Source organism: Pantherophis guttatus, chromosome 1 (genome assembly GCF_059756535.1).
Source record: "Pantherophis guttatus breed Tessera chromosome 1, ASM5975653v1, whole genome shotgun sequence".
Lineage (NCBI taxonomy): Eukaryota > Metazoa > Chordata > Lepidosauria > Squamata > Colubridae > Pantherophis > Pantherophis guttatus.
Window position 1 is genome coordinate 7200284 of NC_142063.1, and position 144179 is coordinate 7344462.

General features: G+C 41.7%; 4 protein-coding genes and 1 long non-coding RNA gene across 7 annotated transcripts; all 5 read left to right on the forward strand.

Moving 5' to 3' along the window:
• The first annotated feature begins 8557 nt into the window (after window positions 1-8557).
• LOC132712088 (vomeronasal type-2 receptor 26-like) lies at window positions 8558-85172 on the forward strand. Of its 3 annotated transcripts, XM_087893388.1 has the most exons (4): window positions 8558-9456; window positions 26145-26363; window positions 26916-27045; window positions 28868-29857. In XM_087893388.1, exons 1-4 carry the CDS (start codon window positions 8599-8601, stop codon window positions 29770-29772), a joined length of 2112 nt encoding a protein of 703 aa, XP_087749514.1. In that variant the 5' UTR covers window positions 8558-8598; the 3' UTR covers window positions 29773-29857. The 3 variants fall into 3 exon arrangements, 1 of the variants encoding a protein (XP_087749514.1); XR_015734161.1 differs by lacking the exons at window positions 26145-26363; window positions 26916-27045; window positions 28868-29857 and adding an exon at window positions 84757-85172 and having other exon boundaries at window positions 9388-9456; XR_015734160.1 differs by lacking the exons at window positions 8558-9456; window positions 26145-26363; window positions 26916-27045; window positions 28868-29857 and adding exons at window positions 67132-67760; window positions 84757-85172.
• Window positions 85173-99093: 13921 nt separating this feature from the next.
• LOC148116298 (vomeronasal type-2 receptor 26-like) lies at window positions 99094-100436 on the forward strand. The gene has a single exon (XM_087891887.1). It carries the CDS (start codon window positions 99094-99096, stop codon window positions 100048-100050), a length of 957 nt encoding a protein of 318 aa, XP_087748013.1. The 3' UTR covers window positions 100051-100436.
• A 1185-nt stretch (window positions 100437-101621) lies between these two features.
• On the forward strand, window positions 101622-115202 carry LOC148116299 (vomeronasal type-2 receptor 26-like). The gene is made up of 5 exons (XM_087892304.1): window positions 101622-101717; window positions 106843-106853; window positions 106995-107243; window positions 107984-108213; window positions 114207-115202. Exons 1-5 carry the CDS (start codon window positions 101622-101624, stop codon window positions 115109-115111), a joined length of 1491 nt encoding a protein of 496 aa, XP_087748430.1. The 3' UTR covers window positions 115112-115202.
• Window positions 115203-126129: 10927 nt separating this feature from the next.
• On the forward strand, window positions 126130-130030 carry LOC148116300 (uncharacterized). Its single transcript, XR_015734162.1, has 2 exons — window positions 126130-126259; window positions 129806-130030. It is a non-coding gene; the product is annotated as an uncharacterized LOC148116300 (long non-coding RNA).
• On the forward strand, window positions 128434-129549 carry LOC148116301 (vomeronasal type-2 receptor 26-like). The gene has a single exon (XM_087893402.1). It carries the CDS (start codon window positions 128517-128519, stop codon window positions 129471-129473), a length of 957 nt encoding a protein of 318 aa, XP_087749528.1. The 5' UTR covers window positions 128434-128516; the 3' UTR covers window positions 129474-129549.
• Window positions 130031-144179: the final 14149 nt, after the last annotated feature.

Sequence of the window (144179 nt, forward strand, 5' to 3'; positions counted from 1 at the left end):
CCACAAGAAGCTTTTTTAAGAAAATAAATGGTGGCGAAGGCAGACCGCTGGGTGTATGGTAAAATATTATCTTCTGGTGAAGATACATTAAAGTTGAGGGAACTTGAATTAGAAGGTTATGTTTCCCATTGGTTTACATATCAAGAACTGAAAGAATAATTTAAATTTTAAAAAAAGAGTTGTGGGTTTGATTTTGCTAAGAATGAATTGGAAATCGTATTGTGTGGTAGTGATGAGTATATTATTGCTAAGATTTAGAAAATGTTATTGAAATTGAATTTGGAAAGTGAACATGTAGAACATTGTATGATTCAATGGGCAAGGAATTTTGGATATAATATGATGCCTGAACAATAGGAAAATATGTGGATGAAAGGTTTAAAATAAAGTATAATTTAAAAGAATTTTTTATAAGATGATGTATCACGGGCATTTAACACCAGATAAATTATCCAGAATGTTTAAGGCATTTCAAAGGAATGTTGGAAGTGTAAAAGCTAAGAAGGAACTTTTTTCCCATTTATGGTGGACATGTGATAAAGTAAAGAAATTTTGGAGTAAGATTCATATTATAATACAGAATATTCTTAAAATGAAAATAAAAATGAAACCAGAAACTTTTCTTTTGGGTTTATGGAAGAGGACTTGGAGAAAAAACTTGGAACTTGGATCTTATATATGTTGGCTGCAGCAAGGTTATTATACACACAAAAATGGAAGAACTCTTAGATTCCCACTATGGATGAATGGCTACAGAAGCTGATGGAGTTGGCAGAAATGGCTAAATTGACCATTTTGGTTAAAGGAAAGATTATAAATATCCTTTGTTTCCACATGGAGACCACTTCTGAACTTTGTGCTTGAGGTAGATAAAAAATGAAACTTTGATTTTGGGTTTTACCGATTAGATTGATATGTTTTTATAGAAATGGCTAGTTTATATTACGATGGGAAAATAAAAAGTTGTGGTTTGATGGTAATGCTTTTTTTTTTTACTGCAACAGAGGGAGTCAGAAGTCAATGTTTGTCCTTTTCTTTTCCCCAATTTCTTCTCACTTTTCTCTCCCTGTTTCCCCCTCAACACATCTTGTCTTCTTATTTACTTTTGTATTTTATCTTATAACTTAAAAAAATATTAAACTGGAAAAAAGATGAGTTTATTATTTCAAGGAGGAAATTTTCTTATTTTGTTCCTTATTTTATTTAGTTTATTTTTAAGGTAATGTTTAAAGGATTGGGTTCAATATCAGTGTTTCTAAACATATATGGCTGTTTCCTTAGATGTTTGAGGCTTTATAGAACTTCCCTACCACTACTCAATTGTTTGTGAAATAGCAGAGTTTAAATCTTCCTCACATCCAGAACTGCAGTACTGCCTCATCAATGTTGGACAGAATTTCCCTGAAAGGAATGAGCAAAGAATGGCATCATTGTATGGAGTAGATTAATCATCTCTTGTGACATTTCATCTCGTGGACTTCCCTGGTAAACTGCTGTTCTGTGAGATCTGTGTGCACAGAAGGTCTCCACAGGAATCATTCTATCCATGCCCAACATCACAATCAAATCTCTTTAATGAGGACAAGTTCCCAGTAATGTCATCAAGGATGAGAGGGGGGAAATAGGGAAGGGGGGAATTTTATTTATTTTATTTATTTTATTTTTATTTTATTTTGAATTTGTATACCGCCCTTCTCCCTGAAGACTCAGGGCGGTGAACAGCCAAGTAAAAACATCAAGTACAAATATTAAAATACAGTTAAAAATATACATATATAAATTTGGCCCCGTGAATTAAAAACAATAAACAAAACACTTAAAAACACTTAAAAAATTAGGCCAGCCCGGCTTGCTGGAAAAGGAAGGTTTTAAGGGCACAGCGGAAGGCACTGAGGTCTTGGATTCTCCTTATCTCTGGAGGCAGTTGATTCCAGAGGGTGGGAGCCCCCACAGAGAAGGCCCTCCCCCTGGGGGCCACCAGCCTACACTGTTTGGCTGATGGCACCCCGAGGAGGCCCTCTCTGTGGGAGCGCACGGGTCGATGGGAGGTCGTCGGTGGCAGCAGGCGGTCTCGAAGATAGCTAGGCCCTATGCCATGGAGCGCTTTATTTATTTATATTTATATTTAAATTTATATACCGTCCTTCTCCTGAAGGACTCAGGGTGGTGAACAGCCAAAGGTAAAAAACATAGAATACAAAAATTTAAAAGCAATTTAAAATATATTAAACAATTTGGCCCAACAATTAAAGTACCCCATTTAAAATTCAAATTAAAATTAAACAATTGGAGAAGTTAGGCCAGGAAACGTAACAGGCAACCAGAGACAATAACTGAATGATCCAAGGACAGAGGCATGGGAACAGAATGCAAAGGGCCACCAAACAGGCCTCAAACTTTAGAAACCAAGACAACTAATTTTAACATCATTGGACACTAACAAGATGACATATAGGAGTAGGTTAAATCACATGGTTTATACAGGAATCTTCAGATCTGGCTTTGCTTACGCTGCAGCCATTTGACTTTTAGTAAAAGTATACCCAACTCTACAAGGATTTTTCTTTCCTAAATGTCTAAGCTGGGACAGGCCTGACATTCTGCCTACCAGCAAGGCCAGCAAAGGCATTATGCAACCGGTGGTCCCAACTGGAGAGCCATAGATGATGCTTCCTAAATTAGAGGCTCTGTCACTCCAGGAGAGATTGAATTTTTTCCCCTCCCAGATGGTTGTACAGAGAGCACAGTTCTGTCCTGCATTGACAGCAGGCTACAGCTTGTGGGCCCCTCTTTGCAAACTGCACACCTCAGGCCATGGAATTGGTCAGCAAACCGAAGCACTGAATTGGCTGCTGCATGGTGGGAACAGAAGCTGTCTGGCCCATGTGCTCACCCTTTGCATTGAACCAAAGTGGGGCAGCTCCAAGGGAGTCAAAAGGCCATCATGATCACTCCTGCCACAGCCTGGGGTATCCAGTTTGCAAAGAGGGGAGCGTCAACCATAGCAGCTTGGGAGGGGTGAATGCCATGCGTCAGCTGGTGTGAGGGGGCTGGGATGAAGTGGATGTAGCCAATTGTCCTAGACTACACATTGACCATGTTCACAGGTCTGTAAAGCATAAAAAAATGATGTTCTTCATCAATGTTGGGACAGATTCGCTAAGCAAGCACTTCCAGCATGATTTTGGTAGCAGCCACCAGTGGCCTCATTCAATTTGTGGTCCCTTGGAATATGGTGGCTGCTTCTGCCATTGCACCATGTGGCCTTGTGACAAAGTGATTCGTTCTACTTCCCTCTGGCTGTTTGTGCAGCATTGCAGAAAACTCTGGAGCTCCAGCGAAGGTGAAGTTTCAGACGGGGGTCAACAACAGTGATTTCATTTATTTTATTTTATTTTCTGAGTGCAGAACATCTTACAATAAAAATAGAAAATGTGCTATTTAAAATTGGCCTATTGATCTAAATAAACCAAAAACCAAAAACTATACAATCAATATAAAAATTAAACGCAGAAGGAACTTAAAAACCGTATGTGACATTATACAGGCCATCCTCCTTCAAAGTTACAAAGGCACTGAAAAAAGTGACTTATGACTGTTTTTCACACTTACGACCATTGCAGCATTCCCATGGGCATGTGGTCAAAATTTGGGCCCTTGGCAACTGGCTCATATTTATGACGGTTGCAGTGTCCAGGGTCCTCTTTTGTGACCTTCCAACAAGCCAGGTCAATGGAGTAGCCAGATTCATTTAACAACCATGTCACTAACAGGGGGGCATGGATCTAGTTCACAGGTGGTCACAACTACATCCCATGGACTCTGTCGACATCCTTGGGATCAGCCAGATCAAACTGTTCCTAAATTACTGCAAAAGTCCTTTCCCCAGCCTTCTCCATAGGATCCACACCATGCTTGGCCTCCAACTGGGAAGAGATCCAAGCAATTTTATCAACCAGAATTCCTCTGTGAGTGTGAGAAAAAAAAATTCCCTCACAGTTGCTGTGCCTATTAATGGCCTTTGGCTTAGATAATTGAATAGGCCAATCAGAGTGCAGCTCCTGGTTTTGAATCTCCCGGGCTTTTTCTATGCCTTCCCTAACTGTCATTAACTGTCACTAACTGTCAGCATATAAGGAGCTGCTTGCCAGCAGGCTAAACCAGTTCGGGATCAGAGGCAGAGCTGAAGTCACCAAAGCCTCTCCCTTCTGAGGAAGAAAGGCCCAAACTCCAATCGTACAGGGCGACTGGAGAAAGAGCTGACAAGATACTCAAGGAAGAGACTGACAACGGATATTCTGTTGAATAGGCTTTGTTTATTTTCGTAAATAAAACAGTTTAGTTTAAAACTGTGAGGCTCATTTATTTCATAGATTGTAAACATATAAAGTTACGGTCCACCATTTTTATAACATCCTGTGAGGCCTGAAGGAAAACCTACACATGACCCTTACCCAGAAGGTTCCAGATCATCTTTAAAAAGGCCACGGGTGTCACTCAGTGTTATAAGAAGTGAAAAAAGAATGGAGAAATATTGACATTTTGAGGCTTGTAGTGCCATGAGGTAGGCCTTAATAGAAGCTCTAGCTCAGGTATGTCAAACACAAGGCCCCTCTCACCCCAGTCCACACACAGGAGGGGACGAGTGCACAGGGTCCAACAGCGTCTGGCAGTAGTCACAGCCCATGCTGGGCAGGTGGGTCCAAGCACTGGGACTGCTAGGCCGGCCCTCCAAGCAAAAGGGGGAGGCAGAGCCGTGGGGGGCGGCACGTGATCAGGCCTGCTGAATGCACCAGGTGGCTGCCCACTCACTCACCCACTCTGTCCCACAATTTGTTTTTGCTTGCCCACGGCCATCCCCGCTGGGACAGGGCAGGCCGCTGCGTGGCCCCCTTGCAGACCAAACCTCATGCCTTCCCCCAGGCATCTGCTTCCACCTGCTGCTGTTGCTTCCACCATGAGGCTCAGCCTGTGCTGTCCAAACCTCTTCCTCCAGCTCCACCAGAAATGTGGGATGAGCCTCCCACCCACTTCCCCACCCACAATGGCCCCAGTATATGGGAAGGGCAGGAAGACAATCCCCAAGAGGTAGCCGGGACTCCCCTCCCTACTCTGCCTTGCCTGAGCCCAGCCCCAGACCTGACCTACATGCCCTACACCAGCGTTCTTTGGAACCCCTCAGCCAGGCCACCCCCGTCTCACCCCCTGCCTTGCCTTCAAGCAGTGGCACCAGCAGTAGCAGAGCCCTCCAACAGGAGCCCCACTGTCCCTCAGCCCCTCTTCCCAATCCAGGAAGCCCAGACCGGGCAAGGAGAGTGAGCACAGCAGCATCAGGAGGCAAGTGAGCCCAGGCAGCCCCTCAGGGAAGTGGGGCACGGCTGTGGAGTCCTGGTGCCCTGGGAGCTCAAAGGTCAGATGACTCATGCTGCCATCTGTGCACCCCCCGTGTGGCCCAAGAGGGTCAGTGAGTCTCCTCTGGTGGATCAGCCTGGTCCCACCCCCCAACATGAGGGACATCTAGCTTGCCATGCCCACCCTGTCCACACCCACCCATCCACCCACAACCACACAGCCATGCCGCACCCGGCTCCCCTAAGGGCAACAACAATCCTGATCTGGCCCTCAATGAAATGAAGTTTGACACCCCTGCTCCAGCTCACGTTCAGTCAGATTCATCCCTCATGTTCCTTCAGCAGAGCTCTGGGTGTCCCTTGATCCTTTTCAGCTCCCTCAATTGAATCATGGGGCATGTTGGGGACAATGGACCAAGAGAGGTTGCATGTGCCTTGGTGGTGCAGCAGACTAAACTGCTGTTAAAGTAGCACTTAGCTGCAGCTACCTGCAATTACTGCGAGTTCAATTCTCACCAGGCTCAAGGTTGACTCAGCCTTCCATCCTCCCGAGGTAGGTAAAATGAGGACCCAGTTTGTGGGGGCGATAAGCTGACTTTGTATAAAATAGAACACCACTTAGGGGGGGCCAAAAAGACCTACTAAGCAGGTATATACAAAAGTATGAAGGCTATTGTTTAAAGCATTGTAAGCCACCCTGGGTCTCCGGAGAAGGGTGGCGTATAAATCAAATTAAAAAAAAAAAATCTAGGGAACCCCACAGTCAACCATGAAATGCTCTCCAGAGGCTCAGACATGGAAGTTGCTGTGCAGCAAGAAGGCTGGTACAGTAGTATTGATTCCAACTGCACCTGTGAATGAATCTTCTAGAAAAGAATTTCAGACCTGGTAATTTGGGGAGCAGCACCCCAAAAGACCAAAAGAGACAACCAGATGACAATTCCTACCCTTAGAATACAGCAATAGAAATTTTCAAATCTTGCCAAAAAATTGCAGTTAATATCCTGAGATTCTTCCTCAAATTACATCTCTGCCTTGTGCCACTATTCCCAAGTAGCCCTCCTATTATCTGACCAAACTAGGGGACCAGCCAAAATCCATCCTGTGTGCAGGGGTCACTTTCATGTAGGTCAACTAGACAACTTCCCCATGACTCCATCTGCTCTGGGAATTACAAGAGACACAAAGATGTTTTCCATTCTGCTGCATGAAGAGAAGCTGTTGCTAAGGGGAGAGGACAATGGCTTTCCCTGCAATTATCAGAAAAAACAGTCATTCTTCATTTATCCCCTGTTGATTTCTACACACAAAGATCTTCCAGGATAAAACCTGCTTTAAAAAATATCTCTGAGTTCATCAGATGTGTGGAAGAACGTATCACCTTAACCTGCCTTGCAAAGAACTCATTCCTGGGTTTGAAGAGACTCGCATGTCTTTATTTCTTCTATGGTCGTAGCCCAAACACAGGTAAGAAAAAATATTGTTGCTATAAAGTGGTCCTGGGGCCATCCAGGTGGCACAGGTGGTGTCTGATCTGCTAAACTTCCAGTGAGATTTCAGGACCAACCTTCAGATCAGTTTCTGCATAAACCTTGATTTCTGTTCTAGGAGGGAAAGTGATAAGAATGACCAGGCAGGAGTCATTGCTGATGCTTCTGCTGCTCTTTTGGCTCCTGGCTCCAACTACAGCAAAGAGGCTGCAAACCATTTGTGTGCTCAGGGATTATATCCAGTTAGAGGAAAGCTACTACAGGCCTGGTGATCTCATTATTGGTGGGAATTTGCCCATGGGAGCCATTTACGGGTCTGTTGTCCAAGACTTTAATAAAGTGAATCATCATTTCCATATTGGGTAAGTTTCAGCTGGAGGGAAAACATGCAGATAATTATTCTCTTTGCTTTAAATTCAGGGACTTTTTTCCAAAAATACTTCTACTATTTGTACTGTCCTGGTGTAGTTCACATTTTATTCTTCCCTCCATAAAGTAACAAGCTCTTCAAAGAGGCTGGAATTCTCAATCTCTTCATCAGGAAGATGATAAAGAACAAAAATGAAGAGGGAAGCTGTGCTGGCCTAGTAAAGAAGTTGAATTATAATATTAATCTGAACAGAAACTTCTGGTAGAAAGTTGAAATAAAAGCTCATCACTCTTCAAGTGTTCAGGAGTTACAAAAATCGCTCTCAGTGTTGGAATCAGCACTGCTGATGAATAATGGCCTTCAGTAAATCTTGTAGGTGACCCTCACTGTTTTTCTGTGCTCAGCAATCCTTACCGCACCTGAAGAAGCTGCTCCAAGAGAGATTTTAAATAATTACATTGAAAGTGAAGCAGTTAGAAAGGATTACAGCCACCGCAGCAAAGTGAATATGGCAGGGACGATAAAGAGTATAAAACAGTCCAGGATATCTATGGAAAGACTTGTCTCCTTTCTCACAAAGTCATCCAAGTTTAGCCAAGGAAAATCCTCTGAAAAAAAACCCAAACCCAATGAAATTTGGGAGTTTCTGCCCTCAAAAGTCCCCCCAAACAGTAAAGCAAGTTCTACAGCCATGCACAAGCTTTCCTGTAATGTTTGCCAATGTTTTGCTCACTACAGATTCATCAGCAGTAACTACCAGCAGTTCCTTGCATTGATGTTTGCTGTCTCCGAGGTCAATAAGGATTTTCTTCTGCTCCCCAACATCTCCCTTGGCTTCCACATCTATGGTCATTTCCAGAGGGAGATATTTATTTCCTTAAACAGCCTCTCCATACTCTCCTCACGAGGCCAAGTGGTTCCAGGGTACAAATGTGACCTGCAGGACAATCTGCTGTCCATCATTGGTGATCTCAACTCCAAACTCTCAAGGCTGATGGCCTCCATCTTCAGCATCTTCAAGGTCCCACAGGTAAGAGAGCTCCCTTGGATACAATATGGATAAGAGAAAGATGAAAACACACACATAAGCCAAGAGGAAATTAAAAGTAGTTTGGGGGAGGCACATCATGAGCCTGTGACTCTTCATTTATTCTTCATAAAAGAGTAGCCATCATTTTAGTGACATTTATTTCCTGCATCAGGTTGTTGGGTTCTTCTCTTGTCTTCTGACATATCACAATCAGTCATTTGTGTAAGTGGTGACTCTCCCTAAGAAGAGAAGGAGATGAAGCTTCCCACTGAGGGTCAGTCAGCCTGACTGGTGGAGCAAAATCCATACAATGGTGACTCCTAAAGTTGCCCTAAGACTTTACTTTGTCTTTGAAAGATGAATCTCATTGTTTTTCAGCTCGGTGTTGGCTTTGAGTTCTCTCAGGGAGAGAGAAGAGTTTATCCTTCCTTCTTCTGGATTAATCCCAAGGAATCTCCTCAGTATGAGGGTCTAGTCAAACTACTTCTGTATTTCCAGTGGAACTGGGTTGGACTTCTGGCCCCTGAAGATGACAGGGGAGAACATTTCATCTCAACTCTGATGCCAATGCTCCAGGAGAAGGAGATCTGCCTGGCCTTCACTGAAAGGTTGAAATTAGATGATCTTCAGATTGGAATAGAAAAAATGCTTCTCAAGTTACAAACTTGGTCAAAAACTGAAGTGATTATTCTATTTGGAGACTATGGTTGTAGTTACACTGTACAGTCACATTTATATTTACATGAAAAATTGAACAACACAACATTGCAGAATGTTTGGATCTTAACCTCCCATTGGAAACTTAGTCTGGATGAATCTGAAGACACATTGCTCTTTCTAAAGCCTTTCCATGGAGTCCTGCATTTTAGGGACCACATCGGGGATGTCTCTGAATTCAGCCATTTCCTCCTGTCTTTAGACCCCTGGAACCCACAAGAAGCCATCTTTCTCCCAGAATTGTGGGAATCTGCCTTTCATTGCAAATTCCACAAACCAGGCAAGATCCCTCCAATGGGGACAAAACAATGTACAGGGAAGGAGAATCTGCAGAAACTGCCAAATTACGTTTTTGAAACAAGCATGACAAGTGAAAGTTACAAGATCTACAATGCCATTTATGTTGTGGCACAAGCTTTACATGCAATGTTTGGATCCAGAGCCCAACCGACCATGATGAGGCTTGGAAAGAGGATCTCAAATATCCAGTCATGGCAGGTAATTTGTTTGGCTTTCTTTGAGAGGAAGCTTCCCATATGCATTCCTTCAATTACTGATTAAATATCTGCATGTTATTATATCAATGCATATTAACAATTATTAGAAAAATGTGAATTAAGAATAATGTTTTATTGGAAGAGTTTAGGGGGGGGAAGAGATGCAAACAAAGGAGCTGTCCATAAGACCCATTGTTGTTGTTATTTTAAAATAATTTTTATTAAACAATTTTGTCTTTAAAAACAACCTAAAAAACAACTTCAAATACTCAAAAACAAAACTAAACACAGTAAACAATATATGCCATCTAAGGTCATTTTACAGCTTTCTGTACCTCATATTTATTTTGCTTTTGTGGTTCTCTATTCTATCGTATCTATTTACTTCTCGATAGTAGTATAACTATATCAACCTATAAACCTGTGGTTCCCAAAGTGGGCAGTACTGCCCCCTGGGGGGTAGTGGGATGACTTAGGGGAGAGCTAAGAGGCAAGGTGGGTGGCAGGGGAGCACTAAGAGGCAAGGGGCAGAGAAGTGCTGGAGGAGGGCTCGTGCAGCATCAGCCATTCCTCTTCCGGGTTCGCAACCTGAAGCTCAGATCATCAGACTAGCTGGCCAGTGCGCATGCGTGCACCAGAAACTGAAAGTTTGTTTCCTGCTGGCACATGCCCACTGGGCAGCTCCTCTTACCACACATGGGAGGCTGAACTGTTGGATGCTTTCTTATTGCTCTCCTTGCTTGCTATCGGTCACTGCTTGCCCAAACCACCCGGCCCAGGCCCAGCTGCTTTGCTCCTCGCCCACTTGACTGCCGTCGCCTTCCTAATTTTTGGTAAATTGCAGGTGGGCTGCCACGGGGGGTGAGGGCCTGTTGGGGTGGCATGCCTGGCTGGCTGCTGGTGCTGTGCCATTCAGGAAGGAGGAGGGCTGCAGTGGGGGGAGGCCTGGGGAGGGTGGCAGGACTGGCTGGCCGCCGCTGGTGCCATGCTGCTCAGGATCAAGGTAGGCTGCCATGTAGGGGGGCAGGCCTGGCTGGCTGGCTGGACACATACTTGCCATCCCGGGAAGGCCTCTGGTGACATCAGGGTTGGTGGCAAAGCTCCTGATTTCACCGAATGCCTCTTCCTTACCGTGGTAAGGGGACGGGCTGCGGTGCAAAAATTCAGCAGCTGTTGCGCTGCTGTCTGCACTACTTGCTTGGAGCTGGTTTGGAAAGGGAAAAAATGCAGCCAACCCACACAGATGCCTCCAAACGGGTCTTCCTACGGTAGCCTCCCCATTGAAAAGTGCTTCCCGCTTCTCCTCTACCTGCATGCTGTTACAGGCTCTGCACCCAGGTAGCAGCCGGTGGCCCTGGGTAGTGGCATCTTGTTGGTCTTGGAGGGTGCAACAGCATGCAGGTAGAGAAGCGGGAAGTGCTTTTCTCACCCCCAGCTCATTCAATGCAAGAAAGAGCAAGCGCTCGGAAGAGCAGGCTCCGTTTGGGTGGGCGATCACTTTTGAGTCGCATAGTTCAGTGGGGAGACTACTGAAGGGAGACCCGTATGGAGGCATTTGGGTGGGGCATGTCTCTACTAATTCGGCTGCGGTTTTTCCCTTTCCAAACCAGCTTCAAGAAAGTAGTGCAGGTGGCAGCGGAACAGCTTTTGCAGTTTGCGCACTGCAGCTGGTCCCCTTACAACAGTAAGAAAGAGGCATTTGGAGAAATCGGGAGCTTTGCCGCAGACCCTAATGTCCCTTCCTGGGATGGCTAGTATGCGGCCAGCCAGGCCTGCTGCCCCCTGCCAAGAATCCAGGTGTGCTGCCGTGTGTGTGTGGGGGGAGCTGTTGCCGCCGTTGTTGCTGCTGCCACCGTCATTGCCGCCACTGCAGTTCTGCCAGAAAAGTCAGGGCCAGTATCAGTAAGAGTTGGCAGGGACCTTGGAGGTCATTTAGCACCCCCCTTCCCACACAGGAGGACTATACTAGGGATTCGAGTGACCTTTTAATTCTAGACACCTGCAGCCCATTCCTGCCTCCTCTGGTGTTGGAGCGTGTGGGGGGGATGCTTTTCGAGGAGTCACAAAGGGGGCTGAGAACAGAGTCATTCTGACAGTGTCTTTTAAAATTGATTGGAAGAGCAATTTTCCCCCTAACAATAATGGCTTATGTACTGTGGAATAAAACATATGCTTGAAAAAAGTACTTGCAAAACTTGGACAGAAGGAAAAGAAAGGCAGGACTGGACTCATTTTCAGTAGCTAGTAGTTCTTTGTTATCAGTGTCTCCCATTGATTCTAAACTCATTTTAAGACTGGGATTGGTGACTACTGAAATTTAAGTATTCAACACTGGTCTCAGAAATCTTTGAGAACCTGCAGAGGTGAAGACATTAGGTGCCATCAGTCATTACCTCAGTGATGAACTCAAAGAGATCAGGCATGACATTGCTTATTTATCAGAACTGTTTGCAAAGTTCAATGAAGTGAATTTGCAGTTGCAAGGAAATAAGGTCACTGTTATTAAGGCCAAATTTGTCATCTCTACGTTTATTTCAAAGTTAACTCTATTCAAGCGCAATATAGGCCGTCGCGACCTATACCAATTTCCGAGTTTGTCCGAGCTGGAAGAGAAAGGTAGACTATAAGATGATGATCTGCAAGGTTTTTGTGACTATTTGGACACGCTGCATAAAGATATGTTTGAGCGATATCAGGATCTTCTTTTGATGGAAATTCCAGATTAGGTGATAAATCCATTTTCAGATACTGAGGAAGATGGGGTAGTGGAGGAACAACTAATAGAGCTGCAAAATGACATTGAGCTGAAGCCAAAGTTTAAGAAATCGTACCAAGAGTTTTGGTTACAGAAGGAAATTTCTGATTGCTATCCTGCACTATGGACAGTGGTTAAGAAGCTCCTTGTTGCATTTGCAACATCATATTTGGTGGAACATGGTTTCAGTGTGGTCATCCAACTTCTCTCCAAGCAAAGAAATCGACTCCAGATTACTGAATGTGGTGATTTAAGACTCCTGCTAAGTGACTTAAAACCAGACATTGGGAAACTGGTATCATTTTATCAAGCCCACCCATCACATTAAGAATTTACTGAACAGTGAAGTAGTTACTAAATTTTATTGAGTTTACTAAGTTAGTAGTTACTAAGGTTCTTGATAAATGACTATCAGACTTTGAAAACCTGGTATCACTGGATCGTGTTGAACAATTTTGTTGAATTAACAAAAGATTTTTAAATTGGATTTTGAATAAATGTGCAATTCATTGTTACAGTTTTGAATTTTACTGTTACTATCTTCCTTAGTGGGTCGTGCAAACCACTATTCCGAACAATGCTATTTATAGGGGTGGGAGTGGGGGGCATTGAGGATGAGTTTGTAGCACCAAGGGGGCAGTGGACTGAAAAAGTTTGGGAACCACTGGTATAAACACATATAGTAGTATTCATTATTCTTGTCTACCGATTTATATTCATTTATATTTACATCTCTTTGTTTAATGTTTTTCAATTACTCCAGTTTAAGTTTCATGAGTACTAAATTAAACATTTCCTGTTTTGGTTTCTATTTTCGAGCCAACTGTACATTTTATTCCATACTTCATAATAGTCCAAATTGTCCCTATCTTTTAGCTCCATAGTCATTTTATCCATTTCTGTGCATTCAAGAATTTTTCTAATTACTATTTTGTCTGAGGGTATATTATTTTGTTTCCAGTTTTGTGCAAATATGATTCTTGCTGCAGTGAGTATGTGTAGTGTGACGTATTGAAGTTTTTATTCATTTTCGGATCCAGTATTCCTAATAAAAATAGTCCTGGCTTCAAATCTGTTTTTTGCTCTGTAATTTCTTCCAGCTATTTTTGAATTTTGCACCAATATTTCCTTGTGATGGGGCACGTCCACCACATGTGATGGAATGTTCCAAATTTGTAGTTACATCTCCAGCATTTGGGGGATAAATTTGGGTACATTTTGGCCAAACTCGCTGAGGGCAAATGCCATCTATAAAACATTTTATAGAAGTTTTCTTTGTAGGGGACTGCTGTTGTAAGTTTATAGTTCCTTGTCCATAGTTTGTCCCATTGTTCTAATTCTTCCTGTCCTCTACCATCCCCTGGAGTCCATTTAAGCTCACGCCTACTGCTTCAGTGACTCCATTCAGCCACCTCATTCTCTGTTGTCCCCTTCTTCTTTTGCCCTCAATCTTTCCCAGCATTAGCCTCTTCTCCAGTGAGTCCTTCCTTCTCATTAGGTGGCCAAAGTATTTGAGTTTCATCTTCAGGACCTGGCCTTCTAAAGAGCAGTCAGGGTTGATCTCCTCTAGGACTGACCAGTTTGATTGCCTTGCAGTCCAAGGGACTTGCAGGAGTCTTCTCCAGCACCAGAGTTAAAAGGCCTCAATTCTCTGGTGCTCAGCCTTTCTTATGGTCCAACTTTCACAGCCACACATTGCAACTGGAAAAACCATAGCCTTGACTATGTGCACTTTTGGTGGCAGGGTGATGTCTCTGCTTTTTAGTAACCTATCTAGATTTGCCATAGCTTTCCACCCCAGGAGCAAGTGTCTTTTAATTTCTTAGCTGCAGTCCCCATCTGCAGTGATCTTGGAGCACAGAAAAATAAAATCTGTCACTACCTCCATTTCTTCCCCATCTATTTGACAGGAATTGAGCGGACCAAATGCCATGATCTTAGTTTTCTTAACGTTCAGTTTCAAGCCAACTTTTGCACTTTCTTCCTTCACCCTCATCAAGAGGCTCTGTAGTTCCTCCTCACTTTCTGCCATTAGAGTGGTATCTTCTGCATATCTGAGGTTGTTGATATTTCTCCCTGTAATCTTAACTCCATCTTGTGATTCATCTAGACCTGCCTTTCTCATGATGTGCTCTGCATATAAGTTAAATAGGCAGGGTGACAGCCTTGCCTAACTCCTTTCTCAATTTTGAACCAATCAGTGGTTCCATGTCCAGTTCTCACTGTTGCTTCTTGACCTGCATATAGGTTTCTCAAGAGACAAATAAGATGGTCTGTTACTCCCATCTCTTTAAGAACTTGCCACAATTTGTTGTGATCCACATAATCAAAGGCTTTAGCATAGTCTATGAAGCAGAAGTAGATGTTTTTCTGGAACTCCCTAGCTGAATCTCCTCAATCCAGCGTATGTTGGCAATGTGATCTCTAGTTCCGCTGCCTCTTCGAAATCCTGCCTGTACTTCTGGTAGTTCTCGATCCACATACTGCTGGAGTTTAGCTTGTAGGATTTTGAGCATAACTTTACTAGCATGTGAAATGAGTGCAATGATATGCTAGTTTGAACATTCTTTGTCATTGCCCTTCTTTGGAATTGGAATGTAAACTGACTTTTTCCAATCCTGCGGCCACTGTTGAGTTTTTCAAATTTGCTGACAAAGTGAGTGTAGCACTTTTACTGCATCGTCTTTAAGATTTTGAATAGCTCAGTTGGAATACTGTCATCTCCACTGGCTTTGTTGCTGCTCAGATTTCCTAAGGACCATTTGACTTCACATTCCAGGGTGTCTGGCTCGAGGTCAGTGACCACCCCATTGTGGTTATCAAGGATGCTAAGCTCGTTCTTGTATAGTTCCTCTGTATAATTTTGCCACCTCTTCTTAATCTCTTCTGCCTCTGTTAGGTCCCTGCCATTTTGGTCCTTTATCATGCCCATCTTTGCATGAAATGTTCCCTTCATATCTCCAATTTTCTTGAAGAGATCTCTGGTCCTCCCGATTCTATTGTTTTCTTCTACTTCTTTGCACTGTTCATTAAAGAAGGCATTCTTGTCTCTTCTAGCTATTCTCTGGACTTCTGCATTCAATTGGGTGTATCTTTCTCTTTCTCCCTTGCCTGTCAGGGTTCCAAGTAACATCTCCAATGAATGAAAACTCCAAGGCTTGAGTTTCCTCAAAGTTGCATTTTATTAGAGATGTCATATTGGGACATCTGGGAAAATCTGAATCTGAAAGTTTCCAAGTTTTCTCCACCCACAGAAAAGTTCAAGTCCCTGCCCAACACCCACATGTCCATCACATGGTCCAATCAAACATTGTTCCAACCGGAGAGCCTCTCAGTTCCAGCCTTCCAGGTGCAGGGCAAGTTGTCCTTGACTTCTTGAGAAAGGAATGTTAGTATTACTATACATCACCCGTGCTCCATACAATCCCCCCTCCCAATTTCCCACAGTAGTAAATGTAGCAGGTCTGAAGGCCTAATACAAAAGATGGCTTCCAGGCCTGACATTGCCTTTCGCTTCCCTTCTTTCTTCAGCCACTTATAAAGCTTCCTCAGAGAACCATTTTGCTTTCTTGAATTTCTTTTTCTTAGGGATGGTTTTAGTTGCTACCCCTTCTGCAATGTTGCGAACCTCCGTCCATAGATCCTCAGGCACTCTGTCTACCAGATCTAATTCCTTAAATTTATTTGTCACCTCTACTGTATATTCATCAGGGATATTATTTAGTTCATGCCTGAGTGGCCTAGTGCTTTTCCATACTTTCTTCCATTTAAGTTTAAATTTTGCAATGAGAAGCTCGTGATCTGATCCACAATCAGCTCCTGGTCTTGTTTTTACTCACTGTAAAGAGCTTCTCCATCTTTGGCTGCAGAGCACATAGTCAATCTGATTTCTGTGTTGACTGTCTGGTGATGTCCATGTGTAGAGTCATCTCTTGAGTTGCTGGAAAGGAGCGTTTGCTATGACCATCCTATTCTCTTGACAAAATTCTATCAGCCTGTGCCCTGCTTCATTTTGTACTCCAAGGCCAAACTTGCCTGTTATTCCAGTTATCTTTTGGCTTCCTACTTTAGCATTCCAATCCCCCATGATGATAAAGAAATCGTTTTTTGGTGCTATTTCTATAAGGTGTTATAGGGTTTCATAGAACCGGTTAAGTTCATCCTCTTCAGCACCAGTGGTTGGGGCATAGAGTTGGACTGCTGTGATGTTGAATGGTTTGCCTTCGATTTGAACTGAGATCATTCTGTCACTTTGGAGCTTGTTTATTCATTTCGGCACATTCAAATCTTTTTTGAATAATCAATCCCTCTGGTGGTAAGTTATGTTCTTTCCAATATTGCACAAATGCAATTCTTGCTGCTGTTAGTGTATGCAGGATCAGATATCTTTTTTTTTTTTTTTTATCAAATTTGGTTTTTAATATTCCCAGGAGAAATGTTTCCAGAATTAACTCAATTGGCAGTTCTTGTAGCCACTCTCATGTTTTGGTCCAATACTTTTTCGCTTCGGGGCATAATCACCAAGCGTGAAAGAAGATATCTTGGTGTTCGTTGCATTTCCAGCACTTGGGGCTTAAATTTGGGTACATTTTGGCCAGCCTTGCTGGAGCTAGGTGCCAACGATATAGCATTTTATACTGATTTTCCTTATAAGCCACCAATTTTGTTAATATATAGTTTTTATTCCAAATAGCTTCCCAATCATCTAGGTTTATCTTATGCCCTACATTTTTTGCCCATGCGATCATCAGTTCTTTTACCACCTCCTCTGCTCTATCAAATTCTAATAAATAATTATATAATTTAGATATTAATTTTCTTTCAGGGCCAATCAGCAATTTATCTAATTGTCTTGGTTCCAAATCTATTCCGTATTCCTCCTTATTGTTTGTGTATCTGGATTGTAGTTGTAAGTATGGCCACCAGTCAATGGATATTCCTTGTTCTTTTAATACCTGGTTACTTTTCAGCTTTCCCTGTTTATCTAAGATTTCTGCGTATGTAGGCATTTTACTAATGTCTAATGTGTTGGGGTGGATCATAGCTTCCATGGGAGATAGCCAACCGGGAATTTTCATATAATGTTTCTTCTTTATATCTTCCCAAATTCATATCAGTACATCTCTTATTTTATGTCTGTAAAAGTATGAATGTATCCTATTCCCTTTGTCCCACATAAAAGCATGCCACCCCTTTTGTAAATTGTGTCCTTCCAGAATTAAGATTCTTCTATTCCTTAAATTGACCCAATCCCTTACCCAAACTAACGTCACTGCTTTGTGGTATAGTTCCCATGCCAGAAGACCAAAACCACCCCTACTTCTACTGTCTTGGAGAAAGCGTAATTTTATCCTTGCCTTTTTTCCAGACCAGACAAATTTAGTAATAATTTTATTAAGTTCCATAAAAAAATGTCTATCTAATGGGATGGGGATTGTTTGAAATAAATGTAATAGTTTAGTTGGATATTCATCTTAATAGTCACTATCCTACCTATAAGCGATATTTGTAACATTTCCCACTTTTCCAAATCTTTCTTAATTTGTTAGACCAGCACCATATAGTTATCCTCCTTTAGCGAGGAACACCTCGCTGTTAAGCATAACCCTAGATATTTAATTTTCTTAACAATTTGTAAGTCCATTTCTTTTTCTAATTCTTTTTTCTGAGTTGTTGTTAGGTTTTTAACTATTATTTTGGGTTTCCCTTTATTAATTTTAAGTCCTGATACTTCCCCATATGTTTCTATTTCCCGTATTAGGGAGGGGCCAGATTCCAGAAGTTCCTCAATAATAAATACCATATCGTCAGCAAAGGCCTGTGCCTTGTATTCTTCTCTTTTAATTTTCATTCCCTCTATCTCTCGGTTTGCTCTAATTCTATTTAATAATATTACTAAAGTTAAAATGAAAAGAGATTGTATCCCAGTATTGCTTTTCCTACTCTTTTATTGACTATGAAGGCTCCTCCATTTCTTCTGAGGGATTCTTGCCCACAGTAGTATATCTGATGGTCATCTGAATTAAATTCACCCATTCTTGTCCATTTTAGTTCGCTGATTCCTAAGATGTCGATGTTCAGTCTTGTCATCTCTTGTTTGACCACGTCCAGCTTGCCTTGATTCATGGATCTTACATTCCAGGTTCCTATGGAGTACAGATGTTTACAGCATCGGACTTTCCTTTCACCACCAGATACATCCACAGCAGAGTTTCCTTTTGGCTTCGGCCCAGTCGCTTCATTCTTTCTGGCACTACTACTACTAGCCCTCTGCTCTTCCCCAATAGCATATTGGACACCTTCCAACCTGAGGGGCTCATCTTCCAGCGTCATATCTTTTTACCTTTTGGTACGACTTCCATGGGGTTTTCATGGCAAAGATACTGGAGAGGGTTGCCATTTTCTTCTCCAGTAGATCACGTTTTGTCAGAGCTCTCTACTATGACCTGTCTATCTTGGGTGGCCCTGCATGGCATAGCTCATAGCTTCTGAAGTGGTTCGGGAATAACGAGAGGCACAAGCAGGCTAGTGACAACAGCTCTTTAATATACAGTGAGACTTCAGCAAAAACTCAGAGGCTGCAGCCCTCCTTATATACAATCCTGGAGGGACTGTCAGCCAATCAGAAACTTAAGCAGGTTTGAAACTCCCGCTGAAAAGTATCAATACATAACACCCTTCCCTTCCCAGAAGGCACTAACATTCAAATATTTACATAAGTACACACAAAATCTCGCAGGTGCCCAGGCCGAGTTCTCATTCTAGTTGACCTGCGCAGCTCAGTGTTTGGTGGGGCGTCGAGCTGGTCGGAGGGACTTTCTGTCTCTCCCGGCTCCGCCAATGGAACCTCCTGGATTTTGTCCGGGGCGTGGTTATCCCCGGCTGGGAGTGGCGATTCGCTGGGGCAGTGCTGGAACCAGGGCTTGTCAGCTAAGTATTCTCGCGAACCCGGGCTTGAGTTAGCTGTTTTGGGAAAGTTGTTGTAGTTAGGCTTGGAGATATCTAAATTGATGTTTGCTTCGCCGACTATTCTTTTTCTGAGTTGGTCTATGTGGCGCTTCCAGAGTCTGTCTACTCCTACGTCTACCGTATAGGATTTTGGGCCTGTTATGCCCACTATTGTCCCTGCAACCCATAGCGGTCCGCTAGCGTAATTGCGAGCGAACACCGGGGACCCGACCTGGAACTGTCTAAGTCCGGTGGTCTCTCCCTTGAAATTTTTGTGCAAATAATTTGGGTGAAGCCTGTCTAACACGCACCGAAGCTTCCTGCCCATGAGGAGCTCGGCTGGGCTTCTCCCCGTGGCCGTGCATGGTGTGGCATGCTGGACAGCTAAGAATTGGTCTATCCTGGCCTGCCAGTCCCCGTTATCTAGCCTGGACAATGCTTCTTTGGCCGTTCTTACGAAACGTTCGGCCAATCCGTTAGAAGCCGGATGGAAAGGGGCCGACAGGGCATGGCGGATGCCTATTCCGGCCAAGTAGCCCTCAAACAGGGTTGCCGTGAATTGAGGGCCGTTGTCAGATACCAGAGTATCCAGTAGGCCGTGGGTGGCAAATAGTTTTCTCAGGACCTTGATGACTGCTTCGGCTGTGGTTGAAGGCATTAAGATTATTTCAAGCCATTTTGAGTAGGCATCGACTATGATTAAAAATGTTTGCCCATGGAAGGGGCCGGCAAAATCAATGTGGATCCTCCCCCATGGCCCTTTTGGTTTCTCCCACTCTCGGATGGGCGCTACTGGGGGATCGGGGCGAGACTCCTGGCAGGGTCTGCACTTCCCCACCCACTCGGAAATGACTTGGTCCATGTTGGGCCACCAAACATAACTGCGGGCTAAGCTTTTCATTCTGACAATGCCCGGGTGCCCTTCGTGCAGTAATTCTAAGACCCTTGTTCTTAGTTTTGTTGGTACTACCACCCTGTCACCCCACAACAAGCAACCCCCTTGCATAAACAGTTCGTTACGTTTGTTAACATAACCTTGGTACTCCCCCCTGTCCACTTTAACCGGCCACCCCTTAAGGACCCAACCCATTACAGTACGAATAACAGGGTCTCTAGCCGAGGCCTTTGCCACCTCGCAAGAGGAGATAGGTCCCAAAGTCAAAGTGTCCAGCAGAAGAACGGGGGCTTCCGGCGTGGGGTTGGCAAGTAGGTCAGGTAGGGGGCAGCAGCTGAGGGCATCCGCGTGGCCCAAAGTCCGTCCGGGTCGATGGACAAGCTGGTACGAGTAGGCCGACAGAAAAATGGCCCACCTGGTCAAACGTGGGGATAGAGCAACAGGGGTGGGCCTATCACCTGCCAAAAGTCCCAGCAAGGGCCGATGGTCAGTCACAAGTTCAAATTGCCGGCCATAGAGGTATTCGTGGAACTTTTTAACCCCCGCAATTGCAGCCAGAGCCTCTCTGTCCAACTGACTATAGTTCCGCTCTGTGCTTGACAGGGTGCGAGAGTAAAACGCAATGGGCGCCTCTAGGCCGTTCGGCAGTCTATGGCCTAGGACGGCACCAACTCCTACGGGGGAGGCGTCACAAACCAACACAAGTGGTAGCGCTGCGTTGTATTGGATTAGGAAGCTGTTTGCAGATAGAAGTCTCTTTACTGCCTCAAAAGCGGCTGCTTGTGGTTTCCCCCAGACCCAAGGTACATTCTTCCCCAATAGTTTGTGTAGGGGATCTGCGACGGTGGCCTTGTCTTTCAGGAACATTGAATAAAAATTGAGCAGTCCAAGGAAGGCTTGGAGCTCCGCTTTGGTCTTGGGGGCAGGTGCGCTCTTTATTTTATTTTAAAATAGTTTTTATTGAATATAAATATTAAAAAAGACATACGTAACATATACACAACTAACATTTATACAACATATACACAAAAAGAATATAATTTCTTCTTAAGCATTTTTTCAGAGTGACGTTCTACACTTCTACTTATAATATATTCCTTCACCTTTCTGTAATCTAATAATATTTTTATTACATATATATGTATCAATCAGTAATATATCCCCTATATTTTTTGTATATTTCTAATTTTTAACCAATTATACCAATTATTCCATATTTTATAATAGTCTGATTCTTCTTTTTCTTGTAATTCTTTGGTTAACCTATCCATTTCAGCGCATTCTAAAATTTTCCCTATTACTTCTGTTTCACTTGGTATTTTTTCTTGTTTCCAATTTCTTGCGTAGGTTATTCTTGCAGCAGTTAATATATGAATTGTAAGATATTTGATATCCTTAGGGTATAATTTGTTAAATATTCCTAATAAAAATGTTTCTGGTTCTTTTTCAATCTGTGTTTTTGTTATTTGTTCCAACCATTTTTTGATGTTAGACCAAAATTTCTTTGCTGCCGGGCACGTCCACCATAAATCACAGAAAGTCCCTTGTGCCTTTTGGCACTTCCAACAAATTGGGCTATTTTTAGGTTGTATTTTTGCCAATCTGGTTGGAGACATATGCCACCGATAAAACATTTTCAGTTGATTTTCCTTGTACGCCATTGCTTTCGTTAACTTTAGGTTTACCTGCCAGAACTTTTCCCATTTTTCCAAAGGTATTGTGTGTTTGATATTTTGAGCCCACTTAATCATCGTTTCTTTGACTGTCTCTTCTTCCAATTTATAGCGTAGGAGAAATTTATAAATTCTACTAATTAATTTATTTTCTGAATGTAATATAATTTTATCTATTTCTTGTTTTTGATTATAAATTTCATATGTTTTTATATGCTCTCTATATTTGGATTGTATTTGAGTGTAAGTCCACCAGTCTATTCCTCTGTGTAAATCTATCTCCAATTGTTGTTTTGTCCTTAGTTTGCCTTGATAGTCAATTATATCTTTATATCTAATTATTTTTGTCTTATCTGTTAAATTTGGGTGTCTAATTGATTCAGCCGGTGCTAGCCAATTTGGTATTTTCATACAATGTTGTTTTTTAATTTTAAGCCAAATTTGTAATAGTGAGTTCCTTATTGTATGTGTTTTAAAATATGAATGTGTTTTGTATTTCTCATCCCACATAAAGGAGTGCCAGCCAGTTTGAAGTTCGTGTCCCTCAATTGTTAAAATTCTAGAGTCCTTTAATTCTATCCAATCTTTGACCCACGATAGTACTGCTGCTTGGTAGTATATCTCCCAGTCAGGGAGTGCAGCTCCTCCTCTATCTTTTGTATCCTGAAGCAGTTTAAATTTTATTCATGGCCTTTTCCCTTGCCAAATAAATTTAGATGTTATTTTATTCAGCTTTTCAAAAAACGGTTTATCTATTTTAATTGGGGTGACCTGAAACAAATATAAAAATTTAGGTAATATAATCATTTTGATGGCCGAAATTCTTCCTAGGAATGAAATGTGTAAATTTTCCCATTTTTCTAAGTCTTTCTTTGTTTGTTCTAGTAATTTATCATAATTGTTTTCTTTAATTGCTGATGTTCTTGTAGATAAGCAGATTCCTAGATATTTTATTTTTTTTGTTGTTTGGATTTGTATATTATCTATTAAATCTTTTGTTTGGATTTCCGTAAGGTTTTTAACAATTAGCTTCGATTTACTTTTATTAATTTTTAGTCCAGCCACTTCTCCAAATTCTTCTATTTTTTGGAACAAATTAGGTATAGATTCCATAGGATTTTCTGTCAAAAACACTAAGTCATCAGCAAAGGCTTGAACTTTGTATTCTTCTCTATTAATCCTTAAACCTTCAATTCCTTGATCTTCTCTAATTTTTTTCAACAGGGTTTCCAATGATAGAATATATAGTAAGGGGGAAAGTGGACAGCCTTGTCTGACTCCTTTTGTTATATTAAATTTGTCTGTTATGTCATCATTCATAATTATCCTTGCTGATTGCTTGGTATAGATTTCTGCTATAATTTTCCCAAATTTTTCCCCAATTTGCATATTTTGTAGTTGTTCAATCATAAATTTCCAATTTTGGTTATCGAAGGCCTTTTGGGCGTCAAGAAAAACCAACAGTGCCTGCTTCTCCGGGTGTGATTCATAGTATTCTAAAGCATTAAATATTATTCTCATGTTGTTCTTTATTTGGCGTCCCGGCAGAAATCCATTTTGGTCTGGGTGTATATATGTATTTAATACTAATTTAATTCTTTCTGCCAAGATTGCTGCAAATATTTTGTAATCGGCATTCAATAATGAAATAGGTCTATAGTTTTGTATTAACTGGAGATCTGTGTCTTCTTTTGGAATGAGTGTTATTATGGCTTCTGTCCATGAATTTGGTATCTTGGCTTTCTCCATAGCTTCATTATATAATCGCAACATATTCTCTCCCAATACTTCTTGCATTGTTTTATATATTTCTACCGGTAGCCCGTCGGGACCCGGTGTTTTATTGTTTTTTTGCTTTTTCAGTACTTCATCTAGTTCTAATTTGGTTATTGGCCTATTGAGAGTAATTCTTTGTTCTTCTGTGATTTTTGGCATTCCTGATTTCTCTATGTACTGTTTTATTTTATCTTCCTCTGGGGGCAGGTGCGCTCTTAATAGCTCTCACCTTGCTTTCGGTAGGGTGGATGCCTGTGCCGTCCACCCTGTACCCCAGAAACTCCACAGAAGGGACAGTGATCATGCACTTATTTTTCTTAAGTTTAAGTCCCACTTCTCTAAATCGGGAAAGGACATTCCTTACTCGGTCCCCTAGCTGACGTTCGTCCTGAGCGCTGACTAGAACGTCGTCGAAATAAGGCACCACCCCCGGGAGCCCTTGCAAAAGGCGCTCCATGGTGCTTTGAAAAAGGCTGGGTGCGACGCTCACCCCAAACTGGAGCCTGGTGCATTTGAATGCACCCCTATGAGTTACAATTGTTTGCGCCTCTGCCGTGGCGTCGTCAACTGGTAATTGTTGATAGGCCTGAGCTAGGTCTAATTTAGCAAAAATTTTCCCGGGCCCCAGGGAGTGTAGTAGATGATGCACGATCGGCACCAGATAGGCGCTCGGCTGCAAAGCCTTGTTGATCGTGCACTTGTAGTCGGCGCAAATCCTGATCGAGCCGTCAGACTTTACTGGGGTCACTATGGGGGTCTCCCATTTCGCATGGTCGACGGGAACTAACACCCCCTGTTTAATTAATTTATCCAGTTCCGCATCGATCTTTGGTTTCAATGCGAAAGGCACCCGTCTGGCTTTAAATCTTATTTGGGCTACGTTGGGGTCTAAGTTTAGTGAGATAGGGGTCCCCACATACTTGCCCAACGTGTCCCCGAAAACGTCCTGGAACTCGGTCAGGAGACTGTCCTTTAGTGATGGCTTGGACATCTGGTGGACGCCGGTGAAACCCATACCGAGGGCTCGGAACCACCCCATGTCTAGAAGGCTAGGCAGCTGCTTCGTGACAATGGTCAGCAGCAGGTCTTTTTCGTAGTCTCCGTAGGTGACTCGGAACGTGCCCACACCTTCGAGGGGTACCCGGTTCCCCTGGTAGTCTAGGATGCGCAGTCGTTGCTTGGATAGCTGGTCCTTCCGGAACGACGGCAGGAGGGTCTTTAGGGTCGCCCATGACATTATGGAGAGAGCTGATCCGGTGTCGATCTCCATCGAGCATGGCTTGCCGTTGATTTCGACCACCGTGCTGACTTTGTCCTCGATCGCCGTGCTGGCCTGGTCTATGTGTATGCTGTGGCTATCTCGCGGTTCAAATTCGCACCGTTTTTTTGCACCGCCGTCTCTCATTGGATGCTTCTGGCGCGTCGATTCTGGTTGGCTGCGGCGCTCACGTGGTTGGTGTTTTCTGGGCAGAATGGCTCTACAGACTCGCGCCAAGTGCCCTTTCTTCTCACAACGCCTGCAAATAGCCTCTCTGTATTTGCAGGACAGTCTGTCATGGTGTCCGCCACAACTGGGACAGTTTTGCTGGGGGCTGCCTGTGTCTTTTCTCTGGTGCTCCGTTCGGAAAACGTCCTCATCTGACTCGGACTCCGAGCTGGATCCGGCATCTTCCCTGTGCACCGGGGCAGACTTGGGACTATTTTTGCTGGTCAGCGGACGTTGCAGCATTTCAGCGGCTTTTGTGGAAGCTTCATGAGCCCTGGCCTCGTCTAGGGCTCCAGCAAGCGTTAAATCAGGCTTGGCGAGCAGGCGCCGTTGTAGCCTGATGTCCCGAACACCACAAATTAGTTGCTCAAGCAACGCATCGTCCAAGTCCCTATAGTTGCAATGAGTTGTGGCTTTTCTCAGGCTGGCCATGTACGCGCTGACCGGTTCTCCCTCTCGTTGAATGCACTGTCTGAGTTGGTATCGTTGCACAAACTTGGAGGGCACGGGAGCGTAGTGAGCCCGGAGAGTGGCCATCAGGGTGTCCCAGGAGACGGTCTGGACCGGCGTTGGCTCACACAGTGATTCTGCCATCTCAAACACGTCCGGTTCGCAGTGGCTTAGGAAGAGGGCTCTCTTCAGATTAGTGGAGAGCCCTTGCATGTCGCTGGCTTCGAGCGAGCATTCAAACCTCGTTAGGTACGAGACCCATTTTTCACGGGTCGGATCAAAAGGCTTGGGTGGAACGTAGGCAGACATGTTCGGTATGCCTCCTGTGGTTCGCCTCGTCGCCTAGCTGAAGCTCGTGGTCTCACTGGTTCACCTCTTGTGGCCTCAATCCCACCTTCGTCGCCAATGAAGTGGTTCGGGAATAATGAGAGGCACAAGCAGGCTAGTGACAACAGCTCTTTAATATACAGTGAGACTTCAGCAAAAACTCAGAGGCTGCAGCCCTCTTTATATACAATCCTGGAGGGACTGTCAGCCAATCAGAAACTTAAGCAGGTTTGAAACTCCCGCTGAAAAGTATCAATACATAACAGCTTCATTGAGCTACGCAAACCCCTTTGCCAAGACAAGGCAGTAATCCATAAAGAGGGCCATAACCGTAGCTCTAACTAAATACTCCTATTTCTAAAGGTCTCTTTTATTTCAGATCCTTGCCTATTTGAGGAATGTGCAGTTCAACAACAGTGCTGGAGATGAAGTCTCCTTCTCAGAAGATGGATTAGGATCTGCTCATTATGATCTTTTGAATTGGGTTCTCCTCCCGAATCGATCCTTTGTTCCCATAAAAGTTGGGCAAGTAAATCCTAAGGCTCCCCCAGGCCAAGATTTCACCATTAACTCTGATGGAATCGTCTGGGCCAGAAAGGTGAGCTGTAAGGAAATGTTGTAAGTTTAGGGAAAGATTCATTCTCTTCCTGAGATGCAGAACATCTTTCTAATTTGAAAAATAATCAATTGAATCAGAAATTATGGCATTTGGTGAAAAATCTGCTTTGTACATAACACGTTTGAGGTCTGATTTATGTCATTCCATAAAGAATTAGACTTGGAATTGACTTCTGCTTGAAACACAGGATGCAATTAAAAGGAAGCAAAAGTGATTTCCGCAAATCACTTCCTCTCAGTTGTATCCTGACAGTTCTTTCTTTTAGAAATTCTCTTGTCCCATCACAAGACTTCCTCTGCAGGCTGAGACTCCAGTTTCAATCTCCCACATCCATGGGTGTGTCAAGAATGCCACTGGCCTGAATCCCTCAGGACTATTCTTGATTTCTGATAGACAGTTGCAATATGTTTCTTTATAAGAGAATCTGAACACAGAAGAAGGAATAAGGAAGGGAAATAGGAATGGGGAAAAGAATGAATGCAGCAGGTTCATTGCTTAGGCCATCTCAAGTATTTATCTTTTGTTTTTCAGAAGTTGCCCGTTGCCAGATGTGGCATCAAGAGGTGCCATGTAGGAGAGAGGAGAAGAGTTCCAGAGGGAGAGCAGGTTTGCTGCTACCATTGTGAGGGTTGTCCCGAAGGGACCATTTCTAATCAGACAGGTACCCAGACTTCAAATGTCAATCTTCCAGAATCAAAGAAGACATTCATTAAGTCATTTTTGTCATTTTAAGAAGATTGACATGAAACAATATTTTTTTCAGGAAAACCTTTCAGTTTACAGATCTAAACTGCCCTGGCCACAGAGACACCTTTCCCGATCCTCAGCAGTTCCATGCAGGATAGTTTTAGGGCAGAATTTATGAATCTCCAACTTGGATGTCCACTGCTACTCTAACATCCAATTGGAAAAACTGCCTTCCAATCTTTCCTGAGGAAGTGGGCTGTGAGGTCCAAGCTTTAATTTTTATTATTCAGGATAAACTCCTTCCGTCCCCACTATCAGCCTCTGAGGAAATAGAAAATATAGTATGAAACAAGAATTTCTAACTAATGCAAAGATTGGCCTCATTTATATTTGTCTTTCAGGCACATTTAGACTCTGATTTTTTAAAAAAAAGTTGACAAGAAGGAGGAACTTGTCCATTAAAAAATTCCTTCTCATGTGCTGCAACTGGTTACATGTCCGGTCCCATAGATCTCTATTGGGATGCTGCCATACTGGTGGGAGGGGGAGGCTTGTGGGGGGGTTGTGCAGGGTTTCATTTGCATTGCTTTGCTGTACCTTGTGGGAAAAAGGGAGTGGGGAAGGAATGTGCCTTAGGTCATTCTAGGGAGGGGGGAAGGAATGTGCTTTGAGCTATCTTCCAGGATCAAAGAAGACATTCTGTGAGAGAAAAATTCCCTCCCAGTTGCTGTGCCTATTAATGACCTTTGGCTTAAATAATTGAATAAGCCAATCAGAGCGCAGCTCCTAGTTTTGAATCTCCCGGGCTTTTCTAACTGCCACTGAGACAGTATATAAGGAGCTGCTTGCCAGCAGGCAAACCAGTTCGGGATCAGAGGCAGAGCTGAAGTCACTAAAGCCTCCTCCTTCTGAGGAAGAAAGACCCGGACTCCAATCGCACAGAGCGATTGCAGAAAGAGCTGACCGGACATTGCAAAAGGAAACTTGACTACTGATGTTCTTTTAATAGACTTTGTTTTATTTGTGTATTTAAAAACAGTTTAGTTTAAGCTCTTCTGAGACTTGTCTGTTTGGTGAATTATAAAGAGATAAGGTTGCGGTCTACAAACCTCCATAGCACATTCATTGAATCTATTTTGTTTATTGTGATCATTTTTGATATGATTGACATGCACTCGTACTTTTCAGCAGAACCTTTCAGTTGATGGATCTAAATTGTCCTGGCCACAGAAGTCACCTTTCCCAATCCTCAGCAGTTCCATGCAGGATAGTTTTAGGGCAGAATTTATGAATCTCCAACTTGCATTTCAACTACTCCTCTAATATCTGATTATGAAACCCAAATTCTAATCTTTTCCTGAGGAAGTGGGGTTTTCAGTCCAAGCTTTAATTCATCCATCAATGCTATCAAACTCTGAGGAAATAGACCTGCCAGAGAAAGAGGAGATTCATCTATCTGTGCCTCTTTGATAGAGTAGGAGCAATCAAATAAGTGTGAATGAACAGATTTGAAGCACAAAGCAGAGAGGTTAAGGCAGGGATCATGTACAGATAAACAAATAGCAACATTCCTGGATAACAGGTCTATCAATCTTCTGTGTGTTCCATTATAAAGTAGGGGAGAAAACAGGCAGCAATCTCAAACTGAAAACTATATTACTTGTGGAAGTCCACAGTGAATGGATAGCTGGAATTGAACTAATCCTCGTCACTGGCTAATCTATCCTAGAATCATTATAAGTGCAGCATGATTTCCTTGAATGAATGAATTCTTAAACAAAAATTCTTGATTTCAGATGCAGCTCAATGTGAACCCTGCCCAGAAGACCAATATCCCAACAAGGACAAGGACCACTGCATTGCCAAGAAGATCCACTTCCTTGCCTATCAAGACACCATTGGAAACACTTTAGTTTCTCTCACTCTTTTTCTCTCTGTGAGCACATCTGCAGTCCTGGTGATTTTCTATAAACATCATGACACACCGATTGTTAAGGCCAACAACAGAGAACTCACCTACATCCTCCTGGTCTCCCTCCTGCTCTGCTTCCTCTGCTCCTTCCTCTTCATTGGTCAGCCAGGGAAGATCACCTGTCTCTTCCAACAATCTGCCTTTGCCATTCTCTTTTCCCTGGCAGTTTCCTCTGTGTTGGCAAAAACTGTCATGGTAGTTCTGGCCTTCATGGCCACCAAACCTGGGAACAAGACAAGGAAATTCTTAGGAAAACCCCTGACCAACTCCATTGTCTTAGCCTGTCCTCTGGTCCAAGCAGTACTTTGTGCCACCTGGCTGACAACTTCTCCCCCATTTCCTAACTTGGATTTCCACTCCTTGTTTGGAGAGATCGTCTTGGAATGCAAGGAAGGTTCAGCTTTAATGTTTTACATTGTCCTCATCTATCTAGCTTTTTTGGCTTTTGTTAGTTTCACTGTGGCATTTCTAGCTAGGAAATTGCCTGATAGTTTTAACGAAGCCAAGTTCATTACTTTTAGCATGCTGGTCTTTTGCAGTGTTTGGATCAGCTTCCTCCCCACCTACCTGAGCACCAAAGGGAAGTCCATGGTGGCTGTGGAGATCTTCTCCATTTTGGCCTCTGGGGCTGGTCTCTTGGCTTGTATTTTTTTCCCCAAATGCTACATTATTCTGCTGAGGCCCGATCTCAATTGTAGAGAAAATATAGTAAGAAACAAGAATATCTAACCAAGGCAAGGAGTTGCCTCATTTATATTTGTCTTTCTGGCATGTTTAGAAAGTGATAAGATTTCTAATAAATGATGACATGAAGGAGGAATTTATCCATAAAAGAATTCCTTATCAAGTTTTGCAACTGCTTACAATATTCCTCTGGTCAGTCTTTTGTTTTTCATGTTTTCAAAGTGTCCTTAGTGAGGTCCAGTGCCCTGTATGGAAGGAAAACTTCTTGTTAAAGATGTGTTTATTATTTTGGATATTTCTAAGTTTATATGGCAAAGGAAAAAACCAAGAATCTGATACAAACTACTGCAAGACGCTAAGGAAAAAGGGGTCTTGGGTTTTCCAGACTTGAAATTGTATTTTGAGGCATGTTGTCTGGCCTTGTTAAAGGAGTGGGTGAACCTCCAGAATAAGAGGCTACTTGGATTAGGGGGCCACGAATTAAGGTTTGGTTATTTATGGTATGATAAAGTTAAAGTTAATGTTGATTTTAATAATTACTTTGCTAGATGTGCCATACTTAGAGTTTGGAATAAATATAAAACAAGGTTCTATACGAAGTTGCCTCTTTGTATGTCCCCCCAAGAAGCTTTTTTAAGAAAATAAATGGTGGTGAAGCCAGACCGCTGGATGTGTGGTAAAATATTATCTTCAAACTCTGGTGAACCTACATTAAAGTTGAGGGAAGAATTTGAATTAGAAGGTTATGTTTGCCATTGGTTTACATACCAACAACTGGAAGAATGGCTTAAATCAAATAAAAAGAGTTGTGGGTTTGATTTTGCTAAGAATGAATTGGAAATATTACTGTGTGGTAATGATGAGCATATTATTGCTAAGATTTATAAAATGTTATTGAAATTGAATTTGGAAAGTGAACATGTAAAGCACTGTATGATTCACTGGCTAAGGAATTTCGGATATAATGTGATGCTTGAACAATGGGAAAATATGTGGATGAAATGTTTAAAATTTACACTAAAGTATAATTTCAAAGAAAAATTTGATAAGATGATGTATCGCTGGCATTTAACACCAGATAAGTTATCCAGAATGTATAACGGTATTTCAAATAAAGAAAAAGAAAAAAGGAAGTTTTACCATTTATGGTGGACATGTGATAAAGCAAAGAAATTTTGGAGTAAGGTTCATATTATAATACAGAATATTCTTCAAAGGAAAATAAAAATGAAACCAGAAACTTTTCCTTTGGATTTAATAGAAAAAGACTTAGAGAAAAAAATTGATCTTTTATATATTGAAAGCAGCAAGAGTATTATACGCACAAAAGTGGAAGGAGACTTAGATTCCCACTATGGAGGAAGCTGATGGAGTTGGCAGAAGTGGAAAAAAATGATCATTTTGGTTAAAGGAAAGAATATAAGTATGTTTATTTCCACATAGAGAAATTCTGAACTTTATGCTTGAGGTGGAAAAAAATGAAACTTTGATTTGGATTTTACCGATTAGATTGATATGTTTTTCTAGAAATGGCTAGTTTATATTACTATGGAAAAACAAAAAGTTGTGGTTTGAAGTTAATGCTTTTTTTTTTCTTCTTCAACAGAGGGAGTCAGAAGTCAATGTTTCTTCTTTTCTTTTCCCCAATTTCTCCTGGTGTAGGGTTTCTTGCCTGTGCAGGGGGTTGGATTAGAAGACCTCCAAGGTCCCTTCCAACTCTGTTATTCTATTCTATTCCTCGCTTTTCTCTCCCTGTTTCCCCCTCACACACAGTGTGTCTTCCTATTTATTTTTGTATTTTGTATTTTATCTAATAACCTAATAAAAAACGTTAAACTGCAAAAAGATGTGTTTATTGTTTCAAAGAGGATGCCATGTAGGACTTTCAATGTGATAACCTTGAGTTGGGCATGGATGCAAAGCAGAAACCAATGCAGCTTGTAAAACAGGGCTATGACATGAGCCATTCTAGGGATAGATAACATTGTCCACCCTGCTTCATTCAGCACCAGCTGTAGCTTCCAAATGCTCTTCAAAGGAAGCCCTATGTAGAGCCCATTGTGTGAATTCAAATGCAAGAGGACCAGGGCATGAGTGACTGAGCCCAGGGAATCACGATCCAGGAAAAGGTCCAACTGGCACACTTTAAGAAGTTACGGAACTAGAAAGAGTTCTGAGTCCAGGAGGGCAGGAAGGCCTCATCCCCAAGAAGCAGTTGGGACTCCCCTCCCCACTCTGCACCACCCGAACCCAGCTCCAGAGCTGACCCACACACCCTGCACTCATGGATTTTGGGGCCCCACAGCCAGGCCACCCCTGCTTTGCTTCCTGCCACACCTTGCAGCAGTGGCAGCAGCAGCAGCCAGGATCAGGAGGCAAGCAGGCCCGGGCATCCCCTCAGGGAAGTGGGGCTGGGCAGTAGAGTCCCTGTGCCCTGGGAACTCTAGTGTTGGGTGCCTGCTGCCCAGGGCCCCAGGTAGCCCATGCTGCCCTCCAGGGCCTGCCCACATGGCCTGAGAGGATCAGTGAGAGTTCGCCAGTGGATCAGGGCCTAGCGCCCACCCTGGTCCCACCCCCAACACAAGGGACATTGAACTGGCCACACCCATACTGGCCATGCCCACCCAATCAGCTGCAACCACCCAGTCACCACCACCCCGGCCCCTCAAGGGCAACAACAATCCTGATGTGACCCTCAATGAAATGGAGTTTGACACCCCTGATCTAGCTCTTGTTCAGTCAGTTTCATCCCTCATGTTCCTTCAGCAGAGCTCTGGATGTCTCTTGATCCTTTTCAGCTCTCTCAATTGAGTCATGGGCCATGTTGGGAACAATGGACCAAGAGAGGTTGTATGTGAGTGATCCTATCCAAGATCTCAGTAGCTTTCCTATTCCAGGTAGTGGCCAAGGCCTCAGAAGGACCATGAGTCTGGGGTATAATCCTCAGTTCCATTTGAAACCCCATCAGTCGCAAAGAGTAGACTGGTCAAATAGATCCACCCCCTGCAGAGAGGGGGAGCATAAAAGAATCTCAAACTCATCAGGCCATGATCTGGCCAGGACAAAGGGGACCCGGTCAACTCCTCCTCAGATCATGTTGGAAGTGATCTGCTTTGAGTTGAGCCAAGAAGGATGGTGGTCATGGTGAAATGCCTCGAAGGCCAGCCCCAGAGATGGCAAATGGATATCCCTCAAGACCATAAGCCTCGGGAACCCCACAGTCAACTGTCACATGCCCTCCAGAGGCTCAGACATGGAGGTTGCTATGCAGCGAGAAGGCTGGTACAGTAGTAACAATCCCAACTGGCCCTGTGAATGAATCTTCAAGAAAAGACCTGACAATTTGGGGAGCAGTATCCCGAAAGACCAAAAGAGAGACCCAGAGGACAATTGCTACCCTTGGTCTAGAGCAACAGAAATTTGCAAGTCTTGAGAAACCTGAAGCTTCATGGGGACACCGGCTGGAAAAATAGCGGTCTCTGATGAGCTCCATGAAAATCCAGCCGAACTAACCACTCTTGGGTCTTTGGACTGGAACCGTCCTGTAGGAATGGCAAAGAAGGAGAGGCATCTTGGATGACCAAGAGGAACAGGCAAGCTCCTCGATAGGTCAGAGACAGCTCTTCAGACTGGCAGTGGGAGTGGGGTGGGGGGGAGTGGGGTGGCCATTGTAAAATGACTGCTCTGAAGCTGGGGCAACCGGACTAAGTTTTTGTGCAGGAGTGGTGTTTGAACAGAGTGCTGGTACCGGGTGAATGATTGGCCAACTCATAGGTAAAAGAAAATTTTGAACAGGGATATTAAAAGATGCCCTGGAGCTGAAATGACTGGCTAATTGGCATTTGGGAAATTCCACGGAGGGAGAAGGACAAAGCGGAGACTAAAACATCAAAGCCCAAGAAGGTTTTTGCATCTATAATTGGATTTGGAGAAACTAAAAATAATGAAAGAAAAGAACCCGAGGAAAAGTATTTTTTATGTGGATTTAAAGTATTTTTGACAGTTTTAACAATTAGTTGGTTTGAGAGCAATGAGAATTTGAGAGAGACATCTGCTGGTGGAAAGAGAGTACTGCAATACTTGGTGGAAGTTAGAAGAGAAAGTACAGCTGTGACTTTGACTTCCGAAAAAGGTAAGTTGGAAACTGTGAGAACTTTTAAGGAGTGTTTGTCTTTCTACATTGCTTGGTTTCGATTCTCAATGGCTGTGGAAGATAACAAATCTTCAACTTGGAGTAGGCTGGACAAATATTTGAACTGGACATTAGAATTTGAGAATACAAAAAGACTATATGGATTTTAAATTCTAATTAAATGTGACATAATTCAAAAGTCTTAACAATTTGTTAAATTGGCAATATGGAGTCTTGGATGTGTGAGGAATTAATTGAGATGTTTAAAAATATGCATGAATCTCTAATAGGTAATAGAAAGTCAGAAATTTTGCTGGAATACACAGAGCAGGAAATAGGAGAGAAGATGATAAAAAGGAGCATAAATGAGGAGCAAGAAAATAATATTGAAGGAAAAGGAATTGAAAGCAAAAAGCAGTTAGATGATTTCACTGGGATTTACAGTGGCAAAAAATGAGTGGACGGGGGGAACATCCCCTCAAAAAGGGTAAAGAGGGGAACAGCGGGAAGAGAATAGGAAAATTTTGGGGAGAACTACTTGAATAATATATTTAAAAGTGAGAAAAAGATACAATACATATAAAAAAAAGTTAAGAGAATGGAATAAAAGGAGAAAATCATCAAGAAGTGGATTTTTGGAGAGACTAAGAGAAAATGGTTAAAGAAGGGAAGATTAGTGGAAAGGAGGAAGGAAAACAAGATACATATTAGTAGATTTAAGGGAATTGTATTAATATTATTAATTGTGGATAGTCAACTAAGTTAAAGGGTTTTTATGTAAGATTTGAATATGATGATGTCTATTGTTTATAATAAAACAGAATAGCAGATGAAATGGTAAACGACAATTTGGTTTAATTTTGAAGACAATTTAAATTAAGAGAAGAAGTTGAAATGTTAAAAAGTGGGGTGGGGAATTTGAGAAATATATTTAGCAATTGAGAAATAAGATGTTATTGGAAGAGATTAGGAATTAAAGGATAGGTAATGATATTGTTTATGTATTGAGAAGAACATAAGATAAGATAAAGAAGTGTGGAAAGAGAATATTATGGCTGAAATTGGAAACAGAGATATGATGTAAAATGGATTTGAAAAAAAATGAACATGGCAGAAGCTGAAATAATAAGATATGGTGAAAAACGATTAATTGGTGATAAAGGATTATATAAAAGAGATGAATATGGAAAAAATGGGAAGATTAGAATAGATTATAAAGATTATAATGTATAAGATGTGAGCCGGTCAACAATCTGTTCATAAAATACGTATGATGAAAGAAAAATTCAAATGAAACTTGTTTACAAAAAAAAAAGAAAGAAAGAAAGAAAGAAAGAAAGAAAGAAAGAAAGAAAGAAAGAAAGAAAGAAAGAAAGAAAGAAAGAAATTTGCAAGTCTTGCAAAAAAATAATTGCACTTAATATCCTGAGATGGTTCCTCAAATTCCATTTCTGCCTTCTGCCACTATTCCCAAGTAGTCTTCAAATGATCTGACCCAACTAGGGCATAAGCCAAAATCCATCTTGTGTGCAGGGATCACTTTCATGGAGGACAACTACACACCTTCCCCATGACTCCATCTTTTTTTTTTTTAATTTGATTTATATGCCGCCCTTCTCCAAAGACTCAGGGCGGCTTACAATGTGCTCAGCATCTGCTCAGTGAATTACAAGAAGAGACACAAACATGTTTTCCATTCTGCTGTATGAAGAGAAGCTGTTGTTAAGGGGATGGGATAATGGCTTTTCCCTGCAATTATCACAAGAACAGTCATTCTTCATTTATCCCCTGTGGATTTCTAGACACAAAGATCTTCCAGGATAAAACCTGCTTTAAAAAACATCTCTGAGTTCACCAGATGGGGGGCAGGACGTGTCACCTTAGCCTGTCTTGCAAAGAGCTCACTCCTGGGTTTGAAGAGACTCACATGTCTTTGTTCTCTCTATGGTCACAGCCCAAAGACAGGTAAGAGGAAGGATTATTGATATAAATTTGTCCTGGTGCCATCCAGGAGGCACAGGTGGTGTCTGATCTGCTAAAGCTACAGTGAGATTTCAGGAGAAACCTTCAAATCAGTTTCTGCCTAAACCTTGATTTCTGTTCTAGGAGGGAAGGTGATAATTATGACCGGGCAGGAGTCATGCTACTTCTGATGATGCTGATGCTCTTCTGGCTCCTGGCTCCGACTACAGCAAAGAGGCTGCAAACCATTTGTGTGCTCAGGTGTTATATCCAGTTAAATGAAAGCTACTATAGGCCTGGTGATCTCATTCTTGGTGGGCATTTGCCCTTGGGAACAACGTTAAAGTCTCCTGTCCCAGACTTTAATACAGTGAAGCTTATTTTTGATAATGTGTAAGTTTCAGCTGAAGAAGAAACATGCAGATAATTGTTTTCTTTGCTTTAAACTCGGGGACCTTTTTCAGAAATGCTTCTTCTAGTGTGTTCTACGGTCCTGGTGTAGTGCACATTTTGTGCTTTTCTCAATAAATTAGCAAGCTCTTCAAATAGGCTGGAATTCTCAATCTCCTCATCAGGAAGATGACAAACAACAACATTGAAGAGGGAAGCTGTGCTGGCCTAGTGAAAAAGTCAAATTATGATATTAATCTGACCGGTAACTTCTGGTAGAAAATTCAAATAAAAGCTCAACACTCTTCAAGTATTCAGAAGTTACAAAAATCCCTCTTAGCGTTGGAATCAGCATTGCTCATGTGTAATGGCCTTCAGTAAATCTATGAGGTGACTCCTACTGTAGTCCTGTGCTCAGCAATCCTTACCACACCTGAAGAAGCTGCTCCAAGAGGGACCTTAAATAATTACGGTGAAAGGGGAGCAGTAGGAAAGGATTTCAGCCACTGGAGCAAAGTGAATATGGAAGGAATGATAGAGAGTGTAAAAGAGTCCATGATATCAATGGAAAGGCTTCTGTCCTTTCTCACAGTCATCCAAGTTCAGCCAAAGGAAATCCTTTGAAAAAAACTAACATTTTTCTCACTACAGATTCGCCATCAGTAACTACCAGCAGTTCCTTGCACTGATGTTTGCTGTCTCCGAGGTCAATAAGGATTTTCTTCTGCTCCCCAACATCACCCTTGGCTTCCACATCTATGCACATTTCCAGAGCGAGAAGATTATTTCCTTAAACAGCCTCTCCATGCTCTCCTCACGCGGCCAAGTGGTCCCAGGTTACAAATATCACCTGCAGGACACTCTGCTCTCCGTTATTGGTGGTCTCAGTACCAAGTCCTCAAGGCTGATGGCCTCCATCTTCAGCATTTTTAAGATCCCACAGGTAAGAGAACTTCCTTGGATGCATTATGGAATAGATAAAAATCAAAATCACACACTGAAGCCAAACATGTAACTAAAAGTAGTTTTTTTGTGGGGTGGGGCATATAATGAGCTTTTGACTCTTAGATTATTCTTTATTAAAGGGTAACCAGCATTTTAGTGCCATTTATTCTCTGTATTAGTTTCTTCTATATGATTTCTTCTCTTGTCTTCTGACAACCAATAAAAATGGCTAAGAAGGGAAGAAGATGAAGTTTGCCAGTCAAAATGAGATAGCCTGACTGGAGGGCCATCAACCACACAATGTTCACCACTAAAGTCAACATAAAGCATTTACTTTGTCTTTGAAAACAGAATCTCTTTTTCTCCAGCTCGGTGTTGGCTTTGAGTTCTCTCAGGGAGAGAGAAGAGTTTATCCTTCCTTCTTCCGGATGAATCCCAAGGAATCTCCTCAGTATGTGGGTTTAGTCCAGCTGCTCCTGTATTTCCAGTGGAACTGGGTTGGACTACTGGCCCCTCAAGATGAGAGGGGAGAACGTTTCATCTCAACTCTGATGCCAATGCTCCAGGAGAAGGAGATCTGCCTGGCCTTCACTCTCATGCTGGAATTGGATAGTATTCTAATCACTCAGGACAAGTTTATTCTCAATTTCCATACCTGGTCTAAAGCAGAAGTGTTTATTCTATTTGCTGACTTAGCTGTTACTAGCAGTTTAATAGGGGCAGTAAATTTTTTTGAAAAATTCATAAAAGTATCATTTAGAAAAGTTTGTATCTTCACTTCCCATTGGAAACTTGGTGTGGAGGAATCTAAATACATATTGCGATATTTAAAGGTTTTCCATGGAGTCTTGCATTTTAGGGACCACTCCGGGGATGTGTCTCAATTCAGCCACTTCCTCCTATCATTAGATCCCTTGAACCCCAAAGGAGATGTCTTTCTCCCTCCGTGGTGGGAAGCGGTCTTTCGCTGCAAGATCCATAAATCAGGAAAGATCCCTCCAAAGGGGAAAAAACAATGTACAGGAAAGGAGAATCTGCAGAATGTGCCCAATTACACTTTTGAAAAAAGAATGACAGGTGAAAGTTACAATATCTACAATGCTGTTTATGCTTTGGCACATGCTTTACATGCAATGGATGGATCCAGAGTTCGACCGACCATGATGAGGCTTGGAAAGAGGATCTCAGATGTCCAGTCATGGCAGGTAATTTCTTTGGTTTTTGACTCAGTCCACAGACACTTAAATTGGAAGCTTCCCATATGAATTTCTTCAGTTACTGATTAAATGTCTGCATTCTCCCATACCAATTCATCGGAGACCCTGCCCGTCTTTTTAGTTTACCATTTGTTGTGCTACACAACTTTTTGTGTGAAAACAGCTTCTGATTAAGTATGGATGGAAACTAACCAAGGAGAGAAGCAACCTAGAACTAAGGAGAAATTTCTTAAGGGTGGGTTTACCTTTAGAATTTGTGGGAGCCCCATTGCTGGAGTCATTTAAGAAGAGACAGGATAGCCACTTGTATAAAACTGTAGAGGGTCTGTTGCTTGAGCAGGGGGTTGGACTAGAAGATCTCCAATGTCCCTTCCAATACTGAGGTTCTGTTTCTATGACAACCACAGCACAGAGCAAGATTCAAAATGGTCCTAATGGGTTCCTGGTCTGAAATTCACCAGAATTTCCTGCATCAAAGCCTGAAATGTTGGACCTCTCTGACTAGTGAAGTGATCAACCAGGTCGGATGCTTCCTTCCACGTGGCCCAATTGATCAAACCTGGTTCCTGCCTTCTGCTGCCTTTGACAATGAGCTAGAGAAAACCAGTGGAATTTTCCATGATTCTCTTAGAAATGGTTTATTCATTCCAAAAATTCCTTTATCAATTAAAAAGACCATGGGAAAAAGTAACTATTTGAAAGTGCATGTAGCCAAGTATCACAAGAGGAAAAGCCTACAATTAAATTTAGATTGTGGAACTAAAATTCTTGTGTTTTGCTCAAATTGGAGTTGGAAACCATGCCCAGTGATGAAGAGAAAACTTTTAGTTTCAGAGTTAAATACACCTGATTCCTCAGATTTCCAGCAAGAGACAGAACTAGCTTCTCAAATATAAACCCATCTTCTCAAGATGCCCTTTATGTGATGATAGAAGCCATGATGTCTCATTTGTAGCTTTAGCCCAAATACTCGAATTTCTGAATGTCTCTTTTATTTCAGATTCTTTCCTATTTGAGGAATGTGCAGTTCAACAACAGTGCTGGAGAGGAAGTCTCCTTCTCAGAAGATGGACTGGGATCTGATTGTTATGATCTTCTCAACTGGGTTCTCTTCCCCAATCGATCTTTTGTCCACAGGAAGGTTGGTCAAGTAAATCCTGAGGCTCCTCCAGGCCAGGATTTCACCGTTTACTCTGATGGAATCATCTGGGCCACAAAGGTGAGTTGCAAGGAAATGTTCTAAATTCACAGAAAGATTCATTCTCTTCCTGAGGTGCAGAACATCTTTCTAAGTTGAAAAATAATCAATTGAGTCAGAAATTATGGCAGTTATTTGGTGAGAAATCTGCTTTCTATGTAACACATTTGTGGTCTGATTTGTGTCATTCCACAAAGAGTTAGGCTTGGGAGTGACTTCTGCTTGAAACGCAGGATGCAATTACAGCTAATAACAGTGATTTCCATTGACCACTGTCACTCAGTTGTATCCTCATGGTTCTTTATTTTAGAAATGCTGTGGTTCAGTCACAATCCTTCCTCTGCAGGATGAAACCCCAGTTAAAATCTCCACCATCTGTTGATGTCTCAGGAATTCCAGTGGCCTGAACCCCCCAGGAGCTGTTCCACATTTCTGATAGATGGTGGCAATGTATCTCTTTAGAAGAAAATTTGAACATAGAAGTAGGAATGGGGAAAAGCATGGATGCAGCTGGTTCATTGCTTAGGTCATCTCAAGTATTTCTCTTTTCTCTTTCAGAAGGTGCCCTTTGCCAGGTGTGGCATGAAGAGGTGCCATGCAGGAGAGAGGAGAAGAGTTCCAGAGGGCAAGCAGGTTTGCTGCTACCAGTGTGAGGCTTGTCCAGAAGGGACCTTTTCTAATCAGACAGGTAGGCAAGACTTCAAATGTAAATCATCCAGGATCAAAGAAGACATTCATTAAGTCATTTTTTTGTTATTGTTATTTTTATGAGATTGTCATGAAATCATATCTTCCAGGAAAACCTTTGCTGAAATCAGTTTCCAGATATAAACTGCAGTGGTCACAGAAGCCACCTTTCCCAATCCTCAGCAGTTCCATGCAGGATATCTTTAGCGCTGAATTTATGAATCCCAACTGAGATTTCCATTGCTACTTTAACATCCAATTGCAAAAACTGCCTTCCAAACTTACCTGAGGAAATGGGGTGTGAGGTCCAAGGTTTAATTTTTATTATTCAGAATAAACTCCTTCTGTCAGCACTATCAACCTCTGAGGAAATAGACCTGCCAGGGAAAGAGGACATTCATTTATTTATGTCTCTTTGATAGAGCAGAAGGGAGCAAAAAACATCTAAATGGACAGATTTGAGATACGAAGTAGAGAGGTTAAGGCAGGGCAGGGGTGAAATCCAGCAGGTTCTGACAGGTTCTGGAGAACTGGTAGCGGAAATTTTGATTAGTTCAGAGAACTGGCAAATACCAGCTCTAGCTGGTCCCAGAGTGGGGTGGGAATGGGGAGTTTGCAGTATCCTTCCCTTGGTACACCCACCAAGCAACACCACACCTACCAAGCAACACCCAAAGAACCAGTAGTAAAAAATTTTGAATTTCACCACTGAAACAGGGATAATATACACACAAACAAAACAGCAGCATTTCTGGATAACAAATTTGTCTGTCTTCTATGGGTTCCATTATAAAATGGGAGAAAAAAAAGGCAGCAATCTTAAACTGAAAGCCACGTTACTCATGGAAGTGCAGAGTGAATGGATAACTGGAATTGGATAAATCCTCATCTCTGGCTAATCTATCCCCAGGATCATCGTAAATGAAGAATGATTTGCTCTTTTTGATGTCCCATAAATTACACATGGGTTCTCACAACACGCCAACAGCAGAAAGGCAACACTCATATGTTCTTTAAAATAGGGATAATGGGCATGGTAGATGCCCCGGAAATTCTTAAATAGACTCTTGATTTCAGATGCAGCTCACTGTCAACCCTGCCCAGAAGACCAATATCCCAACAAGGACAAGGACCAATGCATTGCCAAGAAGATCCACTTCCTTGCCTATCAGGACACCCTGGGATACACTTTAGTTTTTCTTGATCTTTTCCTCTCTGTGATCACTTCTGCTGTCCTGGTAATTTTTTATAAACATCATGACACACCAATTGTCAAGGCCAACAACCGAGACCTCACCTACATCCTCTTGACCTCCCTCCTGCTCTGCTTCCTCTGCTCCTTCCTCTTCATTGGTCAACCAGGGAAGATCACCTGTCTCTTCCAACAATCTGCCTTTGCCATTCTCTTTTCCCTGGCAGTTTCCTCTGTTTTGGCAAAAACTGTCATGGTGGTTCTGGCCTTCATGGCCACCAAGTCTGGAAACAGGACAAGGAAACTCTTAGGAAAACCACTGACCAACTTCATTGTCATAGCCTGTCCCCTGATCCAAGCAGTACTTTGTGCTACCTGGCTGGGAACCTCTCCTCCATTTCTCAACTTGGACTTCCACTCCTTGTTTGGAGAGATCGTCTTGGAATGCAAGGAAGGTTCAGCTTTAATGTTTTACATTGTCCTCATCTATCTAGCTTTTTTGGCTTTTGTTAGTTTCACTGTGGCATTTCTAGCTAGGAAATTGCCTGATAGTTTTAACGAAGCCAAGTTCATTACTTTTAGCATGCTGGTCTTTTGCAGTGTTTGGATCTCCTTCCTCCCTACCTACCTGAGCACCAAAGGGAAGTCCATGGTGGCTGTGGAGATCTTCTCCATTTTGGCCTCTGGAGCTGCTCTCTTAGCTTGTATTTTTTTCCCCAAATGCTACATTATTCTGCTGAGGCCAGATCTGAATTGTAGAGAAAATATAGTAAGGAACAAGAATTTCTAACCAATGCAAGGAGTTGCCTCATTTATAATTGTCTTTGTGGTATGTTTAGAATGTGATAAGATTTCTAATAAATGATGATGTGAAGGAGGAATTTGTCCATAAAGAATTCCTTATCAAGTTTTGCAACTGCTTACAATATTCCTCTGGTCAGTCTTTTGTTTTTCATGTTTTCAAATTGTCCTTAGTGAAGTCAAGTGCCCTGTATGGAAGGAAAACTTGTTGTTAAAGATTTGTTTATTATTTTGGATATTTTGTAAGTTTATATGGCAAAGGAAAAAACCAAGAATTTGATACAAACTACTGAAAGATGCTAAGGAAAAAGGAGGGGTTGGGTTTACCAGACCTGAAATTGTATTTTGAGGCATGTTGTCTGGCCTGGTGAAAAGAGTGGGTGAACCTCCAGAATAAGAGGCTACTTGAATTAGGGGGCCACAAATTAAGGTTTGTTCTTGAACATTCTGGATATTCTTGCTGGGGGTAGATGCCACCTGTAAAATTTAATTTAATTTAATTTAATTTAATTTAATTTCCAATTTATATACCGCCCTTCTCCCTGAGGACTCATGGCGGTGTACAGCCAAGATAAAAAAACATACATCTTATACAAATTTTCCTTATATGCTGTTGACATTGTCATTTTATAATTTTGCAGCCACAGTTTTTGCCATTTCTCTAAGTCAATTCCATAATCAAAATTCCCCCCCCCCCACATGCAATCATTGTGGTAAAATATTATCTTTCAACTCTGGTGAACCTACATTAAAATTGAGGGAAGAACTTGAATTAGATGGTTATGTTTGCCATTGGTTTACATATCAAGAACTGAAAGAATGGTTTAATTCAAATAAAAAGAGTTGTAGGTTTGATTTTGCTAAGAATAAATTGGAAATCGTACTATGTGGTAGTGATGAGCATATTGTTGCTAAGATTTAGAAAATGTTATTGAAATTAAATTTGGAAAGTGAACATGTAAAACATTGTATGATTCAATGGGCAAGGAATTTTGGATACAATGTGATGCCTGAACAATGGGAAAATATATGGATGAAAGGTTTAAAATGAACTATAATTTAAAAGAATTTTTTATAAGATGATGTATTGCTGGCATTTAACACCGGATAAATTATAATGTATAAAGGTATTTCAAATGAATGCTGGAAGTGGAAAAGCAAAGAAGGAACTTTTTACCATTTAGGGTGGACATGTGATAAAGCGAAGAAATTTTGGAGTAAGATTCGTAATATAATATAGAATATTCTTAAAATGAAAATATAAATAAAACCAGAAACTTTTCTTTTGGGTTTATGGAAGAGGACTTGGAGAAAAAACTTGGAACTTAGATCTTATATATGTTGACAGCACCAAGATTATTATACACACAAAAATGGAAGGGCTCTTATATTCCAACTATGGATGAATGGCTACAGGAAGTCATTTTTTCTTCTTTTCTTTTCCCCAATTTCTCCTCACTTTTCTCTCCTTGTTTTCCCTTCACACACACTGTGTCTTCCTATTTACTTTTGTATTTTACCTTATAACCTAATAAAAAATATTAAACTGGAAAAAAATGTGTTTATTATTTCAAGGAGGAAATTTTCTTATTTTGTTCCTTAGTTTATGTAGTGTATTTTTAAGGTTGTGTATCAGTGTTTCTAAACATATATGGCTGTTTCTTTAGATGTTTGAGGCTTTATAGAACTTCCCTATCACTACTCAATTATTTTTGAAATAGCAGAGTTTAAATCTTCCTCACATCCAGATCTGCAGTACTGCCTCATCAATGTTGGGCAGAATCTCCCTGAGAGGAATGAGCAAAGAATGTCATAATTGTATGGAGTATGTTAGTCATCTCTATTGACGTTTCATCTCATGGACTTCTGTGGTAAACTACGCTGTGTGCACAGAAGGTCTCCACAGGAATCATTCTATCCATGCCCAACATCACCATCAAATTTCTTTAATGAGGACAAGTTCCCAGTAATGTCATTCAAGGTGTGACAAGGTGTGACAGTCATCAAAGTCAGGAGGCACCTAGAAATCACAGAGTCCTGTGACATGTAGTCATTTAATCCTGGGTTCATATCTAACATATCAACAATTGATATGTTGATGATAACATCTCCATTTCCATCAGATGGCCTCTCCTGTGGGAAATAGAAACAATGGAGGAATGTGTGCAAATTGGCCCATAAAATAGCAAACTCAAATTCTCTGATTTTCCCATAAGCTTTATCAAAATTTCTATGGCAATGTAATTGACATACTTTTTTATTAAGAGAATATTTCTCTGTTGAAGATAATAACAATAGAAGAGTGGCAACATAATTGATAGTTTGTTAATTATGAATAGGTATAATTACACCATCTATTTCTTATGCACAAATCATCTTCTCCTTCGTTCTCAAATATATAATATGAGTGCAATCTTTGGTCTTCCAGAGTTCCTTCCACTATTCTCTGGGGAGAATTTATCCTGGGCACACTCTTAACAAACAATTCTGCTGTGAGACTTGATTTGGTCCTGCATTTGAAGCCTGAAGGCTTAAGCAGTTGTAATAGCTGCATAAACCTGAGAGATAGTCCTTATTTAGCGACAATGATGAAATAGCAACTTTGCAACACATCATATTGATGGAAATGGGACAATTGGCTGCAGTCGTCTTGCCCCGGCCACCTCACCCCAGCCTCCCCATTTCAGCTAACCCACCATGGCCACCCCTCCCCATCAGTCCCTCCACAGTACCCCCCCCCCCAGGTGGTTCGCCACATGCACTCCTTTCCAGCCATCCTCCCCCATTGCTTCACCCTGGGTAATTCACTGCAGTACAAATTGCCTGCAGCAGGTTTGCAATGCGGGACAATTAGCCCTGCATGTCTCAACTGTTCCCAAACCAAACCCATTCCCAGAAGGTCCTTCCCACTCCACCAACCTCCTCCTCCTCTGTTGACTCCTGGAATTGGTGCCTGTTAAGGATATTGGTGTTGTGTTACCAACCAGCAGAGTAAATGCACAAGGAAATGTTGCTGAGAGCAATGAATAAGAGTTATACAAACTGGTTTATCAAAAGCTTACTTTATAGTAGAAAAACAGTCTCATAGTCTTTAAACAAATTCCAAGTCTTTGCCAGTTAAATCAGTCCAGAAGTTACAGGTATCTTCTTACCAAACAGACATTAGTTGGTTAGAATAACAAACTCACTCTGGTTCACAAACCACGACGGTAGCAGATCCATCAAACGATGATTAGCAGATAGCAACTCCTCTCAATGGTAGAATATCATACTCTGGTAGCATATCACATCAGCTTCATCATCAAACTGAACATGTTACAAAACCTTGCTTAAATACTCTCACAACCAGTCATTACCTAATTACAGCATAACTCAGCATTACAATGAATCAGCAAGAAAACCTTTAAAGTCACATAATACATTTACAGATTAAAGTTACAGTACACTCATATTACCTGGACAACCTAGTTAGGCTCAAACCATATCCTAACAGGGTCCATTCCCCATTTTTTTTCATCTCCTCCCACATGAGAATCGCTCTCAGCAAAGAGCCTTGATAGTACAGTGGTTTAGTGCACCCTGTTATTAACACAGCTGCCTACAATTTCTGCTGGTTCGAATCTCTCCAAGGCTCAAGGTTGACTCAGCCTTCCATCCTTTCTAAGGTAGGTGAAATGAGGACCCAGTTTGTGGGGGCAATAAGCTGACTTTGTATAAAATATACAAAAGAATGAAGGCTATTGCTTAACGCATTGTAAGCTGCCCTGAGTCTCCGGAGAAGGGCGGCATATAAATCAAATTAAAAAAGAAAAGAAAAAGAGGAATTGGGGCCAGGTGGATTGCAGACAGTCAGAGGCTCTATGTCTTATCTGCCATAAAGGATGAGAGGGGGGAAATAGGGAAGGGGGGAATGACAGAAAACATAACAGGCAACCAGAGACAATGACTGAGCGATCCAAGAAAGAGGCATGGGAACAGAATGCAAATAAGCATCAAATTTTAGAACTATTACCAAAACAACTATTTTTTTTTTATTGAAAAAGTTTTACAAATACATTTTCTCCCCAGTTTTCCCCCCCAACCCTCCCTAACCCCCCTAACCCTCCCTAACCCCCCCAACCCTCCCCTCCCCCCGTGACTTCCACAAAATATAATCCAAATCAAAATCACATTTTATAAGACTTGAACCCCTCCACCCCCTATATACTGTTTATACCTTCATAAAACTCAATTATTCTATCCCTATATAATACATTCAGTTAAAAGCTATTGATATTTCTTAGTTTGGTATTTATTCTGCACATAATCTATCCACTTTTTCCACTCCCATACATAAGTCTCTTGAGTTCGGTCTTTTAAATATGCTGAAATCTTCGCCATCTCTGCAAAATTGGCCATCTTCAAAGTCCATTCTTCAATAGTGGGCATAGCTTCATTTTTCCAATATTGACCTATCAGTAATCTCGCTGCTGTCACCATATACAATATCAGCTTTGTTTCACCCAATGTAAAACCCTTAACTATACCCAATAAAAACAATTGTGGAGAGAACTGAAGTTTTTTCTTCAAAACAATTTGCATGACCCACCAAATTTTTATCCAAAAGGCCTTCACTTTCTTACAAGTCTACCACATATGGTAATATGTGGCATCTAAGCAATCACATCTCCAGCATCTTGGTTGAACATTAGGATACATACAAGACAATTTCTTAGGATCTAAATGCCACCTATAAAACATTTTATAAAAGTTTTCCCTCAAGTTCTGCGACTGTGTAAATTTAACATTCTGGACCCATATTTTTTCCCATGTTTCCAACATCACTGGTTCTGCAAAATTTTGTGCCCACTTTATCATACAATCTTTAACCAATTCATTTTCTGAGTCCCTCTCTAGCAAAACATTATAAACCCTTTTAATATGCATTGGACCTTTCTCTTTTATGTGTCTAACCAATTCTTCGTGCATCATTATACCAGTTTTTTGGTCCTCTTTCCATCTCAATTGGAGTTGATTATACTGTAACCAAGTTAAATTAATCCCTTCTTCCAACAGCGTTTCTAATGTCTTTAGTTGCCATCTGCCTGCATCTATAAAAAGAACTTCTTTATATAAACACCCCCCCCCCCGAGTGACATTATATTTGTATTCCACATGATATGACCAAGATCCAGCCATAACGGTATTTTATAATCCCATTTGAATCGGTGCTTCTTCCAAACTCTCATCAAAGAGTTTCTAAGTATGTGGCTTTTGAATATTTTATCCACTTTGTTCTCATAAAATAAGTATGCATGCCAACCAAATTCAAGATCATAACTTTCTATATTCAATATTCCAGTTTTTTTCCTTCCAAACCAATCACTTGCTTGCGTCAAAGCTGCTGCTTCATAGTATAATTGTAGGTTTGGAAGTTTAAGGCCTCCCCTTTCTGGAACATCTTGCATAATTTTCAGCTTAACTCTCGGCTTTTTCTCATTCCATACAAACTTATTCACTCTACTTTGCCATTCTCTCAGTTGTTTATCATTTTAAAGCACCGGAATCATTTGAAACAAAAAAAGAAATCTTGGCAAAACGTTCATCTTAACTGCTGCTATTCTTCCAAGTAAAGACAGCTGCAGTTTTTTCCAGGTCTCCATATCTTTCTGTACCTCTTGCCCAAAACAACTAATTTTAACTTCATTGGACACTAACAAGATGACATATGGGACATATGGGAGTAGGGGAAATTACATGATTTATGCAGGAATCTTTAGATCTGGCTTTGCTTACGCAGTAACCACTTGACTTTAGAAAAAGTATACCCAACTCTACAAATAGAGTCAAGGAATTTTCCTTTCTAAATGTCTAAGCTGGGACAGGCCTGACATTCTGTCCACCAGCAAGGCCAGCAAAGGCATTATGCAACCGGTGGTCCCAACTGGAGAGCCATAGATGATGCTTCCTAAATTAAAGGCTCTGTCACTCCAGGAGAGATTGAATTTTTTTCCCTCCCAGATAGTTTTACGGAGAGCCCAGTCCTGCCCTGCATTGACAGCAGGCTACAGCTTGTGGGCCCCTCTTTGCAAACTGCACACCTCAGGCCACGGAATTGATCAGCAAACTGAAACTCTGGATTGGCTGCTGAATGGTGAGAACAGAAGCTGTCTGGCCCATGTGCTCACCCTATGCACTTCAACCGAAGTGGGGATGCTCACAGAGAGTTGAAAGGCAAGCATGATCACTCCTGCCATGGGCTGCGTGTGCAGTTTGCAAAGAGGGGTGTGTGAACTGTAGCCCTCTGTGGGTGCAGAGCAGGACTGTGCTCTCCATACAACTATGTATGGGGGGAGCAAATTGCAAATTCCCAATGACTTCTGGAGGGAAGAGACTGAAGCAGGGCAGCTCACAGGGAGTCAAAGGGTGCCCAATCTCTGGAAGGAGCCTCTAATCTAGGAAGCACCCTTTAAGTGTGTCCACTGGGACCATCCATCACTTCCTGCACTGGTTTTGGTCTGGGAACAGTCGAGATGTGCATGGTTAATTGCCCTGCATGGCAAATCTGCCGGGGCAATTGTGGGATGGGGGAAGGGGCACCAGGATTGGCAGCCTGGGCTTGGGCAGCCAGGGAAAGGAGGATGCCATAGGTTGATTGGTGTGGGTGGCAGGGTGAGGTAGCCAGGGTGAGATAGCTACAGGAAATTGTGGTAGACCCTATATTGACAATATTCACAGGTCTATGAAGCATATGAAAACTGATGTTTTAATATGCTTCATAGGAATCCAGCAGCCACCCGTTCACCACTCACTCTGTCCCCACCATTTCTTTTTGTTTGCCCGCGGCCATCCCGGCTGGGACATGGCAGGCGGCTGTGTGGCCGCCTTGTATGCCAAATCTCATGCCTCCGTCCATGCATCTGCTTCCACCTGCTGCTGGGGCTCCACCCGCCATGGGGCTCCACCCACACCACCCACACCTCCTCCTCAGGCTCCACCAGACACGTGGGATGAGCCTCCCACCCACTGCCCCACCCACAATGGCCCCAGTGAATGGGAAGGGTGGGGAGCCCCCTATCCCCAAGAGGCAACGGGAACTCCCATCTCACTCTGTCCCACACGAGCCCAGCCCCAGAGCTGACCCAGATGCCCTGCAACTGCATAAATCAGGGTCTCACAGTCAGACCACCCCCATCTCACCCCCTGCCTTGCCTTCAGCAGTGGCACCATGAGCAGCAGCACCCTCCAGCAAGAGTCCCACTGCCCCTCAGCCCCCCAACCCAGGAAGCCCAGTGCAGGCAAGGAGAGTGAACACAGCAGCATCAGCCTAGAGCAGGAGGCAAGTGGCCCCGGTCATCCCCTCAGGGAAGTAGGGCTGGGCCACAGAGTCCTGTCTCCCTTGGAGCTCAAGGGTCGGCTGCCTGCTGTCCATGACACCAGATGGCCTATGCTGCCATCCAGGGGGCTACCCACATGGCCAGAGAGGTCGGTGAGGCTCCTCCAGTAGATCAGGGCCTATCGCCCATCCTGGTCCCACTCTCTGACCTGAGCGACATTGATCTGGACATGCCCATATAACTGCAACCACAGAGCCATGCTTCCCCCAAGCTTCCCGATGGGCAACAACAATCCTGATTTGTCCCTCAATGAAATGGAGTTATACGCCCATACTCTAGCTCATATTCAGTCAGATTCATCCCTCATGTTCCCTCAGCAGATCTCCGGATGTCTCTTAATCCTTTTCAGCTCCCTCAATTGAATCATGAGGTATGTTGGGAACCATGGACCAAGAGAGGTTGCATGCGAGTGATCCTATCCAAGGCCTCAGTAGCTGTCTTATTCCAGGCAGTGGCCAAGGCCTCAGAAGGACATGCAGCAGAGCCCGGGGTATAATTCTCAGTCCTATTTGGAACCCCATCAGTCACTAAGAGTGGACTGGTCAAATAGATCTGCAGAGAGGGGCAGCATAAAAGAATCTCAAGTCATCAGTCTATGATCTGGCCAGGACAAAGGAGACCAGGATAGCTCCTCCTTAGATCAAGTTGGAAGTAATCTGTTTTGAGTTGAGCCAAGAATGATGGTGGCCATGGTGAGATGCCTCTAAGGCCAGCCTCAGGGATGGCAAATTGACATCTCTCAAGACCATCAGTCTGGGGAACCCCACAGTCAACTGTGAAATGCCCTCCAGAGACTCAGACAGGGAGGTCGCTGTGCAGCAGGAAGGTTGGTACAGTAGTAATGATCCCAACTGGTCCTGTGAATGAATCTTCAAGAAAAGAATTTCAGACCTGGAAATATGGGGAGCAGCACCCCAAACGACCAAAAGAGACACCCGGATGACAATTGCTACTCTTAGGCTACAGCAACAGAAATTTTTGCCAAGTCTTGCTAAAAAACATGCAGTTACTATCCTGAGATTCTTCCTCAAATTCCATTGCTGCCTTGTCCCACTATTCCCAAGTAGCCCTCCTATTACCTTACCAAACTAGGGCAAAATCCATCTTGTGTGCAGGGGTCACTTTCATGTAGGTCAACTAGACAACTTCCCGATGACTCCATCTGATCTGTGAATTACGAGACACAAACATGTTTTCCATTCTGCTGCATGAAGAGAAGCTGTTGCTAAGGGGAGAGGACAATGGCTTTTCCCCGTAATTAGCAGAAGAACAGTCATTCTTCATTTATCCCCTGTGGATTTCCAGACACAAAGATCTTCCAGAATAAAACTTGCTGTAAAAAACTCTGAGTTCACCAGATGGGGGGCAGAACGTGTCACGTGAGCCTGTCTTGTAAAGAGCTCACTCCTGGGTTTGAAGAGACTCACATGCCTTTGTTTCCTCTATGGTCACAGCCTAAACACAGGTAAGAGGAAGCATTGTTGACATAAATTTGTCCTGGTGCCATCCAGGTGGCACAGGTGGTGTCTGATCTGCTAAAGCTCCAGTGAGATTTCAGGAGCAACCTTCAGATCAGTTTCTGCATAAACCTTGTGTTCTGTTCTAGGAGAGAAGGTGAGAAGAATGACCGGCCAGGAGTCATGCTGCTTCTGATGCTGATGCTCTTCTGGCTCCTGGTTCCAACTACAGCTGCAAACTACAGGATGCAAAAGATATGTGTGTTCAAGGATTATATCAAGTTAGAGGAAAGCTACTACAGGCCTGGTGATCTCATTATGGGAGGGATTTTGCCTTTGGGAACCACTTTAAATTCTCCTGGCCTAGACTTTAAAATATTGTATCTTGTTTTAACTAATGTGTAAGTTTCAGCTGAAGGAGAAACACACAGATAAATCATTTCTTTGCTTTAAATTCTGGGACCCTTTTCAGAAATACTTCTTTTTCTATTTTGCATTGTCCTAGTGTAGTTCATATTCTGTGCTTCTCTCAATAAAGTATTAAGCTCTTAAAATAGGGTGTGATTCTCAATCTTTTCCTCAGGGTGATGATAAAAAGCAGACATGAAGAGTATATTAGAAGCTGTGCTGGCATAGTGAAGTAGTTGAATTATAATATTAATCTGGACAGTAACTTGGGGTGGAAAGTTGAAATAAAAGCTCAATCCTTTTCAAGTGTTCAGGAGTTACAAAACTGCCTCTCAGTGTTGGAATCAGCATGGATCAGGCATGGATCATGCCTTCAGTAAATCTGGGAGGTGATCCCCATTGTACTCCAGGACTCAGCAATGTTTATCACACCTGAAGAATCTTCTCCCAGATAGACCCAAAATTATTAGCGTGAAAGAGGAGCAGGTGAGAAGGATTGCAACAATTGGAGAGAAGTGAAAATGGGAGGGATGATCGAGGGCTAGAAAACAGTCCATGATATGGATGGAAAGGCTTGTCTCCTTTCTCACAAAGTCCTCCAAGTTTAGATAAGAAAGATCCTTTTTAAAAAACACCCAATGAAATTGGGGAGTTGCTGCCTCCAAAATCCCTCCCCTGCAAAAAAACAGTGAAGCAAACTCTACCAGCACATACAAGTTTTTCTGTAATGTTCCCGGGTGCTTTTCTCACTACAGATTCATCACCAGTAAGTACCAGAAGTTCCTTGCATTGATGTTTGCTGTCTCTGAGGTCAATAAGGATTTTCTTCTTCTCCCCAACATCACCCTTGGCTTCCACATCTATGGACATTTCCAGAGGGAGATGGATGTTTCCTTAAAATGCCTCTCCATGCTCTCTTCACAAGGTCAAAGGGTTCCGGGTTACAAATGCAACCAGCAGGACATTCTGCTGTCCATCATTGGTGGTCTCAATGCCAAATTCTCAAGGCAGATGGCCTCCATCTTCAGCATCTTTAAGGTCCCACAGGTAAAACAGCTCTGTTGGATACACTATGGAATAGACAGGGACCAGAAGGTTACTCAGGAACCAAAGATGAAACCAAAGATAGTTTTTTTGGGTTGTGGGGGGGTGACATGAGCTTGTGACTATTTATATGTGATAAAAGGTTAGCCATTATTTTAGTGCCATTTATTCTCTGTATCAGGTTGATGGTTTCTACTCTGAAGTACCACCACCAATCAAAATGGGTAATTTGTAGCTTTGTCTCTGAAAAAATAATCTTTCTCCAGCTCGGTGTTGGCTTTGAGTTCTTGCAAAGAGAGAGAAGAGCCTATCCTTCCTTCTTCCGGATTAATCCCAAGGAATCTCCTCAGTATGTGGGTTTAGTCCAGCTGCTCCTGTATTTCCAGTGGAACTGGGTTGGGCTTCTGGCCCCTGAAAATGACAGTGGAGAGCATTTCATCTCAGTTGTGATTCCAATGCTCAAGGAGAAAGAGATCTGCCTGGTCTTCACTGGAATGTTGAAATTGGATAGTCTCCGTATTACCGTGAAAAAAATACTTCACATTTTCCAAACATGGTCTAAAACAGAAGTGTTTATCGTATTTGGGGATTCCACTGTGACTACCAGTGTCCAAGGGGCTGTGGCTATTTATGAAAAAAACAAAAGGATATCATTTAGTAAAGTTTGGATATTTACTTCCCATTGGAAACTCAGTAAAATGCAATCTAAAAATGTATTGCTATTTATAAAGCCTTTCCATGGAGCCCTGCATTTTAGGGACCACGCTGGGGATGTCTCAGGATTCAGCCATTTCCTCCTGTCTTTAGACCCCTTGAGCCCTCAAGGAGACGTCTTTCTCCCTCCATGGTGGGAACATGTCTTTGACTGCAAAATCCACAAACCAGGCAAGATCCCTCCAAAGGGGGAAAAACAATGCACAGGAAAGGAGAATCTGCAGAATCTGCCAAATTACAGTTTTGAAACAAGGATGACAGGTGAAAGTTACAATATCTTCAATGCCATTTATGCTCTGGCGCACGCTTTACATACAATGTATGGATCCAGAGCCCAACCAACCGTGATGAGACTTGGAAAGAGGATCCCAATTGTCCAATCATGGCAGGTAATTATTGTGGCTTTTTACTCAGTGCATAGATACTTAGAGAGGAAACTCCCCATAACAATTTCTTCAGTTACTGATTAAATGTCTGCATACTCCCATATCAATCCATCAGTTTTGCTCGGAATGTGCCCCGAATCCAACTTGTAAAAATACACTCAATTTGTTTTAAACTTGTTTTATGTTTCAGTGGATTAGTATCCCGTGCTACCCCATCCTGTTTGTTTAGTTTACCATTTATGTATTTGGATCCTGATTTGATTGTCAAGCTAAATGTGGGAACTCTCTGGACAGTGAACTGAGCAATCAAGGCAGATGCTTCCTTCTACATGGCCCCACTTGGTCAGACCTGATTCCTGCATTCTGCTGCCTCTGACTAAGAGGTAGAGAAAGTCAGTGGAATGTATTTGAAAATTAGTAGCTGAGGTTGGTAGTTAGGCTGTTGTCCTGAGCTCCGAGCTTGGCAATTTGGTTGCAAATTGGCCTTTAAAGTCAGTGGAATTTTCCATGGTTGTGATATAAATTATTCATTTCTAAAATTCATTTGTCAATTAACAAGGCTTGGGCCAAAGTAACTATTTGAAGCTGGGTGTAGCCTATAATTAAGTTTGGAATATGGAATTAAATTTGTGTGTGTGTTGTATTTTGATGAAACGGGAGTTGGAAACCATGCCCTGTGATAAAGGGGAAACTTTTGCAGTTTCAAATATTTGGTGTTCCTCCTGATTCTTCAGATCTCCACCAAGAAAACTCCTCTAGCTTCTCAGACAAATAACCCATCTTCTCAAGATGGCTGTCATGTTATGATAGAAGCCACAATGTCTCATTTATAGCTGTAGCCCAAAAACTCTGATTTCTGAACGTCTCCTTTCTTTCAGATTCTTCCCTATTTGAGGAATGTGCAGTTTAACAACAGTGCTGGAGATGAAGTCTCCTTCTCAGAAGATGGACTGGGATCTGCTCATTATGATCTTCTCAACTGGGTTCTCTTCCCCAATCTATCTTTTGTCCCCATGAAGGTTGGGCAAGTAAATCCTGAGGCTCCCCCAGGTCAAGATTTCACCATTAACTCTGATGGAATCACCTGGGCCACAAAGGTGAGCTGAGAGGAAATGTAAGTTCAGGGAAAGATTCATTCTCTTCCTGAGTTGCAGAAGATTGTCCTAAATTGAAAAATAATCAACTGAGTCAGAAACCATGGCAGTCCTTTGGTGAAAAATCTGCTTTGCATGTAACACATTTGAGATCTGATTTGTGTCATTCCACAAAGTTGTATTCTCATGGTTATTTATTTTAGAAACTCTCTTGCCCCATCACAACCCTTCCTCTGCAGGCTGAGATTCCAGTTCCAATCTCCCACATCCATGGGTGTGTCAGGAATGCCCTGGCCTGATTACCTCAGCACTTTTCTTGTGCTGAAAGACATTGGCAATCTATTTCTTTAGAAGAGAATCTGAACATAGAAGTAGGAATAACGAAGGGAAATAGGAATGGGGAAAGAATGAATGCAGTTTATTGCTTAGCTCATCCCAAGTATTTCTCTTTTCTCTTTCAGAAGGTGCCCTTTGCCAGGTGTGGCATGAAGAGGTGCCATGCAGGAGAGAGGAGAAGAGTTCCAGAGGGCAAGCAGGTTTGCTGCTACCAGTGTGATGCTTGTCCAGAAGGGACCTTTTCTAATCAGACAGGTAGACAAGACTTTAAATGTTAATCTTCCAGGATCAAAGAAGACATTCATTAAGTCATCTTTTGTTATTGTTGTCATTTTTTGTCCTCAGAAGTTCCATTCAGGATAGCTTTAGGGCAGAATTTATGAATGTCCAACTAGGATTTCCACTCCTACTCTAACTTCAAATTGCAAGAACCGCCTTCCAATCTTTCCTGAGGAAGTGGGGTGTGTGGTCCAAGCTTTAATTTTTATTATTCAAAATATGCTCCTTCTGTCAGCACTATCAACCTCTGAGAAAACAGACCTGCCAGGGAAAGAGGACATTCATCTATCTATGTCTCTTTGATAGAGCAGGAGGGAGCAAAAAAGTTTGAATGAACAGATTTAAGATACAAAGCAGAGAGGTTAAGGCAGGGATAATGTACTCACGAACAAAACAGAAACATTTCTGAATAACAGATCTATTGGTCTTCTGTGGGTTCCATTACAAAGTAAGGAGAAGGAACAGGCAGGAATCTCAAACTTAAAACCACATTACCCATGGAAGTGCACAGTGAATGAATAGCTGGAACTGAACAAATCCTCATCACTGGCTAATCAGGATTAGAATGATTTGCTCTTTTTGATGCCCCATAAATTTTGATTCCCTTTGTGCATAGATCAATAGCAGAAAGGCAACACACATATCTTTTATGTGGGAGGGATAATATGCATGGTAGTTGCTCAAGAAATCCTTAGACAAAGACTTTTGATTTCAGATTCAGCTCACTGTGAACCCTGCCCAGAAGACCAATTTCCCAACAAGGACAAGGACCAATGCATTGCCAAGAAGCTCCACTTCCTTGCCTATCAAGACACCCTGGGATATACATTAGTTTTTCTCGCTCTTTTCCTCTCTGTGATCACTTCTGCAGTCTTGGTAATTTTCTATAAATATCATGACACACCGATTGTCAAGGCCAACAACCGAGACCTCACTTACATTCTCCTGGTCTCCCTCCTGGTCTCCTTCCTCTGCTCCTTCCTCTTCATTGGTCAACCAGGGAAGATCACTTGTCTTATACAACAATCTGCCTTTGCCATTCTCTTTTCCTTGGCAGTTTCCTCTGTCTTGGCAAAAACTGTCATAGTGATTCTGGCTTTCATGGCCACCAAGCCTGGAAACAGGTCAAGGAAACTCTTAGGAAAACCACTGGCCAACTCCATTGTCATAGCCTGTCCCCTGATCCAAGCCCTTCTTTGTGCCACCTGGCTGGGAACCTCTCCTCCATTTCCCAGCTGTGACTTTCACTCCTTGTTTGGAGAGATCATCTTGGAATGCAAGGAAGGCTCAGTTTTAATGTTTTACACTGTCCTTGCCTATCTGGGTTTTCTGGCCTTCATCAGTTTCACAGTGGCATTTCTAGCTAGGAAATTGCCTGATAGTTTCAACGAAGCCAAGTTCATTACTTTTAGCATGCTGGTCTTTTGCACTGTTTGGATCTCCTTCCTCCCCACTTACCTGAGCACCAAAGGAAAGTCCATGGTGGCTGTGGAGATTTTCTCCATTTTGGCCTCTGGAGCTGCTCTCTTGGCCTGTATTTTTTTCCCCAAATGCTACATTATTCTACTGAGGCCGGATCTGAATTGTAGAGAAAATATAGTAAGGAACAAGAATTTCTAAGTAATGCATGGATTGGCCTTATTTATATTTCTCTTTGAGGCATGTTTAGAAAGTGATAATTTTTTCAAAACAATGTTGACAAGAAGGCAGAACATATTTATTAAAGAACTCCTTACCAAGTCCTGCAACTGGTTACAATTTAGCTTTGGTCAGCAACTATCATCCAGTCTTTGCTGATCATGTTTTAAAAGTGTCCTCAGTGATGTCCAGTGCACTGGTTCTGGGTTCAGTATTAGTGTCTTTAAGCAAATATGGTTGTTTCCTTAGATATCTGAGGCTTTATAGAATTGCCCACCATTATTCAATTATTTTTGAAATGGTAGAGTTTAAATCCACCTCACATCCAGATCTGCTATACTTCCTTGTCAATGTCAGGCAGAATTTTCCTGAGCTGGATGAACAAAATATGTCATAATTGTGTGCAGTATGTTATCATCTCTTCTGACAGTTCACCTCTTGGGCTTTCTTGGTAAACCATGGTGCTCTATGAGATCTGCATGCATAGAGAGTCTGCACAGGAATAATTCAACCCATGACCAGGATCTCAATCTAATTTTCTTAATGAGTAGATGTTCCTAGCAAGGTCATCCGGGGCATGAGATTCAGCCCAGCTTCCTAAGTAAAGTCAGGAAACATGTGCAAATCACCTATTCCTGTGACATGCAGTTATTTAAGGGTTAAAACCAGCACCTTGGGGGGAACCTGGGAGCCACTGCAGCTCATGCAATATAAATCTAATATGGGTGAACTTAGAAGGGCCCAATATTGTGAACATCATGAACAAGTCTTCATCTTGGACCAGATGCATGAAACAGTAGAAAATATTCATAGCTCAGATTTAGATTGTGACAGTGGTTTGTTCTCCAAATTTACCATTTAGCTCCTGGACATTTCATTACCCAGCTATGTAACATCTTCAGTGGGATTCTGTGTGAAGTGTCTTGTTAGGTTTCTCTTATGTTTATATAGGCCTTATGTCAGGGGAGAAATGTTCCCGGTTCCGACCGGATCACCCGATCCAGTAGCGATGGCAGCAGGTGGTTCGGAGAACCGGTAGTAAAAATCCCTCCCCCACCCCATGCCCAGCTGAGCCACATGATCGACTGAGCCTTTTTTTTACTTTTAAAAGCATTTTTTTTACAACCTATTTGGCTAAATTGTACAGCATTTTATCACCTTTTCTGTAGGCTTCCTCTTTGGAATGACGTAGCTGCTTAAGTTTAGCTGTCAACCAAGGTTTGTTGTTACAAGTTCCTGGTGGGTACACATAAGTCTTCACAGAAGCTGACATATGATGTTACAGTCTCTGTGAGTTCATTTAAGTCTTTAAATGAACTCACAGAAGTGAGTTCATTAAGAAGTACTTTCAAAAACATTCCAACCAGTGCAGTCAAGGCAGGCCTGCAGCTTTAACTTTGCCTCCTCCATCCAAGTCTTCACTGATTTAATAGTTGGTTTTGTGGTTTGAAGTCTTTGCCTGTAAGCAGGTACAAGGTGAATCATGCAATGATCAGAGTATTCTTGCCTCTAGTGGGACAATTGACATGCTGAAAATATTTTGGTAGCTCTTTCCTTAAGTTTGCCTTGTTTAGATCTCCCAAAATATTGGCCAGTGAATCGGGGTATTTGGCTTCAGCCTCCGTAATTTGGTCAGCTAGAGTTCATAATGCCTTGTTTACACAGGCTTGTGGTGGAACATAAACATCAATTAGAAGAAATGAGGAAAATTCATGGGGTGAATAGTATGGTTTGCAGTTGATAATTAATGTCTCTAAGTTTTCATCACAGAATTTATATATTATAGTTATATCCTGAGACCAGCTGTTGTTGATATATAAGCATAAACCTCCTCCCTTCTTTTTACCAGATATTGCTGCAATTCTGTCTGATTGTTGAATCTGAAACCCTGGGATATGCAGGCTGGTATCTTCAATTGATTCATTTAACCAGGTTTCAGAGAAGCATAGGGCTGCTGAATTGTAAAAGTCAGAATTGTATTTGTTTAAAAGGAGTATTTCATCCATCTTATTAGCAAGTGAACATACGTTGGTTAGGAAAATTGAAGGCAGAGGAAAAATAAATTTCCTATTCCTTAATCTGTTTAAAATCCCCACCCTTTTACCTCTCTTTCTTCACTTTGGTTTTTTTGGAAATCTGTGGCTCCAGGGAAATTGCTTCTTCCTGTGTTAGAACAAGGAAGGTGAGATCACAGAAAGCTGCTCCTTAAAGAAACGTTGCTTAATTTTTAGCAGATGGTCTTGTGAGTAAGAAATCCATAGTGAGTCACAGAGAATAATTAAAAATAAATAAACCATTAGTAAGCATTTCACCAAGGCAGCCTTCGGCAGCGCCATCTTGGAATATAATTATTTATTATGTTGGCACTGTCTTCATTCTGTGTTTTGTCTTTCATATTTGTTAGTTCTTATTTGAGTAAATGTGGGTTTGTGAGCTAATATTGTTCCCAGGGGTTGCAGTAGCCTGGCTGCTACTTCTGAGAGCAAGCTCAGAGAACAAACCTCTGCCAAAAAGAAAAAAAAACACATTGCAGGAGTCCAAATGGGAAGTGACCAAGGCATGACTGACTTTGAGCAGAACCTCCCGTCCTGGGTAGTGCACAATTGGTATGTTGATGATATTATCCCCATTTCCACTAGATGGCCTTTCATGTGAGAAATAGAAAGATAGAAGGAATGTGTGTGAATTGGCCTATAGAATAGCAAACTCAAATTCTCTGGTTTTCAATCAGCTTTAACAAAATGTCTATGGCAATGTAACTGATACATACTTTTATTAAGAGAAAACTACTTTGTTGAAGATAATAACATTAGAAAGGTGGGGAAATAACTAGATATTTGATTATTATGAATAGGTATGCTTACTTCATCTATTACTGATGCATATATGATTTTCTCCTCTTTTCTGAAATGTGGATAAATATGAGTGCATCCTTTGGTCTTCAAGAGTTCCTCCCGCTAATTTCCAGACAGGATTTATCCAGGTTGCACCCTTAACAATAAAAACTGTCATGAGATTTGATTATTGGTTTTCAGTCCTTCATTTCATTCCATAATGGTTTTGGGAGGGAGGGAGCCTGAAGGATTAAGCAGCTGTGATAGCCACACAAACATTGCAGTTGGTCCTTGTTGAGCAATGATGATGAAAAAGTAACTTTGCAACCTATACACACTGACAACTTTCACAGGTTTGCAGAGCATACAAAAACTGAAGTCATTCCATCATTGTTGTGATAGTTTTACTTAGCAAACACTTCCATCATTCTTTTGGTATGAATGGCCAAGGATTGGTCACAACAGAATGGCTGATGATGACAATGGTGATGTTAGGAGATCAGATTCTTCTAGACAGCCTCAGCACACAATAAGCCTATTTTCATTTGTATTGCATGGACTCCTGACTTCCCACACTTGATGGTTGACATTAAAGACCACCAAAAGGTCAGGTTGAGCTGCCCTCATCCTGCTCCTTCCAAAATTCATCTAAAAGTGCAACCAATGCCATTTCCATCCCATCCCAGGCCTGAACCTTCCCAGAAATGAGGATTTATCCAAAGTCCACCGAAATTGTCCATTGTAGTCTGACCTAACAATTGTTTCTTGAGTATGAGCCAAACCAAGTAATCCTTCATAACTGGGTGAACAACCCCATCTCTCAAGGATGAATTCAGGCTGGGTGCCTGTCAACTATAGGTTTTTTCCCAATAACAGAAGACTTTCTGCCTCCACTCTTCCACCACTCATGCCTCTATCCTCTTTGTTGCTCACATGGGTGCTGAGATTCTCCACAGTTCAATTTCATTCTGTTTAACAGACAACCTATTAGAGGAGTGTCAGAACCTGGGCATGGAGTCAAAAGAGGAATCAGCCTAGAGTGTCTATGTAGCCACAAATAAACTAAGTTCAATCCTTCAGGAATCCCATTGACCCTTATCTAACACCAAGATAGTGCTAACCATTCGTTGAGTAGGTTCCCGTTTGCATGACTAGGAATTAATCAGTCTAATTTGAACGTCATGTGTGGTTTCAATGCTTTGCATGCAACATTTACAAAGACTTTTCCTGATATAGCTACCATACTGTTCTTTGAGCAGAAACTAATAGTCCAGGAAGACCCTAGACTGAATAAGAGTCCTAAGCATTACAATGCAATGTCATGCAGAACCAAGATGAAAAATAATACTTCTTGGAAAACCAATCATGGACAGCTGCTTCTGTTTGCTGGGTTTTCTTTTTTTTCAAATTTAGACTCTTCCTTTCCATCTAACATTGATGCACTAATGCAAAACTTTGATAGCATTGTTGCTATCAGTGTCAATCAGTGGTTGAAGAACTGAATATTGATGAGCCTTGGTGGCGCAGCAGACTTAAGTGCTGTTAAGTAGCACCAGCTGCCTGCAATTACTGCAAGTTCAAATCTCACCAGACTCAAGGTTGACTCAGCCTTCCATCCTTTCGAGGTAGGTAAAATGGGGACCCAGATTGTGGGGGCAATAAGCTGACTTCGTATAAAAAAGAACACCACTTTGGGGGGGGGGGCGGCAAAAGCCCTACTAAGCAGGTATATACAAAAGTATGAAGGCTATTGTTTAACACATTGTAAGCCGCCCTGAGTCTCCGGAGAAGGGCAGCATATAAATCGAACCACTGTTCCTCAGACGGCCAGCTGTGAGTCCCTCCTTGTGAAGTGGGGTCATGGGGTTCAGATGGGTCTGCTGATCACGTATCTGGCTCCCTGCCATGTGGCAGCAGCCCTGCCTGAGCTACTCAACGTTATCGCCGCGGTGGTGGTTCATACCCCCAGACTTATGGTCATGGGGGATTTCAACCTGCCATCCATGGGTGAGACGTCGGAGGTGGCTCGGGAGTTCATGGCTTCCATGACAGCTATGGACCTGACCCAGATAATTCATGGCCCTACCCACACAGGGGGAAACACACTGGACCTGGTTTTTGTCTCTGGACAGTGGTTGAGTGATCTTGAGATAGGGGATATAGTCACCGAGCCCTTGTCATGGTCGGATCACTTTCTCCTTTGCCTTGACCTTCGAACCGCTGCACCCCACCGCAGGGAGGAAGAGGCGGTAAGATGGTTCCGTCCCAGGCACCTGATGGAACCTGATAGGTTCCAGATGGAGCTTGGGCCATTCCCTGAGGCTCTGGCACACGCCTCGACTAGTGACCTAGTGGCCACCTGGGATAGGGTGGCTGCTGGAGCTCTGGATCGGGTCATGCCTTCGTGGCCTCTGACCCGGCACTGATCTCACCTGGCTCCTTGGTTTACCGAGGAGCTGAGGGAGATGAAGCGCCAGAAAAGATGTCTAGAGAGTAGTTGGAGGGCCAGTGTTTCTGAATCTGACTGGACACTGGTAAGATCTCATATTAAGAATTACCTAGTGGCAATAAAAGCAGCAAAATGTACATATTTTGCCGCTCTTATTGTGTCATCAGATAATCGCCCGGCCGCCCTGTTTAGGGTAACCCACTCCCTGCTCCACCAGGAAGCACGGGAGGACCCCTTGGAGGGTAGAGCCAAGGATTTTGTTGAGTATCTGTATGACAAAATCACTCAGATTCGGGAAGGCCTGGACTCGGACTGGGTAGTGTCAGGGGGGATGACTGAGGCAGTTCTTGAGAATGTTATCTGGGATGAGTTTGATCCTGTGACCCCTGACGACGTGGACAGGATTCTCAGTGGACTGAACGCGACCACATGTTTATTGGACCCGTGCCCTTCCTGGTTAGTGCTGGCTTCCCAGGAGGTGATGCGAGGCTGGCTCCAGGGGATTATAAATGCTTCATTGGGTGAGAGTGACTTCCCTGCTGCCTTGAAAGAGGCGGTGGTGAGGCCTCTCCTCAAGAAGCCTTCCCTGGACCCGGCACTGTTGGCTAATTATTGTCCGGTCTCCAACCTTCGCTTTGTGGCGAAGGTTGTCGAGAGTGTGGTTGCGCGACAATTCCCCCAGCACCTGGATGAAACGATGTATCTGGATCCATTCCAGTCGGGCTTCAGGCCTGGGTACAGCACGGAAACGGCATTGGTCGCATTGGTTGATGATCTCTGGAGGGCTCAGGACAGGGGTTGCTCCTCTGTCCTGGCCCTATTAGATCTCTCAGCGGCTTTTGATACCATCGACCATGGTATCATGCTGCACCGGTTGGAAGAGTTAGGGGTGGGGGGCACCTTCCTACGGTGGTTCTCCTCCTTTCTCTCCTACCAGTGGCAGTCTGTGTTGGCAGGGGGGCAGAGGTCGACCCCAAGGCCCCTCATATGTGGGGTGCCACAAGGGTCAGTCCTCTCGCCCCTCCTGTTCAACATTTATGTAAAGCCACTGGGCGAGATCATCCGTGGTTTTGGGGTGAAGTACCACCAGTACGCTGATGACACCCAGCTGTACATCTCCACCCCGGACCACCCCAATGATGCCCTTGAAGTGATGTCCTGGTATCTGGAGGCCGTGCAGATCTGGATGGGGAGAAACAGGCTCAGGCTCAACCCATCCAAGACCGAGTGGCTGTGGTTTCCAATGTCCCAATATAGTCAGTTGACGCCATCACTGACTATTGGGGGCGAATCGCTGGCCCCCATGGAGAGGGCTCGCAACTTGGGCATCCTCCTGGATTCACGGCTGTCTTTAGAAGAGCATTTGACGGCCGTGACCAGGAGGGTTTTTCATCAGGTTCGCCTGATTCACCGGTTGCGTCCCTTTCTGGATCGGGACTACTTACACATAGTCACTCATGCCCTCATCATTTCCCGCCTGGACTATTGCAACGCTCGCTACATGGGGCTCCCCTTGAGGAGCACCCGGAGGCTCCACCTGGCGCAGAGTGCGGCCACACTGGTGGTTATGGGAGTGACATGGCGCTCCCATGTAACACCTCTCCTGCGCGAGCTGCACTGGCTCCCGGTGGTCTTCCGGGTGCGCTTCAAGGTTTTGGTTACCACCTTTAGAGCGCTCCATGGCTTAGGACCTGACTACTTGTGGAACCGCCTACTACCACAAATAGCCTCCCACCGCCCGGTACGCTCTCATAGAGAGGGGCTCCTCCGGGTGCTGTCGGCCAAACAGTGTTGACTGGCAGCCCCCAGGGGGAGGACCTTCTCTGTGGGGGCACCCACTATCTGGAACGAGCTCCCCCTGGAGATACAGAGGATCCTGGATCTGCGCACTTTCTGCTGTGCTCTTAAGACCTTCCTATTCCAGCAAGCTGGCCTGGCCTAACCTTTCCCCCCCTTTTTCTTATAAATTGAAAATTTTAAATCTGTTTTTAAATTATTGGGATGTTTTAAATTTGTCTCGGGCTAAATTGTTTAATCTGGTTTTATTTTTGCTTTTAAATTTTTGTATTTTTGTATTTCATTTTTGTGCCTGTTCACCGCCCTGAGTCCTTCGGGAGTAGGGCAGTATATAAATCTAATGAAAGAAAGAAAGAAAGAAAGAAAGAAAGAAAGAAAGAAAGAAAGAAAGAAAGAAAGAAAGAAAGAAAGAAAGAAAGAAAGAAAGAAAGAAAGAAAGAAAGAAAATAAATAATTAATATCATCAGCATACGAATGATACCAGATCTCAAATTGAGAAGGCTGCCCAGATGCACCCTGAAAGACAATGGATTTGGCTCAGTCTCTCTCCTGCAACCAACGCTGAATTGAATCACCTTCAGGTGAAGGAGAGACTCGCATAACAGTATGCACCCATGCCTGTTACCCCAGTTTCTAATTTCATCACCCTGTCAAGTCTTTGTTAAAACTGGTTATTCCATCCAAGCATTGCCATGACTGCTCACAGCTACAAGGCCACAACTAATTCTCATGTGCCACCAAACCACATTAGCACTCATACTAGCTGACTGACTATGGCACCGGCCAAACTCCACCTTGTATGCATGGGGTCAGTTTCATGGAGGTCAAATTCACAACATGACTTCATCTGCTCTGTGCATTACAAGAAACACAAACATGTTTTTTTTTTCCATTCTGGTGTATGAGAAGCTATTGTTCAAGGGTTGCTTTCCTTGCAATTATCAGAAGTACAGTCATTCTTAGTGTATCCCCTGTGGATTTATGGGGGCAGAACATGTCATTTTATCTGGTCTTGCAAAGAGCTCACTCCTGGGTTTGAAGAGACTCACATGCCTTTGTTTCCTCTATGGTTAAAGCCCAAACAGAGGTAAGAGGAAGTATTGCTCATATCAATTTGTTCTGGGGCCATCCAGGTGGCACAGGTGGTATCTAATCTGCTAAAGTTCCAGTGAGTTTCAGGAGCAACCTTCAAATCAGTTTCTACATAAACCTTGATTTCTGTCCTAGGAGAGAAGGTGATAAGAATGACTGGGCAGGAGTCATGCTACTTCTGATGCTGATGCTCTTCTGGCTCCTGGCTCCAACTACAGCAAAGAGGCTGCAAACCATATGGGTCTTAAGGGATAATATCAATTTAAATGAAAGCTACTATAGGCCTGGTGATCTCATTATTGGTGGGAATTTGCCCTTTGGAATCATAGGAAGGTCTCCTGTCGTTGATTTTAAAACACTGAATCATCTTTCACTTAGTGCGTAAGTTTCAGCTGGAGGGAAACATGGAGATAATTATTCTCTTTGCTTTAAATTTGGGGACTTTTTTCAGAAATACGTCTTCTAGTATTTGTACTGTCCTGGTGTAGTGCACATTTTGTGCTTTTCTCAGTAAATTAGGAAGCTCTTAAAATAGGCTGGAATTCTCAATCTCTTCATCAGGAAGATGATAAACAACAAAAATGAAGAGGGAAGCTGTGCTGGCCTAGTGAAGACGTCAAATTATAATATTAATCTGAACAGTAACTTCTGGTAGAAAATTCAAATAAAAGTTCAACACTCTTCAAGCGTTCAGGAGTTACAAAAATTCCTCTCAGCATTGGAGTCAGCATTGATGATGAATAATGGCCTTCAGTAAATCCCTGAAATGGCCCCCTCTGTAGTCCTGTACTCAGCAGCACTTACCACACCTGAAGAAGCTGCTCCAAGAGAGACCTTAAATAATTACATTGAAAGGGGAGCAGTTGGGAAGGATTACAGCCACTGGAGCAAAGTGAATATGGCAAGGATGATAGATGGTATAAAACAGTCCATGATATCTATGGAAAGGTTTGTCTCCTTTCTCACAAAGTCATCCAAGTTTAGCCAAGGGAAATCTTTGGGGGGGAAAACCCAACTCAATGAAATTTTGGAGTTTCTGCCCCCAAAAGTCCCCACAAACAGTGAGGAAAATTATACAGCCATGTACAAGATTTCCTGTAATGTTCAACAATGTTTTGCTCACTACAGAATCATCACCAGTTACTACCAGCAGTTCCTTGCATTGATGTTTACTGTCTCCAAGGTCAATAAAGATTTTCTTCTGCTCCCCAACATCTCCCTTGGCTTCCACATCTATGGCCATTTCCAGAATGAGTTATTTATTTCCTTAAACAGCCTTTCCATGCTCTCCTCACAAGGCCAAGTGGTTCCAGGTTATAAATGTGACCAGCAGGATACTCTGCTCTCCATCATTGGTGGTCTCAGTGCCAAGTCCTCAAGGCAGATGGCCTCCATCTTCAGCATCTTTAAGGTCCCACAGGTAAGAGAGCTCCACTGAATACAATATGGAGTAGACAAAGATCAAAACACACACATAAGCCAAGAGGAAACTAAAGGTAATTTGGAGGAGGCACATCATGAGCGGGTGACTCTTAATGTACTCTTCATAAAAGGGTAGCCATCATTTTAGTGGCATTTATTCCCTGCATCAGGTTGTTGGTTTCTTCTCTTGTCTTCTGATGTACCACAACCAGTCAAGATGTGTAGCTTCCCTAAGAAGGGAAGGACATTAAGCTGGCCACAGAGAGTGCCTGACTGGTAATGCTCACTCCTAAAGTTGCCATAAGACTTTACTTTGTCTTTGAAAGATGAATCTCATTTTTTCCAGCTCGGTGTTGGCTTTGAGTTCTCTCAGGAAGAGAGAAGAGTTTATTCTTCCTTCTTCTGGATTAATCCCAAGGAATCTCCTCAGTATGTGGGTTTAGTCCAGCTGCTCCTGTATTTCCAGTGGAACTGGGTTGGTCTTATGGCTCCTGAAGATGACAGAGGAGAACATTTCATTTCAACTCTGATGCCAATGCTCCAGGAGAAGGAGATCTGCCTGGCCTTCACTGAAAGATTGAAAATAGATGATCTTCGGATGATAATGAAAAAATTACTTCTCAATTTACAGACTTGGTCAAAAACTGAAGTGATTATTCTGTTTGGAGACTTTGATTGTAGTACCGGTGTACAGGCAATTGTGTTTGCCCATGAAAAATCGAGAAAGAAAATAATTCAGAATGTTTGGATCTTAACCTCTCATTGGAAACTTAGTCTGGAGGAATCTGAATACGCATTGCAATATCTAAAGCCTTTCCATGGAGCCTTGCATTTCAGGGACCACACCGGGGATGTCTCTGAATTCAGCCACTTCCTCCTGTCTTTAGACCCCTTGAACCCCCAAGGAGATGTCTTTCTCCCTCTATGGTGGGAAATAGTCTTTGCCTGCAAGTTCCAGAAATCAGGAAAGATCCTTCCAAAGGGAAAAAAACAATGTTCAGGAAAGGAGAATCTGCAGAATCTGCCCAATTACACTATTGAAAGGAGCATGACAGGTGAAAGTTACAAGATCTACAATGCTATTTATGCTCTGGCACATGCTTTACATGCAATGTATGGATCCAGAGTGCGACCGACCGTGATGAGGCTTGGAAAGAGGATCTCCAATGTCCAGTCATGGCAGGTAATTTCTGTGGCTTCCTTAGAAAGGAAAACATATTAAAAGCAATTATTAGAAAGATATGAATAATGTTTTGTTGGAATAGTTTGGAGAGGGGGAAGAAGAGAAATAAACCAAATGAGCTGTCCATAAAATTCATAGAAGAAAGACCTTCGTAGAGTCTGGAAAGGCTTCAATGGTTGCCAGAGTTTCAGGAGGTAACCATGACAGGGAACAGATGTCAGCTGAGAGCAAAAGAACAATCTGGCTGTGTTTGAGAAAGAAGCTTCCAGAAGTCAGCAGAAGTCCTAACTGGCATATTTGCAGAACACCCTCTGTTACCCTCAGCATGGAACCCAAATCCAACTTGTAGGAAGACACTCAATTCGTTTTAACCTTGGTTTATGTTTCTATAGTTTAACATCCTATGTGACCCCACCCAATTTGTCCAGTTTTACATTTATTGCACTGCTCAGCTTGTTGTGTGAATGCAGCAAGTCTTTATCCACCTGAGCACATAACGCAGGACTCAAAATAGTCTTAATGGGTTGAACTTCTCTGAACAGTGAAGAAACAAGCCAGGGCAAGCTCTACCTTTTCCTTGATTTCATTTCATGAAACATGAAATCAAAAATCGTGTCTTGTTCATACAATGTTCTACCTGTCAATGACTACTTCAGCTTCAACCGCAATAATACACAAGCACCCAATAGATACAAATTCAAGGTAAACAGCTCCAAACTCAATTGCAGAAAATATGGCTTCAGCAACAGAGTGGTCAATGCCTAGAATGCACTACCTGACTCTGTGGTCTCATTCCAAAACCCCCAAAACTTTAACCTTAGACTGTCTACTCTTCACCTCACCCCATTCCTAAGAGGTCTGTAAGGGGCGTGCATAAGCGCACCAGCGCGCCTACTGTCCCTGTCCTAATGTCTCCATTTATTTGTATCTTTATCCTGTATTCATAATCATGTTTATACCTATATATGTAATCTTATACATGTTTGACAAATAAATAAATAAAATAAAATAAAAATAAGAGCCTTGGTACTACAGTGGTTTAAAGCACCCTGTTATTAACACAGCTGCCTGCAATTTACTGCTGGTTCGAATCTCTCCAAGGCTCAAGGTTGACTCAGCCTTCCATCCTTTCTAAGGTAGGTTAAATGAGGACCCAGTTTGTGGGGGCAATAAGCTGACTTTGTATAAATATACAAAAGTATGAAGGCTATTGCTTAACGCACTGTAAGCCGCCCTGAGTCTCCGGAGAAGGGCGGCATATAAATCAAATTAAATTAAAAAAAAAAAAATGGTTCCTGGATTGTGCTCTGTTTGATTCTCAGACATAGAAAATCAGAGGACTTGTACTCTGTTGCCATAAACATTATTTCATTGTTGCTGAAGTGAATTTATCAGTTTCAAGACCTGAGGACAAAGTAAATATTTAAAACTACATGTAATCAAGTGTCACAGGAGGAAAAGCATATGATTAATTTTGGAATGTGGCACTAAAATCTTTAAATATTTTGATTCAGATAAATTCTGATAAAGCTTGATTTGAAGAAACCATGATACAAAGGATCAGTGATAAAGAAAAAACCCTTCTGGTTTCAGTGTTAAATATTTGGTCTTACTACAGATTCCTCAGTTCTCCACCAAGAGACTCTAGTTTTTCAGACATAAACTCATCTTCTCAATACGATCACCATGTTCTAATAGAAGCCATAAAATGTAGCTCTAACCAAATACTCCTATTTCTGAAGGTCTCTTTTATTTCAGATTCTTCCCTATTTGAGGAATGTGCAGTTCAACAACAATGCTGGAGAGGAAGTCTCCTTCTCAGGAGATGGACTGGGATCTGCTCGTTATGATCTTTTCAATTGGGTTCTCTTCTCCAATCGATCTTTTGTCCCCATGAAGGTTGGGCAAATAAATCTTGAGGCTCCCCCAGGTCAAGATTTCACCATTAACTCTAATGGAATCATCTGGGCCACAAAGGTGAGCTGCAAGGAAATGTTGTAAGTTCAGAGAAAGATTCATTATCTTCCTGAGAGGCAGAACATCTTCCTAAATAGAAAAATAATCATTTGAGTCATAAATCATGGCAGTCAATTGGTGAAAAATCAGCTTTGCATATAACACATTTGAGGTCTGATTTGTGTCATTCCACAAAGGGTTAGGATTGGGAACAACATCTGCTTGAAACAAAGGATGCAATTACAGCAAGCAACAGGGATTTCAATTGGACCATTGCTGCTCATTTGTATCCTTCCTGGTTCTGTCTTTTAGAAATGCTGTAGTTCAGTCACAATCCTTCCTCTGCAGGCTGAGATCCCAGTTCCAATCTCCAGCATCTGTTTGTAGGTTGCGAGTGCCACTGGCCTGAATCCCCCAGCAGCTGTTCCGGGTTTTTGATAGACAAGGGTGAACAATTTTGTTAGAAGAGATTCTGAACATAGAAATGGGAATGTGGAATAGAAAGTATTCCTCTTTTCTCTTTCAGAAGGTGCCCTTTGCCAGGTGTGGCATGAAGAGGTGCCATGCAGGAGAGAGGAGAAGAGTTCCAGAGGGCAAGCAGGTTTGCTGCTACCTGTGTGAACTTTGTCCAGAAGGGACGTTTTCTAATCAGACAGGTAGATCAGACTTTTAAATCTTAATCCTCCAGAATCAAGGAGGACATTCATTAAATTAATATATTTTTGTAATTGTTGTCATTTCTGATGAGATAGACATCCACTCAAACGTTTCAGCAGAACCTTTCAGTAAATTACCCTACCTTTCCTAATCCTCAGTAATTGCTTGTAGGATAGATTTAGGACAGAATTTATGAATGCTCTAACCTCCAATTGGGAAAACCTACTTCTAATCTTTTCCTGAGGAAGTGGGGTGTGTGGTCCAAGCTTTAATTTTTATTATTCAGAATATGCTCCTTCCGTCAGCACTATTAAAGTCTGAGGAAATTGACCTGCCAGAGAAAGAGGGAATTCATTTATCTATGTCTCTTTGTAGAGCAGGAGGGAGGAAAAATGTCTGAATGAACAGATTTGGAGTACAAAGCAGAGAGGTTAAGGCACGGATAATATGCACACAAACAAGCATTCCTGGGTAACAGATCTGTCAGTCTTGTGTGAGTTCCATTATAAAGTGAGGAAGAAAACAGGCAGGAATCTCAAACTAAAAGCCACATTACTCATGGAGGTGCATAATGGATGGATAGCTGGAACTGAATGAATCCTTGTCTCTGGCTAATCAGGATCATGATAAATGAATGATGATTTGCTCTTTATGATGGCCCATAAATTGCACAGTGGGTTCTTTCACTACTCCCTTTGTAGGTAGGTCAACAGCAGAAAGTCATATGATTTATGTGGGAGGGATAATATGAATGGCAGTTGCTCAAGAAATCCTTAGACAAAAATGTTTGATTTCAGATGCAGCTCACTGTGAATCCTGCCCAGAAGACCAATTTCCCAACAAGGACAAGGACCAATGCATTGCCAAGAAGATCCACTTCCTTGCCTATCAAGACACCCTGGGATACACCTTAGTTTTTCTCGCTCTTTTTCTCTCTGTGAGCACATCTGCAGTCCTGGTGATTTTCTATAAACATCATGACACACCGATTGTCAAGGCCAACAACCGAGATCTCACTTACATTCTCCTGGTCTCCCTCCTGCTCTGCTTCCTCTGCTCCTTCCTTTTCATTGGTCAACCAGGGAAGCTCACCTGTCTCTTCCAACAATCTGCCTTTGCCATTCTCTTTTCTCTTGCAGTTTCCTCTGTGTTGGCAAAAACTGTCATGGTGGTTCTGGCCTTCATGGCCACCAAACCAGGGAACAAGACAAGGAAACTCTTAGGAAAACCACTGACCAACTCCATTGTCATAGCCTGTCCCCTGATCCAATCAGTCCTTTGTGTCACCTGGCTGGGAAACTCTCCTCCATTTCTTAACTTGGACTTCCACTCCTTGTTTGGAGAGATCATCTTGGAATGTAAGCAAGGCTCAGCTGTAATGTTTTACGGTGTCCTTTCTTACCTAGGACTTTTGGCCCTAGTCAGTTTCACAGTGGCATTTCTAGCTAGGAAATTGCCTGATAGTTTTAATGAAGCCAAGTTCATTACTTTTAGCATGCTGGTCTTTTGCAGTGTATGGATCTCCTTCCTCCCCACCTATCTGAGCACCAAAGGGAAGTCCATGGTGGCTGTGGAGATTTTCTCCATTTTGGCCTCTGGGGCTGCTCTCTTGGCTTGTATCTTTTTTCCCAAATGCTACATTATTCTGCTGAGGCCCGATCTGAATTGTAGAGAAAATATAGTAAGAAACAAAAATGTCTAATTAATGCAAGGAGTTGCCTCATTTATATTTGTCTTTGTGGCATGTTTAGAATGTCATAAGATTTCTAATAAATGATGACAGAAAGGAGGAATTTGTCCATAAAAGAATTCCTTATGAAGTTCTGCAACTGCTTACAATATTCCGGTGGTCAGTTTTTTCTTTTTTGTGTTTTCAAAGTGTCCTTAGTGAGTTCCAAAGCCCTTGTTATTAAAGATGTGTTTATTATTTCAGATATTTCTAAGTTTATATGGAACAGGAAAAAACCAAGAATTAGATAGAAACTACTGCAAGATGCTGAGGAAAAAGTGGGGGTTGGGTTTACCAGATCTGAAATTGTATTTTGAGGGATGTTGTCTGGCCTGGTTAAAAGACTTGATGAACCTCCAGAATAAGAGACTACTTGAATTAGAGGGCCATGAATTAAGGTTTGGATGGCACTGTTATTTATGGTATGATAAAGTTAAAGTTAATGTTTATTTATTTATTTATTTATTTATTTTGTCGCATTTCTATTCCGCCCCACTCCCAAGGGACTCTGGGCAGCATAGAATGTTGATTTTAGTAATCACTTTGCTAGACGTGCCATACTAAGAGTTTGGAATAAATATAAAACAAGGTTCTATATGAAGTTGCCTCTTTGGGTGTCCCCACAAGAAGCTTTTTTAAGAAAATAAATGGTGGCGAAGGCAGACAGCTGGACGTATGGTAAAATATTATCTTTCAACTCTGGTGAAGATACATTAAAGTTGAGGGAAGAACTTGAATTGGAAGGTTATGTTTGCCATTGGTTTACATATCAACAACTGAAAGAATAATTTAAATAAAAATAAAAGAGTTGTGGGTTTGATTTTGCTAAGAATGAATTGGAAATCTTATTGTGTGGTAGTGATGAGCATATTATTGCTAAGATTTATAAAATGTTATTGAACTTGAATTTGGAAAGTGACCATGTAAAACATTGTATGATTCTCTGGATAAGGAATTTTGGATATAAGGTGATGCTTGAACAATAGGAAAATATGTGGATGAAAGGTTTAAAATTTATACTAAACTGTAATTAAAAACAAAAATTTTATAAGATCATGTATCGCTGGCATTTAACACTGGATAAGTTATGCAGAATGCATAAAGGCATTTCAAATGAATTTGTAAAGGAAAGAAGGAACTTCTTACCTTTTATAGTGGACATGTGTTAAGAAATTTTAGAGTAAGATTCATACTATAATACAGAATATTATTAAAACAAAAATAAAAATAAAACCAGAAACTTTTCCTTTGGGTTTAATGGAAAATGACTTGGAGAAAAATTTTGATCTTATATATGTTGACAGCAGCAAAACTATTATACGCACAAAAGTGGAAGGACCCTTAGATTCCCACTATGAACGGATGGCTATAGAAGCTGATGGAGTTGGCAGAAGTGGCAAAATTGATCGTTTTGGTTAAAGGAAAGAATATAAATATCCTTTGTTTCCACATGGAGACCACTTCTGAACTTTGTGCTTGAGGTGGATAAAAATGAAACTTTGATTTTGGGTTTTACCGATTAGATTGACATGTTTTTATAGAAATGGATAGTTTATATTACTATGGGAAGACAAAAAGTTGTGGTTTGATGTTAATGCTTTGTTCTTTTTACTGCAACAGAGGGAGTTGGAAGTCAATGTTTCTTCTTTTCTTTTCTCCAATTTCTCCTCACTTTTCTCTCCCTGTTTCCCCCTCAACACAGTGTCTTCCTATTTACTTTTGTATTTTCTTTTTTATCTTATAACCTAATAAGAAATGTTAAACTGAAAAAAAGATGTGTGTATTATTTCAAGGAGGAAATTTTCTTATTTTGTTCCTTATTTTATTTAGTTTATTTTTAAGGAAGTGTTTTAAAGGATTGGGTTCAATATCAGTGTTTCTAAACATATATGGTTGTTTCCTTAGATGTTTGAGGCTTTATAGAACTTCCCTACCACTACTCAATTGTTTTTGAAATAGCAGAGTTTAAATCTTCCTCACATCCAGATCTGCAGTACTGCCTCATCAATGTTGGGCAGAATTTCCCTTAGAGGAATGAGCAAAGAATGTCATAATTGTATGGAGTAGGTTAGTCATCTCTTGTGACATTTCATCTCATGGACTTCCGTGGTAAACTACGCTTTTCTATGAGATCTGTGTGCACAGAAAGTCTCCACAGGAAGAATGAATGAATCTCCATTCTAGAAGAATGACAACATAATTGATAGTTTGTTAATTATGAATATATATGATTACACCATCTATTTCTTATACATAAATCATCTTCTTCTTCTTTCTGAAATGTATAATATGAGTGCAATCTTTCGTCTTCAAGAGTTCCTCCCACTATTCTCTGGAGAAAATTTACCCTGGGCACATTCTTAACAAGCAATACTGCTGTGAGAATTGATTATTGATTTTGGTCCTGCATTTGAAGCCTGAAGGTTTAAGCAGTTGTAATAGCTGCATAAACATTACAGATAGTACTTGTTTAGCAACAATATTGAAATAGCAACTTTGCAACACATCATATTGATGGAAATAGGACAATTGGCTGCAGTCGCCTTGCCCCGGCCACCTCATCCCAGCCTCCCCATTTCAGCTAAGCCACCATGGCCACCCCTCCCCATCAGTCCCTCCCTGGTATCCCCTCCTATCAGCCCCCCAACTGATTCTCCCCAGCCACCCTCCCCCACTGCCTCACCCTGGCTGATTCACTGTAGTACAAATTGCCCCAGCAGATTTGCAACGTGGAACAATTAGCCCTGCGTGTCTCAACTGTTCCCAGAACAAAACCATTCCCAGAAGATCCTTCCCACTGCACCAACCTCCTCCTCCTCTACTGACTCCTGGAATTGGGCCCATTCCCCATTTTTTTCATCGCCTCCCACATGAGAATCACTCTCAGCGAAGAGGGATCGGGACCATGTGAGTTGCAGACAGTAAGAGGCTCTAGGACAGATCTGCCATAAAGGATGAGAGGAGGGAGATAGGAAGGGGGGAATGACAGGTAACAGAAGAGGCAACCAGAGACAACGACTGAACGATCCATGGACAGAGGCATGGGAACAGAATGCAAAGGGCCACCAAACAGGCCTCAAACTTTAGAAACCAAGGTGACTAATTTTAACCTCATTGGACACTAACAAGGTGACATATGGGGGAGGGCCTGGGAGTAAGTTAAATCACATGGTTTATTCAGGAAACTTCAGATCTGGTTTTGCTTATGCTGCAACCACTTGACTTTTAGTAAAAGTATACTCAACCATACAAATAGAGTCAAGGATTTTTCTTTCCTAAATGTCTAAGCTGGGACAGGCCTGACATTCTGTCCACCAGCAAGACCAGCAAAGGCATTATGCAACCGGTGGTCCCAACTGGAGAGCCATAAATGCTGCTTCCTAAATTAGAGGCTCTGTCACTCCAGGATAGATTGAATTATTTTTCCTTCCAGATAGTTGTATGGAGAGCCCAGTCCTGCCCTGCATTGACAGCAGGCTACAGCTTGTGGGCCCCTCTTTGCAAACTGGACACCCCAGGAATTGATCACCAAACTGAAGTGCTGGGTTGGCTGCTGCATGGTGGGAACAGAAGCTGTCTGGCCCATGTGCTCACCCTTTGCATTGAACCAAAGTGGGGCAGCTCAAAGGGAGTCAAAAGGCAACCATGATCACTCCTGCCACACCCTGGGTTTCCAGTTTGCAAAGAGGGGAGCATCAACCATAGCAGCTAGGGAGGGGTGAATGCCATGGGTCAGCTGGGGTGAGGGGGCTGGGATGAAGTGGATGTAGCCAATTGCCCTAGACTGCACATTGACAATGTTCACAGGTTTAATATGCATAAACAAATGATGTTGTTCCATAAGTGATGGGACAGATTCGCTAAGCAAGCACTTCCAGCATGATTTTGGTAGCAGCCACCAGTGGACTCATTCAATTTGTGGTCCCTTGGAATAAGGTGGCCGCTTCTGTCATTGCACCATGTGGCCTTGTGACAAAGTGATTCGTTCTGCTTCCCTCTTGCTGTTTGTGCAGCATTGCAGAAAACTCTGGAGCTCCAGCGAAGGTGAAGTTTCAGGTGGGGGTCAACAACGGTGATTTTATTTATTTATTTCATTTTCCGAGTGCAGAACATCTTATATTAAAAGGAGAAATATGCTATTTAATGTTGGTATATTGATCTAAATTTTAAAAAAATCAAAAACTATATAACAAATATATAAATTAAACATAGAAGGAGTTTAAAACCCTTATGTGACATTATACAGGCCGTCCTCGACTTACAAGAGTTCATTCAGTGACTGTTCAAAGTTACAAAGGCACTGAAAAAAGTGAATTATGACTGTTTTTCACACTTACGACCGTTGCAGCATTCCCATGGGCATGGGATCAAAATTTGGGCACTTGGCAACTGACTCATATTTATGACGGTTGCAATGTCCCGGGGTCACGTGATCCCCTTTTGTGGCCTTCCGACAAGCCAGGTCAATGGGGAAGCCAGATTCACTTAACAACCGTGTCATTAATTCACTTAACAACTACAGCAAGAAAGGTTGGAAAATGGGGCCAAACTCACTTAATAAATGTCTCAACATAAATTTTGGGCTCAACTGTGGTTGTATGTCGAGGACTACCTGTATAGCATTTGAGGTGCAGAAAGTAGAGGTCTAGGCATCGACAGCTGGGATCATGCAAGACCAAAGCTCCTTGCCTGTAGGGGAATGTGGACAGCAAGAGAGGAGGACAAGAGGACAAGGTGGCAATTGGGGGCATCTCTGAGGAGGACTACTTGGAAAAAGGCAACGGGCTATAGGTGTTCTTAGCTGACTTGAGACTGGAGGAGGCACCTGAATGTGATTCTGCCATATGGAGTCATGCCACCTCCTGCCCAGGGAAAGGGAGACAGGCCACATGAGTCAAGATGAGAGGGGACCAGTGGTGGGTTTCTACTAGTTCGCCCTCGTTCGGTGAACCGGTAGTGGTGGCAGCAGAAGGCTCCACTCACCCGCCCGGACATCATCATGGATGCTCTGTGCATGCACAGAAGTGCCGTGTGTGAGTGAAGCGTGCGTGTGCATGCGTGTGCACTCTCCTGATACCAAACCAGTAGGGAAGGTAAATGGAACCCACTACTGGAGGGGACAAATCTCATATCAGGTGGCAGGATATTCCATGATAGAAAAGATTCTCCTTCTAGACCTTGCCAGCTGAACCTCTGACCACGAGGGCCTGCAGTATGGCCCTTCTGCTGAATTGAGAGGAATGAGCCAAAAGCATTGGGTGAGATGGTTCCTCAGATGCAATCATAGGGCTGGAATGGACCTTGGAGGTGTCGTAATCCAACCCCTTTCCCAAGGCAGGAGTCCTTATGCATTCTGAACCAATAGCTGTCCAATCTCTTCTTAGAAACCTCCAGTGATGGAGCACCCAGACCTTCTAGAGGCAAGCTGTTCCACTGATTAATTACTCTCTCTATCAGGAAGTTTCTCCCCCATTCTAGGTTGGGTATCTCATTGATAAGTTTCCAACCATTACTTCTGGTTCTTCCCTCCCGTGCTTTGGAAGATAAGTTGACCCCTTCTTCTCTGGGACAGCCCCTCAAATATTGGAAGATTGCTATCTATGTACCTTTGTCGTGTGACCATGCTGGCCACATTACCATCGAAATTGTTTTCAGACAACACTGGTTCTCTTGGCCAAGAACCAGAGAGGAATGTCATGCCCTAGAGCCAGACACAACTGAAAGGAAACCTTTACCTTTTTGCTATAATTTCAACCCTCATCCTTTAGTATATTTCCCTTAAATATACATCATATGAATTCATGTCCAGGCCAAAATAATAGTAAATGGAGAATTAACTGAGAAAGTCAATATAAATAAAGGGGTCAGACAAGAATGTCCACTATCCCCTCTTCTATTTATCTTATCTCTAGAAGTGCTGCCTTCACAGCTTAGACAGAAACAGGAAATAAAAGGATTAAGAATTAAAAAAGAAGAATATAAAACACATTCTGCATTTGCAGATGATCTGGTCCTTTTTATAGAAGAACCATTAGAAGCAGGAACTTCTAACTGGAGGAAATAGAGGATTTTGCCAAAGTAGCAGGACTAAAAATAAACAAGGAGAAAACAAAGATAATAACCAAAAATCTTATACACAATCAGAATGAGAAACTGGAGGGGAAATTGGGAATCCAAATAGTAAAGAAAGTGAAATATCTCGGAATTTGGCTGACAGCATAATGTTCTTCTATAAAAGAAGATAATTATACCAAATTATTACAAGAAATACAAAAGGATTTGGAAACTTGGGCAAAACTACAATTATCGTTAATCGGAAGAATTGTGACAATAAAAATGAATATTTTACCTAAAATCTTATTTCTATTTCAAACAGTACCGATAAAATTTGGGAAAAAATATTTTGTAGAACTAAATAAAACAACCTTAAAATTTATTTGGTTAAGGAAGAAAGCCCGAATAAAACTTAAACTCTTACAGGATAGTAGAAGTAAAGGAGGATTTGGACTCCCAGATTGGGAACTTTACCATCAAGCAGCAGCCGTAACATAGTTTAAGCATTGGATAACTCTTAAAAATAAAAGGGTACGAACAATAGAAGGCCATGATCTACAACTTGTCTGGCACACGTTCATCTGGGAGGGAAAAGATAAATTTCATGCATATTTTCAGAGACATCAGTTAAGAGGTGCCTTGTTAGACGTGTGGGGGAAAATCAAGAGAAATTATTACACAAAATCCTGAGGTGGCTAGCAACCATGGAAGCAATGATTTACCCCAATGTATTAGACTGGAATAAGGTAGTGACATACAAAGAGTTATTGGCTGGGCAAGGAAAACTTAAATCTAACCAAGACTTAAAATCTTAAGGAATAGAAATAGATTGGTGGCCATATTTACAAATTCAGACAAGATATAAAAAAGATTTAGAAAATTTAGGCTTCCAAAGAAAACAACAAGAATTAGACCAAATATTATTAGGGACAGAAGAAAAAAATGATAATCAAAACTAACAACTGTTTTTTAAAATTCAAAATGGAGGAGGAAACAGTGAAAGGGACAATGATAATCTGGGCCAAAAATTTTGGATATAATATCAAATTGGAATATTGGGAAAAATTATGGGAAAAAATTATAAATTAACAATGTTGGCAGTTTATAAGGAAAACATGTACAAAATGTTTTATCATTGGCATCTACCTCCGGCAAGGCTGGCGAAAATATTCCCCCATAAACCAACAAATTGTTGGAGAAGTAACCATGAACAAGGGACATTCTATCACATGTGGTGGACATGCCCGAAAGCTAAGAGGTATTGGATGAAAATTAGAAAATGGTTAGAAGAAATTACAAAACAAAAAATTGAGATGAAACCAGAACTATTCTTATTGGGTATCATAAAAGGAAATATAAGTAAAAAGACTCAATACATCATGCTCCACATTACATTTGCCCAGAACTGGAAACAGGAAAACATGCCATCAAACGCAATGATAATAAAAAAAAAGTGCTTGATTGTGCAGAAATGCATGAATTAACCATGGAGTTAAAAGAGAGAGAGGAAACAGAGTATTCTAAGACCTGGAGCATATGGTATAAATGTCTAGAAACTAGATGTAAAATTAATGCATAGAATATATATAGAAATCATGTTAAAGTGAAAACCGTATATATTTTTGAATACGATAACAGATGTTAAAGTTTAAAGGGATTATGTGAGTATATACAAGTTTATTTAATATATAAAGAATTTATAAAACGTAGACTAAAGGTGAACAATTGTATAACATAGCAAAAGGTTTTATGTACTTAGATGTATAGAAACAAAAATTACAGAAATGTATAATACAATAGGCGTAAATGGAAAATATGTAATTAGAATTGAAACCGATAACTGAATGCTGTAAAAGTGGAAATGTGATTTTAAAACTAAAAAAGGTTGAATAAAGATTATTTTTTAAAAAAAAAAAATTGAAAAGTCTTGGGGGAAAAAAATTGCACTTAATATCCTGTCTGAGATACTTTCTCAAATTACATTTCTGCCCTGTGCCACTGTATCCAATTAGCACTCATATTAGCTGACCAAACTATGGCATAAGCCAAAATCCATTTTGTGTGCAGAGGCTCAGTTTCATGTAGGTCAAATTCACAACTTCCCCATGAGTCCATCTGCTCTGTGCATTACAATAAGGGACACAAACATGTTTTCCATTGTGCTGTTTGAAGAGAAGCTGTTGCTAAGTGGGTAGGACAATGGATATTCCTTGCAATTTTCAGAACAGGAATTCTTAAGGGATTCCCTGTGGATTTCTAGCACAAAAATATATCAAGATGAAACTTGTTTTAAAAATATCTCTCGAGTCCTCCAGAGGGGAGCAGTATATGCCACCATAGCTGGTCTTGCAAAGAGCTCACTCCTGGGTTTGAAGAGACTCGCATGGATTCCTTGCCTCTTTGGTCACAGACCAAACACAGGTAAGAGGAAATTTTGTTGGTATAAATTCTGGTCCTGAAGCCATCCAGGTGACACATGTGGTGTCTGCTCTGCTAAAACCCTGCTGAGATTTCAAGAACTACCTGAAATTCAGTTTCTGCACAAAACTTGATTTCTGTTCTAGGAAGGCAGGGGAGAAGACTGACTGGGCAGGAGTCATGCTACTTCTGATGCTGATGCTCTTCTGGCTCCTGGCTCCAACATCTGTGAAGAGACTCCAAACTGTATGTGTGCTGAAGAATTATTTCAAATTTCAGGAAAATTACTATAGGCCCGGTGATCTCATTATTGGTGGAAATTTGCCCTTGGGAATTATTGATATGTCTGCTGTCCCAGACTTTCAAAAAGACCCATTGGAGTTTCTTGTGGAAAATGGGTAAGTTTCAGCTGGAGGGGAAACATGCAGATAATTGTTCTCTTTGCTTTAAATTCAGGGACCCCTTTCGGAAATATTTCTTCTAGTATTTTGCACTGTCCTAGCGTAGTGCACATTTTCTGCTTTTCTCAACAAACTACCAAGATGTCAAAATAGTCTGGAATTCTCAATCTCTTCATCAAGAAGATGATTCAAAAATGAAGATGGAAACTGTGCTGCCCTAGTGAAGAAGTTGAATTATAATATTAATTTGTACAGTAGTAATGGAAAACCCAAATAAAACCTTTTCCCAGTGTTTTCAGGAGTTACAAAAATCCCTCTCAGCTTTGGAATCAGTATTGCTCATGAATCATGGCCTTCAGTAAATCTATGAGTTAACACCCCACCCCACCCCCCCACCCCCTGTAGTCCTGGGCTCAGCAATGTTTACCTGAAGAAGCTGCTCCAAGAGAGACCTTAAAGAATTACAGTGAAAGGGGAGCAACTGTAAAGGATTACAGCCCCTGCAGCAAAGTGAATATGGGAGGGTTGATAGGGACTATAAAAGAGCCCATGATATTTATGGAAAGGCTTGTCTCCTTTCTCACAAGATTAGCCGAGGAAGATGCTTTAAAAAAATGTTTGTTGCTGGACCGCAACTGATTGGGGAGGGAAACCCAGTTGAGAAGATCATAACAAGACGATCCCAGTCCATCTTCTGAGAAGGAGACTTCATCTCCAGCACTGTTGCTGAACTGCACATTCCTCAAATAGGCAAGAATGTGAAAGAAAGGAGACCTTCAGAAATGGGAGGATTTAGGTTAGAGTTGTGCTTCAGAGTTGCTGCTGCAAAAATCCCCCCACCCCAAAAGCAAAGCAAACTCTACCAGCACACACGAGTTTTCCAATAATGCTCCCCACTAATGTTTTTCTCACTATAGGCTCCTCACAGTTAACTACCAGCAGTTCCTTGCACTGACGTTTGCTGTCTCTGAGGTCAATAGGGATTTGTTTCTCCTCCCTAACATCACACTTGGCTTCCATATGTATTCCCATTTCCAGAGCGAGATGGATATTTCCTTAAACAGCCTCTCCATGCTCTCCTCACAAGACCAAGTGGTTCCAGGGTACAAATGTGACCAGCAAGACATTCTGCTGTCCGTCATTGGTAGTCTCAATGCCAAGTCCTCAAGGCTGATGGCCTCCATCTTCAGCATTTTCAAGGTCCCACAGGTAAGAAGCCCCCTTGGATACAATATTCAGTAGAAAAAGGTAAAAAGCACACACAGAACTGAAAGATGAAACCAAAGGTAGTTTTTGGGGAGGGGGCATATAATGAGCTTGCGACGCTTAGTTTATATTTGATAAAAGGGTAGTCATTGTTTTAGTGTCATTCATTCTCTGTATCAGGTTGATGGTTTCTTCTCTTGTCTTCTGATGTACCACAACCAATAAAATTGGGAAACTGTTGCCACTCAAAGTGAGTCAGCCTGACAGATAGGGCCATTACCACACAATGGTGATATCCTAAAGTCAACATCAAGATTTACTTTGTCTTTGAAAGATGAATCTCTTTTTCTCCAGCTCGGTGTTGGCTTTGATTTCTCCCAGGGAGAGAGAAGAGTTTATCCTTCCTTTTTCTGGATTAATGCCAAGGAATTTCCTCAGTATGTGGGTTTAGTCCAGCTGCTCCTTTATTTCCAGTGGAACTGGGTTGGACTTATGGCCCCTGAAGATGACAATGGAGAACATTTCACTTCAACTCTGACACCAATGCTCAAGGAGAAGGAGATCTGCCTGGCCTTCACTGAAAGGTTGAAATTGGAAGATACTCAAATTACACTGAAAAAGGTCCTTCAAAATGTCCTTGCTTGGTCTAAAACAGAAGTGTTTATTCTGTTTGGAGACTTCACTGTTACTAACAGTATAATAGGGGCGGTAATTTTTTATGAAAAATTCATAAAGGTATCATTTAGGAAAGTTTGTATCTTCACTTCCCATTGGAAACTTAGTATGGACGAATCTCAAGACACATTGCAATTTATAAAGCCTTTCCATGGAGCCTTGCATTTGAGGGACCACTCTGGGAATGTCCTAGAATTCAGCCGTTTCCTCCTGTCTTTAGACCCCTTGAACCCCCAAGGAGATGTCTTTCTCCCTCCATGGTGGGAACAGGTCTTTGACTGCAAGATCCACAAACCAGGCAAGAGTCTTCTAAAGGGGGAAAAACAATGTACAGGAAAGGAGAACGTGCTGGATCTGCCAAATTACACTTTTGAAACAAGAATGACAGGTGAAAGTTACAATGTCTACAATGCCATTTATGCTGTGGCACATGCATTACATGCAATGTATGGATTCAGAGTTGGACCGATCAGGTTGAGGCTTGGAAAGAGGATCTCAAATGTCCAGTCATGGCAGGTAATTACTGTTGCTTGTTATTCAGTCCACATATGTTTAGAGAGGAAGTTCCCCACATGAATTTCTTCAGTTACAGATTCATTGTCTGCATACTCCCCTATCAATCCATCTCAAAGAATATTAAAACAGCAATGAATGAAAACAGTTAAGAATAATGTTGTATTGAAAAAGGATAGCGGGGGGGAAGAGAAGTAAATCAAATCAGTGGTCCATAAGTTCCATAAAGGAAAGGCCTTTATCATGAATAGCCTTCAACAGTTGCCCAAGTTTCAGAGACTAACCATTCCAAAAAGGAAGTGTCAGCCCAAAGCAAGAAAGCAATTCGGGGGTATTTGTGCAACACATTTCAGCAAGTCAGTTGAAATCTTAGTGGGCATAAATGCAGAACAATCTCAGTTTTGCTCAGAATGTGCCCTGAATCCAACTTGTAACAAATACACACAATTTATTTTAACGTTGGTTTGTGTTTCTGTGGCTTAGTATTGTGTGTGATCCTGCCCTTTTTGTTTAGTTTTTCTTTTGTTGCACTACTCAGCTTTTTGTGTTAAAACAGCTTCTGTTTAATAGTGCATGGAAACTAAGCAAGGAGAGAAGCAACCTAGAACTAAGAAGAAATTTCTTAACATGGAAAATAATCAGGGCAACGGCTTACTTTAAAAGTTGTGGGTGCCCCCATTGCTGTAAATGTTTAAGAGACAGGACAGCCATTTGTCTGAAAGAGTAGAGGGTCTCTTGCTTAAACGGGGTTGGACTGGAAGACCTCAAGCTTCCTTCAAACACTGTGATTCTGTTTCTATGTCAACCACAGCACACACCAAGATTCAAAGTTGTCTAATTGGCTCATAGTCGAGAATTCATCAAAATTTTCCGCATCAAAGGCCAAAAGATGGACCTTTCCTAATAGTGAAGTGGCCAATCAGAGCAGTTGCTTCCTTCTACATGCTACTACTTGGTCAGATCTGGTTCCTGTGTTCTGCTGCCTTTGACTATGAGCTAGAAAAAGTCAGTGGGATTATTTATTCATTTCTAAAATCCATTTGTCCATTAACAAGACCTTGGACCAAAGTAATTATTTGAAATTGAATGTAGCCAAGAATCACAATAGGAAAACCATATAATTAAGCTTTGGATCCAGAACGAAAATTTTTGTATGTCTTGTATTTTGATGAAATGGAGTTGGAAACCATGCTCTGTAATAAAGGGAATTTTTTCTGGTTTCAGAGTTAACTATTTGGTGTTATTACCAATTCTTCAGATTTCCACCAAGAGATCTCAACATAAACCTATCTGCTCAAGATGGCCATCAAGATAGAATAGAAGCCATGATGTCTCTCTGTAGCTTTAGTCCAAAATCTCTGATTTCTGAACATCTCTTTTCTTTCAGATTCTTCCCTATTTGGGCAATGTGCAGTTCAACAACAGTGCTGGAGATGAGATCTCCTTCTCAGAAGATGGACTGGGATCTGCTCGTTATGATCTTCTCAACTGGGTTCTCTTCCCCAATCAATCTTTTGTCCCCATGAAAGTTGGGCAAGTAAATCCTGAGGCTTCCCCAGGCCAAGATTTCACCATTAACTCTGATGGAATCTTCTGGGTCACAAAGGTGAGGTGCAAGGAAATCTTGTAATTTGAGGGAAAGTTTCATTCTCTTCCTGAGATGCAGAACCTCTTTCTACCTTGAAAAATAATCATTTGAATCAAAAATCATGGCAGTCCTTTGGTGAAAAATCTACTTTGCATGTAACACAATTGATTTGTGTCATTCCACAAAGGGTTAGGCTTGGGAACATCATCTGCTTGAAATGCAGAATGCAATTAGAGCAAGCAACAGTGATTTCCATAGAACATTGATGCTCAGTTTCTGGTTCTTTCTTTTAGAAATGCTGTAGTTCAGTCACAAGCCTTCCTCTGCAGGCCAAGATTCCAATTCCAATTTCCCATGTCCATGGGTGTGTCAGGAATGCCACTGGCCTGAATCCCTCAGGAGCTGTTATTGATTTCTGATAGATGGTGGCCATCTATTTCCTTAGAAAAGGATCTAAACAGAAGTAGGAATATAGAAGGGAAATAGGAATGGGGAGAAGATGAATGCATCAGGTTTATTGCTTAGGCCATCTCAAGTATTTCCTTTTTTCTCTTTCAGAAAGTGCCCTTTGCCAGGTGTGGCATCAAGAGGTGCCATGCAGGAGAGAGGAGAAGAATTCCAGAGGGAAAGCAGGTTTGCTGCTACCAGTGTGATGCTTGTCCTGAAGGGACCTTCTCTAATCAAACAGGTAGACAAGACATGAAATTGAAACCTTCCAGAATAAAGGAAGATATTCAATAAATTAATATGTTTTTGTTATTGTATCATTTTTGATAAGATTGATATGCACTCACACTTTTCAGGAGATCTAAACTGCCCTAGCCATAGAGGCCACCTTTCCCGACCCGTCATCAAGGATAGTTTGAGGGCACAATTTATCAATCCCCACCTTCCATTTCTGCTTCTTCTTTCACATCCAGAAACTAATTTTCAGTCTTTTCCTAGAAAAGGTGTAGCTTTTATTTGGTCATTTAGAGTGAGCTTCTTCTGGCATCTCTATCAACCTCTGAGTAATTAGACTTGCCAGAGAAAGAGGAGATCCGTACATTTATGTTTCTTTGATAGAGCAGGAGGGAGGGAAAGAAATCTGAATGAACAGATGTGACATACAAAGCAGAGAGGTTAAGGCAGGGATAATGTACACACAAACAAAACACCATTATTATTATTATTATTATTATTATTATTATTATTATTATTATTATTATTATTATTATTATTTATTGAATTTATATACTGCCCTTCTCCCCGAAGGGACTCAGGACGGTGAACAGCCGAAAATTAAAATAACATATAATATAAAAGTTAAGATAACTAAAAATAAATTAAATTAATCGGCCTCCCAATTTAAAATCCCTGGATAACAGATCTGTTGGTCTTCTGTGGGTTTCAATATAAAGTGAGGAAAAAAACAGGCAGTAACCTGAAACTGTAAGCCACATTACTCATGGAAGTGCAAAGTGAATGGATAGTTGGAACTGAATGAATCCTCATCACTGGCTATTCAGAATCATCATAAATGAAGAATGATTTGCTCTTTTTGATGTCCCATAAGTTGCTCAGTGGGTTATTTCATTACTCCCTTTGATGGAAGGTGAACAGCAGAAAGACAACAAGCATTTCACCTTTGCAGGAGGGATAATGTGCATAGAAGTTGCTTAAGAAATCCTTAGACAAAGACTCTTGATTTCAGATGCAGCTCACTGTGAACCCTGCCCAGAAGACCAATTTCCCAACAAGGACAAGGACCAATGCATTGCCAAGAAGATCCACTTCCTTTCCTATCAAGACACCCTGGGATACATCTTAGTTTTTCTTGCTCTTTTCCTCTCAGTGATCACTTCTATAGTCCTGCTGATTTTCTATAAACATCACGACACACCAATTGTCAAGGCCAACAATCGAGACCTCACCTACATCCTCTTGGCCTCCCTCTTGCTCTGCTTCCTCTGCTCCTTCCTCTTCATTGGTCAACCAGGGAAGATCACCTGTCTCTTCCAACAATCTGCCTTTGCCATTCTCTTTTCTCTTGCAGTTTCCTCTGTCTTGGCAAAAACTGTCATGGTGGTTCTGGCCTTCATGGCCACCAAGCCAGGGAGCAAGACAAGGAAACTCTTAGGAAAACCACTGACCAACTCCATTGTCATAGCCTGTCCCCTGATCCAAGCAGTCCTTTGTGTCACTTGGCTGGGAACCTCTCCTCCATTTCTAAACTTGGACTTCCACTCCTTGTTTGGAGAGACCATCTTGGAATGTAAGCAAGGCTCAGCTGTAATGTTTTATGGTGTCCTCTCTTACCTAGGACTTTTGGCCCTAGTCAGTTTCACAGTGGCATTTCTAGCTAGGAAATTGCCTGATAGTTTTAACGAAGCCAAATTCATTACTTTTAGCATGCTGGTCTTTTGCAGTGTTTGGATCTCCTTCCTCCCCACTTATCTGAGCACCAAAGGGAAGTCCATGGTGGCCGTGGAGATCTTCTCCATTTTGGCCTCTGGAGCTGCTCTCTTGGCTTGTATCTTTTTCCCCAAATGCTACGTTATTCTGCTGAGGCCACATTTGAATTGCAGAGAAAATATAGTAAGAAACAAGAGTATCTAACTAATGCAAGGATTAGCCTCATTTATATTTGTCTTTGTGGCATATATAGAATGTGATAAGATTTCTAATAAATAATAACATGAAGGAGGAATTTGTCCATAAAGGAATTCCTTATCAAGTGCTGCAATTCATTATAGTATTCCTGTGGTCAATCTTTTGTTTTTCATGTTTTTAAAGTGTCCTAAGTGAAGTCCAGTGCTCTGTATGGCAGGAAAACCTGTTGTTAATGATGCATTTTTTATTTTGGATATTTCTAAGTTTATATGGCAAAGGAAAAAACCCAAAATTAGATACAAACTACTGCAAGATGCTAAGGGAAAAAAAGGGGGAGATTGGGTTTTCAAGACCTGAAATTGTATTTTGAGGCATGTTGTCTGGCCTGGTTAAAAGAGTGGGTGAACCTCCAGAATAAGAGGCTACTTGGATTAGAGGGCCACGAATTAAGTTTTGGTTATTTATGGTATGATAAAGTTAAAGTTAATGTTGATTTTAGTAATCACTTTGCTAGATGTGCCATACTAAGAGTTTGGAATAAATATAAAACAAGGTTCTCTACAAAGTTTCCTCTTTGTATGTCCCCCCAAGAAGCTTTTTAAAGAAAAGAAATGGTGGTGAATCCAGACTGGACGTATGGTAAAATATTATCTTTCAACTCTGGTGAACCTAAATTAAAGTTGAGGGAAGAATTGGAATTAGAAGGTTATGTTTGCCATTGGTTTACATATCAAGTACTGAAAGAAAAGGTTAAATCAAATAAAAAGAGTTGTGGGTTTGATTTTGCTAAGAATGAATTGGAAATCTTACTGTGTGGTAGTGATTAACATATTATTGCTAAGATTTATAAAATGTTATTGAAATTGAATTTGGAAAGTGAACATGTAAAACATTGTATGATTCAATGGGTAAAGAATTTTGGATATAATGTAATGCTTGAACAATAGAAAATACGTGGATAAAAGGTTTAAAATTTACACTAGACTATAATGAAGATGATATATCGCTGTCATTTAACACCGGATAAGTTAGCCAGAATGTATAAAGGTATTTCAAATGAATATTGGAAGTGTAAAAGAAAGAAGGAACTTTTTCCTATTTATGGTGGACATGTGATAAAGCAAAGAAATTTTGGATTATAATTATAATACAGAATATTCTTCAAATGAAAATAAAAATGAAACCAGAAACTTTTCCTTTGGGTTTAATGGAAAAAGACTTGGAGAAAAATTTTGATCTTATATATATATTGACAGCAGCAAGACTATTATACGCACAGAAATAGAAGGACCCTTAGATTCCCACTGTGGATGAATGGCTACAGAAGCCGTTGGAGTTGGCAGAAGTGGCAAAATTGATCATTTTGGTTAAAGTACCTTTATTTCCACATGGAAACGGCTTCCGAATTTTGTGCTTGAAGTGGAAAAAAATGAAACTTTGATTTTGGCTTTTACCAATTAGATAGATACGTTTTTCTCGAAATGGTTCGCCTATATTATTATGGAAAAAGAAAAAGTTGTGGTTTGATATTAATGCTTTTTTTTACTGCAACAGAGGGAGTCGGAAGTCCATGTTTCTTCTTTTCTTTTCCCCAATTTCTCCTCACTTTCTCCCCGTTTCCCCCTCACACACACTGTGTCTTCCTATTTACTTTTGCACTTTGTATTTTATTTTATAACCTAATAAAAAACGTTAAACTGCAAAAAGATGTGTTTTATATTTCAAAGAGGATGCCATGGAGGACTTTCAATGTGATAACCTTGAGTTGGGCATGGATGCAAAGCAGAAGCCAATGCAGCTTGTAAAACACGGCTATTCCATGTGACATTCTAGAGGTAGATAAAATTGTCCACCCTGCTTCCTTCAGCACCAGCTGTAGCTTCCAAATGCTCTTCAAAGGAAGCCCTACGTAGAGCACATTGTGTGAATTCAAATGCAAGATGACCAGGTCACTGAGCCCAGGGAATCACGATCCAGGAAAAGGTCCAACTGGCATACTATAAGAAGTTATGCAACTAGAAAGAGTTGTGAGTCCAGGAGGGTGGGAAGCCTCGATCCCCAAGAGGCAGCTGGGACTCCCCTCCCCGCTCTGCCCCACCCGAACCCAGCTCCAGAGCTGACCCACATGTCCTGCACTCATGTATTTTGGGGGGCCTGGAGGCAGGCCACCCCTGCTTTTCTTCCTGACTCACCTTGCAGCAGTGGCACCACCAGCAGCAGCAGCCAGGATCAGGAGGCAAGCAGGCCCAGGCATCCCCTCAGGGAAGTGGGGCTGGGCAGTAGAGTCCCTGGGAACTCAAGTGTTGGGTGCCCACATGGCCTGAGAGGGTTGGTGAGGCTCCTCTAGTGGATCAGGGCCTGGCGCCCATCCTGGTCCCACCCCCAACACGAGGGACGTTGATCTGGCCATGCCCACCCAGGCAGCTGCAACCACCCAGTCACCACCACCCCAGCCCTCCTAGGGCAACAACAATCCTGATCTGACCCTCAATGAAATGGAGTTTGAAATCCTGCCGTAGCTCATATTCAGTCAGCTTCATCCCTCGTGTTCCTTCAGCAGAGCTCTGGATGTCCCTTGATCCTTTTCAGCTCCCTCAATTGAGTCATGGGGAATGCTGGGAACAATGGACCAAGAGAGGCTGCGTGCGAGTGATCCTATCCAAGGCCTCAGTAGCTTTCCTACACAACACCATCTATCAATAAACAATTATCACACTCACTATTTTTTTACGCCTAAAAAAAAATAGCAACTTACCCAAAATTAGGTGAAGGAACAAGGCAGGCAGGCAGATCCAGTTGCTCTCAGCAGGCCGATGAGATGGATGCAGCTGTGTGGGATGCAGGCAAAGCAACGCAGGCGAGCAGTCGTTCGGGATTCGGGAGTCGCTCGTGAAGGTAAGCTGGAGGCTGGTGACGGTGGGTTAGTTAGCTAGGCTCTCCTGGGATGGAGCTGAGGTGGCTTAACCAGGCAGGCAAACCCACCTCTCAAGGGTGAATTCATGCTGGGTGCATCTCAACTATAGGCTTCTTCCCCAAAACAGAAGACTTTTTGCCTCCAGCCTTCTTGCCTCTATCCTCTCTGTAGCTCATGTGGGTGTTGAGATTCTCCACAGCTAAATTTCATTCTGTTTAACAAACTTAATCTATGGGAGGAATGACAGAACCTGGACATAGAGTCAAAAGAGCAATTAGCCTAGAGGATCTATGTAGCCACAAAAGTCCAATCCCTCAGGAATTCCATTGACCCTTATCTAACACCAAGATAGCGCTAACCATTCATTGAGTGGGTTCCTGTTTGCATGACTAGTAATTAATCAGTCTTATTCTAATGTCATATGTGGTTTCAATGCTTTGCATGTGACACAACATTTACAAAGACCTTCCTTGACATAGCTACCATACTGTTCTTTGAGCAGAAACTAATAGTCCAGGAAGACCCTAGACTGAAGAAGAATCCTAAGCATTACAGTGCAATGTCATGCAGAACCAAAGATGAAAAATACCACTTCCGGGAGAACCAATCATGCACAGCTGCTTCTGTTTCCTAGTGTTTGTTTCAAACTTCCTTCCCATGTAAACTTTCATGCACTAATGCAAAACCTTGATAGCACTGCTTGGTCAGTCATTGGTTGAACTGAATATCATCAGCACAGGAATGATGGCAGACCTCAAACTGAGAAGGCTGTCCAGATGCACCCTAAAAGTCAATGGATTTGGCTCGATCTCTCTCCTGCGACCAACACCCAATGGAACCACCTTCAGGTGAAGGAGAGACTCACATAACAGTATGCACCCATGCCATTTACCCCAGTTTCTGATTTCACCCCCCTGTCAAGTGATTGCTTAAAAACTGGTTATTCCATCCAAGCATTGGCATGACTGCTCACAGCTACAAGGCCACAACTAATTCCCATGTGCCACCAAACCACATTAGCACTCATACTAGCTGACCAACTATGGCACAGGCCAAACTTTCTCTGATCTGTAGGGCATCAGTTTCATGGAGTCAAATTCACAACTTCACCAACTTCCATCTGCTCTGGGCATTACAAGAAACACAAACATGTTTTTCCATTCTGGTGAATAAAAAATTATGGCTACTCGGGTAGAATAATTGCTTTTCCTTGCAATTATCTGAAGTACAGTAATTCTTAGTGTGTCCCCTGTGGTTTACAAGATACAAAAACTTCCAAGATAAAACCTGCTTTAAAAAATATCTCTGAGTTCTCCAAATGGGGGCAGAACATATCACCTTAGCCTGCCTTGCAAAGAGCTCACTCCTGGGTTTGAAGAGACTCAAATGCCTTTGTTTCCTCCATGGTCACAGCCCAAACACAGGTAAGAAGAACTGTTGTTGCTATAAATTTGTCCTGGTGCCATCCAGGTGGCACGGGTAGTGTCTGATCTGCTAAAGCTCCAATGAGATTTCAGGAGAAACCTTCAAATCACTTTCTGCATAAACCTTGATTTCTGTTCTAGGAGGGAAGGTGAGAAGAATGACCGGGCAGGAGTCATGCTACTGTTGATGCTAATGCTTCTGCTGCTTTCCTGGCTCCAGGCTCCAACTACAGCAAAGAGGCTGCAAACCATGTGTGTGCTCTGGAATAATATCCCCTTGGATGAAAACTACTATAAGCCTGGTGATCTCATTATTGGTGGGAATTTGCCTTTGGGAGACATTATAAAGTCTCCTGTCTTTGACTTTAATACTTTAAACCTTGATTTAAAAAATAAGTAAGTTTCATCTGAAGGGGATACGTGCAGATAAATTGTTTCTTTGCTTTACATTCAGGGAATTTTTTTTAAAAAATACTAGTATTTGTACTATCCCGGTGTACTGCACATTTTGTGCTTTTTTCAATAAATTAGCAAGCTCTTCAAATAGGCTGGAATTCTCAATCTCTTCATCAGAAAGATGTTAATCAACAAAAATGAAGAGGGAAGCAGTGCTGGCCTAGTGAAGAAGTCAAATTATAATATTAATCTGAACAGTAACTAGGGGTAGAAAATTCAAATAAAAGCTCACCACTCTTCAAGTGTTCAGGAGTTACAAAAAATCCCTCTTAGTTTTGGAATCAGCATTGCTCATGTATTCAGTAAATCTATGAGGTTACCCCCACTCTAGTCCTGTGCTCAGCATTCTTTACCACACCTGAAGAAGCTGCTCCAAGAGAGACCTTAAATAACTACGGTGAAAGGGGAGCAGTTGGAAAGGATTCTAGACACTGGAGCAAAGTGAATATATCTATAACTGTCTGATTTGGTTCTGCAACCCAACAAGACAGACACAGACTTCAGAGGATAATTAGAACTGCAGAAAAACCATTGCTACCAAGCTGCCTTCCATTGAGGACCTGTGTACTGCACGAGTCAAAAAGAGGGCTGTGAAAATATTGACAGACCCCTCACATCCTGGACATATTGTTTCAACTCCTACCCTCAAAATGATGCTGTAGAGCACTGCACTCAGAACAACTAGACACAAGAACAGTTTTCCCCCGAATGCCATGTTATCAGAGCTTCATCACTTGAGACTATCATGAAGAGATTGCATTGCCATTTGTCAGGAATGGTGTAGGGTCTCCTGCTTCAGTGAAGGGGGTTGGACTAGATGATCTATAAAGTCCCTTCCCACTCTCTTAATCTGTTAAATCTGCTATCACTCTGCTAAACAAATAATTCCCTCAACACTGTCAAGCTATTCACTAAGTCTGCATTACTATTAATCTTCTCATCATTCCTACCACCCATCTCCTCCCACTTATGACTGCATGACTGTAACCTTGTGGCCTTATGATTCATATTGACTGTTTCCTAATATGATTTGATTGCTAATTTGTTCCCTATGACTATCATTAAGTGTTGTAGCTTTTGATTCTTGAAGAATGTATATTTTCTTTTATGTACACTGAGAGCGTATGCACCAAAGACAAATTCCTTGTGTGTCCAATCACACTTGACCAATAAAGAATTCTAGTCCATTCTATTCTAATATGGCAGGGATGATAGAGAGTATAAAACAGTCCATGATATCTATGGAAAAGCTTGTCTCCTTTCTCACAAAATCACCCAGGTTTAGCCAAGGGAAATCCTAATGTTCTCCAATGTTTTTCTCACTACAGATACACCACCAGTAACTACCAGCAGTTCCTTGCATTGATATTTGCTGTCTCTGAAGTCAATAAGGATTTTCTTCTGCTCCCCAACATCACCCTTGGCTTCCACATCTACTGCCATTACGAGAGGGAGATATTTATTTCCTTAAACAGCCTCTCCATGCTCTCCTCACGAGGCCAAGTGGTTCCAGGGTACAAATGTGACTATCCAGACGCTCTGCTCTCTGTCATTGGGGGTCTCAGTGCCAAGTCCTCAAGGCAGATGGCCTCCATCTTCAGCATTCTTAAGGTCCCACAGGTAAGAGACCTCAATTGGATACACTATAAAATAGACAAAGATCAAAATACACACAGAGAAGCCAAAAATGAAAGTACTTTTGGGGGGCATATAATTTATTTATTTATTTATTTATTTATTTATTAGATTTTTATACCGCCCCCTCTCCCGAAGGACTCGGGGCGGTGAACAGCCAAAATTAAAAAACATACAATATAAACAATTAAAATACGTTTAAAACAGAATTAAATCTAAAATGGCTCCCCAATTTAAAACGCCTTACCCATACCCCTATAAATAAGACGAATTTAAAATTTAAAAATTTAAAATTTCCACATTTAAAAAGGGGGAAGATTTAGGCCAGGCCAGCTTGATAAAATAGAAAAGTCTTAAGTGCGCGGCGGAAGGTGCGCAGATCCGGGATCCTACGTATCTCCGGGGGGAGCTCGTTCCAAATCGTAGGTGCCCCCACAGAGAAGGCTCTCCCCCTAGGGGCCGACAGCTGACATTGTTTGGCCGACGGCACCCGGAGGAGCCCCTCTCTATGGGAGCGTACTGGCCAGTGGGAGGCTATTGGTGGTAGCAGGCGGTCCCGTACAATAATGAGCTTGTGACTCTTGGATTATTCTTTATTAAAGGGTAGCCATCATTTTAGTGCCATTTATTCTCTGTATCGGATTGTTTGTTTTTTCTCTTGTCTTCTGATATACCCCAACCAATAAAAATGGCTGAGAAGGGGAGAAGATGAAGTTTGCCAGTCAAAGTGAGTCAGCCTGACTGGAGGGCCATCAACCACACAATGATCACTACTAAAGTCAGCATAAAACTTTTACTTTGTCTTTGAAAGATGAATCTCTTTTTCTCTAGCTTGGTGTTGGCTTTGAGTTCTCTCAGGGAGAGAGAAGAGTTTATCCTTCCTTCTTCCGGATGAATCCCAAGGAATCTCCTCAGTATGTGGGTTTAGTCCAGCTGCTCCTGTATTTCCAGTGGAACTGGGTTGGTCTTTTTGCCCCTGAAGATGACAGGGGAGAACGTTTCATCTCAACTCTGACGCCAATGCTCCAGGAGAAGGAGATCTGCCTGGCCTTCACTCTAATGCTGGAATTGAGTGATTTTAAAACCACTCTGAATAAATTAATTTTCAATTTCCCTACTTTGTCTAAAACAGAAGTGTTTATTATGTTTTCAGACTCAGCTGTTACTCTCGGTGTAGCAGTGGCAATATATTATTTTGAAAAATTTGAAAAGGTATCAATAAGGAAAGTTTGTATCCTCACTGCCCATTGGAAAATTGGTCAGAAAGAATCAGAACAAACAGTGCGATATATAAAGTTTTTTCACGGGGCCTTGCATTTCAGGGACCACTCCGGGGATGTCTCTGAATTCAGCCACTTCTTCTTGTCCTTAGACCCCTTGAACCCCCAAGGAGATGTCTTTCTCCCTCCATGGTGGGAATTTGTCTTTGGCTGCAAGATCCATAATTCAGGAAAGATCCCTCCAAAGGGGAAAAAACAATGTACAGGAAAGGAGAATGTGCAGAATCTGCCCAATTACACTTTTGAAAAAAGAATGACAGGTGAAAGTTACAATATCTACAATGCCATTTATGCTTTGGCACACGCTTTACATGCAATGTATGGATCAAGAGTTGGACCATCCATGATGAGGCTTGGAAAGAGGATTTCAGATGTCCAGTCATGGCAGGTAATTTCTATGGCTTTTGACTCAGTCCACAGACACTTAAATTGGAAGCTCCCCATATGAATTTCTTCAGTTAGTGATTCAATGTCTGCGTACTCCCATACCAATTCATCTGAGGCCCTGCCGTTTTTTTTAGTTTACCATTTATTATGCTACTCAGCTCACTGTGTGAAAACAGCTTCTGATTAATCATGGATGGAAACTAACCAAGGACAGAAGCAACCTAGAACTAAGGAGAAATTTCTTAACGATCAGAGGGTCTGTGGCTTGAGCAGGGGGTTGGACTAGAAGACCCTTCCAATACTGTGATTCTGTTTCTATGACAACCACAGCACAGAACAAGATTCAAAGTGGTCCTAATGGGTTCCTGGTCTGAAATTCATCAGAATTTCCTGCATCAAAGGCTAAAATGTTGGACCTCTCTGAATAGTGAAGTGCCCAACCAGGTCAGATGCTTCCTTCCACATGGCTCAGTAGATCAAACCTGGTTCCTGCCTTCTGCTGCCTTTGACAATGAGCTAGAGAAAATCAGTGGAATTTTCCATGGTTCTGATAGAAATAACTTATTCATGTCAAACATTCATTTATCAGTTAACAAGACCTTGGCCCAAAGAAACTATCTGAAAGTGCATGTAGCCAAGTTTCAAAAGAGGAAAATCCTAATATTAAATTTAGATTGTGGAACTAAAATTCTTGTGTTTTGATCAAATTGGAGTTAGAAACCATGCCCAGTGATAAAGAGAAAACATTTAGTTTCACAGTTAAATACATCTGATTCCTCAGATCGCCATCAAGAAACGGAAGTAACTTCTCAAATATAAACCATCTTCTCAAGATGGCAATCATGTTGTGATAGAAGCCACAATGTCTCATTTGTAGCTCTAGCCCTAATACTCCAATTTCTGAAGGTCTCCTTTCTTTCAGATTCTTCCTTATTTGAGGAATGTGCAATTCAACAACAGTGCTGGAGATGAAGTCTCCTTCTCAGAAGATGGACTGGGATCTGCTCGTTATGATCTTCTCAACTGGGTTCTCTTCCGCAATCGATCCTTTGCCCCTGTGAAAGTTGGGCAAGTAAATCTTGAGGGTTCCCCAGGCCAAGATTTCACCATTAACTCTGATGGAATCATCTGGGCCACAATGGTGAGCTGCAAAGAAAGGCTGTAAGTTCAGGGAAAGATTCATTCTCTTCTTGAGATGCAGAACATCTTTCTGACATGAAAAATAATCAATTGAGACAGAAATTATGGCAGTCACTTGGTGAAAAATCTGCTTTGCATGTAGCAGCTGATTTATGGCATTCTGCAAAGGGTTAGGCTTGGGACCAATATCTGCTTGAAACACAGGATGCAATTACAGCAAGCAACAGTGATTTCCATGGACCATTTCCACTCAGTTGTATCCTCATGGTTCTTTCTTTTGGAAATTCTCTAGTCCCATCAAAAGACTTCCTCTGCAGGCTGAGATTCCAGATTCAATTTCACACATTCATGGGGGTGTCAGGAATGCCTCTGGCCTGAATACCTCAGGATTGTTCTTGATTTTTGATAGACAAGGGCTAACTATTTCTTTAGAAGAGAATCTGAACATAGAAGTAGGAATAAGGAAGGGAAATAGGAATAGGGAAAATATTATTATTATTATTATTATTATTATTATTATTATTATTATTATTATTATTATTATTATTATTATTATTATTTTATTTCTATACCGCCCCTCTCCAGAAGGACTCGGGGCGGTGTACAGCCTATTAAAACAAAAAATATACAAATATCAAAATTTAAAATTATTAAAAATATTACACAATTTCAGCCCAGATTAAAACCCCCAATTTAAAACTCCCAATTTAAAATAATTACATAGTTAGCCCTGCCTGGCGAAACAGTCGGGTCTTAAGGGCACAGCGAAACACACGGAGGTCGGAGATCTTGTGTATTTCCGGGGGCAGTTCATTCCAAAGGGCAGGAGCTCCCACAGAGAAGGCTCTCCCCCTGGGTGTCGCCAGCCGATATTGCTTGGCCGATGGCACCCTGAGGAGTCCCTCTCTGTGTGAGTGGACTGGCCAGTGGGCGGCTATTGGTGGCAGAAGTCGCTCTCACAAGTATCCGGGTCCTAAGCCATGGAGCGCTTTAAAGGTGGTAACCAACACCTTGAATCGCACCTAGAAGACCACTGGGAGCCAGTGCAGCTCGCGCAGGAGAGGTGTCACATGGGCGCAACGAGTCGCACCCATAATCACCCGCGCGGCTGCATTCTGGACCAGTTGGAGCCTCTGAGTGCTCTTCAAGGGGAGCCCCATGTAGAGAGCGTTGCAGTAGTCCAGACAGGATGGGACAAGGGCATGAGTGACCGTGCGCAAGGCATCCCAATCCAGAAAGGGCCGCAACTGGCATACCAGGCGAACCTGATAAAAAGCCCCCCTGGCCACGGCCGTCATATGCTCAAAAGAATGAATGCAGCAGGTTCATTGCTTAGGTCATCTCAAGTATTTCTCTTTTCTCTTTCAGAAGGTGCCCTTTGCCAGGTGTGGCATGAAGAGGTGCCATGCAGGAGAGAGGAGAAGAGTTCCAGAGGGCAAGCAGGTTTGCTGCTACCAGTGTGACTCTTGTCCAGAAGGAACCTTTTCTAACAAAATAGGTAGAGCAGACTTCAAATGTTCATCTTCCAGGATCAAAGAAGACATTATTTAAGTCATTTTTGTTATTGTTATCTTTTTTGATAAGAGTGACATGAAATCATATTTTTCAGCAAAACTTTTCAGTTTACAGATCTAAATTGCCTTGGCCACAGAGGCCACCTTTCCCGATCCTCAGCAGTTCCATGCAGGGTAGCTTTAGGGCAGAATTGATAAATGTCCAATTTACATTTCCACTCCTACTCTTAACACCTAATTGCAAAAACTGCCTTTCAATCTATCCTGAGGAAGTGGGCTGTGCGGTCCAAGCTTTAATTTTTATTATTCAGATTATGCTCCTTCCGTCAGCACTATCAACCTCTGAGGAAATCCACCTGCCAGGGAAAGAGGACATTCATCTATCTATGTCTCTTTGATAGAGCCGGAGGGAGGGAAAAAACATCTGAATGAACAGATTTGAGATACAAAGCAGAGAGGTTAAGGTAGGGATAATATATACACACACACAAAAACAGCAACATTCCTGGAGAACAGATCTATCAATCTTCTGTGGGTCCAATTATAAAATAGAAAAAAAAACCAGGCAGGAATCTCAGACAGAAAGCCACAATATTCATGAAGTGCACAGTGAATGGACAGCTGGAACTGCATAAATTCTTGTCTCTGGCTAATCTATCCCCAGGACTTCTTAAATGAAGGATGATTTACTCTTTTTGATGCCCCATAAATGGCACATTGGGTTTTTCATCAGTCCTTTTGTGGGTAAGCAATAGCAGAAAAGTAACACACATATCTGTTATGCAGGAGAGATAATGTGCTTGGTAGATGCCCCTGAAATTCTTAAACTAAGTCTCTTGATTTCAGATGCAGCTCACTGTGAACCCTGCCCAGAAGACCAATATCCCAACAAGAACAAGGACCAATGCATTGCCAAGAAGATCCACTTCCTTTCCTATCAAGACACCCTGGGATACACCTTAGTTTTTCTTGCTCTTTTCCTCTCTGTGATCACTTCTGCAGTTCTGTTGATTTTCTATAAACATCATGACACTCCAATTGTCAAGGCCAACAACCGAGATCTCACTTACATCCTCCTGGTCTCCCTCCTGTTTTGTTTCCTATGCTCCTTCCTCTTCATTGGTCAACCTGGGAAGATCACCTGTCTCTTCCAACAATCTGCCTTTGCCATCCTCTTTTCCCTTGCGGTTTCGTCTGTGTTGGCAAAAACTGTCATGGTGGTTCTGGCCTTCATGGCCACCAAACCAGGGAACAAGACAAGGAAACTCTTAGGAAAACCACTGACCAACTCTATTGTCATAGCCTGTCCCCTGTTCCAAACAGTCCTTTGTGCCACCTGGCTGATAACCTCTCCCCCATTTCTTAACTTGGACTTCCACTCCTTGTTTGGAGAGACCATCTTGGAATGTAAGCAAGGCTCAGCTGTAATGTTTTATGGGGTCCTCTCTTACCTAGGACTTTTGGCCCTTGTCAGTTTCACAGTGGCATTTCTGGCTAGGAAATTGCCTGACAGCTTTAATGAAGCCAAGTTCATTACTTTTAGCATGCTGGTCTTTTGCAGTGTTTGGATCTCCTTCCTCCCCACCTATCTGAGCATCAAAGGGAAGTCCATGGTGGCTGTGGAGATCTTCTCCATTTTGGCCTCTGGAGCTGCTCTCTTGGCTTGTATCTTTTTCCCCAAATGCTACATTATTCTGCTGAGGCCCAATCTGAACTGTAGAGAAAATATAGTAAGAAACAGAAATTTATAGGAATTGACTCATTTTTAGTTGTCTTTGTGGCATGTTTAGAATGTGATAAGATTTCTAATAAATGATGACTGAAGTAGGAATTTGTCCATCCCAGGACCTGGCTAGCTTTTCTGATTTTGGAATCAATTTCTTTCTCCAAATAGCCATCACTCAAGTTGATGCTTCTCATGTGTTTGAAGCTATTTGCATTTGTCAACAACTGTGTTCTTTGGTCTACAAAAAAGTGGTGTGTGGCAAGGGCTATGATAATAAAAACAGCTAAGAAGGAAACCAAAAGAGCAAAGTGCATCTTCTCCAGCAGGCAATGCCCAGATAAGCATGGATTAGCACCAGACAAACAAACCGAAATCATTATATTAATCAAGGGACTACCAAGAGAAAAATCATACCCCCATCAACACTGAGAAGTAAGCTACTGGATATAAACAGGAAACAATCCCAACAATCACTAGACTTGAAATGTCTGCAAGCAAACAGCCAAACTCATAGAACACCAAGGACTCCATAAATACATAGATGTCAGAGTGAAAATTACAGTTATTTATTAAATTTATATGCCACTATCTCAGTCTACAAAGTAACTGGGTGGCTACAATTGGAATAATAAAGATAAAATATTAAAAATATTAAATATTACAACAGAGGGCAAAACTGGTACAATGGCACTGTCTTCTTTGTCAATCCACCAGCCACCTCCAGTTTCTAATAAACTTCTGGAAGACCAGAAGGGAAGGGACAGACCTCACCACAGGGGAAAAATATTTCATGGCAGAAAAGGTTCTCCTTCTAGACTCAGTCAGCCAAAAGTTTGACCAAGAGGGCATCATACTGCTTCTTTTTTTCCCCCCATTTTTTTTTTAAACATAAAACATAAAATACATCTTTTTAGAGCAAGGGTTTGGTCCGGCAGAAAATAGGTACAATTATCCACATTCCCTGAATCAATTTTGTTCCAGATTTTATCCATTTACATCTTAAAAAAAGAGAAAAAAAAGAAAAATCTTATTCTAAACATTTATCATTCTACTATTACACCCAAATTTCTAAACAATAAACACCGTTCTAAGTTTTTATCATTTTAACAATCAATATTTCATATATATTCCTCAATCCTAAAACCCATTACTGCAAATCTATATTTTACCTCTCTTAAATGACAACTAATATCCATGATCTTAGCAAAAAATATTTTTCTCCTCTCTTAAATTCATTTCAAAGTCAATCAACATTTCCTTCTATAATTTGTTACTTCCAGAATATTTTATTTTATTTACTTCAATCTTATTCTCATATTCTATTAAATCTGATATTTAACTGATTCATAATCTTTATAACCTTAATAAGGGGGAGCTTCCGGTTGGTGCCGCGGGGAACCAGATGGGGAATTAGCGGGCTCTTCGGAGCCCTGCGAAAACCCTGTCTGCTAAGCCCCCGCCAGCAGGTCGATGGACCTACCCTGTCCTGTAGGGACAGGGGGATAGAGAGGGACCCCTCGGACGGCCAAGAGGAACGGGCAGGATCCTCAGGGCTGGAGGCTTGCCCTCTACGCTGGTGGTGGTGGAGCGGCGGCCATGGTGGCTGCCTTGAAACCACAGCAACCGGGACACAAGAATGTGCAGGGGGAGAGGAGGAGAAGCGGAGAGCGGAGCCGGGAGTTTGCATGCCGGGTGAGTGGATACTCGCCCAGGCGGGAACTGCCCATAAAGGATGGATTACAACAAGTTCACCCCAGCCTTAACAGCAGCTGAGAACTATTGGGGCATAAAGAGAAAAGACCTGTTGGTGGATAACATCAATTACTGATTTTTTGGAATTGATTTGATTACAGATTTGGATATTTTTTTTTCTTTTTTGTGGATAAATGAGATTGGATCATGCCTGGGAAAGAGGCAGGAGAAGAGGAAATAATTATGCCTTTAAAAGCAAAGGGAAAAAACAAACAGAGACTGACAAAATGGCTATTAGCTGAGAAGTGAAAGTGTAAATTCCTGACAGTTTGTTACTTGAAAAGAGAAACTTTGTTGCTTGTTACTTAAATTTGACTATTTAGAGGAAAAGACTTTGAGAACTTGACTTTGGATATATAACCTGTCCACTGGAGGATTTATTTGAAGATTGGAAGGAAGAAATTAAATGGAATAATGAAAAGCTGGACTAATAAACGTGGCAACAAAAGAAGGACATGAAGATACCGTATATGGAAGAGTTTTAGAACCAATTTTGTAGAATTTTTAACTTTGATGACATTGAAATGGGAAAGAGACATATTTGGATAGACTGGAGAAAGGAATAACGGAATATATTATGTAACAAGATAACAAAATGTTATACTTTGACTTAGGTGAATGTAATGGTTTTTGGGTGATTGGGTGAACAATGCTAGGAGATACTTTCTTGCTTCTCCATGCTCTCTCTCTATTTTCTTTTTTTTTCTTGTATCTTTTTCCTTGTCTTTTTTCCCCTCTCTATTTTTTCTAACCCATTTGATTTCTTTTGTTATATTTTTACTCTCTTCCTTCTTCATTTATCTTTTTTATTGTTTCTTTTATTATTATTATTTATTTTATTGTAATTATTATTATTGCTAGTATTCTTTTTTATTATTATTTTTATATAAATATACAAAAAATTTGATTAAGAAATAAGAGTATAAATGATTGAACAAAAATGTTTGGATGTGCTAATGCCTTTTTAAATCTTGATTTCTTAATAAGCACTACTTACAGACTTAATAATTTGGAAGAAAATGTATTCTTTTTAAGGCATTGGATGTTAAAAAGAATTAACTAATAACCATAGAAAATTGATTTTATAGTGGTTTAAAATGTTGTTTTTTAATTGAAAATAAGAAATAAGCATGGAATGGGAGAAAATCTAGGAGAGAATAGGAGTTAAGATATTTGTTGAAATATATTTTCATTTTAAATTAGCAAGAGATATGGAGGAGAGTAGATTGGAAAATAACATTGGTAATATATTTTGAAGTAATTTGAAGCTAAATAACTGAATAAGAGATGTTGGAATGGAGGGAAGCGTAAAGCTGGATAATAACTAAAATAAAATGCTATGAATCAGTTAAATAAATGAATTTAGGAGTGGAGGAAAGCATGATTCTGGAGATCAGTGAAAACAAAGCTGTGACCCAGTCTTACAAATAAGGTAGGAGTGGAGGAAAGCATCATACTGGAGAACAGTCAAAGCAAACTGGGAACCAGTTAAAAATAAAATTAAGAGTTAGGAGTGGAGGAAAGCACGTGCTGGATAACAGTTAAAGCAAAGCTGTGAAACAGCCAAATATAGAGTTAGGAGTGGAGGAAAGCATACGCTGGGGAACAGTTAAAGCAAAACTGTGAACTAGCCAAAAAATAAAAAGTAGGAGTGGAGGAGACTATATCTGGGGATCAACTGAAATAAAGTTGTGAACTAGTTAAAAATAGGGGTAGGAGCGGAGGAAAGCATTGCTGGAAGGCAATCATTTGAGTTGTGAACCAGTTTTATAACAGATTTAGGAGGAGTAAAGGAGAAAGTCGGTGTCCAGTTAAAATTATACTGTGAACCAGCCAAAACAACCAAGGAAAGGAGTGGAGGAAAACGTTGCTGGAAAGCAGCTGATTAAGTTGCGAACCAGCAAAAAAAAAAAAAAGAAAGAAAGAAATAGGAGGAAGTGGAAGAGATTTTATTGGAGAATAGTAGTCAAACTGTGAACCAGTCAAATAGAGATAGGAGTATTGGAAAATACAGCTGGGAAACAGATAATTAAATTATGCATCATACCCCTTCTGATGGATAGAGAGGGGTGGACTAACACTAATATCATTGGGGTGAGATGGTTCCTCAGATAGAATCCTATAAATAGAGAGCTGGAAGGGACTTTGGAGATCTTCTAGTCCAACCTCCTGCCCGAGGCAGGAGTCTTTATTCCACTCTAATGCCGTTTCCATCTCATACCCAGCCCTGAATCCTCACGGAAACGGCCTGGATGAATGGCTACCTGCAATTCAGCCTCTGCACAAACCATGATTTCTGATCTAGGTGGGAAGGTGACAAGAATGACTTGGCTGCCTCTTCTGCTGATGCTGCTCTTCTGGCTCCTGCCTCCAACTTCTATGAAGGGGATGCAGACTAGCTGTGCCATACCATGGCTTATGTTTATTCCAGAGACGTTTTACAAGCCTGGTGATCTTATTATTAGTGGGAATTTGGCTCTGGGAACCACAGTTTTTTTCCCAACGATGGGCCAGACTCTTATCTAAACCCATACCAACGTGCTTTGCCATCTGTGTAAGTTTCACCTGGATGGGATAAATGTAGATAATTGATTGCTTTCTTTGGGATTTAAGGGACTCCTATCAGAAATACTAGTTGTTGTACTATTGGCATTGTCCTTGTGCAGTTCAAGTCTTTGTGTTTTTTGTAATAGAGCCAAATGTATAAAATAGTCTAAAATTCTCAATCTTTCCAGAATTTTTCACCAGGAAGGTGATAAACAACAACAAAAGTAAGGAGGGACAATACATAAGAAACAGTGCTGGTCTAGTTGATGTAATGTTTGGGATAGAATAGAATAGAATAGAATAGAATAGAATAGAATGGAATGGAATGGAATGGAATGGAATGGAATAGAATAGAATAGAATAGAATAGAATAGAATAGAATAGAATAGAATAGAATAGAATAGAATAGAATAGAATAGAATATGGAAGGGAAGGGAAGGGAAGGGAAGGGAAGGGAAGAGAAGAGAAGAGAAGAGAAGAGAAGAGAAGAGAAGAGAAGAGAAGAGAAGAGAAGAGAAGAGAAGAGAAGAGAAGAGAAGAGAAGAGAAGAGAATATGGAATGGAAGGGAAGGGAAGGGAAGGGAAGGGAAGGGAAGGGAAGGGAAGGGAAGGGAAGGGAAGAGAAGAGAAGAGAAGAGAAGAGAAGAGAAGAGAAGAGAAGAGAAGAGAAGAGAAGAGAAGAGAAGAGAAGAGAAGAGAAGAGAAGAGAAGAGAAGAGAAGAAAACCAAATGGTTTTCCAATCTCTTCTTAAAAACTTCCAGTGTGGGAGCATTAGCCACTTCTGGAGGCAAGCCCTTCCACTGATTAATTGTTCTCACTGTCAAGAAATTTCTCCTTACTTCTAGTTGGATCACTCCTTGATAAGGTTCCATCCATTACTTCTTCAGGTGCTTTGGAGAATAGGTTGACCCTCCTTTTTCTTTGACAGCCCCTCAAATATTGGAAGACTGCTACCATGTCACCTCTAGTCCTTCTCTCTTAAACTAGGCGAACACAGTTCCTGCAATCTGTCTATGGAGATTCCCAGTCAACCAGGTCATAGTTTTCCCAAAGGTGTTTTTCAAGAGGCAACTGGACTCTGAGACTAGACATACACAGTTCCTGATCGTAGGTTTCAGCATCCAGCCACCTAACCATTCTTGCTGTTCTCTGCACTCTTTCTAGAGTCTCAAAATCTTTTTTATATCGTAGCGACCAAAACTGGATGCCGTATTCCAGGTGTGATCTTCCCAAGGTATTATAAAGTAGTACAAATACTTCATGTGAACTTGATTCTATCCCTCTGTTTTTGAAGCCTAGGATTTAAACCATGATTGTTCCTCCCCATCCAGCAAAAACATAAGAGCACTGCTTGGTCAGTCCGTGAATATACAACTGAACATTAACATTATTGAAAACATTATTTTCAGCTCCCTCAACTGAATTATGGGGCATGTTGGGAACAATGGGCCAAGAGAGGTTGCATGCGAGTGATCCCATCCAAGGCCTCAGAAGCTTTCCTATTCCAGGTAGTGACCAAGGCCTCAGAAGGACCATGCAGCAGAACCTTGGGTATAATCCTCAGTTCCCTTTGGAACCCCATCAGTCACAAAGAGTGGACTGGTCAAATAGATCCGTCCTCCCTGCAGAGAGGGGCAGCATAAAAGAATCTCAAAGCCATCAGGCCATGATCTGGCCAGGACAAAGGGGACAAGGACAGCTCCTCCTCAGATCACGTTGGAAGTCATCTGTTTTGAGTTGAGGCAAGAATGATGGGGGTCATGGTGAAATGCCTCTAAGGCTTGCCCCGGAGATGGCAAATGGACATCTCTCAAACCATAAGTCTGGGGAACCCCACAGTCAGCTGTGAAATGAGGCCCAGACACAGAGGATGCCTTGCAATATGAAGGCTGCTACAGTGGCAACGATCCCAACTGGTCCTGTGAATGAATCTTCTAGAAAAAAATTCAGACCTGGCAATTTGAGGAGCAGCACCCCAAAAGACCCAAAGAGACACCCAGATGACAATTGCTACCCTTAGGCTACAACAACAGTCTTGCTAAAAAAAAATGCAGATAATATCCTGAGATTCTTTCTCAAATTACATTTCTGCCTTCTGCCACTGTTCCCAAGTAGGCCTTGTATGATCTGACCCAACTAGGGCATAAGCCAAAATCCATCTTCTGTGCAGAGGTCACTTTCATGTAGGTCAACTAGACAACTTCTCCATGAGTCCATCTGCTCTGTGAATTACAAGAAGAGACACAAACGTGTTTTCCATTCTGCTGCATGAAGAGAAGCTGTTGTTAAGGGGATGGGATAATGTCTTTTCCCTGCAATTATCAGAAGAACAGTCATTCTTCATTTATCCCCTGTGGATTTCCAGACACAAAGATCTTCCAGGATAAAACCTGCTTTAAAAAATATCTCTGAGTTCACCAGATGAGGGGCAGAACGTGTCATCTTAACTTGCCTTGGAAAGATCTAACTCCTGGGTTTGAAGAGACTCACATGCCTTTGTTCTCTCTATGGTCACAGCCCAAACACAGGTAAGAGGAAGTATTGTTGATATAAATTTGTCCTGATGCCATCCAGGACGCACAGGTGGTGTCTGATCTGCTAAAGGTCCAGTGAGATTTCAGGAGAAACCTTCAAATCAGTTTCTGCGTGAACCTTGATTTCTATTCTAGGAGGGAAGGTGATAAGACTGACCGGGCAGGAGTTATGCTACTTCTGATGATGCTGATGCTCTTCTGGCTCCTGGCTCCAACTACAGCAAAGAGGCTGCAAGCCATCTGTGTGCTTAGCGATTATATCCAGTTAAAGAACATCTACTATAGGCCTGGTAATCTCATTATTGGTGGGAATTTGCCCTTGGGATCCATTTTCATATCACCTGTCAAAGACTTTAATACACTGAATGCTCCTCTGCAGAATGCGTAAGTTTCAGCTGTAAGGGAAACATGCAGATAATTATTCTCTTTGCTTTAAACTCTGGGACCTTTTTTCAGAAATACTTCTAGTGTTTTGCACTGTCCTGGTGTAGTGCACATTTTGTGCTTTTCTCCATAAAGTAGCAAGCTTTTAAAATAGATTCGAATTCTCAAGTTCTTCATCACGAAGATGATAAACAGCAAAAATGAAGAGGGAAGCTGTGCTGGCCTAGTGAAGAAGTCAAATTATAATATTAATCTCACCAGTAATTTCTAGAAGAAAATTCAAATAAAAGCTCAACACTCTTCAAGGGGATTCAAAAATCCCTCTTAGTATTGAATCAGCATTGCTGATGAATAATGGCCTTCAGTAAATCTACGAGGAGACCCCCACTGTAGTCCTGTGCTCAGCAATCTTTACCCCACCTGAAGAAGCTGCTCCAAGAGGAACCTTAAAGTATTCAATTGAAAGCGGAGCAGTTGGAAACGATTACAGCCACTACAGCAAAATGAATATGGCAGGGATGATAGAGAGTATAAAACAGTCCATGATATCTATGGAAAGGCTTGTTTCCTTTCTCACAAAGTCATCCAAGTTTAGCCAAGGGAAATCCTTTGAACAAAAAAGCCCAACCCAATGAAATTTGTGAGTTTCTGCCCCCCAAATCCCCCCCAAACAGTGAAGGAAATTCTACAGCCATGCACAAGCTTTCCTGTAATGTTCTCCAATCTTTTTCTCACTACAGACTCATCACCAGTTACTACCAGCAGTTCCTTGCTTTGATGTTTGCTGTCTCTGAGGTCAATAAGGATTTTATTTTGCTTCTCAACATCACCCTTGGCCTTCACATCTCCTGCCATTTCCAGAGGGAGATGGATATTTCCTTAAACAGCCTCTCCATACTCTCCTCACGAGGCCAAATGGTTCCAGGGTACAAATGTCACCTGCAGGACACTCTGCTGTCCGTCATTGGTGGTCTCAGGGCCAAGTCCTCAAGGCTGATGGCCTCCATCTTCAGCGTCTTTAAGGTCCCACAGGTAAGAGAGCTCCATTGGATACAGTATGGAATAGACAAAGATCAAAATACACACAGAGAAGCCAAAAATGAAAGTACTTTGGGGGTGGGACATATAATGAGCTTGTGACTCCTAGATTATTCTTTATTAAAGGGTAGCCATCATTTTAGTGCCATTGATTCTCTGTATCAGGTTGTTGGTTTCCTCTCTTGTCTTCTGACAACCAATAAAAATGGCTAAGAAGGGAAGAAGATGAAGTTTGCCATTCAAAGTCAGATGGTCTGACTGGAGGGCCATCAACCACACAATGGTCACGACTAAAGTCAACATAAAGCATTTACTTTGTCTTTGAAAACAGAATCTCTTTTTCTCCAGCTCGGTGTTGGTTTTGAGTTCTCTCAGGGAGAGAGAAGAGTTTATCCTTCCTTCTTCCGGATTAATCCCAAGGAATCTCCTCAGTATGTGGGTTTAGTCCAGCTGCTCCTGCATTTCCAGTGGAACTGGGTTGGTCTTCTGGCCCCTGAAGATGACAGAGGAGAACGTTTCATCTCAACTCTGAGGCCAATGCTCCAGGAGAAGGAGATCTGCCTGGCCTTCACTCTAATGGTGGAATTGGATAATTCTGAAATCACTCTGAAAAAGTTAATTCTCAATTTCCCTACTTTGTCTAAAACACAAGTGTTTATTCTGTTTGCAGACTCAGCTTTTACTATCACTGTAATAAGTGCAATAATTTTTTTTGAAAAAGTCAGAAAAGTATCAGTTAGGAAAGTTTGTATCTTCACTTCCCATTGGAAACTTGGCCTGGATGAATCTGAATACACATTGCAATTTATAAATCTTTTGCATGGGGCCCTGCATTTTAGGGACCACTCAGGGGATGTCTCTGAATTCAGCCACTTCCTCCTGTCTTTAGACCCCTTGAACCCCCAAAGAGATGTCTTTCTCCCTCCATGGTGGGAACAGGTCTTTTGCTGCAAGATCCATAAATCAGGAAAGATCCCTCCAAAGGGGGAAAATCAATGTACAGGAAAGGAGAATGTGCAGAATCTGCCAAATTACACTATTGAAAAAAGGATGACAGGAGAAAGTTACAATATCTACAATGCTGTTTATGCTCTGGCACACGCTTTACATGCAATGGATGGATCCAGAGTTCGACTGACCATGATGAGGCTTGGAAAGAGGATCTCAAATGTTCAGTCATGGCAGGTAATTTCTATGGCTTTTAATTCAGTCCACAGACACTTTAATTGGAAGCTCCCATATGAATTTCTTCAGTTTAGTTTAGTTTAGTTTAGTTTAGTTTAGTTTAGTTTAGTTTAGTTTAGTTTAGTTTAGTTTAGTTTAGTTTAGTTTAGTTTAGTTTAGTTTAGTTTAACTAACTAAATACAGTAGAATTTAATATAGTTACTGTTCTGGTACAAAAGCTGTTTTTCAGCCTGTTTGTCCTTGTTTTTATTGTCCTGTACCATCTGCCAGATTGTAATAGTTCAAAAAAAAAAGGGTGGCCAGGATGAGATGGATCTTTAAGAAAGTTTAAGAACCCTGTAGCGCTCCTCCAAAGAGGGGAGAGGGCAACCAATGATCCTCTGGGCCATGATATTAACCAGGGGTGGAATCTAAAATTTGTTACTAGTGGTTCTGTGGGCGTGGCTTGGTGTGTGTGTGTGGGGGGGGGTTAATGTGACTGGGTGGGCGTGGCCAACTTTTTTTTTTTTTTTTACTTTTAAAAGCATTTTTTCTACAACCTCTTTGGCCGAAGAGGTTGCAGAAAAAAATCTTTTTAGAAGCTTTTGGATTATCAGGCAAGTCAGCTGGGATCGCCAGAGGCTTTCAAAGGCATTTTTTTCCCCACACAGCTCGCTGTGTGAAAAGAGCTTCTGATTAATAATGGATGGAAAGTAACAAAGGAGAGAAGCAACCTAGAACTAAGGAGAAATTTCATAAGGAGCGGTTTACTTTAGAAGCCGAGGGAGCCCCATTGCTGGAGTCACTGAAGAAGAGACAGGATAGCCCCTTGTCTAAAACTGTAGAGGGCCTGTTGCTTGATCAGGGGGTTGGACTAGTATTGTGCCTTTCAATACTGTTGAAAGGAAAATAATAATAATAATAATAATAATAATAATAATAATAATAATAATAATAATAATAATAATAATAATAATAATAGAATAGGTAGAATTAGTGGGAGATAATAGTAGAGTCAGTAGAATTGGTTTGACTTGCTGTTTTGCTTCTGTAAGAATTGCTTTGCTAAGAATTGGAATTGCCTCTGCCATTTGCTTCTACCAGTGATCTAACTCCTGCTATCTTGGGTTTTTTTTTAATAACTCGGTGCCTGGTACGTATCTCAAACAAGAAGCGGGGTATGTCATGGTTTGGCAGGGTTTCATGGGGCCAATAGCTGTGTTGCTAAGCCCCCAGCCCCCCTGTTGCTTGCTGCACAGCCAATGCAGGGCTCCAAGGAAGGCATGGCCAGGGGGCCAGAACTGGGTAATAAGCTGATGTCTCTGAAGGTATAAAAGGACGCCATACTTTCCCCAAGGTGTGGCCTTCCTTACATGTATCTTCCCTGTATGTTCATGGAATGGTCTACCCAGCTCTTCTTTGCACAAATAAAGGCTGTTTCTTTTCCAAGCCTCTTCTTGGGTCTCTCTCTTTGGCATTCTGGTGGCTCAAGTACATTTTGGGACCTTACACTCTGATTCTGTTCCTATGACAAGAATCAAAGTGGTCCTAATGGGTTCCTGGTCTGAAATTCATCAGAATTTTCTGCATCAAAGGCTAAAATGTTGGACCTCTGTGACTAGTGAAGTGACCAACCAGGTCAGATGCTCCCTTCCACATGGCCCAGTAGATCAAACCTGGTTCCTGCATTCTGCTGCCTTTGAGAATGAGCTAGAGGAAATCAGTGGAATTTTCCATGGTTCTGATAGAAATGATCTATTCATTTCAAACGTTCATTTTTCAGTTAAGAAGGCCTCAGGCCAAAGGAACTATTGGAAATTGCATATAGCCAAGTCTCACAAGAGGAAAAGCCTAAAATTAAAGTTATATTGTGGAACTAAAATTCTTCTGTTTTGGTGAAATACTAGTGCCCAGTGAAAAAGGGAAAACTTAGTTTCAGAGTTCAACATACCAGATTCCTCAGGTATAGCCCACATACTCCTATTTCAAAAGGTCTCGTTTCTTTCAGATCCTTCCCTATTTGAGCAATGTGCAGTTCAACAACAGTGCTGGAGAGGAAGCCTCCTTCTCAGAAGATGGACTGGCATCTGCTCGTTTTGATCTTCTCAATTGGCTTTTCCTCCCCAATCAATCTTTTGTCCCCATGAAGGTTGGGCAAGTAAATCCTGAGGCTCCCCCAGGCCAGGATTTCACCATTAACTCTGATGGAATCATCTGGGCCACAAAGGTGAGCTGCAGGGAAATGTTGTACATTCAGAGAGAGATTCATTCTCTTCCTGAGATGCAGAACACCTTCCTAACTTGAAAAATAATCAATTGAGTCAAAAATTAGGGCAGTTGTTTCATGAAAAATCTGGTCTGAATGTAACACATTTAAGCTCTGATTTATGTCATTCCACAAAGGTTTAGGCTTGGGAATGATTCCTGCTTGAAATGCAGGATGCAATTACAACAGGCAACAATGATTTCCATCGACCATTTCCACTCAGTTGTATCCTCATGGTTCTTTCTTTTAGAAATCCTCTAATCCCATCACAATTCTTCTTCTGCAGGCTGAGATTCCAGATGCAATCTCCCACATCCATGGGTGTGTCAGGAATGCCCCCAGTCTGATTACCTCAGCACTTTTCTTGAGTTCTGATAGACAGTGGCAAACTATTTCTTTAGAAGAGAATCTGAACATAAAAGTAGGAACAAGGAAGGGAAATAGGAATAGGAGAAAGAATGAATGCAGCAGGTTCCTTGCTTAGGTCATATTTTTTTAAAAAAAATTGATTTATATGCGCTGCCCTTCTCTGGAGACTCAGGACGGCTTACAATGCGTTAAGCAATAGCCTTCATACTTTTGGATATTTATACAAAGTCAGCTTATTGCCCCCACAATTTGGGTCCCCATTTTACCTACCGTAGAAAGGATGGAAGGCTGAGTCAACCTTGAGCCTGGGGAGATTTGAACTTGCAGTAATTGCAGGCAGCTGGCAACTTAAGTGCTACTTTAACAGCACTTAGTCCACTGTGCCACCAGGCTCTTTCTCAAGTGTTTCTCTTTTCTCTTTCAGACGATCCCCATTGCCAGGTGTGGAAGGAAAAGGTGCCATGCAGGAGAGAGGAAAAGAGTTCCAGAGGGCAAGCAGGTTTGCTGCTACCAGTGTGACTCTTGTCCAGAAGCGACCTTTTCTAACAAGACAGATAGAGCAGACTTCAAATGTTCATCTTCCAGGATCAAAGAAGACATTATTTAAGTCATTTTTGTTATTGTTGTCTTTTTTGATAAGAGTGACATGAAATCATATTTTTCAGCAAAACTTTTCAGTTTACAGATATAAATTGCCTTGGCCACAGAGGCCACCTTTCCCGATCCTCAGCAGTTCCATGTAGGATAGCTTTAGGGCAGAATTGATAAATGTCCAATTTGCATTTCCACTCCTATTCTAACATCTAATTGCAAAAACCGCCTTTCAATATTTCCTGAGGAAGTGGGGCATGCGGTCCACGCTTTCATTTTTATTATTCAGAATATGCTCCTTCCATCAGCACTATCCACCTCTGAGGAAATCGACCTGCCAGGGAAAGAGGACATTCATCTATCTATGTCTCTTTGATAGAGCCGGAGGGAGGGAAAAAACGTCTGAATGAACAGATTGAGATACAAAGCAGAGAGGTTGAGGCAGGGATAATATACACACACAGAAAAAAACAGCAACATTCCTGGAGAACAGATCTATCAGTCTTCTGTGGGTCCCATTATAAAATAGGAGAAAAAACAGGCAGGAATCTCAGACTGAAAGCCACAATATTCATGAAGTGCACAGTGAATGGATAGCTGGAACTGCATAAATCCTTGTCTCTGGCTAATCTATTTATTTTATTTATTTATTTTATTTTAATTAGATTTATATGCCGCCCTATCTCCGCAGGACTCAGGGCGGCTCACAACAATTAAGATATACAATCTTAATCCAAGTAAGAAACATGTTAAAATACATATTAAATGCATATTAAAATACATTAAAAATCAAAACCCCATCAGTCCAGGCTGGGCAATTTAAACAGCCATGTTTTTAGTTCACGGCAGAAAGTGCGAAGGTCAGGGGCCAACCGGAGCCCCCGGGGGAGTTGATTCCAAAGGGTGGGTGCACCCACAGAGAAAGCTCTACCTCTGGGGGTCGCCAGCCGACATTGTCTAGCCGACGGCACCCTGAGTAGGCCCTCCCTGTGAGAACGCACCGGGCGATGGGAAGCCGTTGCTGGTTGCAGATGGTCCGACAGATATCCTGGGCCCAAGCCATGTAGGGCTTTATAGGTCATCACCAGCACCTTGAATCTCACCTGGAGGGCAACCGGCAGCCAATGCAAGTCACACAGGAGAGGTGTAACATGGGCGTATCGGGATCCTCCCATCACAACCCGCACGGCTGCATTCTGCACCAGATGAAGCCTCCGAGTGGTCTTCAAGGGAAGCCCCAAGTAGAGAGCATTGCAGTAGTCAATACAGGAGGTGACTAGCGCATGAGTAACTGTGCGTAGGGCATCCTGGTCCAAATAGGGGCTCAACTGGTCCACCAGTTCTATATCCAGGACTTCTTAAATGAAGGCTGATTTGCTCTTTTTGATGCCCCATAAATGGCACGTTGGGTTCTTTCATCAGTCCCTTTGTGGGTAAGCAATAGCAGAAAGGCAACACACGTATCTGTTATGCAGGAGAGATAATGTGCTTGGTAGATGCCCCAGAAATTCTTAAACTAAGACTCTTGATTTCAGATGCGGCTCACTGTGAACCCTGCCCAGAAGACCAATATCCTAACAAGGACAAGGACCAATGCATTGCCAAGAAGATCCACTTCCTTTCCTATCAAGACACCCTGGGATACACCTTAGTTTTTCTTTCTCTTTTCCTCTCAGTGGTCACATCTACAGTCCTGTTGATTTTCTATAAATATCATGACACACCAATTGTCAAGGCCAACAACCGAGATCTCACCTACATCCTCCTGGTCTCCCTCCTGTTTTGCTTCCTCTGCTCCTTCCTCTTCATTGGTCAACCAGGGAAGATCACCTGTCTCTTCCAACAATCTGCCTTTGCCATTCTCTTTTCCCTTGCAGTTTCTGCTGTGTTGGCAAAGACTGTCATGGTGGTTTTGGCCTTCATGGCCACCAAGCCAGGGAACAAGACAAGGAAACTCTTAGGAAAACCACTGACCAACTCCATTGTCATAGCCTGTCCCCTGATCCAAGCAGTCTTTTGTGTCACCTGGCTGGGAGCCTCTCCCCCGTTTCTAAACTTGGACTTCCACTCCTTGTTTGGAGAGACCATCTTGGAATGTAAGCAAGGCTCAGCTGTAATGTTTTACTGTGTCCTCTCTTACCTAGGATTTTTGGCCCTTGTCAGTTTCATAGCGGCATTTCTAGCTAGGAAATTGCCTGATAGTTTTAATGAAGCCAAGTTCATTACTTTTAGCATGCTGGTCTTTTGCAGTGTTTGGATATCCTTCCTCCCCACCTACTTGAGCACCAAAGGGAAGTCCATGGTGGCTGTGGAGATCTTCTCCATTTTGGCCTCTGGAGCTGCTCTCTTGGCTTGTATCTTTTTTCCCAAATGCTACATTATTCTGCTGAGGCCCAATCTGAATTGTAGAGAAAATATAGTAAGAAACAAAAAATTTTAGGAGTTGCCTCATTTTTATTTGTCTTTGTGGCATGTTTAGAATGTAATAAGATTTCTAATAAATAATGACGTGAAGGACGAATTTGTCCATAAAAGAATTCCTTATCAAGTTCTTTGACTGCTTACAATATTCCTGTGGACAGTCTTTTGTTTCTCATGTTTTCAAAATGTCCTTAGTGAGGCCCAGTGCCCTGTATGGAAGGAAAACATGTGGTTAAATATGTGTTTATTATTTCAGACATTTCTACCTTCATTTGGCAAAGGAAAAACACCAAGAATTACATACAAACCACTGCAAGATGCTAAGGAAAAAGGGGGGTTGGGTTTACCAGACCTGAAATTGTATTTTGTGGCATGTTATCTGAGTGGGTGAACCTCCAGAATAAGAGACTGCTTTAATTAGGAGGCCACGAATTAAGGTTTGGATGGCATGGTGAAGCTACATTAAAGTTGAGGGAAGAACTTGTATTAGAAGGTTATGTTTGCCATTGGTTTACATATCAAGAACTGAAAGAAAAGTTTAAATCAAATAAAAAGAGTTGTGGGTTTGATTTTGCTAAAAATGCATTGGAAATCTTACTGTGTGGTAGTGATGAGCATATTATTGCTAAGATTTATAAAATGTTATTGAACGTGAATTTGGAAAGTGAACATGTAAAACATTGTATGATTCACTGGGTAAGAAATTTTGGATATAATGCGATGCTTGAACTATGGGAAAATATGTAAATGAAAGGTTTAAAATTTACACTAAACTGTAATTTAAAAGAAGAACTTTATAAGATCATGGATCATTGGCATTTTTATTTTATTTTATTTTATTTTATTTTGAATTTGTATACCGCCCTTCTCCCTGAGGACTCAGGGCGGTGAACAGCCAAGTAAAAACATCAAGTACAAATATTAAAATACAGTTAAAATATACATATATAAATTTGGCCCCATTAATTAAAAACAATAAACAAAACACTTAAAAACACTTAAAAAATTAGGCCAGCCCGGCTTGCTGGAATAGGAAGGTTTTAAGGGCACGGCGGAAGGCACTGAGGTCTTGGATTCTCCTTATCTCTGGAGGCAATTGATTCCAGAGGGTAGGTGCCCCCACAGAGAAGGCCCTCCCCCTGGGGGTCACCAGCCTGCACTGTTTGGCTGATGGCACCCCGAGGAGGCCCTCTCTGTGGGAGCGCACGGGTCGATGGGAGATCGTCGGTGGCAGCAGGCGGTCTCGAAGATAGCTAGGCCCTATGCCATGGAGCGCTTTAAAGGTGATAACCAACACCTTGAAGCGCACCCGGAAGACCACTGGGAGCCAGTGCAGCTCACGCAGGAGCGGTGTTACATGGGAGCACCAGGCTGCTCCCGTCACTACCCGCGCTGCTGCATTCTGGACCAGTTGGAGCCTCCGGGTGCTCCTCAAGGGGAGCCCCATGTAGAGAGCGTTGCAGTAGCCAAGGCGAGAGGTGACGAGGGCATGAGTGACTGTGCACAGGGAATCCCGATCAAGAAAGGGCCGCAACTGGCGGATCAGGCAAACCTGACAAAAGGTCCCCCTGGTTACAGCCGTCAGATGTTCCTCCAAGGACAGCTGCCTATCCAGGAGGACTCCCAGATTGCGAGCCCTCTCTGTGGGGGCCAACGACTTGCCCCCAATAGTCAGTGATGGAGTCAACTGACTATATCGGGATGCCGGGAGCCACAGCCACTCAGTCTTGGAAGGGTTGAGCCTGAGCCTGTTTCTCCCCATCCAGATCCGCACAGCCTCCAGGCACTGGGACATCACTTCAAGGGCATCGTTGGGGTGGCCTGGGGTGGAGATGTACAGCTGGGTGTCATCAGCGTACTGGTAGTATCTCACCCCAAAGCCACGGATGATCTCGCCCAGCGGCTTCACATAAATGTTGAACAGGAGGGGCGAGAGGACCGACCCCTGAGGCACTCCACATATAAGAGGCCTTGAGGTCGACCTCTGCCCCCCTGCCAACACGAACTGCAACCGGTCGGAGAGAAAGGAGGAGAACCACCGTAATACGGTGCCCCCCATCCCCAACTCTTCCAACCGGTGCAGCATGATACCATGGTCGATGGTATCAAAAGCCGCTGAGAGGTCTAACAGGACCAGAACAGAGGAACAACCCCTGTCCCGAGCCCTCCAGAGATCATCAACCAATGTGACCAATGCCGTTTCCGTCCTGTGTCCAGGCCTGAAACCCGACTGGAACGGATCTAGATAGGATGTTTCCTCCAAGAATTGTGGAAACTGTCGCGCGACCACACTCTCAACAACCTTCGCCAGGAAGCGAAGGTTGGAGACAGGACGATAGTTGGCCAATATTGCCGGATCCAGGGACGGCTTCTTGAGGAGAGGCCTCACCACCGCTTCTTTCAAGGCGGCGGGGAAGTGACCCTCACTCAATGAAGCGTTGATAACACCCTGGAGCCAGCCTCGTGTAACCTCCCAGGAGGCCAGTACCAACCAGGAGGGACACGGGTCCAGTAAACATGTGGCCGCACTAAGTCTCCCCAAAATCCTGTCCACATCATCCGGAGTCACAGCATCAAACTCCTCACAGGTAACATTCTCAAGACTATTCCTCGTCACCCTGCCCTGATCTACCCAGTCAGAGTCCAAATCCCCCCGGATCTGAGCGATTTTTGTCATACAGGTATTGTCCGAAATCCTCCGCCCTGCCTTCCAATGGATCCTCCTGCGCTCCCGGATGGAGCAGGGAGCGGGTTACCCTGAACAGGGCGGCCGGACGATTCCCTGATGACGCAATAGAGGCAGAAAAGTAGTTAAACTTTGCCGTCTTTATCGCCACTAGGTAGGTCTTAATATGCGACCTTACCAGTGTTCGGTCAGATTCAGCGAGACTGGCCCTCCAACCACTCTCTAGGCGTCTTTTCCGGCGTTTCATCTCCCTCAGCTCCTTGGTGAACCAAGGAGCCGCGAGGGATCGACACCGGGTCAGAGGCCGCAAAGGCACGACTCGATCCAAGGCCCCACCAGCCGCCCGATCCCAGGCAGCTACTAGGTCCTCGGCCGAGTCGTGTGCCAGATCTTCAGGAATTGGCCCAAGCTCCGTCTGGAACCAATCAGGATCCATCAGGCACCTGGGGAAGATCCATCTAATTGGGTCCGCCTCCCTGCGGCGGGGTGTAGCGGTTCGAAGATCCAGACGAAGGAGTGAGTGATCTGACCATGACAAGGGTTTCATGTCTATATCCCCTATAATAAGACCACTCAACCACTGGCCAGACACAAAAATCAGGTCCAGCGTGTGTCCCCCCCTGTGAGTGGGGCCATGAACTAACTGGGTCAGGTCCATGGCCGTCATGGAAGCCGTCATTTAACACCAGATAAGTTATCGAGAATGCATAAAGGCATTTCAAATGAATTTGTAAAGGAAAGAAGGAACTTTTTGCCTTTTATGGTGGACATGTGTTAAGGCAAAGAAATTTTAGAGTAAAATTCATCCTATAATACAGAATATTCTTAAAACGAAAATAAAAATAAAACCAGAAACTTTTCCTTTGGGTTTAATGGAAAAAGACTTGGAGAAAAATTTTGATCTTATATATGTTGACAGCAGCAAGACTATTATACGCACAAAAATGGAAGGACCCTTAGATTCCCACTGTGGATGAATGGCTACAGAAGCTGATGGAGTTGGCCGAAGTGGCCAAATTGATCGTTTTGCTTAAAGGAAAGAATATAAGTACCTTTGCTTCCACATGGAAACCACTTCTGAACTTTGTGCCTGAAGTAGGAAAAAAAATGAAACTTTGATTTTGGGTTTTACTGATTAGATTGATATGTTTTTATAGAAATGGTTAGTTTATATGGAAAAACAAAAAGTTGTGGTTTGATGTTAATGCTTTTTTTTACTGCAACAGAGGGAGTCGGAAGTCAATGTTTCTTCTTTTCTTTTCCCCAATTTCTTCTCAATTTTCTCTCGCTGTTTTCCCCTCACACACACTCTGTCTTCCTATTTGCTTTTGTATTTTGTATTTTATCTTATAACTTAATAAAAAATGTTAAACTTGAAAAAAGATGTCTTTATTATTTCAAGGAGGAAATTTTCTTATTTTATTTAGTTTATTTTTAAGGTAGTGTTTTAAAGGACTAGGTTCAATAACAATTTTTTTAAACATATATGGCTGTTTCCTTAGATGTTTGAGGCTTTATAGAACTTCCCTATCACTACTCAATTGTTTTTGAAATAGCAGAGTTTAAATCTTCCTCACATCCAGATCTGCAGTACTGCCTCATTAATGTTGGGCAGAATCTCCCTGAGAGGAATGAGCAAAGAATGTCATAATTGCATGGAGTATGTTAATCATCTCTTGTGACATTTCATCTCATGGACTTCCGTGGTAAACTACGGTGTTCTATGAGATCTGTGTGCACAGAAGGTCTCCACAGGAATCATTCTATCCATGCCCAACATCACATTCAAATTTCTTTAATGAGGACAAGTTCCCAGTAACGTCATTCAAGGTGTGCCAAGGTGTGACAGTCATCAAAGTCAGGAGGCACCTACAAATCACAGAGTCCTCTGACATGTAGTCATTTAATCCTGGGTAGTGCACAATTGGTATGTTGAGGATAACATCTCCATTTCCATCAGAAGGCCTTTCATGTGGGAAATGGAAACAATGGAGGAATGTGTGCAAATTGGCCCATAAAATAGCAAACTCAAATTCTCTGGTTTTCCATAAGCTTTATCAAAATTTCTATGGCAATCTAACTGACATACTTTTTTATTAAGAGAATATTTCTCTGTTGACGATAGTAACACTAGACAAGTGGCAGCATAATTGATAGTTTGTTCATTATGAATAGGTATGCTTACATCATCTATTCCTTATACATATATCATTTTCTCCATCTTTCTCAAATGTATAAATATGAATGCATCCTTTGATCTTCAAGCATTCCTCCCACTATTCTGTGGAGAAAATGTATCCTGGGCATACTCTTAACAAACAATACTGCTGTGAGACTTGATTTGGTCCTGCATTTGAAGCCTGAAGGCTTAAGCAGTTGTAACAGCTGCATAAACATGACAGATAGTCCTTATTTAGCGACAATGATGAAATAGTAACTTTGCATCCCAACACATTGATGGGAATGGGACAATTGGCTGCAGTCGCCTTGCCCCGGCCACCTCACCCCAGCCTCCCCATTTCAGCTAACCCACCACAGCCACCCTCCCCATCAGTCCCTTCCTGGTAGCTCCTCCCTATTAGCCCCCCCTACAGCTGATTCTCCCCAGCCACTCCTCCCCAGCCACACACACACACACACACACACACACACACACTGCCTCACCCCCTGCCTCGCCTTCAAGTTGTGGCACCAGCAGTAGCAGAGGCCTCCAGCAGGAGCCCCACTGTCCCTCAGCCCCTCTTCCCAATCCAGGAAGCCCAGACTGGGCAAGGAGAGAGAGCCTGGAGCAGGAGGCAACTGAGCCCAGGCAGCCCCTCAGGGAAGTGGGGCAGGGCTGTGGAGTCCTGGTGCCCTGGGAGCTCAAAGGTCAGATGATTCATGCTGCCATCTGTGCACCCCCCGTGTGGCCCAAGAGGGTCAGTGAGTCTCCTCTGGTGGATCAGCCTGGTCCCACCCCCCAACATGAGGGACATCAAGCTCGCCATGCCCACCCTGGCCACACCCACTCATCCACCCACAACCACATGGCTATTCCACACCCAGCTCCCCTAAGGGCAACAACAATCCTGATCTGGCCCTCAGTGAAATGGAGTTTGACACCCCTGCTCCATCTCAAGTTCAGTTAGATTCATCCCTCATGTTCCTTCAGCAGAGCTCTGGATGTCCCTTGATCCTTTTCAGCTCCCTCAATTGAATCCTGGGGCATGTTGGGAATAATGGACCAAGAGAGGTTGCATGCAAGTGATCCCATCAAAGGCCTCAGTAGCTTTCCTATTCCAGACAGTGGCCAAGGCCTCAGAAGGATTGTGAAGCAGAGCCTGGGGTATAATCCTCAGTTCCCTTTGGAACCCCATCAGTCACTAAGACTGGACTGGTCAAAGAGATCCAGCCTCCCTGCAGAGAGGGGCAGCATAAAAGAATCTCAACATCATCAGGCCATGATCTGGCCAGGACAGCTCCTCCTCAGATCAGATTGGAAGTGGTCAGTTTTGAGTTGAGCTAAGAATGATGGTGGCCATGGTGAGATGCCTCTAAGGCTTGCCCCCGGGATGGCAAACCGACATCTCTCAAGACCATAAATCTGGGAAACCCCACAGTCAACTGAGAAATGCCCTACAGAAGGTCAGACACGGAGGTTGCTAGGCAGCAGGGAGGCTGGTACAGTAGTAATGATCCCAACTGGTCCTGTGAATGAATCTTCAGGAAAAGAATTTCAGGCCTGGCAATTTGGGGAGCAGCACCCCAAAAGACCCAAAGAGACGCCCGTATGACAATTCCTTCCCTTAGGATACAGCAAGAGAAATTTTCAAGTCTTGCCAAAAAATTGCAGTTAATATCCTGAGATTCTTCCTCAAATTACATTTCTGCCTTGTGCCACTATTCCCAAGTATCCCTCCTATTATCTGACCCAACTAGGGCATAAGCCAAAATCCATCTTGTGTGCAGGGGTCACTTTCACATAGGTCAACTAGACAGCTTCCCCATGACTCCACCTGCTCTGTGAATTACAAGAGACACAAAGATGTTTTCCATTCTGCTGCATGAAGAGAAGCTCTTGCTAAGGGGATGGGATAATGGCCTTTCCCTGCAATTATCACAAGAACAGTTATTCTTCATTTATCCCCTGTGGATTTCCAGACACAAAGATCTTCCAGGATGAAATTTGTTTAAAAATTATCTCTGAGTTCACCAGATGGGGGACAGATCTTGTCACCTTAGCCTGCCTTGCAAAGAGCTCACTCCTGGGTTTGAAGAGACTCACATGCCTTTGTTCTCTCTAAGATCACAGCCCAAACTCAGGTAAGAGGAAGCATTGTTGATATAAATTTGTCCTGGTGCCATCCAGGTGGCACAGGTGGTGTCTGATCTGCTAAAGTTCCAGTGAGATTTCAAGAGCAACCTTCAAATAAGTTTCTGCATAAACCTCGATTTCTGTCCTAGGAGGGAAGGTGATAAGAATGATCGGGCAGGAGTCATGCTCCTTCTGATGCTGATGCTCGTCTGGCTCCTGGCTCCAACTACAGCACAGAGGCTGCAAACCATATCTGTGTTCAGGGATTATGTACAGTTAGAGGAAAGTAACTACAGGCCTGGTGATCTCATTATTGGTGGGAATTTGCCCTTGCGAATGATTCTCAAGCCTCCTGCCCTAGATTTTAATACAGTGAATCTTCTTTTAGAAACTGTGTAAGTTTCAGCTGAAGGAGAAACATGCAGATAAATGTTCTCTTTGCTTAAAATTCTGGGACTCCTTTCAGAAATACTTCTTCTAGTGTTTTGAACGGTCCTGGTGTAGTGCGCATTTTGTGCTTCTCTCAGTAAATTAGGAAGCTCTTCAAATAGGCTGGAATTCTCAATCTCTTCATCAGGAAGATGATAAACAAGAAAATGAAGAGGGAAGCTGTGCTGGCCCAGTGAGGAAGTCAAATTATAATATTAATCTGAACAGAAGCTTCTGGTAGAAAATTCAAATAAAAGTTCAACACTCTTCAAGTGTTCAGGGGTTACAAAAGTCCCTTTCAGTTTTGGATTCAGCATTGCTGATGAATAATGGCCTTCAGTAAAGCTATGAGGTGACTCCCACTGTAGTCCTGTGCTCAGCAATCTTTACCACAGCTGAAGAAGCTGCTCCAAGATGGACCTTAAATAATTACGGTGAAAGGGGAGCACTTGGAAAGGATTACAGCAAAGTGAATATGGAAGGAATCGATAGAGAGTTTAAAACAGTCTATGATATATATGGAAAGGCTTGTCTCCTTTCTCACAAAGTCATCCAAGTTTAGTCATGGAAATCCTTTGAAAAAAAAAGCCCAACACAATGAAATTTGGGAGTTTCTCCCACCACAAATCCCCCCAAACAGTGAAGCAAATTCTAGACACATGCATTCATGTAATGTTCTCCAATGTTTTTCTCACTACAGACTCATCATCGGTAACTACCAGCAGTTCCTTGCATTGATGTTTGCTGTCTCTGAGGTCAATAAGGATTTTCTTCTGCTCCCCAACATCACCCTTGGCTTCCACATCTACCGCCATTTCCAAAGGGAGGAGATTATTTCCTTAAACAGCCTCTCCATGCTCTCCTCACGAGGCCAAGTGGTTCCAGGTTACAAATGTTACCTGCAGGACACTCTGCTGTCCGTCATTGGTGGTCTCAGTGCCAAGTCTTCAATGGAGATGGCCTCCATCTTCAGCATCTTTAAGGTCCCACAGGTAAGAGAGCTCCATTGGATACACTATGGAACAGACAAAGATCAGAAGCACAGACAGAAGCCAAAAATAAAACTAAAATTATTTTTTGTTGGGGTGGGAACATAATGACCTTGGGCCTCTTAGTTTATTTTTTATTAAAAAGTAGCCATCATTTTAGTGCCATTTATTCTCTGTATCAGGTTGTTGGTTTCTTCTCTTGTCTTCTGATGTACCACAACTAATAAAAATGGCTAAGAAAAGAAGATGAAGTTTGCCAGTCAAAGTGAGTCAGCCTGTCTGTGAGGGCCATCAACCAGACAATGGTAACTACTAAAGTCAACAAAAAACTTACTATGTCTTTGAAAAAATAATCTCACTTTCTCCAGCTAGGTGTTGGCTTTGAGTTTTCCCAGGGAGAGAGAAGAGTTTATCCTTCCTTCTTCCGGATGAATCCCAAGGAATCTCCTCAATATGTGGGTTTAGTCCAGCTGCTCCTGCATTTCCAGTGGAACTGGGTTGGTCTTTTTGCCCCTGAAGATGACAGAGGAGAACGTTTCATCTCAACTCTGATGCCAATGCTCCAGGAGAAGGAGATCTGCCTGGCCTTCACTCTAATCCTGGAATTGGATGATGTTCAAATCAATCACAAGAAGTTTATTCTTAATTTCCTTACTTTGTCTAAAACAGAAGTGTTTATTCTGTTTGCAGACTCAATTATTACTACCATTGTAATAGGGATGATGTATTATTTTGAAAATTATATGAAACTATCATCTAAGAAAGTTTATATCTTCACTTCCCATTGGAAACTTGGCATGCAAGAAACTGAATACACATTGCAATTGGTGAAGCTTCAACATGGGGTCTTGCATTTTAGGGACCACTCCGGGGATGTCTCTGAATTCAGCCACTTCCTCCTGTCTTTAGACCCCTTGAACCCCCAAGGAGATGTCTTTCTCCCTCCATGGTGGGAAAAGGTCTTTGGCTGCAAGATCCATAAATCAGGAAAGATCCCTCCAAAGGTGGAAAAACAATGTACAGGAAAGGAGAATCTGCAGAATCTGCAAAATTACATTTTTGAAACGAGAATGACAGGTGACAGTTACAGTATCTACAATGCTGTTTATGCTCTGGCATATGCTTTGCATGCAATGGATGGATCCAGAGTTCAATCGACCACGATGAGGCTTGGACAGAGGATCTCAAATGTCCAGTCATGGCAGGTAATTTCTGGGACTTTTGACTCAGTCCACAGATAGAAACTAACCAAGGAGAGAAGCAACCTAGAACTAAGGAGAAATTTCTTAAGGAACGGTTTACTTTAGAAACCCTGGGTGCCCCATTGCTGGAGCCATTTAAGAAGAGACAGGATGGCCACATGTCTAAAACTGTAGAGGGTCTGTTGCTTGAGCAGGGGGTTGGACTAGACAACCTCCAATGTCCCTTCCAATACTATGATTCTCTTTCTATGAGAACCACAGCACAGAGCAAGATTCAAAGTGGTCCTAATGGGCTCCTGGTCTGAAATTCATCATTTTCTGAACAGCGAAGAGACCAACCAGGTCAGATGCATTGTGCTGCCTTTGAGAATGAGCTAGAGAAAATCAGTGGAATTTTCCATGGTTCTGATAGAAATAATTTATTCACTCCAAACATTCATTTATCAGTCAACAAGACTTTGAAACTCTTTCAAAGTGCACATAGCGAAGTATCACAAGATGAAAATCCTAAAATTAAATTTAGATTGTGGAAGTAAAATTCTTGTGTTTTAGTGAAATTGGAGTTGGAAACCATGCCCAGTAAAGGGAAAACTTAGTTTCAAAGTAAAATACACCTGATTCTTCAGATCGCCACCAAGAGATGGAACTATGACGTTCCTTTTGTAGCTCTAGCCCAAATACTCCTATTTCTGAAGGTCTCCTTTTTTTCAGATTCTTCCTTATTTGAGGAATGTGCAGTTCAACAACACTGCTGGAGATGAAGTCTCCTTCTCAGAAGATGGACTGGGATCTGCCCGTTATGATCTTCTCAACTGGGTTCTCTTCCCCAATCAATCTTTTCTCCCCATGAAGGTTGGGCAAGTAAATCCTGAGGCTCCCCCAGGCCAGGATTTCACCATTAACTCTGATGGCATTGTTTGGGCCACAAAGGTGAGCTGCAAGGAAATGTTGTAAGTTCACAGAAAGATTCATTCTCTTCTTGCGATGCAGAACATCTTTCTAAGTTGAAAAATATTCAGTTGAGTCAGAAATCATGGCTGTTATTTGGTGAAAAATCTGCTTTGAGATCTGATTTATATCATTCCACAAAGGGTTAGGCTTGGGATCAACATCTGCTTGAAATGCAGGATGCAATTACAGCAAGCAACAGTGATTTCCATGGAACTCAGTTGTATCCTCATGGTTCTTTCTTTTAGAAATGTTGTGGTTCAGTCACAAGCCTTCCTCCTCATGATGAAACCCCAGTTCCAATCTCCAGCATCTATTGATGTTTCAGGAATGCCAGTGGCCTGAATGCCTCAGGAGCTGTTCCATATTTCTGATAGACGGTGGCACTGTATCTCTTTAGAAGAGAATCTGAACATTGAAATAGGAATGGGGAAAATAATGAATGCAGCAGGTTCATTGCTTAAGTAATTACAAATACTTATCTTTTAGACCATCCCCATTGCCAGGTGTGGCATGAAGAGGTGCCATGCAGGAGAGAGGATGAGAGTTCCAGAAGGCAAGCAGGTTTGCTGCTACCAATGTGACCCTTGTCCAGAAGGGACCATTTCTAATCAGACAGGTAGACCATACTTCAAATTTAAATCTTCCAGAATCAAGGAAGAAATTCATAAAATCAGTATATTTTTGTTATTGTGACCATTTTTGATAAAATTGACATGCACTGATACTTTTCAATAAAACCTTTCTATTGATCTAAACTGCCCTGGCCACAGAGGCCACCTTTCTCGATCCTCAGCAATGATAGTTTGAGGGCACAATTTATCAATCCCCAACTTCCATTTCTGCGTCTACTTTCACCTCCAATTGGGAAACCACCTTCCTGAGGAAGTGGGGAATGCAGTCCAAGGTTTTATTTGATCATTCAGAGGATGCTTCTTCCGGCAACTCTATCAACCTCTGAGGAAATAGACCTGCCAGAGAAAGAGGAAATCCATCTATTTATATCTATTCGATAGGGCAGATAGGGAGGAATGGACAGATTTTTGAAAATATTTTTATTTTATACATCTCATTCCATGAATGGTTTGATTCCTGGGTTTCATATATTTCAATATAAATAATCTTAACAATATTATTTTTAATAATTACAGCCCATTTTCATTTTTAATTTTACAAACATATAGTTTCTATTGTTATCTTTCAACTCTAAACCTTCTCATAATTCTATCATACTTCATATCATCTTAATATACTATTAAGATGATATACTACACTATACTATATTAGCCCTCCTTTTTTTCCCCTTTCCCCTATCAATCTAATAATCAAAGACGTGATCTTTCCTTTTTTCATTATTCAATATTCCAGTATATCAATCATGATCTTTCTCTAGCTTTTCGTTAATAATCACATTTTTTTAATATACATATTATCTCCAATCATTCATTTCTTATATTCATTATGTTACTACCAGTAGTGGGTTGCTCCCGGTTTGCAACAGTTCTACGGAACTGGTAGTAAAACCGGTGGGAGGCTCTGCCCACTGACCCCGATGTCATCGAAATGCTTCTGCACATGAAGCTTCAACTCCTTATGTTGTTCTTTTATAAAATCCTTCATGTCTTGGTATGTCAGATCCATATCATTATATCCACCTATTTCCATTTTACAGTCAGTCCAATTTTTAAAAAACATCCAGGGGTTATCCACGTCCCTTCCAATCACTTTTATTTCTTCAAAAGCTTTGTATTTTGAAGTTTAAAGTAAGTTTGAACTAACTCCTTATAATCCAACAAAGATAAAAATTCCCATAGATGCACAGTTCTCCTTTTAGCAGCAGATGGCGCTCATGATTCAGCTTGGTATTGCCTCTCTGCGTAGTGCTGATAATCCAATTTTAATTATTTTAGATTATAAATCCAATAGGTGGACGAATGAATAATAATAAAATTTGATAGTCATAAAATATAAACAATTTCCAGATCAAATTCCAATATATATTTTTTTAAAAAAATACCTTTTCAATGTCACGTCTTCACTTTGAGAGTTCAATTTTTAAATTTAGTTTTCTTTAAAAAGTTTCTCTTTTTAAATATTATAGCTTATATATATATAAATAAGTGTGCTTATTCCGCAGCTAGCAAATAGTTCCAGTATTCTTCCCCCTCATATTTCTTGGGGATATTTTCAAAGAAAATTATTCTTTTGCCCAGTTCACAAGCCACTCACTTTCTCTGCTCCTGCTCAGTCTTGGGTATTAAGGTTGTCTTCGGCTTCAGGTCAGCCATGTTTGCTGCCACTGATCCCTGTCATTGGCGGAGTGGGCTTTCCTAGTCAGCGAAGGGAGATGCGACTCCCCTCTACCTGCTAGGCTGTCCCCCTTTGCTTCACCACCCCTCCAGGGTGGCTGTGGTCCCGATTTGACCCCTCCAATAACAAGACGTTGGAGCTGACCATGAAGCTGGCAGATCAGGCTTCCAAAGGCACCGGAAGTACAACTGGAAGTCAGAAATGAACAGATTTGAAGTACAAAGCAGGGATGTTAAGGCAGGAATAATGTACTCAAAACAAAACAGCAACATTTCTGGATAACGGATCTGCTGTTCTTCTTTGTGTTCAATTATAAAATGGCGGAAAAAACAAGCAGGAATCTCAGACTGAAAGCCACATTACTCATGGAAGTGCACAGTGAATAGACAGCTGGAACTGAAAAAATCCTTGTCTCTGGTTAATCTATCCCTAGGATCATCATAAATGAAGAATGATTTGCTCTTTTTGATACCCCATAAATAACACAGGGGATTATCTCATCACTGCCTTGGTGGGTAGGTCACCAGCAGGAAGGCAACACACATATCACTTGTGCAGGAGGGAAAATGTGTATGGTAGTTGCTCAAGAAATCCTTAGACAAAGCCTTTTGATTTCAGATGCAGCTCACTGTGAACCCTGCCCAGAAGACCAATTTCCCAACAAGGACAAGGACCACTGCATTGCCAAGAAGATCCACTTCCTTGCCTATCAAGACACCCTGGGATACACTTTAGTTTTTCTTGCTTTTTTCCTGTCTGTGATCACTTCTGCAGTCCTGGTGATTTTCTATAAACATCATGACACACCGATTGTCAAGGCCAACAACAGAGATCTCACCTACATCCTCCTGGTCTCCCTCCTGCTTTGCTTCCTCTGCTCCTTCCTCTTCATTGGCCAACCTGGGAAGCTCACCTGTCTTATACGACAAGTTGCCTTTGCCATTCTCTTTTCCCTGGCAGTTTCCTCCATTTTGGCAAAAACTGTCATGGTGGTTCTGGCTTTCATGGCCACCAAGCCAGGGAACAAAACAAAGAAACTCTTAGGGAAACCACTGACCAACTCCATTGTCATAGCCTGTCCCCTGATCCAAACAGTTGTGTGTGCCACCTGGCTGGTAACCTCCCCTCCATTTCCCAGTTGTGACTTTCACTCCTTGTTTGGAGAGATCATCTTGGAATGCAAGGAAGGTTCATCTTCAATGTTTTACATTGTCCTCGCCTATTTAGGTTTTTTGGCCCTTGTCAGTTTCACAGTGGCATTTCTAGCTAGGAAATTGCCTGACAGCTTTAATGAAGCCAAGTTCATTACTTTTAGCATGCTGGTCTTTTGCAGTGTTTGGATCTCCTTCCTCCCCACCTACCTGAGCACCAAAGGGAAGTCCATGGTGGCTGTGGAGATCTTCTCAATTTTGGCCTCTGGAGCTGCTCTCTTGGCTTGTATCTTTTCCCCCAAATGCTTCATTATTCTATTGAGGCCAGATCTGAATTGTAGAGAAAATATAGTAAGGAATAAGAATATCTAACTAATGCAATGGGCAGTCTCATTTATTTTTCTTTTTGTGGCATGTTTAGAATATGATTCTTTTTTTATTAAAAAAAAGTGTTGAGAAGAAGGAGGAATCTGTCCATTAAAGAATTCCTTCTCAAGTGTTGTAATTGGTTACATGTCAGGTTCCATAGATCTCTATTGGGACGCTGCCATGCTGGTGGGAGGAGGAGGCTTTGGGGAGGTTTTTTGTGCAGGATTTCATTTGCTTTGCTTTGCTGTACCTTGTGTGAAATAGGTGTCACCTCGGGTCACCTTAGGAGGGGGAAAGGAATGTGCTTTGAGCCATCTGCTTTATCTCCTCACCAGAGAAAGCAAAATTGAAGCGCCTGGGAGTTGACAGTTATCACCATCTCTACCCGATGTTCTCAAAACATCTTCGGACTATGGGATTGGCTCAATGTTGAACTGGACATTGGGAGGGGCTTTGCTTGTAGCAGTTTAGCCTAACGCTTTGAGTGAGAAACTTCAGATCCTGCCTACATTTCCTTTGCTATCACTGTCTTTCAATAAAAGTTCCTTTTGAAATGATAATTGTTTCAAGAGTTCTGCTTTCTTGAGAAGACTGGCAAGGCAGGACCTTACATTACAATTTACCTGTGGTCAGCAACTATCATCCTGTCTTTGTTTATCATGTTTTCTTTTTTTTTTATTGAAAAAGTTTTTCAAATACAGATTTTCCCCCCCTTTTCCCCCCTCCTCCCTAACCCCCCCTCCCCCTCCCCTCCCCCTGTGGCTTCTCCAGAATAAAACCCAAATTAATAACAGATTATATAATACTTTACCATCCTTTTTGCTCCACCCCCCATATGCTGACCCTTTCTTTCTAACAATATTATTATATCCCCCTTATACTATACATTTCAAAGCAACATTCAGCTGTAAAATTATATAATAAATCCTAATTTAGCAATTTCAACTCATAATCTATCCATTTCCTCCTCCCCCATGCATATATCTCTTAATTCAAATCTTTTACGTATATTAATATAACATAACATCACTTTACCTAAACTAAACAATCAGTAAGCTAACCTATCTCCACCCACTTTCCTACAGGTCTACCATACATAATATTTTCAATATCTTTGTTCTTCTGCCCACACCACTAAAAAATATTTCCATATATAAATAAAATTCTCAAATGACTTTAAGCTTGTAATCCATATAATATCTTCTGTGATGTCTTTCAACTGGATTGTTAATTTCATCACCCATGTTAGGGTAACATCAAATTCTAGTTCCAACAGTATGTTTAGTATCTTCAATTACCATCTGCCCCCATCAATAGTAAGTATTTTCGTATAGCAAAAAACCACCCAAGTGACTTTATATTTGTATTCCATATAGTGTCTTTTGTAATGTCTTTCATCTAGATTATTCATCCCAACCACCGTGTTAGGGTAACAATCCCATAATTCTCTTGCCTTGTAGCTCAGCATAAACGTAATCCATTTGTCAAAGAGTCCAAAATAGAAAGTTCCAATCCACTCAATTTAAGGCTATCTTCCACACCCCAAAAGCACAGCACTGCAGAGATCGGTCACTCTCCTCAAGATAATATAAACCAATACTTTGCCTCAACTATATTTTCATATATTCAATCGTCTCTTAAGTAACTGGCATTACACTGTTGTTTAGTCTAAAAAATTTTATTTTTGTAGGACCTGCTTCTTCTTTTCTTAACTTTTTGTGGCTTAGATCTCCATCCTGGTTTCCTTTCTATGAGTTGTATATCAACTGTTTGATTTCCATGCTGGTCTGTAGCTTGATAAGTCATCACATTAGAATCCAAAGCCGCCTCTCTTGTATTTATAGGTAATCCAACTATAACCTCTGAAGGAGAATCCAGAAGCGGCTTGTCCACAAAGGCCTCTGTAGCTTGTTGTTTTTCCGTTACCTCCACCACCATCTGCTTAGCCTGAATTTTAATCTCTTGTTGATTTTGCTTTTCTTTATTCCCCTCGTATGTTATACATGGAGATGTTGAACCCATTTTAAAAACCTTATAGTAAAATTCTTCTGCTTTTTCAACAGTATTTAGTTGATATCTTTCTCCTTGATATCTCAATATTATACCAACTGGAACATCCCACCTAAATGGGATGTTTTGTTTCTTTAGTTCAGTCACCAAAAATCCAAAATCCTTTCTATCTTTTAACATCTTGGGTGGTAGCTCTTTAAATATCCAAATCTTCCTTCCATGCATTTCAAGAGTGGAGTTAAAAGACTTTTGCACAATATCATTTCTTATTTCTTTATCAGTAAAATAGATCACCACATCTCTAGGCAGCTGCCTTTGCTTTGCCACCCAAGAATTAACTCTGTAGGCCTTATCAATCTTGCAGGATACCTCTTCAGGACTAACCTTTAAAATCCCAGCCAGAACTTCAGCAGACACTTTTCTCAAATCTTCTTTTATCTTCCTGTATTCCCCTAATTCTGACCGCAAATTCCATAAGTCTGAATTGCATCATTATGACTTCATTTTCAATCCTTTGTTTTATATTATCTGCATTGTAAGTTTTGTAGTCAGCTTCCTTTATTTTTGGCTCTACTTCTGAGCTATTTTCTTGAATCATTGTTAAATCATTTTCAATTCTTTGTATTTTATTATCCAAATTATGAATCTTGTAATCAACTTCCTTCATATTAGACTCTATTTCTGAATTAAACTTTTCATCCATCTTTATCATTGCATCTAAGAAACTTATCATATGTTGCTTGAATTTATCATACTTTTGTTGAACCAACTCTTTAATTTCCTCTCTAAATTTTTCAAGGTTCTGGTTCACAATCTCATCATGTCTTGCCATCTCCTCCAATACAAATTGTGTTAGATCTTTAAAGCCATTCCTCTGCATCTGCAAACTCAAAACTTGTTCATGTGGTTTATGAATGGAGGAGCCCCCCCCACAGCTTGGTTGTCTGGCTTTGTGAGTTTTAACGCCATCCTGCCACACAAGCAGATTTTTTTTTCTTTTTTCCCCTTTAAAGAAGAAAACTTCTCTCCAAACTATATCAATATCAAGTCTCTAAGAAGGAAGAAGCATGAAATAAGAATTTTTCTCTTCACTTCTAGCCAGCACTGTTATCTCAGTTACTTTGTAACATATTAAACTAGTCAAACGGAAGGACTTTCGCTTTCAGCTCTTCTCAAGCCTCAGCCAGTCGCCATTTTAAACTTTCTTTCCCCCCCCCCCTTCCACTCTTCTTTGCTTTTAAAGTCAGTCTTAGGGTTGTTAGAAGTACTTGCAATTTAGGGTCCCAGGTCCAGATTTCATCCTTCTTATTCAGAAAGTCTGTTAGTTTTTTTTTGGTTGGTCTGGTCCCATCGCCTGGCTCTGCAAAGTGCAGAGTTCGCCCAAAGCCCGGAGCAGCGGCGAGGAGAATAGGGAGCCTCATCCTGCTTCCTCCCCAGAGGTAAAAAAGAACTCTGGGGACTTCGCAGAGGGCTCTACCTGCCCTCGCTGGCTTTGTCTCACATTTCCTTATGGAAACGGAGTTTTTCGAGCCGCCTTTCAGGTGTAAAGGCGGCTCTTTACAGGCGACGGGGCTGGCAGTCTCAAAGGACCGTCTGGCGGCGACGGAAGCCAGACCGGAAGCCCTTTGTTTATCATGTTTTCAAAGTGTCCTCAGTGATGTCCAGTGCCCTGATTTGATGGGAAGCTTGTTCATAAAGATATGTTTATTATTACAAGGAAGAAATTTTCTTGTTTATTCCTTTTAATTTAGTTCATTTTTTAAGTTAGTTTTTTAAAGGGATGGGTTCAATGTTTTTAAGGAAATATGGTTGTTTCCTTAGATATCTGAGTCTTTATAGAATTGCCTACCACTATTCAATGATTTTTGAAATGGCATTTAAAATCCCCTCACATCCAGATCTGCTATACTTCCTTAACAATGTCAGGCAGAATTTTCCTCAGATGGATGAGAAAAGTATGTCATAACTGTATGCAGTATGTTATCATCTCTTGTGACATTTCATCTCTTGGGTTTCCTTGTTAAGCCATGATGCTCTACAAGATCTTTCTGCAGAGAAAATCTGCCAAGGAATAATTCAACCCAGGATCACAATCTAATTTCCTTAATGAGTATATGTTACTAGCAACGTATTCCAGGGCATGAGAGTCATTCCAGCTTCCTAACTCATGTCAGGAGGCATATGCAAATTACCCAGTCCTGTGACATGTAGTTAATTAAAGGTGATAAATAGCACCTTGGAGGAACCTGGGAGGAACCTGGGAGGAACCTGGGAGCCACTGCAACTCATGGAACAGACGTCTAACATGGGTGAACCTAGAAGGGCCCAATATTGTGAGCACCTCTTCATTTTGAACCAGCTGCAGTTTTCAAGGGGTCTTCAAGAGTAGCCCCAATGCAAGAACATTGCAACATGAAACAGTCGAGAATATGCATAGCTCAGGTTTAGATTGTGGCAGTGGTTTGTTCTTCGAGCTGACCACATAGCTCCTGGACATTTCATTACCCGACTTTGTTACATCTTCAGCAGGAATTTGGGTGAAGTGTCTTGTTCAGTTTCTCTTCTGTTTATATAGGCTTTATGTGGTGTTGTGATTAGTTGGTCACATGACTGGTTGTTTGTGTGGCACAAAATTCAACTGATGAGGAGGCAGTCAGTTCTTTTGTTCATTAGTCATTTGGATCATCCGGTTTCTTATAGGTACCTACGTTCGTTCTAAGTCAATGTCTTTGTTGATGAACCTGTGTGTAGAGTGTCAGGATTCAATGAATTCAGTTTTCATGATGGGTTTTTGCATGGCCAATAATTTTGGCTTTGGGCCAGTCAAACCAATGTTGTTCATTTTCAATGGGGCTCAAGACCAGGGACTTCTGGTTATGCCCCTTGACTGCCAGATGGTGTTCAGGAATTCTAGTTTTCAAGTGTTGTCCTGTTCGTCTGACATAGAACTGGTTACAGTTGTTGCAATTGCTTTTGTATATTATGTTGGTGCTGTCTTCATTCCGTATCTTGTTTTTGATCTTTGTTAGTTCTTGTCTGAGTAAATGAGGGTTTCTGAGCTATTGTTACTCCCAGGGATTGCAGTAGCCTGGCAGTTACTTCTGTGGGGAAGCTCAGAGAACAAACCACTGCCAAAGAAAACCACATTGCAGGTGTCCAAATGGGAAGTCACCGACTGACTTTGAGCAGAACCATCAGCCCTGGGTAGTGCACAATTGGTATGATTAGGATAACATCTCCATTTCCACCAGATGGCTTCTCATGTGAGAAATAGAAACATAGGAGAATGTGTGTGAATTGGCCCTTAAAATAGCAAACTCGAATTCTCTGGTTTTCAATCAACTTTAACAAAATGTCCATGGCAACGTAATTGATGTGTTCTTTTATTAAGAGAAACCTTCATTGCTGAAGATAGTAACAATAGAAGGGTGGGGAAAGAACTGGAGGTTTCCTAATTATGAATATGAATATCATCTATTACTTATGCATATATGATTTTCTCCTCCTTTCTGAAATGGATTTTCTCCTCCTTTCTGAAATGGATAAATATGACTACATCCTTCTGTCTTCAAGAGCTTCTCCCACTAATTTCTGGACAGGATATATACCAGTTGCACTGTTAACAATAAAAACTGCCATGAGATTTGATTATTGGTTTTTGGTCCTGCATTTCATTCCACAGTGGTTTTGGGAGAGAGGGGGCCTTGAAGCATTAAGCAGTTGTAATGCCCACACAAATATTATAATTGGTCCTTGTTGAGCAATGATGATGAAAAAGTAACTTTGCAACCTATCCACATTGACAACATTTGCAGGTCTGTAAAGCATACAAAAACTGAAGTCCTTCCATCATTGTTGCAACATTTTCACCTAGCAAACACTTCCAATATTATTTTTGGAAGCAGCCACCAGTGACATCTTATTGAGATTTAAAATGGAAGAAGAAATAGTAAAGGAAACTATGATAACCTGGGCCAAAAAAACTCGACTATACTATAGAACTTGATAATTGGGAAAAATTGTGGGGGGATATTATAAATTGACAACGTCGGCAGTATATACTGAAAACCTATACAAAATGTTTTACAGAAGGCGTCTACCTCCAGCAAGACTAGCAAAAATGTTTCCAAACAGATCACCGGAATGTTGGAAATGTAAACAGACACAGGGAACATACTAGCACATTTGGTGGACTTGTCCAGTAGCAAAAAAATACTGGACAAGAATAAGAAAGTGGCTAGAGTAAATAGTAAAACAACAAATAGAGTTAAAACCGAAGATATTCTCACTAAGCTTATTAACAGGGAGCTATAATAATTTTTTAAAAAACCCAATATCTAATACTATATGTAATAACAGCGGCTAGAATTGTTTACATGAAAAATTGGAAAAATAGAAATATACCAGATGAGGAAATGGTGATAAAGAAAATATTAGATTTCACAGAGATGGACAGGCTGACAATGGAAATAACAGATAAAGGAGGAACGGAATACTATTTGATTTGGAATGTATGGTATAATTGGTTAGATAGTAGATGCAAAGATTTGGAAATCAACAAGAAAAGACGTTTAGAAATAGAATAGAAATAGAATAATGGAGTTGGAAGTCTTCTAGTCCAACCCCCTGCCCAGGCAGGAAACCCTACACCACTTCAAACAAATGGTTATCCAACGTCTTCTTAAAAACTTCCAGTTTTGGAGCATTCACAACTTCTGGAGGCAAGTTGTTCCACTGATTAATTGTTCTAACTGTCAGGAAATTTCTCCTTAGTTCTAAGTTGTTGTTCTCCTTGATTAGTTTCCATCCATTGCTTCTTATCCTGCCCTCAGGGGCTTTGGAGAATAGCTTGACTCCCTCTTCTTTGAGGCAGTTCCTGAGATATTGAAACACTGCTTTCATGTCTCCCCTAGTGCTTCTCTTCATTAAACTAGACATACCCAGTTCCTGCAGCCATTCTTTATATGTTTTAGCCTCCAGTCCCCTAATCATCCTGGTTGCCCTTCTCTGCACTCTTTCTAGTGTCTCCACATCTTTTTTACATTGTGGTGATCAAAACTGAATGCAATATTCCAAGTGTGGCATTATCAAGGCTTTATAAAGTGATATTAACACCTCACGTGATCTTGATTCTATCCCTCTGTTTATGCAGCCTAGAATTGTGTTGGCTTTTTTGGCAGCTGCTGCACACCGCCGGCTCCTATTTAAATGGTTGTCCACTAGGACTCCAAGATCCCTCTCACAGTTACTACTGTTGAGTGAGGTACTACATATACTGTACCTGTGCATTTTGTTTTTCTTGCCTAAATGTAGAACCTTACTTTTTTCACCATTCAATTTCATTTTGTTAGATAGCACCCAATGTTCAAGTCTGTCAAGATCCTTCTGTATCTTAAGCCTATGTTCTGGAGTGTTGGCTATTCCTGCTAGCTTGGTGTCATCTGCAAATTTTATGAGTTCCCAATCATCCAAGTCATTGATGAAGATGTTGAAGAATACTGGGCCTAAAACAGAGCCTTGAGGCACTCCACCACATACTTCCCTCATATAGATGCAGTTCCATTGAGGACTACACGTTGAGTGCGGTTGGCCAGCCAGTTATGAATCCATCTGGTGGTGTTGCTGTCTAACCCACATTTTTCTACTTTATCTAGTAGTAGGTTATGGTCTACTTTATCAAATGCCTTACTGAAGCCCAAGTAAATTACATCGACAGTATTCCTCTGATCCACTAATTTTGTCACTTTGTCATTTGTTTAACGAACTAGAAAATAGTAATAAAGATAAAGATAAGGATAGATGAAGAATATATAATATTATAGTATGATAAGATGTTATAAAACATAAAATGTAAAAAATATTCAGACTAACAATTACATATTGTATACATAATAGTATATATGTTTTCTCAAATATATGTCTTCTCAAAAGAGGCCGCAGAATATGAATAGACAAGATTGCCTAGAGACGAGACGCCTCTAGGCAACCAGTGGTGCTGTGATGCCTACTAGAATTCTTACCTCTTTGCGGTTGACAGTTAGTAATAGGGAACCAGAGAAAGCTGGGCCGTTAACCTGCAGTCAGGCTGCAGCTAGGATAATAAAGCAGGACCCCAAGCTTCTAAACTGATAGTAAAGGCCCGAAGATGACAAGGTAGAGAGCTTGTCGAAACGTTGCCAAACCTTTAAAGTGTTGGTTAGGATTTTAGCCAGAGTTTTAAAAGACCTTACAAAGTGTTTTTGTTGGGATTTTAGAGGATTTTGAGCTGGGATCTTAGCCAGGATTTTAAGCATTTTAACTAACAGACTTTTAATGATGCGGGAAAACACCCGAGATTTTAACTTTTTACATGTATGTATGTATGTATGTATGTATGTATGTATGTATGTATGTATGTATTTCCCTTTAGCCAGGTTCTTTCTACATAAACCAAGATTTTTCTGCAGCCCTAGTTCAGTGAAATCACAATCCACTAGTTTCTAGGCTTTTTTCTGGCAGCCAGCAAGCACCCTGCTGCCTCTCCTTAGTCTCCCAATGGGCAGCAGGGTGTTTGCTGGCTGCCAGAAAAAAGCCTAGAAAAATACATACTGTTGTGACCCCGACTCCCGAGCCTGTCCTAACAGAGGAAGAGGACTCAGAAGGTGATGGGGAGGAACTGATAAGGCCTCCCTCTCCAGGACCCTCCTCTCTGGCAATGCCTCAGATTCCATCCGAGGGCCAAGAGGAACAGCCTGGGATATGCCAGGAGGAAAGCATATCGGAACAACAACAGATAGGGAGTGAGGATGATGAATCCTGGCTTGATCCCAGGCAGCGTCAGAGGGAGAAGCGTGCGCAGCAACGAAAGAGGCGTAGGAGGGCCAGAGATTGAGCTGAGTCACTGAGCCACACCCCAAAAGGAATAAAAGTGGGTGTGATTGGTCTTCAGGCTTTGTGAAAGTGAAAAACCTGAGAGTCACATCGCGTTACCTGAAATCTGGCTTGAGCATATTTGGATTGGACCTTGGCTAATTCTTGCTTCGTGGATTACTTTTTGCTACTGAACCGGACTGAGGAGAAACTCTCTCTTGCTGACTGTGAGTGAAAACTGACTTGGCAGGCATTTCGCAGTTTACTGCCAAAACTCTTATCTGCAAGGGTTTCTAGTCTGATTGCTTAATAAAATCTTGGCAGGCGTGCCTGGTTGTGTGTTTGCCTGTGTGGGGAAGGGGGACAGAACACACACACACACACACACACACACACACACACATTTGTTTTCTTTTCTTTTCGTAGGTTTTTATTTGTATTTCTCTTTAGCCAGGTTCTTCCTACGTAAACCAAGATTTTTCTGCAGCCCTAGTTCAGTGAAATCCCAATCCACTAGTTTCTAGGCTTATTTTTTTCCCCCGGCAGCCAGCAAGCTCCCTGCTGCCCATTGGGAGACTAAGGAGACTAAGATAGATCTATTTCGGACTTATAAGCCTTCATCAGTTAGCCACTCCTTCATCCCATGTATCTTAGTCTCCTTGGTCTCCCAATGGGCAGCAGGGTGCTTGCTGGCTGCCGGGGGGAAAAAAAGCATACATACACACACACACACACACACACACACTGTGGCTATATACGAGTACAGCAGTGTTGTAAAGATGGAAATTGTGATGTAAAATGAAGAAAATTGTGTAATAAAAATATTATTATTATTATTATTATTATTATTATTATTAATAATAATAATAATAATAATAATAATAATAATAATAATAATAATAATAATAATAATAATAATAATAATAATAATAATAATAATAATAATAATAATACATTTCTGCCTTCTACCCCATTAGCACTCATATTAGCTGATCCAACTATGGCATAAGCCAAAATCCATCTTGTGTGCAGGGGCTCAGTTTCATGGAGGTCAAATTCACAACTTTCCCATGACTCCATCTGTTCTGTGAATTAGAAGAAGAGACACAAACGTATTTTCCATTCTGCTGCATGAAGAGAAGCTGTTGCTAAGGGGATACGACAATGGCCTTTCCCTGCAATTATCAGAAGAACAGTCATTCTCCATGTATCCCCTGTGGATTTCTAGACACAAAGATCTTCCAGGATAAAACCTGCTTTAAAAAACATCTTTGAGTTCATCAGATGGGGGGCAGAACGTGTCACCTTAGCCTGCCTTGCAAAGAGCTCACTCCTGGGTTTGAAGAGACTCACATGCCTTTGTTCTCTCTATGGTCACAACCCAAAGACAGGTAAGAGGAAGCATAGTTGCTATAAATTTGTCCTGGTGCCATCCAGGAGGCACAGGTGGTGTCTGATCTGCTAAAGCTCCAGTGAGATTTCAGGAGCAACCTTCAAATTAGTTTCTGCATGAACCTTGATTTCTGTTCTAGGAGGGAAGGTGATAAGAATGACCGGGCAGGAGTCATGCTACTGCTGATGCTGATGCTCTTCTGGCTCTTGGCTCCAACTACAGCAAAGAGGCTGCAAACCCTCTGTGTGTTCAAAGATTATATCCCATTAAAGGAAAACTACTATAGGCCTGGAGATGTCATTATTGGTGGGAATTTGCCCTTGGGAACCATTTTTAAGCCTGTAGCCCCAGACTTTAATACACTGGAGCTTCTTGTACAGAATGTGTAAGTTTTGATTGGAAGAAACATGGAAATAAAGGTTCTCTTTGTTTTTAATCCTTTTAGAAATACTTTTGGTATTAGGCTTTTAACAGAGGCTGGAATTCTCAGTCTCTTCTTAAGTAGATATTAAAAAACAAACACAAAGTGTGCCACTACGTAATAATAATAATAATAATAATAATAATAATAATAATAATAATAATAATAATAATCATCATCATCATCATAATAATAATAATAATAATAATAATTTTATTTCTATACCGCCCTTCTCCCGAAGGACTCAGGGCGGTGTACAGCCTATTTGAAAACACAAAACAAAACAACGATTAAAATTTAAAATCATTAAATAATTAGGCTCCAATTAAAATCCCAAAAATTTAAAATACCCCAATTTAAGCTGTGCTGGCCCAGTGAAGAAGTCGAAGTATAATATTAATCTGAACAGTAATTTGTGGTAGAAAACTCCAAGAGCAGCTTAGCAATCTTCAAGTGTTCAGGAGTTAGAGAAATCCCTCTCTGTGTTGGAATCAGCATGGCTAATGCATAATGGCCTTCAGTAAATCTAGGAGGTGACTCCCATTGTAGTCCTGTGCTCAGCAGTCCTTACCACACCTGAAGAACATTCTCCCAGAGAGACCCCAAAACATTAGCCTGAAAGAGGAGCAGATGGGAAGGATTGCAACCATTGGAGCAAACTGAAGATGGGAGAGAGGATAGAGGGCTATAAAACTGTCTATGATATGTAGAGAAAGGCTTGTTTCCTTTCTCACAAAGTCATCCACATTTAGCTAAGGGAGATCCTTTGAGAAAATCCAAACCCAATGAAATTTCCTGCCTCCAAAATACCCCCCCCAACAGTTAATAAAATTCTACCAGCATATACTAGCTTTCATGCAGTGTTCTCCAATGTTTTTCTCACTACAGACTCTTCAACAGTAAGTACCAGCAGTTCCTTGCATTGATGTTTGCTGTCTCCGAGGTCAATAAGGATTTTCTTCTGCTCCCCAACATCACCCTTGGCTTCCACATCCATGGCCATTTCCAGAGTGAGATATTTATTTCCTTAAACAGCCTCTCCATGCTCTCCTCACGAGGCCAAGTGGTTCCAGGTTACAAATGTGACCTGCAGGACACTCTGCTGTCTGTTATTGGTGGTCTCAGTGCCAAGTCCTCAAAGCTGATGGCCTCCATCTTCAGTATTTTTAAGGTCCCACAGGTAAGAGAGCTCTCTTGGATACAGTATGGAATAGGCAAAAATCAGAAATCTACACAAAAGACAAAGATAGGGGGATTTCTTTTGAGGGAGTATATCATGAGCTTCTGACTCTTAGTTTATATTTGATAAAAGGATAGCCGTTGTTTTCATGCTGTTTATTTTCTGCATCAGTCTGGTGGTTTCTTCTCTTGTCTTCTGATGTGCCACAACCAAGCAAAATGTGTATCTGGTGGCTCTTACTAAGATTGGCAGGAGATTAAGCTGCCACTCAAGGAGAGTCAGCTGACTGCTGGGCCACAAACCACACAATGGTGACCCCTAAAGTCACCATAAAACTTTACTTTGTCTTTGAAATGCTTTACTTTGTCCCTTTTTCCAGCTTGGTGTTAGTTTTGAGTTCTCTCAGGGAGAGAGAAGAGTTTATCCTTCCTTCTTCTGGATTAATCCCACGGAATCTCCTCAGTATATGGGATTAGTCCAGCTGCTCCTGCATTTCCAATGGAACTGGGTAGGGCTGGTGGCCCCTGAAGATGACAATGGAGAACGTTTCATTTCAACTCTGACACCAATGCTCCAGGAGAAGGAGATCTGCCTGGCCTTCACTGAAAGGTTGAAAATGGATGATATTAACATCACACTCAAAAAATTAATTCGCTCTTTCATAACTTGGTCTAAAATTGAAGTGTTTATTCTGTTTGGAGAGTCCACTGTTCCAGCCAGTATACAAGGGGCTGTGTTTTTTTTTGAAAATAAGAAAAAGATATCATTTAGGAAAATTTGGATATTAACTTCCCATTGGAAACTTAGTATGACTGGATTTCAAGACCCATTGAAATTAATAAAGCTTTTCCATGGGGTTTTGCATTTCAGGGACCACACCGGGGATGTCTCAGAATTCAGTCATTTCCTCCTGTCTTTAGACCCCTTGAACACCCAAGGAGATGTTTTTCTCCCTCTATGGTGGGAAAGAGTCTTTGGCTGCAAAATCCATAAATCAGGAGAGATCCCTCCAAAGGAGGAAAAACAATGTACAGGAAAGGAGAATCTGCAGAATGTGCCCAATTACACTTTTGAAACAAGAATGACAGGTGACAGTTACAATATCTACAATGCTGTTTATGCTCTGGCACATGCTTTACATGCAATGTATGGATCCAAAGCCCGACCCACCATGATCAGGCTTGGAAAGAGGATCTACAATGTCCAGTCATGGCAGGTAATTTCTCAGACTTTTTCTCTAGTCCACCGATGCTTAGAGAGGAAGCTCCTCATATGAACTTCTTTAGTTACTGATTCAATGTTGCAACCTATCCAGAACAATCTCAGTTTTGCTTGGAATGTGCCCCAAATCCAACTTGAAAAAATACACTCAATTTGTTTTAATCTTAGTTGATGTTTCTATGGCTTAGTACTGTGTGTGATCCTGCCCATTTTGTTTAGTTTTCCTTTGTTGCACTACTCAGATTGCTGTGCGAAAACAGCTTCTGTTTAATAAGGGATGGAAACTAACCAAGCAGAGAAGCAAGCTAGAACTAAGGAGAAATTTCATAATGCAAACCATCAGGGCAACCGCTTGCCTTTAGAAGTCGTGGCTGCCCCATCGCTGGAGGCATTTAAGAAGAGATAGGACAGCCTTTGCCTGAAATGTTAGAGGGTCTCCTGCTTGAGCAGGGATTTGGACCAGAAGACCTCTAAATTCCCTTCCAACTCTGTTATTCTGTTCTATGTCAACCACAGAACACAACAGGATTCAAAGTGGTTGTAATGGGCTCCTGGACTGAAACTCATCAGAATCTTCTGCATCAAAGACTAAAATGTTGGACCTCTCTGAATAGCGAAGTGACCAACCAGGACAGGGGCTTCCTTCTACATGGCCCAGTTGGTCAGACCTTCTTCCTGCATTCTGCTGCCTTTGACTATGAACTAGACAAAGTCAGTGGAATTTTCCATGGTTGTGATAGAAACCATTTATTCATTTCTAAAATTAATTTGTCAGTTAACAAGACCTTGAGCCAAAGTAACTATTTGAAACTGCAGGTAGCCAAGTATCACAAGAGGGAAAACACTACAATTAAATTTGGAATGTGGAACTACAATTTTTGTATGTCTTGTATTTTGATGAAACTGGAGTTGGAAACCACGCCCAGCAATAACAGGAAATTTTTATAGTTTCGGAGTTCAATATTTGGCATTACTCTTGTTTTTTCAAATCTCCACCAAGAGAACCCCTCTAACTTTTCAGACATAAATTCATCTTCTCAAGATGGCCATTATGTGATGATAAAAGCCATGTTGTCTCATTTGTAGCTCTAGCCCATATACTCATTTCTGAAACTCTCCTTTCTTTCAGATTCTTCCCTATTTGAACAATGTGCAGTTCAACAACAGTGCTGGAGAGGAAGTCTCCTTCTCAAAAGATGGACTGGGATCTGCTCATTATGATCTTCTCAACTGGGTTCTCCTCCCCAATCAATCTTTTGTCCCCATGAAGGTTGGGCAAGTAAATCCTGAGGCTCCCCCAGGCCAAGATTTCACCATTAAATCTGATGGAATCATCTGGGCCACAAAGGTGAGCTACAAGGAAATGTTGTAAGTCCAGGGAAAGATTCATTCTCTTCCTGGGATGCAGAACACCTTCCTAACTTGAAAAATAATAAATCAACTCAGAAATTAACTCAATCATTTGGTGAAAAATCTGCTTTGTGTGTAACACCTTTGAGGTCTTATATGCGTCACTCCACAAAGGGTTAGGCTTCGGAACAATGCCTGCTTGAAATGCACGATGCTATTAGAGCAGGCATCAGTGATTTCCATGGACCATTGATGCTCAGTTGTATCCTCATGGTTCTTTTTTTT

Bases quoted from the DNA above. Each gene is read 5' to 3' on its own strand.
- LOC148116299 (XM_087892304.1), top strand. From the start codon at position 101,622: ATGGTGGCTGCCTTGAAACCACAGCAACCGGGACACAAGAATGTGCAG. The intron at 107,244-107,983 runs GTAAGTTTCAGC...TTCTCACTACAG, and splicing joins AATGCTCCTCTGCAGAATGC to ACTCATCACCAGTTACTACC. The intron at 108,214-114,206 runs GTCTCAGGGCCA...TCTTGATTTCAG, and splicing joins TCTGCTGTCCGTCATTGGTG to ATGCGGCTCACTGTGAACCC.
- LOC132712088 (XM_087893388.1), top strand. From the start codon at position 8,599: ATGAATCTCATTGTTTTTCAGCTCGGTGTTGGCTTTGAGTTCTCTCAG. The intron at 26,364-26,915 runs GTGAGCTGTAAG...TTTGTTTTTCAG, and splicing joins GAATCGTCTGGGCCAGAAAG to AAGTTGCCCGTTGCCAGATG. The intron at 27,046-28,867 runs GTACCCAGACTT...TCTTGATTTCAG, and splicing joins GACCATTTCTAATCAGACAG to ATGCAGCTCAATGTGAACCC.
- LOC148116298 (XM_087891887.1), top strand. From the start codon at position 99,094: ATGTGCTTGGTAGATGCCCCTGAAATTCTTAAACTAAGTCTCTTGATT.
- LOC148116301 (XM_087893402.1), top strand. From the start codon at position 128,517: ATGTGTATGGTAGTTGCTCAAGAAATCCTTAGACAAAGCCTTTTGATT.